The 119,863-nt window shown below is 49.4% G+C and overlaps 1 protein-coding gene across 1 annotated transcript; it reads left to right on the forward strand.

The window, feature by feature from the left end:
* Positions 1–2,970: 2,970 nt before the first annotated feature.
* On the forward strand, positions 2,971–101,200 carry LOC119975806 (S-arrestin-like). The gene is made up of 16 exons (XM_038815677.1): positions 2,971–3,142; positions 18,919–19,058; positions 23,402–23,462; positions 42,611–42,655; positions 60,407–60,606; positions 63,611–63,670; positions 74,509–74,582; positions 75,001–75,136; positions 77,704–77,788; positions 81,541–81,613; positions 83,991–84,128; positions 91,328–91,405; positions 93,729–93,752; positions 94,968–95,020; positions 96,771–96,777; positions 99,711–101,200. The coding sequence occupies exons 2-16, from the start codon at positions 18,942–18,944 to the stop codon at positions 99,826–99,828; spliced, it is 1,269 nt and encodes a 422-aa protein (XP_038671605.1). The 5' UTR covers positions 2,971–3,142; positions 18,919–18,941; the 3' UTR covers positions 99,829–101,200.
* Positions 101,201–119,863: the final 18,663 nt, after the last annotated feature.

Genomic DNA, 119,863 nt, shown 5'->3' on the forward strand with positions numbered 1-119,863 from the left:
AAGCCTCGATTACTCTCTACCCTCGTCTTGTAATTGATAGTGCTTCAATTTATTAAGCAGAGATTTTACAGCAATGGAACTACAATTCAAGCCAGATTCCCTGCAGCTGCACCCTCAAGCAGACAATGCCACGTTGGCATTCGCCCACTGGCTAGCTTGCTTTGAAGCCTACATCGGATCAGCGCCAGAACAACCCTCAGAAGCACAGAAACTCCAAATCCTGTACTCAAGGGTGAGCTCCGATATTTTTCCCCTTATCCGGGATGCACCCAACTACACTGAGGCCATGCGCTTCTGAAAGGGAACTACATCCGGCCGATCAACAAACTCTAGCCAGGCACCTCTTGTCCACGAGGCAGCAACTCCCTGGTGAGTCATTAGACGATTTCTGGTGTGCCCTGCACATCCTAGCAAGGAACTGCGATTGCCAGGCAGTTTCGGCTGTGGAACACACAGAACTCTTAATCAGGGACGCTTTCGTTACGGGCATGCAGTCGGTGTACATCCGTCAGCGTCTATTAGAAGGGGGTACATTTGACCTCGCAGCGATCAGGCAACTTGCGAATTCACTAACGATCGCCTCCCGCAACATACAGTCGTATGCCCCCGACCGCACGGCATACACATCTGATGGCACGGCGCCCTCATGGACATCGTGGACCCCACCAGTGGCCGCCCCCAGCCAACCCCAAGCCTGCGCCGCGCGGCAGCCAGCCAACCCCGGGGGGCCTAAGGGCAATTTCTGCGGGCAGACAAAGCACCCCCGACAACGCGGCGCGGAGCGCAGCCTGCAAGGCCTGCGGAAAGAAGGGACATTTCGCTGCCGTGTGCCAGGCCCGGTTGATTACCGCTGTACCCAGGCCCATTGTTCCTGCACCCCCCACGTGCAACCCGTGGGCGCCGCCATTTCCATCCCCGCAGACAGCGGGCGGCCCGTGGGCGCCGCCATCTTCCTCCCAGCACACCGCGTGCAGCCCGTGGGTGCTTATAGGAGCCTTACCGTATTACCTCTCATATATACATTATACAAACAGTGGTGACTACCAGAAGATGATTTCCCCCAACAAAATTCAGTGCAGGTCTTGGAGAACTGCATTTAGCCACTGTGGAACATAGAACATAGAACAGTACAGCGCAGAACAGGCCCTTCGGCCATCGATGTTGTGCCGAGCAATGATCACCCCACTCAAACCTACGTATCCACCCTATACCCGTAACCCAACAACCCCCCCCTTAACCTTACTTTTTTTTAGGACACTACAGGCAATTTAGCATGGCCAATCCACCTAACCCGCACATCTTTGGACTGTGGGAGGAAACCGGAGCACCCGGAGGAAACCCACGCACACACGGGGAGGACGTGCAGACTCCGCACAGACAGTGACCCAGCCGGGAATCGAACCTGGGACCCTGGAGCTGTGAAGCAATTATGCTAACCACCATGCTACCGTGCTGCCCCAAGCTATTGCCTGACTTGGCGATTTCTGCACATGCTAAAAACAAATTGTGGGACTTTGCTGTATGCACATTAGCGACAGGGATTGCTCCGTTATGTTACAACCACAGCAGGTGTTATTTGCTGAGCCAGCCAAATCGCAGGGGAAAACCTATCTTCCTGATCATAACCATTGTTTTGTATTCTGAAGACGAGGAAAAAAAATATTGATCTCAGGAGCATAGAATTCCAGTAAAGCTTGTTGGATTTTAAAACTTAAAAGATTTATTAACAAGAAGTAAAGAAAATTTTACAGCACAATATTAAAGTTACACAGTTAATAGTCTTACAAAACAGCCCTCTTCCCAAAAACTCACTAGGCCAGAACACACAAGCCAATACTCCCTTATAGATTTTTAACTATATAAAATCTAATAATATTACCCAAGGGAAAAATCTGCTGTCACTTTAGTAAAGGTATATTCCACAACTGATCTATGAAATCTTTTATGATTGCATGTCATATCATCAAACATATTCTACACAGTGCAGCAGAAAACAAGATGTTAGCAGATCAGTAGCCTGGTCCCCTTACTCAGCCCATTCATACTCATGCAGTAGAATTGTCTCAGGTATATATACGACAAGTTAACTCAGGCTTTCTACTATTGGGATGCATCGCCAGCATTTTGTTTTAAATTTAGAGTACCCAAATACTTGTTCCCAATTAAGGGGCAATTTAGCATGGCCAATCTGCCTAACCTGGACATCTTTGGGTTATGGTAGCGAGATTCACGCAGACACGGGGAGAACGTGCAAACTCCACACAGACAGTGATCCGGGGCCCAAATTGAAGCCGGATCCTCAGCGCCGTAGGCAGCAGTGCTAACCACTGCACCACCGTGCCACCCTACTTTTTTTTAATTCAAATTTTACCATCTGCCCCGGTGAGATTCGAACCAGGATCCCCAGTAACATTAATCTGGAATGCTAGTCCAGCGACAATACCACTACACCACTGTCCACCAGTTAGGGGTGTATCTCCAGCATGACAGGGCTTATCCCCATCACAAAAGTGCACTTCTGACCTTAACCAATTTTCCAAACTTGTGGCCTTGTCATAAATTTAGCAAGATTCTCTGGTAGTGCCTGCCTGCAATGGGAATGGAGAATGACTGTATCATACCAGCATGCTTGACATAAACTCAAATTGAATAGATGGACTGGCACTGGGGAAATCTGCCAGTGACATCTGTTCATCATTTGCACATCATAAGTAGACAATAATGGAGGTCACAAGCGAATGGGAAAATGGCTCCTTTCTCTTCCCCACCCCAGCCCACCATATTCTGCTCAGAAAATATTGGAGAGAGGGAGGAGATCCGAGATCATTGTAAATCTTTTGTGTACGACAGGACAATTAAAAGATTATTAATAGAAGCTTTATAATGTGGAGTTGTGACCTTGGGCAGGATTTGATGTACTTGCATTATCTTCTTACTGTAATCTGCTCAGACACTGACCTGACACATGTAGTGACTACAAATTTGTACAATTGCTGACCTGCAACTGTCGGTATTTCAATAGACAAAGGTTCGCCCCTCTCACTGTCTGAGGCATCTGAAGGAAGAAAGGGAGTTGTGAAAAAGTTCTCCTCTCAAAACAGTTGTTGGTCTTTCAGTCCCAGACTGAAGTTGGCTGTTTAAGGTAATGTTAAATGTTAAAATTTATCTGTACTGTGTTAAATCAGACTGACTGATGAACTGGGAGGTGAGTACAGTATGTTCCCTGGGTTTAAATGGACTTTCTACATCTGTGCCAGCCGCTTGTTTTGTGGGAAAATCATGAAATAAAATATTTTAATTTTGAATGATTATCAAATATTGTGTTTGCACTATCCAATTCTAACTGCTTTAATCCGCTAAAGGTTCATAAAGTGCAATTTTGCTATAACTTTTCTTTTAAGGTTAAGGAAGTCAGGAATGAGGATGTGTTTAGTAGCTTTAACCAAAGTTTTCAGAATTATTAAATAAATTACCAAAACTGATTTGGGAAAATTGTTCCCTGAAATTGTTCCTTTTTGTGAAAAGGGGTTGAAATCCCATGGGAAATCAAATCAAATCTAAGAGGAACAGTCAGGAAAATGTCATCACCCCAAAGGATAAATGAGTTGAAGAATAAGTTCCCAGGGAAGGCTACGGAACCATTTAAATTGGAATAGAAGAGAATCATATGTGTTCCTTTAAAGAGAACGAACTGTCAGATTAGGTGAGAAGGTAATAGGTGCGGTTGATGAGTCTGATGAGAAGGTAGGATTTATGAAATCAGTGGGATGTTAGACGGATGAGGTAAAGGGTTACGGTGGCATGGTCGGTAGATCAGGTGACTCAAGGTCAGGTTTGCTGGGCCCATTGAGCTTTTTGTTAAAGTTTCCCATGCTCTAGAATGCTGTGCCACATTTCAGAACACTGTGTTGTGTATTTGAATATTATGCTACATTCTGGAATTTTCTGCTGTGTTCTGCAATCCGCTGTTTGACACGGCACTGGAATCGGCAGGGCCGGCAATTCTCCGGCCTAGATGGGCCGAGCGGCCGCTCTGATACAACAGACACCTGCCGGCACCGTTCATCCCTGGTCGCTGCCGGCGGGAACTCTGCGCGAAGGGTCGGAGGGCGGCCTGTGGGGGTGAGGGGTCTCCGTCCCCAGGGGGGCCTCCAATGGGGTCTGGCCCGCGATTGGGGCCCACCAATTGGCGGGCCGGCCTCTCACCCCAGGCCTACGTTCCTGCGCGGCCGGCACCTGAACACCGACGCCATGTTACGTCAGGTACGGCACGCAGAAGAAGACCCCGCGCATGCGCAGGTTGGCAACGGCGTTCATGACGGCGCGAACACTTGGGCTCCATTTGGGAGAATCGCCGCCCCCTAGTCTCACTTTAATTTGCAGATTCCCAAGGTATGGGGGAGTGGGGGGGAGGGGAGGGAGTATCAGCTTTGCCTCGGAGACCTCGGGCGAGCGCCATTCAGTACTGGTCTCCACAATTGGGGACCAGACGGAATGACTTGTGGGGATCTCCAAGGGGATCAGAGGCCCCCCAGGCGTATGCCCTTTGGGCAGGGTGTTACCCTGGCACTGCTCGTGCTACCTTGGCACCCTGCACAGCCAGCCTGGAACTGGCACCCTGGCAGTGCCTCCTGGATGTCAGCCTGGCACTGCGAAGGTGCCCACGTGGAACTGCCAGCTGGCATGGATGCTGCCAGGTTGGCACTGCCTCGGTACCAAACTGGCATTTTTCACACAGTGGTGATTGGGCTGGGGGTGCCTTATGTGGGGGACCCCCTCACAGTGAATTGGGGCTTGTGGGGGAGGGTTGTATCAAGGGGTTCCAGAGGCCATGGAGTCATTTTTAAATGGCATCCTGGTCTCTCCCTACACTGAGGAGTTCCAGCGAGCGGAGCTCCCCAGTGCTCAAAACGGGGCCATGTGCAGCCTTGGCTACTCATTCCCCGCTGAGGCCCCCTACCTAACATGAGTGCCATTTTATAGCCTTGTGTTTCACAGCGTCCACCATGGGACTTCGTTCCCATTTAGTTGTATCCAGCCCATTGTTTTAAGTTGAATGCTTTCATGAAGCCAACATTCTGTAATAACTCCAGGTTTATAAACAAAAATTAATTTGCAAATGTCTTTGAAATGATATTTTGCCTCCCAGATGACAACGTGAATCTTTCCTGCCATACCTTTAAAGAGTGATATATTATTACATCCGGGTGCTCTGGTTTCCTCCCACAGTCCAAAGATGTGCAGATTAGGTGGATTGGCCATGATAAATTGCCCTTAGTGTCCAAAGTTGCCCTTAGTGTTGGGTGGGGTTACTGGGTTATGGGGATAGGGTGGAGGTGTTGACCTTGGGTAGGGTGCTCTTTCCAAGAGCCGGTGCAGACTCAATGGGCCGAATGGCCTCCTTCTGCACTGTAAATTCTATGAAATTCTATGATGACGTCACCTTTGAGTGTGAGGTTAATCGATGAGCACAGGCTGAAGCAGATCATTTTCCTCAACCTTGGCAGCATGCAGCCCCGAAGATATAAATTGCAACTAGATGCAAGGTAGAACTTCCACTACAGGAACAGGGTTTGTGGTAAAGCCCAAAGTAACTGGATTTCCTGGGGCCAGTCACCGACTACAACAACAACTTTCATTAGGTAGAACCTTCAGTAAAAAAAAAGCCAAGCTTCTTCATTTGAACACTGTCAAGCAAAATTTCACACCAAACCACAAACAGCGATATTTGGTCAGGGAACCAAAACCTTGTTCAAAGGAGTTGGTTTTAAGGAGGATCTTAAAGGGAGGGTGAGGTCATGCCAAGCACTTCCCCAGATTGATGGGTGAACCCTGTAGCACTTGCAACTCTACAGGACAGCCAGCTGGTTCAAGACAGAACGCAAAGAGCAGGGGTAAATATTGGTTATTTCGAGTGGTAGAAGGTGGGAGGTGAATCCTATAACGATCAGTGCTGGGACCTCGGTAGTTCACAATTAACATCAATGATTTAGACTTTGGAATCAAAACTTTCTCAGTGATTCCAAGTTAGTGAGGGGGCAGCCAATACAGAGGAGAACTGCAACAAATTGCGAGAAAAGGTATTGATAAACTTGCAGAATGGACATAATGTTTCAATATAGATAATTGTAAGAAAAATAAGGAGGTCACATATCATTTGGAAAATACAAATCTAAATCGGGTAGAGGAGCAAAGGCATATGGTAGTGTAAATGCACAAATCACTCAAAGAAGCAACACAAGTTAGTAAAGTCTTTAAAGAAGAAAATCAAACACAAGTATCTATTTCTAGAGGGATAGAATTGAGAAGCAGAGAAGTTATGATAAAGCTGTGTTGAACACCACATAGACTGCACTTGCAGTATTGTATGCAGTTCTGGTCATCATATTAGAAAAATAATATAGAGGCACTGGAGAGAGTGTAAAAAAAAGATTTACACGGATGATACCTGAACTGTGAGGTTATACCTGCTAGGAAAAGACAAACAGGCTGGGTCCCCTGTCTCGGGAAGACTGAGGGGTGACATAATGAAATATTTTGAATAGTAGAACCAGCAGAATATTTCCACTTGTGGGGAAAAGCAATCGCAATGAAGAGATCAAATAGGGAATTCAGAAGAAGCTTCTTGGCACAATAGAGTTGAGAATGTGGAGCTGACAATCAACATAACCTTCTCCCTTCACCTTCACATGTTTATCTAGCTTCCCCTTAATGTATTTATACTTTTCATCTCAGCTGCACGTGTACTTTAGATGCTGATCCAGGTTTTGAAAGCATTAGACAAGCTAATGAGTTATTTTTCTTTCATTATGTTTACTAACAAATTTTTATGATAAACAAAATAATACAAAACAATTAAGCAAAGTTACATAATAAAAGAATGAGACTAACAAGTAAAAGCACATATTAACTTAACCCAAAAAAAACGAAAATAAACTCTCGAACAGCTGAAGGTGACTTAGAAAAGGAAATGAATGGCTGTCATCTTACGTAGAACCCTTCTACCAAATCTTTAATGATGTGGAGATGCCAGCGTTGGAGATGGGCACAGTAAGAAGTCTTACAACACCAGGTTAAAGTCCAACAGGTTTGTTTCGAATCACTAGCTTTTGGAGTGCAGCTCCTTCATCAGATGATTCGCCTGATCAAGGAGCTGCACTCTGAAAGCTAGTGATTTGAAACAAACCTGTTGGACTTTAACCTGGTGTTGTAAGACTTCTTATAAATCTTTAATGGTGTATTTCACCTTCTCCAAATGTAAGAAAGACATGAAGTCACCGAACCAAGCCGAGGCACTGGGCGAAGTAGGAGACCGGCACCCAAGCAAAACTTGTATCTGAGCTATTGAAGAGGTGACGTTGAAGATATCCTTCTTCACTCTGTATGAAGCGCCGACCAGTCTGATACCCCAAAAATGGCCACTAGCGGACATGGATCCAAATCAACATTGAGTATTTCCAACATGGTGTTGAAGAAAGAGGCCCAAAAGCTTACCAATTTGGGACAAGACTAGAACATACATGGTTAGCCGGTCCCCAAGGGTAAATCTCACGCTTGTCCTCCACCCTAGAGAAAAATCCACTCATCCTTGCTTTAGTCAGTTGCACACACCTTGAATTGGACTTAGCTGAGCATATAAAAACGTAGAGTTGAGCCTGTAGAGGGCCTCCCTCCCTACCTCAACATCCAGATGGAACCCAACTCAACCTCCCATTTTGCCCTCACCTCACTCAACGGAGCTGACTCTGCTGAAAGGACATGCTGCATATGCATGAAATAGCTCCCCACCAGACCCAGCCAAGACAAAATCCTCTTGTTTTTAATTTTTTTTCACTTTTTTTTTTAAATTTAGAGTACCCAATTATATTTTTTTCCAATTAAGGGGCAATCTAGCATGGCCAATCCACTTACTCTTCACATCTTTGGGCTATGGGGTGAAACTCACGCAGACACGGGGAGCATGTGCAAGCTCCACACGGACAGTGACCCAGAGCTGGGATCAATCCCAGGTCCTCAGACGACAACATCCTCTTCAACGGGCAGCACGGTGGCACAGTGGTTAGCATTGCTGCCTACGGCGCTGAGGACCCGGGTTCGAATCCCGGCCCTGGGTCACTGTCCGTGTGGAGTTTACACATTCTCCCCGTGTCTGGGTGGTTTTCGCCCCCACAACCCAAAAGATGTGCAGGATAGGTGGATTGGCCACGCTAAATACCCCCTTAATTGGAAAATGTAATTGGGTACTCTAAATTTTTTTTTTTAATCCTCTTGTGGTGAATGACACTCACACTATATATAGTTGCCAATATCACTCCATGTATTTATGTTCGTTATCTACCCATTGTAAGTGCAGTTGCACTATCCGACCACTAGGAGGAGTCGCTCTGGGAGTACACGAGAGTTTGTACTGGGCTCCTCCCTTGGCTCCGCCCAGGACTCCTCCCCCGGGACCGATGTATAAAGATCAGTGCCTTAGAGCCAGCCTGCCAGTTCACCTGAAGTTCAACGACGAATAGGCTGGCTCTATTGTAAGTGTATTAAAGCCTCTGTTCAGATCCAACTACACGTGTTCGCTGAATTGATGGTTCCATCACCTCTTCAACAAGCAAGAAGTTGGTGTCAAGGAAAAACCTTGAGCAAAAATTTGAAAATCTGAAAGTATCTGAAAAGAGTCGAGCCAGGCAGTTGGAATTTCTCAGCCAATTCCTTAAAGCTGGCAAACCTCCCCTCCCACCAACATGTCTCCAAACCTCTCCAAACCCTCCCATGATTTAAATGTTGTCCAAAATCGCTGTCGGTAAAAGGTGGTTGTTGCAGGTGAGGGTTAGTGAAGACATGGTAGAGAGCTTGAAATGCTGCCTGAACTGCTTTCAGATTCTCAGGGTGGATACCAACACTGGATTCAGGGAAAATCGTACGGAAGAGAAAGCCAACACTGCGGTTACCATTGAACCAAGGCTAGAAACCGTGCAGAAGCTCACTTATATTTGTCCCCATATGGAACCAGGATCACTGAACCATAACAATATCTTCTGAATATTGGCTGCCCGACAGTAAAACAGTAAATTAAGTAAAGCCAAGCCCCCAGACTGCCTATCTCTTCGGAGAAAAGCTTCAGGGATCCTTGGAGTCTTACCCACCCAAATAAAGGAAGGCATCAATTCATGGACTTTGACAATAAAGGACTTGTGGAGAAAGATGGGGATACATTGAAAAATAAATGAAAATCTAGGAGTACCTTCATTTTAATAGTCTGAACATCCCGCCAAGGACTACGGGGGACGAGGGGGGGGGGGGGGGGGGGGGGGGTTATCCCATCTCTGAAAGTCGGACTTGACCCATCAACCAGACTAGCATAATTTAGTTTATGATCTGAGGCCCAATTGTGGGTCACCTGGACACCCAGATAACGACAATTGCCGACCCTTAACAAAGCCTGTCTGATCCTCCAAGATCACCTCTGGGAGACAGCACTCCAGGTGTCCTTGCCATGACGTAACTTAACATCTGCATTTAAGAGTGAAATAGGTCGACTTCCAGTAGCGGCCATGGAGTGAGTGGTCGCACACAGGGCAACTCCAGCTCGATTGGTTTTGGCACTTTTTACCCATTAGCTGGGTAGTTTCAGTAGAAAGGTGGCGTGGAAGGTGGAGGAGGAAAGGTTCTCCCCATTATTGGCATGTCTACTAGCTATCAGACCCAGCAGAAGATAATAAAGGACCTGTTTAAGGAGTTGGAGAAGTCCTGTGGCGCAGCGCCAATTTCGAGAATAGCAGAGGGGGAAGGGTCGCTGTCAGTGGAAAAGCCTCAGGTGGAGCAATTGATGAGCTTCATCAAGGAGGGATTTCAACAGCGGAGGCACAGTGACTGGACAAGGACGATTGAGGGAGCAGCAGTACCTCAGCAAGACTCATTGAATCAGGTGGCGAAGTGCCGAGAGGCACAAGGGGCGATGATACGTGAGATGGAAAAGGTGATATCCGACCAGAGTAATCATATTGTGCCTTTGGAGGTGGAGCTGGGGATCTTGGGGTTCTATGCAAGGCACTGATGTTGAAGGTTGAAGAGCAGGAGAACAGGTCCAGACAGCATGACTTTCAAATTGTAGGTCTGCCAGAGGGTGTCGGGGAAATGAGCGCCACAAAGTACGTTTCTGCGATGCTGGCCAGGACGGTGGAGGAGAAGGTGCTGGGCAAGAGGTGCTAGAGGCCCACAGGTCCTTGAGGCAGAAGCCAAGAGCAGGTGAGCCGCCATGGGCAGTAATTGTACAGTGGCACAAGTTTGTGGATAAGGAGAAGATCCTGAAGTGGGCCAAGGTGAAGCGAGTCTGTGAATGGGAGAGTAATCGAATCTGGATTTACCAGGACATTGGGGTGGAACTGCCGAATAGGCCTGAGGGATTCAACAAGGCCAACGCTGTGCTGTACAGATGGAACATTCGCTTTGGGCTGTTGTACTCAGCCATACTTTGGGTAACCTTTGACGGCCGGGAGTACTATTTTGAGATGCAGGAGGAGGCAAATTATTTTACAAGAGAAATAATTTGTGGAAAAACTGAGGGGTGGTGTGGGATGGAGGGGTTCAATCCATAAAAGTTGGGAGTCGCTGTTGTTCTGGGTTGCCGATTTTGAAGTTGTAAGTTCATAAGGGTGGGAGATTGTTCCCCCCTTCCACCAATTGTTTTGTTTTTGGGAGGAGGTTATTTGTGATTTTGTATTTTTTTTAGTATTCAGGGGGGGTTAGGGGCTGGTTGTGCAGACTAAAGGGGATTGGTGGCTGGAGGGGTGGGAGAGTGTGCAAAGGAGGCTTCCGGGCAGGAGTTAACACGCGAGCAAACAATGCCAGTGAATGGAGGTGAGGCAGAGGAGGAGGTCACTAGGAGTAGCCAGGAAGGCGGGGGGGGGGGGGGGGGGGGGGGGGGGGGGAGGAGGGGGGGGGGGGGGGGTAGGGGGTTTGTGGGAGGGGGGGGGGGGTAGTATGCAACGTGGCAGGTTTGGAGGTTGAGCATGGTCATAGATGGAGAGGGGGGGGTCATCTGGGATGGGCCCAGTTCAGACTGGGATTAAGTAAAACAGAACTGATGGTGGATGATGGCAGATGATAGAGGGGATTGGAGACATAGACGTAATGTGGAACACCTTGGGGTAGAATGGACCCGTCAAGAGATCCAGGCTTTCTGCAGGCCTGAGGAGTTTGAGAGCCGAGGTGATTTTTCTATAGGAAATGCACCTATGGGTGAAGGATCAGGTTAGTCTGAGGAAGGGATGGGTGGGGCAAGTATTTCACTCAGGGTTTGATTCGAAGTCGAAGTGGTTGGCCATTTTATTGAGCAAGAAAACGGAGTTTGTGGAGGCGAGGGAAGTAGGGGACCCGGGGGTTGGTATGTGATAGTGAGTGGGATGCTGGAAGGGATGCTGGTGGTGCTGGTCAATGTGTTTGTGCCTAACTGGGATGATGTAGGGTTTATAAAGGATTTACTGGGAGTGATTCCAAACCTGGGCAGTACCAGCTGTTATGGGCGGAGATTTTCACTGTGTAACGGGCCAAAGGTGGACGGGTCAAGCCTCAAGGCGATGGGAAGGTTGAGGATGTCGAAGGAGCTGGGAGAGTTCATGCAGCATACGGGAATAGTGGGTCCGTAGAGGTTCAGGAACCCGAGAGGGAGGGAGTACTCCTTCTCGCACATGTATAAGTTGTATTCTAGAATCTATATCTTTGTGGCGAGTCGGGCGGTGCTGATAGGGATGGCGGGGGCGGAGTATGCGGGAATGGTGATTTTGAACCAAGGGCTGGAGATTAGGCCCAGTTTGTGGCAGATGCAGAAGCCAGGGTAGAGGTTGGATTTGGGACTATTGCCAGATGAGGCATTTTGTGAAAAGGTAAGATGCCGATTGGGAACTATGTGGACCTTATTCAGAACGAGAGAGGTGTCTGAGGCCATGTTAAAGGCAGTGATTCGAGGTGAGATTAATTTGTTGAAGGCTCACAGAGAAGGGAGGAGCACAGGTGGCCATGGACGAGATAGTTGAGGTGGATCGGAGATACTCAGGAACCCCCACGAAGGAGTTGTTGGCGGAGAGGAAGAGGCTGCAGATGTAGTTTGACAGGTTGACGATGAGCAAGGTGGTGGGGCAGTTACAGAGGGCGAGGGGGGTGCAGTATGAGTATGGAGAGAAGGTGAGCCATATGCTGGCCCACCAATTTCTGTGGCAGGTGGCATCTGGGGAAATTCTAAGAGCGCAGGTGGAGAATGGGGAGGTGGTGTTGGAACCGGGAAAGATAAATGAGGTGTTATGGGGGTGTGATGAATGGTATTAGTAACTGCTGTAACTGTACCTTGCCTTTAATACATTGGCCCTTTAAGACCGGGCTTGGAACCCTGGGGGACTCCGCCTCTGGCTCCGCCCCCAGGAAACGGTATATAAGATGAGGCTCACTGAGGCAACATGTGGTGAGCACACTTCTCGGCAGCTGTTCAGTTCTCTGATGATTAAAGCCTTTGAATTACCAATCTTCTCTCCTGTATCGTAATTGAGGGTATCTCAGGGGGCATTACGAGAAGTTGTATAAAGCCGAACCAGGTGGAGAGGCGGGGGATACGGGACGATTCCTGGATGGGTTAGAGTTCCCAGAGTTGGAGGAAGGGAATAGGCAGGCATTGGAGGAGTTGCTGGGGCTGAGGGAAGTGATAGACAATGTCAGGGGAAAGACCCCGGGGCCAGATGGCTTTCCGGTGGAGTTTTAAAAGCCACATGTTGGGGATATTGAGTGAGGTGGTGGGGAGAGGTGAGTTACCAGCAATGCTGTCGCAGGCATTGATTACTGTGATACCCTCAATTACAACTCGAGAGAGATGGTTGGTAACAAAGGCTTTAATAAGCAGAGAACCAGTCAGCTACTGAGAAGTGTGCTCACTGCCCACTGGACATTACCTTATATATGGCTCCCTGGGGGGTGGAGCCGGAGGCCGAGTCCCCCAGGGTTCCAAACCCGGTCTTAAAGGGATCATTACATTAAAGGCGCAGTAACCATTCATCATAATTACATTGATCCCGAAGAAGGGAAATAATCTCTGACCTGCCGTAGAGTCTCCTGCAAAAACACCATGTCAGAATTTAAACTCTTAACGTGAGCAAATACTCTCGACCTTTTCACAGGGCCTTTCAACTCCCTGACATTCCTGGTGACCAAAGTAATTGGGTGTCTCCCACCCCTCTCAATCCAGTGTCAGCCATTTCCACTAAGATTATCCAACAGATACACAAAAGCTACAGCAACCAGGACCACCCAAGACAGCCAGCAAACCAAACCAAACTAAAATCTGCAGTCACTGTCAGCAAACTACCCTCACCCCCCCACCCCCTCATCCTCGCTCTCGGATACTATCCCACCCAAGTAAGCATACAGATAGCAGCAAGACAAACATAAACAACTATAACCTACTTCGAACAAACCTAAATCTAAACAAAATAAGAACTTTACACTCATTATCAAAAAAAACTACTATAATGAGCTGTAGTCAACCCTTCACTACTGCTCCCCATTAGCTAACTCTCAGATTAGCAGTGTGACTCACAACCAGTGAAGAAAAATGGCTACAAATAAAAAATATGGAACTCCCTAAACGACTGCATTCATGCCTCACGGCGCTGTGGACCCGGGTTCGACCCTTGCCCAAAGTCACTGTCTGTGTGGAGTTTGCACATTCTCCCCGTGTGTGTGTGCGTGGGTCTCACCCCCACAATCCAAAAGATATTCAGGCTAGGTGGATTGGCCACGCTAAATTGCCCCTTAATTGGAAAAAAAGAATTGTGCGCTTTAAATTTATTTTAAAAACCCCTGCATTCCAACAGGGAGCCATATATTTTCACAACAATCAGAACAGAACCTCACACGAAACAAAACCCCAAACCTAAGCCCAAACAGTAAAAATTCAACCCCAACAAGATCAGAAAAATGAAAATATGCACCTGGAACCCCAACAATTAAACATGCCCTTGCCCAACACCCAGAAAACTCAGTCACAAAGCAGCTAACCCATGTTCCTTTACAAAGAAGTCAGCCTCTCCTGGCGCATCAAATAAATAGTCCTTTCCTCGAAATCATTCTTAACCGCACCGGGTACACCATGCCAAATCGGACTCTGCTTTTGTGCACGGCAGCCTTGGCTTTGTGTACACAGCCCTCTTCTTCGCCAACTCTGTTCCCGCTTCTTGGTAAAATCTGATGGTGCGGCCTTCCCATTTGGAGTCATGATGCTCCCTCGCCAATCTCAGAACCCACTCTTTCTCTTTGAAGCTGTGGAACTTCACTATTAACGCATGCGGTGGATCCTCAGATCAAGCCCTCTGCAAGGATGTTCAGTGGGCTCAGTCCAACTCAGGAGGGGATGTGAATCCAGTCTCCCCCACCATCTTACCAAACATCTCTGTGAAGTACTCCGTGGGCGTTGGGCCTTCCATCTCCTCTGGCAGCCCCACAATTCAAACATGTCAGGCAGGATTCTCCGACACCCCCGCCGGGTCGGAGAATCGCCGGGGGGCGGCGTGAATCCCGCCCCGGCCGGCCGCCGAATTCTCCGGCGCCAGAGAATTAGCGGGGCCGGGAATCTTACCGCACTGGTCGGCGGCCGCTCGCAGCGACCCCCCGGGCAATTCTCCGGCCCGCGATGGGCCGAAGTCCCCCTCGTTTCTATGCAGGTCCCGCCGGCGTAAATTGGACTAAGTCCCTTACCGGCGGGACCTGGCGGCGCGGGCGGGCTCCGGTCCTGGGAGGGATGCGGGGCAATCTGGCCCCAGGGGTGCCCTCACGGTGGCTTGGCCCGCAATCGGGGCCAACCGATTCGCTGGTGGGCCTGTGCCGTGCAGGCACTCTTTTCCTACGCGCCGGCCGTGTAAGCCTCCGCGATGGCCAACGCGTAGGTGAACCCCCCTATGTATGTGCGGGGATGACGTCAGCAGCCGCTGACACTCTTGCGCATGCGCGGACCAGCGCCAGCTGGCGGAGTCCCCTTGGACCCGGCTGGTGCAGCGCCAAGGGCCTTCCATGGCGGCCGGCGGGGCACCAACCACTCCGGGGCGGCCTAGCCCCTGAAGGTGCGGAGGATTCCTCACCTTTGGGGTGGCCCGACGACAGAGTTGTTACGCCACTCCATCCCGATGGGACCCCCCGCCCTGCCGGGTACGGGAGAATCCCGCCCATTGCCTCCTGGACCGATTCACTGAATCGTTCACCTTTGCCTTCAGTTATTTATTCGCTTCGGCTACCAGTGACATCTCTACTTCTAGTGGGACGACACGGTGGCACAGTGGTTAGCACTACTGCCTCACAGCGCCAGGGACCCGGTTCAATTCCGGCCTAGGGTCACTGTCTGTGTGGAGTTTGCACTTTCTCCCCATGTCGGTGTGGGTTTCCTCCGAGTGCTCCGGTTTCCTCCCACAGTTCAAAGATGTGCAGGTTAGTTGAATTGGCTATGTTAAAATTGCTCCTTCGAGCCCAAAGAGTTAGATGTGGTTACTGGGTTACGGGGATAGGATGGGGACGTGGGCCCAGGTAGGTTGCTCTTTCCAAGGGTTGGTGCAGACTTGATGGGCCGAATGGCCTCCTTCTGTACTGTAGGGATTCTATGATTCAATGAGGCAATCTGATCGCTATGTCTTTTATCGTGGTTCCATTGGCTTTCATGGTTTTGATTGTTCTCCAGAGCTGATCGGATGGGGGTCACAGCCTCCTCCATCAATTTGTGGAGGTCCTCCAACATAACCCGCCAGTGCTTATTGAATTCTTTTGCAAAAGGTACGCTAAAGCACCTTGGCGGTCAATGGAGTGGCTGGAGCCCAGAGGCTGCCTCCGCCATCTTTTCTACCAACGAGCTCTGCAAAGCCTCCAAAGCTTTTCTGGGCACTGCACCTATATAGGATCCTTATCCCATTAATTCTGTGGGTTTTCAAAAGAAAATACCCCCTTAAACTAAATAAATAAATAGTGAAGCCTTAGATTACAGGGGGGATATAGACAGGCTGGTCATATGGGATGATCAGTGGCAAATAGAATTCAGGATAAGTGTGAGGTGATGCACTTGGGCAGGACAAACAAAACAAGGAAATACATGATAAATGGCAGAACCCTGGGAAGCACCAAGGATCAGAGGGACCTCGGTGTGTATGTACACTGGTCCCTGAAGGCAGCAGCGCAGGTGGATACAGTGGTTTAGAAGGAATATGATATACTTGCCTTTATTAGCCGAGGCATAGACTTTAAGAGCAGAGTCGTTATGCTGGAACTATATAAAACTTTGGTGGGACCACAACTAGAGTATTGTGTGCAGGTCTGGAATCCACATTATAGAAGAGATGTGAAGGGTGCAGAGGAGATTTACCAGGCTATTGCCTGGGCTGGAGAGTTAGTTATGAAGAGAGATTGGATAGACTTAGATTGTTTTCCTTGGAGCAGAGGAGACTGAGGGGGCACTTGATGGAGATGTATAAAATTATGAGGAGCATCGAGAGGATAGGCAGGAGGAAACCTTTCCTCTTGGTGGAGGGCTACATGACCAGGGGGAAAAAATTTAAGGTGAAGGACAGGAGGATTAGAGGGGATGTGGGAGCTTGGAATTTGCTGCCTGAAAGGGTGGTGGGCGCAGAGACCCTCATAAGATTTAAGAAGTATTTAGATGTGCACTTGCGATCCCAGGGAATACAAGGCTATGGGCCAAGTGCTAGAAAATGGGATCAGAATGGTTAGGTGGTTCTTTTTGACCGGCGCAGATACAATGGGCCGAAGGGCCTTTTCTGTGCTGTTGACCGATATGAATCTATGACTAAGAGAAAAGGTCAAAAAAGTGCAGTACTCTAGTGGGAGTGACCTCATGCACATCTTCCCCCTACACAATGCCACCGGAAGTCAGCTTTAGTGAGATTTGTGACTTTTGGTTTATTTTGGCCAAGAATATTAGGAAATGAACTGTATTGATTTCCTGTTTGTATAATTTTTACTAAATTTGATAAATGTAATAAATTTGATTTAAAATTTATAACCTAAGTCACAAAGTGTGGTGAAATATTTATTCTTGCCTTTTGGGAAAACAAAGGAATGAGTATGTCATATCCATTAAACTATTTATAGTAGAAAGGTTTCTATTTGACCCTGAGCCAAGGATATGGCTGGACTTTAATGTGGGTGTGTGGTGAATTATAAATATTAATAATCCACACTGTATTGTACAACATGTGTTGAGCCTGTACCTCGTATTAGATCACGTGTAGTTGAGCGGCTCTACCCATAGAGGGAGATGAGGAGCTTGTATTGGGCTCCACCCTTGGCTCCGCCCATGGCTCCACCCATCGCTCCTCCCCTTAACCGGAAGTATAATGGTTAATGTTGTGAGCCTGCCTGCCAATTCATCTGGAGTTTATCTCGTCACAGGCAGGCTCTGTTGTAAGATGATTAAAACCACTGTTCACTTCTAACCACGTGTCGTGTGAATTGATGGTCTCATCAGGGTGTAATGGCCCAACCCACTGACTGGAAAGTCTGGGCGAGCAAGTCCTCACTGTCCCTGGAAGTCATGGCTGGATTGTACAGTTACCAGGCATTTGGATGCTTGAGGTCCCAATGACACAGCATATCCCATCTCCAAAGGCTGACAGTCAATCAGAGGGCTGCAGTTCTTCAACCCCAGCAGTACCATTCGGAGTGGCGGCCACTTGCTGGGGTTGAAGCAAGTTCCCAATGGAGGTCAGAGAAATAGGCAAGTAAGGTGGGTTGCAAGGTGTGTTTGGAGGTAGTTGTGGCAATCAATAGGGTAAACAAGTGGGGCCAGCTCTTTCCAATGGAGGGATCCTCAAGGCGCTCCAGAATGCCCAAACAGGAGGGAGCCATCTCCCAAACCCACAGTCAAGCTGCTAGGGAATACCTGGCGGTCTCATATCACTGAGATTGTAGACTCCCTACAGTGCAGAAGGAGGCCATTCAGCCCATTGAGTCCGCACCAGCCCTTGGAATGAGCAGCCTACTTAAGCTTACACCTGCACCCTAACCCTGTAACCCAGTAACCCCACCTAGCCATTTTTGAATACAAAGGGCAATTTAGGATGGCCAATTCATCTTTTCACATCTTTGGGATGTGGGAGGAACCCGTAGCACCTGGAGTAAACCTACACAGACACAGGGAGAAAGTGCAAACTCCGCACAGTCACCCGAGGCCAGAATTGAACCGTGTCCCTTGAGCTGTGAGGCAGTAGTGCTAACCACTTTGCCACCGTGCCTCCATGTGTCATTACGTGTCACCTCTCCCTTTGACTCCATTATTAGTACAATACAAGTGACAGTAAGAGGAGAGCTTAAGTAAACATTATTTGGTTGCTGAATTACCTCAATTGGCCCAAGGGTGGGTGGGTCAGCATCACCGCCCTGCAGGTGGCAACATTCCAGTGGAGACAGGCAGGTGATGGATATGATTATGCCAACTATCCCACCCAATATTATGCCCCCCATCCAACACCCCTGATAGCCTGTTCACAGGAAGGTGTAAAATTTTGGCCTACATTACCAGAATTTACGTGTGTACATGTAAGATCATACTTCAACTGGTAGTGGGTGGGAACCTGTTTACACAAGAGGTGTTTGGAAAAAAGCACAAGAATAATGTCTGAGGATGAACCCTGAAAATAAAACATGGACATTGTATAATGTGAAGAGAGTTACTCAGTTAATGGCTAAAGGTTGGAAATGATGGCTTAGGCCTTCTGTACAATTTTGGCGACAGCTATATTCTGATGTGTGAACAAGTAAAATACCTATCTGACAGCATTACCATTAACTAGTCTTCAATCTGTTGAAAGGTAAGTCTCTCTTAATGGGATTATGCCATATGAGGATATGCCATTGTTTATTTACCATTCTACTTTTGCTTCTCAGTGTTGTTCATCACAACAGGAAAGATGGAAATCCCCGAGATCCAGACGACCCCTGCTCCCAGTGTGATCATTACCCAGATGAACCTTCCACCTACATTTCCCAAAAACATTATCTTCAACAAGTCTACCCGTGACAAATCGGTACGTGACCCCTCGACTCGCTTTCAGTTTTTCTCTCTTTTCCGCCTCAGACCTAATTTCAGGCCTCCATTTTTCGTCTGAGGCTACAGTGCCACATTGATGTATGGGAGATTCAGGCTGTGCGAGCAGCCTGAAATTGGGGAAGATGGACAGGCAGAAACAAATGGCTCTAACACTGACATTTAACCAGCTGCACATTGGAGATTGCATTTTTCCTGCTGCCTTTGGGGCTTTACAATGCAAATGGCACTGATTCCAGAGTAGCAGCATAGCTAAAATAACAAATGAAATAACTTCTACTTGGAAAATTGCAGAGTAATATATAGGCCTTGATGCCTACCAGTACACCGGTTGCCCTAAAACTGCTGCATAAACATACCTCATGACATCTGTACCAGGTCTGCACTGAAACTGCAGCGCAGTGCTGAGGGAGTGCTATACTGTCAGACTTTCAACTAAGGAATTTACAGATTTAGTAAGGTATCAATGATCCCAAAACAGGATTCAGTGATGAGCTGTGCAGTTGTCCCCAAGATTCCGGCTAAAATGTATCTCCCAATAAACACAACCAGCTGGTCATGATCACATTATAATTATTATATCATTATCATGTGTCACCTTCTTGGGCACAAATTGGCTGTGGGTCGGAGAATCGGCGGGGATGGGCGGCTTGAATCTCGCCCCCGCCATCCGCCGAATTCTCCGGCACCGGAGATTCGGCGGGAGTGGGAATCACGCCGCACCAGTCGGCGGCCACTTGCAGAGGCCCCCCAGGAAATTCTCCAACCCATGATGGGCCGAAGTCCCACTGGTTTTTTTGCCAGTCCCTCCAGCGTAGCTTAGACTAGGTCCCTTACCGGCAGGACCGGGCGGCGTGGGCGGGCTCCGAGGTCCTGGGAGGGGGGGCGCGGGGAGATCTGGCCCCGGGGGGCGCCCCCACGGTGGCCTGGCCCGCGATCGGGGCCCACCGATCGGCGGGCGGGCCTGTGCCGTGGGGGCACTCTTTTCCTACACGTCGGCCGTGTCATCCTCCGCGGTGGCCGAGGCGTAGGTGAACCCCCCCGGCGCATGCACGGGGATGATGTCAGCAGCCGCTGACGCTCCCATGCATGCGCGAACCCGCGCCAGCCGGCAGAGTCCCTTCGGCCCCGGCTGGCGTGGCGCCAAAGGCGTTCCACGTCAGCCGGCAGACCGCAAACCACTCCGCCGCCGGCCTAGCCCATGAAGGTGCGGAGGATTCCGTACCTTTGGGGCGGGCCAACGCTGGAGTGGTTCATGCCACTCCGTCCCGCCGCCCCCCCCCCCCCCCCCCCGCCCCGCCGGCTATGGGTGAATCCCGCCCTGTAACTTCAAAAAATAATTCCATTGGCTGCACTTTGGGACGCCCTCTGGTTTTAAAGACCCTACATAAGTATATATGCTTTTGGTCTTTGTTTCATACTTGCAGTCAGTGATGTCCACTGATCTCCAGCTTTGCAAGATGATGTGAAATTTGTGCCCCAAAACGGGATGGTCTTTGTGATCTCAATTCAAAGATCAGTTTTTCAGCTGGTTACAGATAGGGGTAGGGAACCAATCCTGGAAGCCTCTGAGTCCATTATCACAACATAAGGTACACTGGGAAAATTGGTCAATGGAATTGGTGTCTCCCACCTTGCACCTGCTTCTAAATGCAGGAAAGCATTTTCAAACATTAAATTCAGGCAGGACAGGTGATCATGCTCTTGCCGTTTGCTTGCAATGGCTGCCTGAACTGCCATCCTCCTTCCTTTAAACTCCTGAATGTTGTCAAAATCCATGAATTAAACGAGGTCCCTGAGAAAAAAACTGGAAGTGCTCTTGATCTGATTTTTCATACTTCTCAGTCAGATAGGTTAGAAAAATAGATTCCCGCCAAATATGGAACTAGTTGCCAGTTATCTCAGTGCCGCTTAAAAGCAGCTTAAAATATGTTTAAAGCTTTTTTTCTTCACTGCCCTGAGACCACTCGAGGAAACAGTTGTAACCTGTTTATTAGCAGATCTGAGCAATGCTAATAGGATGGTCTAGAGCGTGTTTTTCAAACTTTTATTCCTGGGACCTACTTTTACCAACCGACCTTCATGATCCACGCCAGCCGACCTTTGTAACACACCATTTTCACTTACCATTAATCCGACTGATGAGCCTACATGGTCCTCACGATCTCACTTGCTTTAGTTACATTTCTTCTAAGGACTTCAGCTGATGATTTAAATTCTCGCTGCATCCTTTGAAAAAAATCGAGAGGTTTGTCCTCGAACTCGCTATACTTAATCTCCAAATTCCTTTGAAGTTTTGAGGGTTTTAAACTTCCATTTCCCTGCAAATAACACACATGGGCTTTGCATTGGCACAATTAACAAAGCCATACCTCAAGAAATCATCTTTCTACTGCTTTGTTCCCGATTTCAGTTTTTTCTTTGTTGGCAGTTCACCAGATGCCTTGGAGCTCTGTATACAGCTGTATAAAAATCACCCCAGCACTGCTTTATCCTACCGTGATGTGGAGATGCCGGCGTTAGACTGGGGTGAGCACAGTAAGAAGTCTTACAACACCAGGTTAAAGTCCAACATGTTTGTTTCAAACAATAGCTTGCGGAGCACTGCCCCTTCCTGAGGTGAATCCTGAGGAAGGAGCAATGCTCCGAAAGCTAGTGTTTGAAACAAACATGTTGGACTTTAACCTGGTGTTGTAAGACTTCTTACTGTTATCCTACCGTGGGCTCCCCCGAGTAGCTAGATCCAGCAGATTCAGCTGTAAGATCATGGCCTGTTTGTGTCACTGGCTCCCTCTTCCTTATAATGAATAGATACATATTCAGTTCATCACAGTCCCGTTGCTCACTTGTTGGCAGCTACAAAATGGAGGAATCTCCTCTGTGATTTTGCGCCGAAAGAACAGACGTAAAGGGTGCATGAAGCCAGTCTAAATCCCAGACATGTGATCTGCTCTGCCGCCGCTTCTTGTCGGAAGACTCCATCATAAGTATTTAAAGGCCGGTGGTGGCCAGCATTCTCAGCTTAAAAGCCGGTCACGGCCATTGGGTGCTCTCCCAAGATCGGGAACACCGCGATCGATCTCTCGCCGACCCTCCTGACACTCGCCCATGATGCATCCGCATGTCGCGACCCACAGTTTGAAAAAGTCTGGTCTCAAGTAGTTAGGAAGCTTCCCCTTTCTAGACTGCAACCAGGCAGGGACTCAGGATGGCCCAGTGGTAGCACTCTTGTCTCTCACTCAATGAGTTTTGAGTTCAAGCCTTACTAAAGAATTTGGGCACAGACTCCACACTGACTCTTTAAGTTAGCAGCACTTCAGTCCTGAAGGAGTTATGCAGTGTTGGAGGTGCTGTTTTTCAGGAAAATATAGTACTCTTCACCTTCTGAAACATGGAAAAGATACAGCGCATTAAGGAGCCATTCGGTCCATCTTATCCATGCTGACCTAGAGACACCCAGGAGGAGCCCTTTCTAATCCCACCTTCCTGCACATGGCCCATAGCCCGGCAGTTTATAGCACTTTAGGTGCAAATCCGGCTACTTTTTAAAAGAGTTTAGGGTTTCTGCCTCCACCACCAACTCAGGCAGCAAATTCCAGACATCCACCATAGAATCATAGAATGCCTCCAGTGCAGAAGGAGGCCAATACCCTCTCGGTCAAATTGCCTCATGTCCCCTCTAATCCTTCTGCCACTTAGTTTGAATCTATGACCCATGGTTTATGATCTCTCTGCTAAGGGAAACAGGTTCCTCGTATCTACTCTACTTTGTGCAAGTTGGCTACCAGGATTTCCTGAACATTGACGCACGATCAATTACACAAAGATAAGAGTTAGATGCCATCGAGGCTTTATTACACTAAGATGTGTGGCCTCCTACAGCAGCTGGCGAAGTGGCTGCTGTACTGGGAACACACATATTTATACTCCGCCTACTGGGCGGAGCCATCAGGCAGGGAACTATCCCCATATCTGTAGCACAGGGCCTTACCACAAAACACCTACACCAACATCCTCTATATACAATATATATCAGTGGTGACTACCACACACATGAAAATCATGAGTCCACTTTAAAAAAAAGCTTAATTGATTGTGAAGCATTTTGGCATTGTTTGAGATTGTGTAAGGTGCTATATAATTGTTTTTTCTGTTCAAACCACAAGGATTTATTTGAAAACTAAATTTAGGTCATGGTTAACCACAATTGTAAGATGATGTTGCAAAGAGTCACAGGTTATTGTTGTGACAGCTGGAGGATATAACTGGCAATGACTCTCTGAGTCATGGGTTGTGCTAACAGTATCTTATCTCTGCTTTCAGATTGCTGTCTACTTGGGCAAGAGAGACTTTATAGATCATGTCACCCATACTGATCCCGTGGGTAAGTGCTTTTCGGAGAGAGAGAACCTGCTGTGACATACCCTCACTTATGACACAAAACAGTGTACTCGTAAAACGAAGGCTCTAAGAAACAGAGAACTTCGCCAGCCGGGAAGATGAGTGCTCGCTGAGCGCCGCCCACAGGATGTCACCTTATACCCGGCCCCTGGGAGGTGGAGCCGGAGGCGGAGTCCCCCGGGGTTCCAAACCCGGTCTTAAAGGGACATTACATGCATGATCTTAAAGGCACATTAACCATTCATCACTTTCACCCCGTGTTTAAGAAAAACACCAAGTCCGTCGGGGGAGAAGTGGGATCATAAGTCCATTCTTTTTGGAGGCCTTCTCAGCTTGGGCGATGGTGCGGCGGACACGGACGTCTTCGATGAGGGTACATCTGGGAGCACGGTGGTCGGAGCTTTCGTGTGGTGTGGGATAGGGGGTTTGGGAGTAGGGAGAGTAGCTGGGGGTGGTGGTGACATCGCCGGCGTGAAGGAAGGAGGAGGAGGCGCGAGGGGGAACATTGGCGAGGGGGGGGGAGCGTCAGTAGGGGAACCAGTGGGTGCCAGATCCCGCAGGGAAACCGTATCTTGCCGTCCGTCCGAGTGCGCAACGTAGGGGTACTGGGGGTTTGCATTTAGCAGCTGGACCCTCTCGACCAAAGGGTCCTTCTTATGGCTCCTCACGTGCCTCTGGAGAACGACAGGTCCCGGAGTCGTCAGCCAAGGTGGAAGCGAGACCCCAGAGGTGCCCTTCCTGGGAAGACAAACTAGTGATTGTGAGGGTTCTCGTTCGTGGCTGTGCAGAGGACCGACTTGATGGAGTAGGGTAGGACCTCCTGCCAGCGGGTGGTTGGGAGACTTCTCGCCCGTAGGGCCAAAAGGACAGCCCTCCAAACTGACGCGTTCTCTCTCTCCACTTGCCCGTTTCCCCGTGGGTTGTAGCTGGTCGTTCTGCTCGAGGCGATGCCCTTGCTGAGCAGGGACTGACGCAACTCATCGCTCATGAACGATGTACCCCGGTCACTGTGGATATAAGCAGGGAAACCGAACAGGGTGAAGATAGAACATAGAACGATACAGCGCATTACAGGCCCTTCGGCCCACGATGTTGCACCGACATGGGAAGTCAAAAACTAAAGGCCATCTAACCTACACTATGCCATTATCATCCATATGCTTATCCAATAAACTTTTAAATGCCCTCAATGTTGGCGAGGTCACTACTGTTGCAGGTAGGGCATTCCACGGCCTCACCACTCAAGATGCTGTGCAGTGCCTTTGCAACGGTGTCCGAGGTCATGTCGAGGCAGGGACAGCGAATGGGAAGTGGGAGAACTCGTCAATGACGGTTAAAAAATAGGTATTGCGGTTGGTGGACGGGAGAGGTCCTTTGAAGTCCATGTTTAGTCGCTCAAAGGGCCCAGAGGCCTTTTCTTGGCGAGCCTTGCATGGTCGGTAGAAGTGCGGTTTGCACTCCGCGCAGATTTGGCAAGCCTTGTTCATGACCCTGATCTCCTCAGTGGAGTAGGGTAGGTTGCGGGACTTAAGAAAATGGGCAAGCCGGGTGACCCCCGGGTGACAGAGGTCATTGTGGATAGCCCGCAGGTGATCCTCCTGCGTGTTGGCGCACGTGCCGTGGGACAGGGCACCTGGGGGCTCGTTGAGCTCCCCTGGACGATACTTAATATCCTACATGTAGGTGGAGAGCTCGATTCTCCACCTCAAGATCTTGTCATTTTTGATCTTGCCCCGCTGCCCGTTATCGAACATGAAGGCGACCGACCGTTGGTCATTGACGAGGGTGAACCTCCTACCAGCTAGATAGTGCCTCCAGTGCTGCACGGCCTCCACAATAGCTTGCGCCTCCTTCTCGACTGCAGAGTGCTGGATCTCGGAGGCGTTGAGGGTTCGGGAAAATAACGCTACTGGCCTGCCTGCCTGGTTGAGGGTAGCAGCCAGGGCAACGTCTGACACATCGCTCTCGACCTGAAAAGGGATGGTTTCGTCCACTGTGTGCATAGCGGCCTTGATGATGTCGGCCTTGATACGGCTGAAGGCCACCAGGGCCTCAACCGTGAGGGGACAAATCGTGGTCTTTATGAATGGGCGGGCTTTGTCCGCATATTTGGGGACACACTGGGCATAGTAGGAGAAAAGTCCCAAGCACCGTTTAAGGGCCTTGAGACTATGGGGTAGGGGGAGTTCCTTGAGAGAGCGCATGCGGTCGGGGTCGGGCCCTAGGACCCCGTTTTCCACGACGTAGCTGAGGATGGCTAGTCAGGTTGTGTGAAAACGCATTTTTCTTTGTTGTAGGTCAGGTTGAGGACCCGGGCGGTCTGGAGAAACTTTTCAAGGTTTACGACATGGTCCTGCTGATCATGGCCACAGATGGTGACATTGTCCAAGTACGGGTATGTAGCCCGCAAGCCGTACTGGTCCACCATTTGGTCCATCGCCCTCCGGAAGACGGAGACCCCATTAGTAACACCGAAGGGGACCCTAAGGAAATGGAAAAGCGGCCCAGCTGCTTCAAAAGCAGTATAGAGGCGGTGTTCCGGGCGGATAGGGAGCTGGTGGTAGGCAGATTTCAGGTCCACCGGGAGAATACCCGGTAATGCGCGATCCGGTTGACCATCTCTGTTATGCGGGGGAGGGGGTAAGCATCGAGCTGTGTGAAGCAGTTTATGGTCTGGCTGTAATCCACGACCATCCGTTTCTTTTCCCCGGACCGGACTACCGCCACTTGTGCCCTCCAGGGGCTGTTGCTAGCCTCGATGACCCCCTCTTTCAGTAAACTCTGGACCTCTGACTTGATGAAAGTCATATCTTGGGCACTGAACCGCCAGCTCCTGGTGGCGACGGGCTTACAGTCGGGGGTGAGGTTTGCGAATAGTGAGGGGGGTGCAACTTTCAGTGTTACGAGGCTGCATACCGTGAGGGGGAGGGCAAGGGTCTGCCGAACCAGGGTCAGGCTTCGGTGGCTACATTGGAAATCCAGGCAGAGCAGTAGGGGGGCGCAGAGGTGAGGGAGGATGTACAGCTTAAATCGGGCGTACTCATCGCCCTGGATCGCGAGATTCGCAATACAGTACCCCTTGATTTGGACCGAATGGAACCCAGAGGCGAGGGCGATGGTTTGGGATGCGGGATAGGTGCGCAGCGAGCAGCGCCTTACCGTTTCTGGGTGCACAAAATTCTCCGTGCTCCGGGAGTTGAAAAGGCAGGGAGTGTCGCACCGGTTGATCTGGACGAGCATCATGGAGTTCCGCAGGTGCTTTGGCTGCGACTGGTCGAGGGTGATTCTCCCAGCTGTGGGTAGTCTGAGTCTTCTGCCGAGTCCGAGTCACAAAATGGCCGCTACTGTCGGTCGCATGTGTCAGGTTTAGTTAGAAGATGGCCGCCACCAAGATAGCCATCCCCATGACTCATGACAGGCCGATGACGCAGCATAAAGGCGTGTCTGGCCGGCGCGCAACCGCTTTGCGGGGCCTGTGAGTTCGATTTTCGGGCCTGTTGGGCTTTTTGTTTCTGTGCCTTGGGCCTGGTCAGGCAGACCCTCGCGAAATGCCCCTTCTTTCCGCAGTCACTACAGGTTGCGGAACGGGCCGGGCAGCGCTGCCATGGATGCTGGCCCTGCCCACAGAAAAAGCACAGTATGCCCCTGGTGTGGGCGGATCGCTGCGCGGTGCAGGCCCGTGGTGTGGCCGAGTCTGGGGAAGGACGAGAGGGGCTCGCAGAGTCCGCGAGATACGTGCCGAGGTTCTGGTAAGCCACCTCCGGGGAGGTGGCGAGCGTTACTGTTTCCTGCAGATCTTTTGCCCCGTTTTCTGGGAGTCGCTGCCTAATATAGTTCGATCGGATTCCAGAAACATAGGCGTCGCGGATGTGTAGGTTCATGGGACTTCCGTGGTCACATCTTGATGGTTACAGTTTCGAGCGAGCATGGTGAGCTTTCCAAGTACTCGTCCAGCGAATCCCCTCAGCGCTGCTGGCGAGGAGAGAGCAGATGCCGTGCATGTACCTCATTGATGGGTTTTACGAAACGCTTCCTCAGAATCTCGATCGTCGCGCTGTAGTTGGCCGCCTTCTCAATCAGGCTGGAGATTCTGTGGCTCACCCGGGTGTGGAGTAGGCGCAGCTTGCGGGGCTCGACGACAGGGTCTGGCGAGGAGTCCAGGTAGGCCTCAAAACACCGAAGCCAGTGTTCAAAAATTTCTTTGGTTTCCGGCGTACGTGCATCCAGGTCGAGCTTTTCTGACTTGAGTCCACTATCCATCGTATCGTAGTCTGTCAGCGCATGCGCAGGGGGTTCTTCTCCACACCGGCCATGGCAGAGGAGGGAAAGAGTGCCCCCAAGGCACAGGCCCACCCGCAGATCGGTGGGCCCCAATCGCGGGCCAGGCCACCTTGGGGGCACCCCTCGGGGGCCAGATCCCTCCCCGTCCCCCTGAGGACTCTGCAGGCCACCCGTGGAGCCAGGTCCCACCGGTAAGGACCTGTTGTGATTCACGCCGGCAGGACCCGCCGAAAACGGGCGGCTACTCGGCCCATTGTGACCCGGAGAATATCCAGGGGGGCTGCTGCCAGCCGCTGCCGACCGACGTTCAGCGATTTCCACCCCGGCAGGGGGTCGGAGAATCACGCCCACTGTGTCCAATTCTGGTCACCACACTACCAGAAGGATGTGGAAGCTTTGGAGAGAGTACAGAAAAGGTTTAATAGGATGTTGCCTGGCATGGAGGGCATTAGCTATGAGAAGAGATTGAATAAACTGGGATTGTTCTCCCTAGAGAGACGGAGGCTGAGGGGCGACCTGATAGAAGTTTATAAGATTATTTGGGGTATAGATAGGGTGAATAGTTGGAGGCTTTTTCCCAGGGCGGAAATGACACTTACAAGGGAGCACAAATTCAAGTTGAGAGGGGATAGGTTCAGTGGGGAAGGTTTTTTACATGTAGGGTGGTGGTGGCCTGGAATGCACTGCCAAGTGAGGTGGTTGAGATACGTTAGCGACCTTTGAGACTTATCTGGATAGGCACATGAACAGACGGGGTATAGAAGGATACAGGCGGTTGGTCTAGATCGGACACGTGATCAGTACAGGCTTGGAGGGCCAAAGGGCCTGTTCCTGTGTTGTATTGTTCCTTGTACTTTGTATAACAAGGAAAACTACCATGGTGCCAAAGTAATTTTTGTGAAGGAACAGTTTGTTACTTTGAAGAAACATGGTCATTACAGATTAGGGCACGGTTGCTACCTGCAACACCCAAAACATTTTCCCAACTTAATCTTAATTGTACTGAAGTGGAGAATCACTTGCTGTTAAGCAGCATGTGATGACTGGGTAATGTGCCTTTAAGATCATGCATGTAATGTCCCTTTAAGACCGGGTTTCCTTGTATTCTTCAAGTACTTCATCTGTTTTTAGTTGCCTGTACCACACGTATGCACCTTTTTTCTTTTTGACAAGATTCACAATTTCCCTGGTCATCATGGTTCCTGAATCCTGCCGTTCCTGTCCTTCCTTTTGACTGGCACATGTCTGTCCTGCACTGCCATCAGCTGCTCCTTACAAAACTCCCACATGCTAAATGTGCATTTGCCCTCAAACAGCCTCCCCCAAACAACAGCCTCCAAATCCTACCTAATCTGGGTGTAGTTATGTGGTGAATGTAATTCACACTGTATTGTATTGTATGGTATTGTGTCTTTGTGGGCTCTGTCTGTGAGCCGTTGCGCGGCTCTGCCCACAGGGGGAGATGAGGAGCTTGTACAGGGCTCCACCCTTGGCTCCGCCCATGGCCCCTCCCACTACCGGAAGTATAAAGTGCTGCAGCCGTGTGAGCCTGCCCTCAGTTCTTCTGGCCGCAGGCAGGCTCAGTTGTAAGACTATTAAAACCTCAGTTTAGTTCCAATCGTGTTCCGAGTGAATTGATGGCCTCATCAATTTAATAGTCTGAGAAAACTTGAAGACAACTACAATGGAATCAGCCCTCAAACCTGACCGACTAGAACTCGACCCATAGGCTGCAGAGGCGAAGGAAATCTTCCTACACTGGCTTCGGTGTTTCAAGGCCTACCTGGCTGCATCGACCACCTCCGAGACTACAGAGGAGCAGAAACTCAGCCTACTGCACGCACGGGTGAGCCATCGCATCTCTACGCAACTCAATTGTACCGACTCCTATACTGAGGCCCTTGCTAAGCTCGACCAATTGTACATGCGGCCAGTAAACATGCTCTACGCGCGGCACATTTTCACTACCCGCCGCCAGTGCCCCACAGAGTTGCTAGAGGACTTCCTGCGCGACTTAAAAGCCCTTGCTCGGGACTGTAACTTTCAGGCTGTAACGGCCTCCCAGCATATGGAACTCTCTGTCCGTGATGTTTACGTTGCGGTCTAACTATGTGCGCCAGCGACTATTCGAGAAAAGGGCCCAGAACTTGGAGGACACGATAGAGCTAGCAACTACTATGGAGGTCGCGTTCCGAAGTCTAAACTCATTCCCCGCGGACCAAGCGACCCCATCGTGGACCACCGACCAGCGACTGCCCCAGGCCTGCGCCGTGCGGCCACCCACTCACTATGGAGCGCCAGCGTGCTATTTTTGTGGCCAGCCCCAACACCCATGGCAGCACTGCCCGGCCCGCAACACGAGCTGCAGCAGCTGCGGTTGCAAAGGACACTATGCCAGAGTATGCCTGGCAAAATCGAAACTCTCTAACTCCCCCGCAGTCCAGAGAACTCGCCCCCCCAACTCGCAGGCCCGCAGACCCGTAATGCTGCAGAGTGTCTGCCGACTCCGCCTCCACCGAACATGTTCGACTCATGGGGCCACCATCTTGTCAATCCTCCTCCACGCAGCCGGCCATGTGCGAGTCATGGGGGCCGCCATCTTGGACGCCATCTTCCTCGCTGCTCGCCACGTGCGACCTACGGGGGCGGCCATCTTGGACGCCATCTTCTTCATCACCTGCCACGTGCGATCAACGGGGGCCGTCATCTTGGCCATCAACCGAAGTTCACCTCGACGACTACGACCTCCGCGGACAGTCATCACGAGGCCACTCCAGCACTGTTGATTGTGCCACCGATTACCCGCAACTCAACGCAGTCATGTTGGACCAGTCGCGTCCGAAGCACCTCCAGAGCTCGATGATGTCCGTTCAAAGCAACGGGTACAGGACACCGTGCCTCTTCAACTCCGGAAGCACTGAGAGCTTCGTACATCCTGACCTGGTAAGACGCTGTTCGCTCCCTATCTTCCCTGCACGGCAAACTATCTCCCTCGCCTCGGGCTTGCACTCGGTCCACATACAAGGGCGCACTGTTGCGACCCTAATGATCCAGGACGCCAGCTAAGCTAATTTCCAGCTGTACGTACACCCCGACCTCTGCGCCCCACTCTTACTCGGGCTCGATTTCCAATGTAACCTCAAGAGCCTCACACTCAGCTTCGGCGGATCCCTACCTCCACTCACTATATGCAGCTTAGCGACTCTAAAAATGAACCCCCCTCCACTCTTCGCTAACCTGACGGCTAACTGTAAACAAGTAACCACTCGCAGCAGGCGGTACAGCCTGCAGGACAGAGCATTCATCAGAGCCGAAGTCCAGCGGCTCCTACGTGAGGGAGTCATAGAGGCCAGTAACAGCCCCTGGAGAGCTCAGGTGGTGGTCGTCAAGACCGGGGAAAAGTTCCGGATGGTGGTTGATAATAGCCAAACTATTAACCAGTTCACGCACCTCGATGCGTACCCCCTCCCCAGAATTGCAGACATGGTTAACCAGATCGCCCAATATCGGCTACTTTCCACGGTGGATCTGAAGTCTGCATACCACCAGCTCCCAATCCGCCCGGAGGACCGTCACTACACGGCGTTCGAGGCAGATGGCCGCCTCTTCCATTTCCTCCGGGTCCCCTTTGGCGTCACGAATGGGGTCTCGGTGTTCCAACGAGCAATGGACCGAGTGGTGGACCAGTACGGGCTGCGGGCCACGTTTCCGTACTTGGATAACGTCATCATCTGCGGCCATGACCAGCAGGACCACGACGCCAACCTCCACCGATTTCTCCAATCCGCCCAGAAACTCAATCTCACCTACAATAAGGAGAAATGCATTTTCCGCACTACCAGATTAGCCATCCTTGGCTATGTCGTGGAAAACAGAGTCCTGGGCCCCGACCCGGACCGTCTGCACCCCCTCTTACAACTCCCTCTCCCTCATTGTCCCAGGGCCCTCAAGAGGTGCCTGGGATTCTTCTCTTATTACGGCCAGTGGGTCCCCCAGTATGCGGACAAAGCCCGCCCACTATTTAAGACCACACTCTTCCCACTGTCAGCAGATGCCCGCCGGGCCTTCAACTGCATCAAGGAGGACATCGTCAAAGCTGCCATGTGGGCAGTGGATGAATCCGTCCCCTTTCAGGTGGAGAGCGACGCCTCAGCGGTCGCTCTCGCAGCCACTCTGAACCAGGCAGGGAGACCAGTCGCCTTCTTCTCCCGAACCCTCTCCGCTTCGGAATTTCGACACTCCTCAGTCGAAAAAGAAGCACAAGCCGTTATGGAAGCCGTACGGCACTGGAGGCACTACCTTGTAGGTAGGAGGTTTACCCTCATCACCGACCAAAGATCGGTTGCCTTCATGTTCGATAACTCGCAAAGGGGCAAAATAAAAAACGATAAAATCTTGTGGTGGAGGTTCGAACTCTCCACCTATAATTATGATATCATATATCGACCGGGGAAGCTCAATGAGCCCCCAGATGCCCTGTCCCGCGGCACATGTGCCAGCGCACAAGACGACCGCCTGAAGGCTATCCACAATGACCTCTGCCACCCGGGGGTCACCCGGCTCGCCCACTACGTCAAAGCCCGAAATCTGCCTTTCTCCACCGAGGAGGTAAAAGCCATCACCAGGGATTGCCCGATCTGCGCGGAGTGCAAACCGCACTTCTATAGCCCAGACAAGGCCCACTTGGTAAAGGCTTCCCGACCCTTTGAACGCCTGAGCATCGATTTCAAAGGGCCACTCCCCTCGACCAATCGAAATGTGTACTTCCTCAACGTCATAGACGAATTCTCCCGCTTCCCCTTTGCCAACCCGTGCCCCGATATGACCTCCCACACAGTCATCAGAGCCCTGCACAGTGTCTTCACCCTGTTCGGGTTCCCCAGCTACGTACACAGCGACAGGGGTTCGCCCTTCATGAGCAACGAGCTGCGTCAGTACCTGCTCGACAAGGGCTTCGCCTCGAGCAGGACTACCAGCTACAACTCCAGGGGGAAGGGGCAGGTGGAGAGGGAGAACGCGATGGTCTGGAAGACTGTCCTACTGACCCTCCGGTTCACGAATCTCCCGACCTCCCGACCTCCCATTGGCAGGAGGTCCTCCCTGACGCGCTCCATGCAATTAGGTCCCTCCTATGCACCGCCACCAACCAGACCCCTCACGAACGGCTATTTGTTTTTTTTAGCGGCACTACCACGGGGGCTTCGCTCCCATCTTGGTTGAGGAAACCGGGCCCGGTTCTCCTCCAGAAGCACGTCCGGCAAACGCGGCCTGCCACGTGCGACTCGTGGGGGCTGCCATCTTGGACGCTATCTTCCTCGCCGCCCGACACGTGCGGCCGACGGGGGCCGCCATCCTGGCCACCATCTGCAACACCGCCCGACACGTGCGACCGATGGGGGCAGCCATCTTGGGACCACCCCAGCACCTCCGACCACGCCGGCTACCTGAAACTCAGCGCGGTCACCCTGGACCAGTCACGACCCAAACACCTCCAGAGCTCTATGATGACCGTCTGGGTAAATGGACACGAAACACCTTGCCTGTTCGACTTCGGGAGCACGGAGAGCTTTATTTACCCAGACATGGTAAGACGCTGCTCGCTTCCAATCTTCCCGGCGTACCAAACCATCTCCCTCGCTTCTGGGTCACACTCAGTGCAGATCCGGGGGTGCACTACCGCAACCCTAGCAACACAGGGTGTCGAGTATGCCGATTTTGAGCTATATATACTCCCTGACCTCTGCGCTCCTCTCCTGTTGGGACTGGATTTCCAGTGTAACCTCAAGAGCCTAACTCTGAAGTTCAGCGGGCTCCTACCCCCACTCACTGTATGTAGCTTCGCAACACTAAAAGTCGACCCTCCCCCGCTCTTCGCAAATCTCACCGCCGACTGTAAGCACGTCGCCAATGGAAGCAGGCGGTATAGCATTCAGGACAGGACTTTTATCAGGTCCGAGGTCCAGCGACTCTTGCGGGAGGGGACCATAGAGGCCAGCAATAGCCCCTGGAGAGCCCAGGTTGTGGTCGTCAGGACCGGGAAAAGAACCGGATGGTTGTAGACTACAGCCAAACCATAAACCGGTACACGCGTCTCGATGCGTACCCCTTCCCCCGGATCACAGACATGGTTAATCAGATCGCACACTACCGGATGTTCTTCATGGTGGATCGGACATCTGCGTCTCCAATGAGGCGATCTCGTCGCTCTGATCGGTTGCTGCTTTCTCTCGCTCCCTGATCGTTGCTTCCTGAGCCTCCAGCCATTGCTCCGTCTTTTCCAGCGCCACCTTGAAGGGGGCTAGGGTGTCCGCGACCACCGCCTTCGCCATTACCATCATCCCTAACTTGATGAGGTCTCTGTGCTTTAGGTGCTCCTGCATTAGGAGCTCCATCCACTGGCTTATTGGCAGGTAGTCTGGCACGTGAATCGGCGGTCCGGCCGTTCGGCTCTGACCAACTCCGTCTCAATCCGTGTCTTTGTCGTTGTGCCATCTCGTCTGTTCGTAGAAGTATTTGCGGGCTTGTCTTGGTAGCTGTGGTGATCTTGGAGGAGGTTGGGGGGGGGTGATGGGTGGTGGGGGGGGGGGGGGGGGTGCAAGTTTAATGGCTTATTTTGGGGCTAAAAGTGCCAAATTTCCATTTCCAGGAGGAAAGCTACCGTTCCTGCATCCACTCAACGCATTCAGTCACTGTAAATCTGGCCCTCAGGCTTTTTAGATGGGCGAAAACTCTTTTCACCGAGCTGTTGAGTCCCCTGACATTCCAGGTGACTATTCTGATGGAGGGTTTACTGTACCCCGCCTCCTGTAGGGTCAGCCATACTTACCACGTGGACGTGCTCCTGCATGCCGGGATTTTCCTTTGTTTGAGGACCATCCAAGATGGTCGCCGTTTCCTTCTTTGTTCCTGCCGTCCCCATGTGTGACCTGTAGGAACCAGTGCTCTGCCCTCCCCCCACCATCTAATCACCGACCTCACCCCCTGAACCTGTCTACCCTTGCCATCCCTTCTTCCCTTTCCCCGTAACCTTGTTTCCTCCCCCCCTTAACCGCCCTCCCTTTACCCTTCGTTCCCCCTCCTCCTGGTTCATTATTTTGTGCCCCACCCCCCCCCCCCCTCCCCCCTTGTGCCAGGCAGTCCTTCCTGTTTGACAGCTGCGCTGCGGACCCCCTTCCTCTTACTTCTGTGCACTAGCTTGATGGCTCCCCCCTGGGGGCAACTCCCTCTGGTCTCAGCCCGTTGTGTCTTCCCCTGCCCCCACCACATTCAGGAGCCAAGCCCACCCACAAAGTACGCCCATTCGCCCCCCCCACGGCCAGCCCACCCCTCACACCCATCAGACAGAGCACCGTGGCAGTGAACCGGTGTTTAATGTGAATTAATATTTCCAGGTTTGTGCCCTAACCCCTATAACTAAACTGTGTCCTGCACCAGTGCCAACTTAATGGTGTCTAATTTATGGCTTTACGGGCCAAACACTATGTCTTGGTGGTTTCCCCAGGCAATGTAGCAGGAGTGGAGAAGGCCTGCTGTGATTCCTACTGAGGCACTCTCAATTACGACGCGAAAGCGAGGTCAGTAATCAAAGGCTTTAATAAACAGAGAACAGGGCAGCATCCAAGGGAAGTGTGCTCGCAAAATGGAGTCTCATCTTAAATACTGTTTCCAGGGGGTGTAGCCAGAGGCGGAGTCCCCCAGGGTTCCAAGCCTCTTAAAGGGGCAAGGTATTAAAGGTAAATACCGATCATCACATTCACCCCCTGTTTAAAAAAAACACATAGTCCGTCGGGGGTGAAGTGTTTTAAATTATAAGTTCAGTCTTTGTGGTGGTCTGATAGTCCGTGCTGACTTTCGCTGCTCCGGTGGTGGCGCCGTGGATGCGGTCGGTTCCGATGGTGGTCTATCCGGGAGCACGGTTGACTGAGTCTTTGCCCGCCTTGGAGAGCGGGGGTTATCAGGAGTGATTAGGATGGTCGGTGCCGGTGCCGGCTGGGGGACAGGGGGCGCTATGGGGGGGGCGCTGTCGAAGTCGGCGGTCGGTGCGGGGCCGGGAGCGTCGGTAGAATTGGGGGTCGGTGGGGAAAAAGTCGGGGTCGGTGGGAGGGTCGGTGGGGTCGGTGGGAGAGCCAGCGGGTGCCAGGTCTCGCAGGGATACTGTATCCTGCCTGCCGTCGGGGTGTTCGACGTAGGCATAATGAGGGTTTGCGTGCAGCAGGTGGACCCTCTCGACTATGGGATCCGTTTTATGGCTCCACACATGCCTCCGGAGTAGGACTGGACCCGGAGTCGTCAGCCAGGGTGGAAGCGAGACCCCAGGGGTGGACTTCCTGGGGAAGACAAACAAACAATTGTGAGGGGTCTCGTTCGTGGCCGTACAGAGGAGCGACCTAATGGAGTGCAGGGCATCGGGTAGGACCTCCTGCCAGCGGGCGATAGGGAGACTCCTTGACCGTAGGGCTAGGAGGACAGCCTTCCAAACTGTTGCATTCTCCCTCTCCACTTGCCCGTTTCCCCGCGGGTTATAGCTCGTCGTCCTGCTCGAGGCGATGCCCTTGCTGAGCAGGTACCGACGCAGCTCATCGCTCATGAACGATGTACCCCGGTCGTTGTGAATATAAGCGGGGAAACCAAACAGAGCGAAGATGCTGCGCAGTGCCTTGATCACGGAGGCCGAGGTAGTATCGGGGCAGGGGACAGCAAAAGGGAAGCGGGACAATTTGTCGATGACGGTGAGGAAATAGATGTTGCGGTTGTTGGACGGGAGAGGCCCTTTGAAGTCCACGCTTGGTCGCTCAAAGGGCCCAGAGGCCTTTATCAGGCGGGCCTTGTCTGGTCGATAGAATTGCGGTTTGCATTCTGCACAGATCTGGCATGCCTTAGTCATGGCCTTGACCTCCCCTGTGGAGTAGGGCAGGTTGCGGGACTTGATGAAGTGGGCAAGCCGGGTGACCCCCGGGTGGCAGAGGTCATCGTGGATGGCTCTCAGGCGGTCCAATTGCGCGTTGGCGCACGTGCCGCGAGACAGGGCATCTGGGGACTCGTTGAGCTTCCCCGGGCGATATTTAATATCGTACGTATAGGTGGAGAGCTCTATTCTCCACCTCAGAATCTTGTCGTTCTTTATTTTGCCCCGTTGTGCGTTATCGAACATAAAGGCGACCGACCGTTGGTCGGTGATGAGGGTGAACCTCCTACCGGCTAGGTAGTGCCTCCAGTGCCGCACGGCCTCCACTATGGCTTGTGCCTCCTTCTCGACTGCAGAGTGCCGAATTTCCGAGGCGTTGAGGGTTCGTGAGAAGAACGCTACTGGTCTGCCCGCTTGGTTGAGGGTAACAGCCAGGGCGACGTCTGATGCATCGCTTTCTATTTGGAAGGGAATGGCTTCGTCCACCGCGTGCATGGCGGCCTTGATGATGCCGGCCTTGATACGGCTGAAAGCCGACTGGGCCTCTGCCGTCAGGGGAAAAACCGTGGTCTTAATGAGTGGCCGGGCTTTGTCCGCATATCTGGGGACTCACTGGGCGCAATAGGAGAAAAGCCCCAAGCACCGTTTGAGTGCCTTGAGGCTACGGGGGAGGGGGAGTTCCTTAAGGGGACCCATGCGGTCGGGGTCCGGGCCTAGGACCCCGTTCTCCACGACGTAGCCGAGGATGGCGAGCCGGGTTGTGTGGAACACGCATTTCTCTTTGTTGTAGGTGAGGTTGAGGGCCCGGGCAGTCTGGAGGAACTTCCTCAGGTTTGCGTCGTGGTCCTGCTGGTCATGGCCGCAGATGGTGACGTTGTCCAAGTACGGGAAGGTTGCCCGTAAGCCGTACTGGTCCACCATTTGATCTATCGCCCTCTGGAAAACGGAGACTCCGTTTGTAACACCAAAGGGTACCCTGAGGAAGTGAAACAGCCGACCGGCTGCTTCAAAAGCCGTGTAGGGGCGGTCCTCTGAGCGAATAGGGAGTTGATGGTAGGCCGATTTGAGGTCAACCGTGGAGAATACCCGATACTGGGCGATTTGAGTCACCATTTCAGCTATGCGGGGAAGTGGGTAAGCATCGAGTTGTGTGAAGCGGTTTATTGTCTGGCTATAATCCACTACCATTCGTTGATTTTCCCTGGAGCGGACTACCAATACTTGAGCCCTCCAAGGGCTGTTGCTGGCCTCTATGACCCCCTCTTTTAGTAGCCGCTGAATCTCTGACTTGATAAAAGTCAAGTCTTGGGTACTGTACCGGCGACTCTTGGTGGCGATGGGCTTACAGTCGGGAGTGAGGTTCGCGAAGAGGCGGGGTGGCGCAACTTTGAGTGTCGCCAGGCTGCATACTGTGAGTGGGGGCAGGGGTCCGCCGAACGTCAGTGTCAGGCTCCAGTGGCTGCACTGAAAGTCGAGGCCAAGCAGCAGGGGGCGCAGAGTTGAGGAAGGATGTAAAGTTTAAAACGGGAGTATTTCGCGCCTTGAATTGCGAGGTCCGCGACACAATACCCCGTGATTTGAACCAAATGGGACCCTGAGGCGAGGTCGATAGTTTGGGAGGCGGGGTGGATGCGCAGGGAGCAGCACCTTACCGTGTCTGGGTGGATAAAGCTCTCCGTGCTCCCAGAGTCGAATAGGCACGTAGTGTTGTGGCCGTTGATTCGCACCCGCATCATCGAGTTTCGCAGATGTTTCGGCCGCGATTGATCAATCGTGATCGCTCCTAGGTGCGGGCCGTCAGAGTCGGACTCACAAAATGGCCGCCTGGAGTCACAAGATGGCCGCCGCCGCCGGTCACACGTGTCGGTTTTCGAAGATGGCCGCCGCCAAGATGGCCGCTCCCATGACTCGCACGAGGTCGATGATGCGTCAGAAGTGGGCGTGTCCAGCTGCAGCGCGGCCGCGTTGCGGGGTCTGTGAGGCCGGGAGTTTGATTTCTGGGCCTGATGAGGGTTTCGTTTGTGGCCTTTGGGCCCAGCCAGGCAGGCTTTTGCGAAGTGCCCTTTCTTCCCGCAGTCGTTGCAGATCGCAGATCGGGCCGGGCAACGCTGGCGTGGGTGCTGGCCTTGCCCACAGAAATAGCATGGGGAACCCCCGGAGTGAGTGGATCGTCGCGTGGCACAGGCCTGTAGCGTAGCCGAGTCTGGAGGGGATCGAGAGGGGTTTGCAAGGTCCGCGGAGTATGTACGGAGGTTACGGTGGGCCGTTTCGAGAGAAGAGGCGAGCGTTACCATGCCTTGGAGATCCTTCGCCCCGTCTTCTAGGAGCCGCTGCCGGATGTACGAGGACCTGATGCCAGACACAAGGGCGTCGCGGATATGTAAGTTCCTGTGTTCTTCAGCCGTCACTGCTTTGTGGTCGCAGTTCCTCGCGAGCGTGGTGAGTCTTTCCACGAACTCGTCCAGCGTTTCCCCGGAACGCTGGCTGCAGGTTGAGAGCAAATGTCTGGCGTGTACTTCGTTAGTAGTTTTTATGAAGCGTTTCTTCAATATTTCGATCGCCGCCTCATAGGTCGTAGCGGTTTCGATCATGGCGGAGAGTCGGTGGCTCACCAGGCCATGTAGTAAGTGCAGCTTGCGAGTGCTGTCGACATCAGACGGTGAGGAGTCCAGATAGTCCTCGAAACACCGGAGCCAATGTTTAAAAATTTCCGGGGCTTCCGGCGACCTGGTGTCCAGGTTGAGCTTCTCTGGTTTCAGACCGCTGTCCATCTTGATATGTTCTGTTTATTAAATTGAGGCACTCTCAATTACGACGCGAAAGCGAGGTCAGTAATCAAAGGCTTTAATAAACAGAGAACAGGGCAGCATCCAAGGGAAGTGTGCTCGCAAAATGGAGTCTCATCTTAAATACTGTTTCCAGGGGGCGTAGCCAGAGGCGGAGTCCCCCAGGGTTCCAAGCCTCTTAAAGGGGCAAGGTATTAAAGGTAAATACCGATCATCACACCTACCCTGCAACCTGGGCATTGGCAGACATCTTCTGGGCTGACCAGGCCTGGGTGGACTCAGCTGCTGCTTACGTATCTTGGGTGGCATTGTGCCGTCCCGTTCTGCCTGCTGCCCACCAGATGCACAGGGACAGGAGAAAGGGATATGAGGTGCTGCCATCTTCCAGGACCTCCTCTGCAGGAGTTACCGACACGGGCCCTGTCACCTCCGCGATGGCTCTGAGACTACTCCATGGGGTAGAGGTACGAGCAGAGCTATCCCCTGAGGCTGCGCCACCACTTGGCACTGCCAGTCCTGGGGCCCGCTCTGGCCTCGACCACAGTCCGCAAACTCACAGCCATGGAGCACAAGGAGTGGACCATCTCCATCTGGGACAATGCCACATCACGCTGTGACTGTGCCACCACCTTCTGGGTTTGTGTTATATCAGCCAGTAACTGGGCCACCTCCGTCTGTGTCTGCACCACGTCAGCCAGCGCTTGGGCAATGCCGCCATTGTTCCCAGCCAGTGCCTGCTGTGACTGGGCCACACTCAAGAGTGCCATTACAAATTCCAGGTGGCTATGGCACATGGTGGCCTGTGAGATAGCAACCCTGTCTTGGGCCTCGGTCAGCGCCTGAACAGAATGTCCCAGGCATTGCCATGCTGATCCATAGACGAAACCATCGCCCCCAATGCCTCCACTGCAGACGCCACCTGTGCGGTGTTGGCCTGGGGGGCACGCATTGTCGGCACCCCCTTCTGTGGCTGCATATGGTTGGACTACTCAAACTGCACCTGCAGGTGCTGGATGCGTGCCGGCAACCCCTCATGTTGACCCTGGCTCTGCATCTCCACGATCAATGGGATTGTCCATTCCAGAAGCCCAAAACCTGTTTGGACGGCAGCAAATTCCTGGAGTCGGCCCCCATGGGTGTTCCTAACTCCACCTGTTGTCTAGGATCAGCTGTGAGTGTCACAGGAGCTTCTTCACTAAAGTGCCCAACCGAGGTGAGTGTTTCTGGGATGATGGATTGGATTGGATTGGATTGGATTTGTTTATTGTCACGTGTACCGAGGTACAGTGAAAAGTATTTTTCACTGGGGTTGGAGACAGCTGTGACGGGAAATCTGTGTCATCCTCAAACTCGGGCTCCGGGATGTCCTGTGTCTCAGGTGGAGGGCTGGTTGCGGAGCTGCTCTCGTCATCAGTGCTTGGCTCAGGGGGGTGGGGGCCTCCAGCTGTGGCACTGGCTGGGGGCGGCGAATGCCAGATGTACCCGCCCCATCACCAGCTCTGCTCCGCTTCCCTGCACGAATCTCCTTGCTCGTAAGTCTGGATCTTCCTCTTCCGACTTTTACAATTTTTCCGACTCCGTGGCTGTTTCGAATGCATTTCCTTGGATGGTTGTTAGTTTGATCTGAGGGTGGGGGAGTTTTTGTTACTTTGGTATCTGATTTGCGGGTTAGAAAGGCCTAAATTGAAGTTCTCGAGGGAGAGCCAACTTTCGTTTGACCGCTCAACACATTGCCACCACCGGAAATCTTGAATAATAGATTAACCTGAGCCCTCCACAAAACATTACGTCGCCAGCATTAACTATCCTGAATATAAAACAGCTCCAAATTAATACATCTATATAAGACACACAATGTAATATTTTTCCTGGGCTGGATTCACCGGTCGCCGACGCCAAAATCGCGTTCAGCAAGCAGCCGGAGAATACGAGTTCCCGACCAAATGGGGTGCGGCGCCGCTTTCGTGATGCTGTGCCCCTCCAAAGTGGCTTACTCTACAAGTATGTCGCGCGCCATAGCGACGGACTCAGGTTGTTGCCTGAGGCCCGCCCCCTGATGCTCCGTCCCCGACCAGCCGAGTTCCCGGCAGTGTGGGTCTCTCATGGTCTCACCCGTCGGGAACTTAGCGAGGCAGCTGCGGACTCAGTCCAGCGGCACCACAGTCGGGAGAGGGCCCATCCGCAGGCGGGGGAGGGGCGGGGGGGGGCGGACATTATTCAGGGCTGGGGGCACTTTAGGGGGCGTGGTCTGGGGTGCGCGAGCCAGCCAAAGGTGGGGGGGAACTATTTTGTGGGCAAGGTCTGCGAGCGGCCGGTGCCATGTCGCATGGAGTGGCCGTTTCAGGCTGCCGCTGTGCGCATGCGCGGCCACAGACCCGGCAATTCTCCGGGGCGTATCGGTAGCTAGAGCCGGGTGCTCTACGCTACCCTCCAGTTAGCCCCAAGCAAAACGGGGAACAGGTGGCCGTTTTGCGCCATTCTTTATGGCATAAAATGCCACCGTTCCCACGCCGGCATGGAGACATAGCCCCAGATTTGGAGAATCTAGCCCTCAATCTAATTCATCCCCAGTTCAAACTATCTTCAATGTAATCTTTCTTCAATAAAACCCATTACAACATAATCCAGCCCCAAATAAGAGATCTCCAACATGACATATCCTCAATGTACATCTCTCAAATAATACATCTGTATAATGCAGGGTGAATTCCGGATTCTATCGATGTGACACAGTCACTATGTTGATTACTGGCAGGCAGGTAGTGGCAGTGCCAATGCCTGCTACCAATCCCACCCGCACTGGCTTTCTGACTGATATCATTGAGGAAACTGAACGGCCCATTCAGGTTGCAGTCTGTGGCACTGCCTACCACAGGATTAGCAGTGGGCTGCACCGCAAGGCACGCCACGATTTTTGGATGGGAGGCCTGTCACTGATTCTGGGCTGAGTCACAGTGGTTAATAAGAGGCCAGGCACTCGGGCTGGTGTGGAGCGATCAACAGTGTGTCCCTGAATTTGTTATTAGGAGATGTGGGGCTGTTAATCCATGAATTACACAGTGTTCCTGAGCTTGTTAATGAGGCCAGTTGGAGCAGAATGTACAAGACAACATGGCCAGGGCTGGTTTCAGCAACTGATTTTGTCTGATTTCCCTGCAGATGGCACGCTTGTATTGGATACTGGCTACATAAAGAACAGGAAAGGTGAGAAATCCTTCTCTTTGTTGAACAAAATAATAATCTGAACTGCCTTCACAGATTCTTGCCTTTCTGTAAATTTTGAGTCTAGAACGTAGAACATAGAACATACAGTGCAGAAGGAGGCCATTCGGCCCATCGAGTCTGCACCGACCCACTTAAGCCCTCACGTACACCCTATCCCTGTAACCCGATAACCCCTCCTAAACTTTTAGGTCACGAAGGGCAATTTATCATGGCCAATCCACCTAACCTGCATGTCTTTGGACTGCGGGAGGGAAACCGGAGCACCCGGAGGAAACCCACGCAGACACGAAGTGAACAGGCAGACTCCGCACAGACAGTGACCCAGCGGGTAATCGAACCTGGGAACCTGGCCACAGTGCTATCCACTTCTGCTACTGTGCTGCCCTAATCAGAGAAGAGGTACACTGAACCCTCGCAAATACACTAAACCACCGCAGATACACTGAACCCTCACAGATACACTGAACCATCGCAGATACACTGAACCCTCGCAGATACACTGAACCCTCGCAAATACACTAAACCACCGCAGATACACTGAACCCTCACAGATACACTGAACCACCGCAGATACACTGAACCCTCACAGATACACTGAACCATCGCAGATACACTGAACCCTCGCAGATACACTGAACCCTCGCAAATACACTAAACCACCGCAGATACACTGAACCCTCACAGATACACTGAACCCTCGCAAATACACTGAACCCTCGCAGATACACTGAACCCTCGCAAATACACTAAACCACCGCAGATACACTGAACCCTCACAGATACACTGAACCACCGCAGATACACTGAACCCTCACAGATACACTGAACCCTCGCAAATACACTGAACCCTCGCAGATACACTGAACCCTCGCAGATACACTGAACCTTTGCAAATACACTGAACCACCGCAGATACACTGAACCCTCGCAAATACACTGAACCCTCGCAAATACACTGAACCTTTGCAGATACACTGAACCATCGCAGATACACTGAACCCTCACAGATATACTGAACCCTCACAGATACACTGAACCCTCGCAGATACACTGAACCCTCTCAGATACACTGAACCCTCACAGATACACTGAACCCTCGCAGATACACTGAACCCTCGCAGATACACTGAACCCTCGCAGACACACTGAACCCTCGCAGATACACTGAACCCTCGCAGATACACTGAACCACCGCAGATACACTGAACCCTCACAGATACACTGAACCCTCGCAGTTACACTGAACCCTCGCAGATACACTGAACCCTCGCAGATACACTGAACCCTCATAGATACACTGAACCACCGCAGATACACTGAACCCTCACAGATACACTGAACCACCGCAGATACACTGAACCCTCGCAGATACACTGAACCCTCGCAGATACACTGAACCCTCGCAGATACACTGAACCACCGCAGATACACTGAGCCCTCGCAGATACACTGAACCACCGCAGATACACTGAACCCTCACAGATACACTGAACCACCGCAGATATACTGAACCCTCGCAGATACACTGAACCCTCGCAAATACACTGAACCCTCGCAGACACACTGAACCCTCGCAGATACACTGAACCCTCGCAGATACACTGAACCATTGCAGATACACTGAACCACCACAGATACACTGAACCCTCGCAGATACACTGAACCCTCGCAGATACACTGAACCCTCGCAGATACACTGAACCCTCGCAGATACACTGAACCCTCGCAGATACACTGAACCCTCGCAGATACACTGAACCCTCGCAGATACACTGAACCCTCGCAGATACACTGAACCCTCACAGATACACTGAACACTCACAGATACACTGAACCCTCGCAGATACACTGAACCCTCGCAGATATACTGAACCCTCGCAGATACACTGAACCATCACAGATACACTGAACCCTCTCAGATACACTGAACCCTCTCAGATACACTGAACCCTCACAGATACACTGAACCCTCGCAAATACACTAAACCACTGCAGATACGCTGAACCCTCGCAGATACACTGAACCACCGCAGATACACTGAACCCTCATAGATACACTGAACCCTCGCAGATACACTGAATCCTCTCAGATACACTGAACCCTCTCAGATACACTGAACCCTCTCAGATACACTGAACCCTCACAGATACACTGAACCCTCGCAGATACACTGAACCCTCGCAGATACACTGAACCCTCGCAGATACACTGAACCCTCACAGATATACTGAACCCTCATAGATACACTGAACCCTCATAGATACACTGAACCCTCACAGATACACTGAACCCTCGCAGATACACTGAACCCTCGCAGATACACTGAACCCTCATAGATACACTGAACCCTCATAGATACACTGAACCCTCATAGATACACTGAACCCTCGCAGATACACTGAACCCTCGCAGATACACTGAACCCTCACAGATACACTGAACCCTCGCAGATACACTGAACCCTCGCAGATACACTGAACCCTCACAGATATACTGAATCCTCGCAGATACAATGTACCACTGCAGATACACTGAACCCTCGCAGATACACTGAACCCTCGCAGATACACTGAACCTTCGCAGATACACTGAACCCTCGCAGATACACTGAACCATCGCAGATATACTGAACCCTCACAGATATACTGAATCCTCGCAGATACACTGAACCCTCGCAGATATACTGAACCCTCGCAGATATACTGAACCACCGCAGATACACTGAACCCTCACAGATACACTGAACCCTCGCAGATACACTGAACCCTCGCAGATACACTGAACCCTCACAGATACACTGAACCCTCGCAAATACACTGAACCCTCATAGATAGACTGAACCCTCGCAGATACACTGAACCCTCGCAGATACACTGAACCCTCACAGATACACTGAACCCTCGCAAATACACTGAACCCTCATAGATACACTGAACCCTCGCAGATATACTGAACCACCGCAGATACACTGAACCCTCGCAGATACACTGAACCCTCGCAGATACACTGAACCCTCGCAGATACACTGAACCCTCGCAGATACACTGAACCCTCGCAGATACACTGAACCCTCGCAGATACACTGAACCCTCGCAGATACACTGAACCCTCACAGATACACTGAACCCTCGCAAATACACTAAACCACCGCAGATACACTGAACCCTCGCAGATACACTGAACCCTCGCAGATACACTGAACCCTCACAGATACACTGAACCCTCGCAAATACACTGAACCACCGCAGATGCACTGAACTCTCACAGATACACTGAACCCTCGCAGATACACTGAACCCTCGCAGATACACTGAACCCTCACAGATACACTGAACCCTCGCAAATACACTAAACCACCGCAGATACACTGAACCCTCACAGATACACTGAAACCTCACAGATACACTGAACCCTCGCAAATACACTAAACCACCGCAGATACACTGAACCCTTGCAGATATATTGAACCACCACAGATACACTGAACCCTCGCAGATACACTGAACCCTCACAGATACACTGAACCCTCACAGATACACAGAACCCTCACAAATACACTAAACCACCGCAGATACACTGAACCCTCGCAGATACACTGAACCCTCGCAGATACACTGAACCCTCACAGATACACTGAACCCTCGCAAATACACTAAACCACCGCAGATACACTGAACCCTCACAGATACACTGAACCACCGCAGATGCACTGAACCCTCGCAGATACACTGAACCCTCTCAGATACACTGAACCCTCTCAGATACACTGAACCCTCTCAGATACACTGAACCCTCTCAGATACACTGAACCACCGCAGATACACTGAACCCTCTCAGATACACTGAACCACCGCAGATACACTGAACCCTCGCAGATACACTGAACCCTCGCAGATACACTGAACCCTCGCAGATACACTGAACCCTCACAGATACACTGAACCCTCGTAGATACACTGAACCCTCACAGATACACTGAACCCTCATAGATACACTGAACCCTCATAGATACACTGAACCCTCACAGATACACTGAACCCTCGCAGATACACTGAACCCTCGCAGATACACTGAACCCTCATAGATACACTGAACCCTCACAGATACACTGAACCCTCATAGATACACTGAACCCTCATAGATACACTGAACCCTCATAGATACACTGAACCCTCGCAGATACACTGAACCCTCACAGATACACTGAACCCTCATAGATACACTGAACCCTCATAGATACACTGAACCCTCATAGATACACTGAACCCTCATAGATACACTGAACCCTCATAGATACACTGAACCCTCGCAGATACACTGAACCCTCACAGATACACTGAACCCTCATAGATACACTGAACCCTCATAGATACACTGAACCCTCATAGATACACTGAACCCTCACAGATACACTGAACCCTCGCAGATGCACTGAACCCTCACAGATATACTGAATCCTCGCAGATACAATGTACCACTGCAGATACACTGAACCCTCGCAGATACACTGAACCATCGCAGATATACTGAACCCTCACAGATATACTGAATCCTCGCAGATACACTGAACCCTCGCAGATACACTGAACCACCGCAGATAGACTGAACCCTCGCAGATACACTGAACCCTCGCAGATAGACTGAACCCTCGCAGATACACTGAACCCTCGCAGATACACTGAACCCTCGCAGATATACTGAACCCTCACAGATACACTGAACCACCACAGATACACTGAACCCTCGCAGATACACTGAACCCTCACAGATACACTGAACCCTCACAGATACACTGAACCCTCGCAAATACACTAAACCACCGCAGATACACTGAACCCTCGCAGATACACTGAACCCTCGCAGATACACTGAACCCTCACAGATACACTGAACCCTCGCAAATACACTAAACCACCGCAGATACACTGAACCCTCACAGATACACTGAACCCTCACAGATACACTGAACCCTCGCAAATACACTAAACCACCGCAGATACACTGAACCCTCGCAGATACACTGAACCACCGCAGATGCACTGAACCCTCACAGATACACTGAACCCTCGCAGATACACTGAACCCTCGCAAATACACTAAACCACCGCAGATACACTGAACCCTCACAGATACACTGAAACCTCACAGATACACTGAACCCTCACAGATATACTGAACCCTCACAGATACACTGAACCCTCGCAGATACACTGAACCCTCTCAGATACACTGAACCCTCACAGATACACTGAACCCTCGCAGATACACTGAACCCTCGCAGATACACTGAACCCTCGCAGACACACTGAACCCTCGCAGATACACTGAACCCTCGCAGATACACTGAACCACCGCAGATACACTGAACCCTCACAGATACACTGAACCCTCGCAGTTACACTGAACCCTCGCAGATACACTGAACCCTCGCAGATACACTGAACCCTCATAGATACACTGAACCACCGCAGATACACTGAACCCTCACAGATACACTGAACCACCGCAGATACACTGAACCCTCGCAGATACACTGAACCCTCGCAGATACACTGAACCCTCGCAGATACACTGAACCACCGCAGATACACTGAACCCTCGCAGATACACTGAACCACCGCAGATACACTGAACCCTCACAGATACACTGAACCACCGCAGATACACTGAACCCTCGCAGATACACTGAACCCTCGCAAATACACTGAACCCTCGCAGACACACTGAACCCTCGCAGATACACTGAACCCTCGCAGATACACTGAACCATTGCAGATACACTGAACCACCACAGATACACTGAACCCTCGCAGATACACTGAACCCTCGCAGATACACTGAACCCTCGCAGATACACTGAACCCTCGCAGATACACTGAACCCTCGCAGATACACTGAACCCTCGCAGATACACTGAACCCTCGCAGATACACTGAACCCTCGCAGATACACTGAACCCTCACAGATACACTGAACACTCACAGATACACTGAACCCTCGCAGATACACTGAACCCTCGCAGATATACTGAACCCTCGCAGATACACTGAACCATCACAGATACACTGAACCCTCTCAGATACACTGAACCCTCTCAGATACACTGAACCCTCACAGATACACTGAACCCCCGCAAATACACTAAACCACTGCAGATACGCTGAACCCTCGCAGATACACTGAACCACCGCAGATACACTGAACCCTCATAGATACACTGAACCCTCGCAGATACACTGAATCCTCTCAGATACACTGAACCCTCTCAGATACACTGAACCCTCTCAGATACACTGAACCCTCACAGATACACTGAACCCTCGCAGATACACTGAACCCTCGCAGATACACTGAACCCTCGCAGATACACTGAACCCTCACAGATATACTGAACCCTCATAGATACACTGAACCCTCATAGATACACTGAACCCTCACAGATACACTGAACCCTCGCAGATACACTGAACCCTCGCAGATACACTGAACCCTCATAGATACACTGAACCCTCATAGATACACTGAACCCTCATAGATACACTGAACCCTCGCAGATACACTGAACCCTCGCAGATACACTGAACCCTCACAGATACACTGAACCCTCGCAGATACACTGAACCCTCGCAGATACACTGAACCCTCACAGATATACTGAATCCTCGCAGATACAATGTACCACTGCAGATACACTGAACCCTCGCAGATACACTGAACCCTCGCAGATACACTGAACCTTCGCAGATACACTGAACCCTCGCAGATACACTGAACCATCGCAGATATACTGAACCCTCACAGATATACTGAATCCTCGCAGATACACTGAACCCTCGCAGATATACTGAACCCTCGCAGATATACTGAACCACCGCAGATACACTGAACCCTCACAGATACACTGAACCCTCGCAGATACACTGAACCCTCGCAGATACACTGAACCCTCACAGATACACTGAACCCTCGCAAATACACTGAACCCTCATAGATAGACTGAACCCTCGCAGATACACTGAACCCTCGCAGATACACTGAACCCTCACAGATACACTGAACCCTCGCAAATACACTGAACCCTCATAGATACACTGAACCCTCGCAGATATACTGAACCACCGCAGATACACTGAACCCTCGCAGATACACTGAACCTTCGCAGATACACTGAACCCTCGCAGATACACTGAACCCTCGCAGATACACTGAACCCTCGCAGATACACTGAACCCTCGCAGATACACTGAACCCTCGCAGATACACTGAACCCTCACAGATACACTGAACCCTCGCAAATACACTAAACCACCGCAGATACACTGAACCCTCGCAGATACACTGAACCCTCGCAGATACACTGAACCCTCACAGATACACTGAACCCTCGCAAATACACTGAACCACCGCAGATGCACTGAACTCTCACAGATACACTGAACCCTCGCAGATACACTGAACCCTCGCAGATACACTGAACCCTCACAGATACACTGAACCCTCGCAAATACACTAAACCACCGCAGATACACTGAACCCTCACAGATACACTGAAACCTCACAGATACACTGAACCCTCGCAAATACACTAAACCACCGCAGATACACTGAACCCTTGCAGATATATTGAACCACCACAGATACACTGAACCCTCGCAGATACACTGAACCCTCACAGATACACTGAACCCTCACAGATACACAGAACCCTCACAAATACACTAAACCACCGCAGATACACTGAACCCTCGCAGATACACTGAACCCTCGCAGATACACTGAACCCTCACAGATACACTGAACCCTCGCAAATACACTAAACCACCGCAGATACACTGAACCCTCACAGATACACTGAACCACCGCAGATGCACTGAACCCTCGCAGATACACTGAACCCTCTCAGATACACTGAACCCTCTCAGATACACTGAACCCTCTCAGATACACTGAACCCTCTCAGATACACTGAACCACCGCAGATACACTGAACCCTCATAGATACACTGAACCCTCGCAGATACACTGAACCCTCGCAGATACACTGAACCCTCGCAGATACACTGAACCCTCACAGATATACTGAACCCTCATAGATACACTGAACCCTCATAGATACACTGAACCCTCACAGATACACTGAACCCTCGCAGATACACTGAACCCTCGCAGATACACTGAACCCTCATAGATACACTGAACCCTCACAGATACACTGAACCCTCATAGATACACTGAACCCTCATAGATACACTGAACCCTCATAGATACACTGAACCCTCGCAGATACACTGAACCCTCACAGATACACTGAACCCTCATAGATACACTGAACCCTCATAGATACACTGAACCCTCATAGATACACTGAACCCTCATAGATACACTGAACCCTCATAGATACACTGAACCCTCGCAGATACACTGAACCCTCATAGATACACTGAACCCTCACAGATACACTGAACCCTCGCAGATACACTGAACCCTCGCAGATACACTGAACCCTCATAGATACACTGAACCCTCATAGATACACTGAACCCTCATAGATACACTGAACCCTCACAGATACACTGAACCCTCGCAGATGCACTGAACCCTCACAGATATACTGAATCCTCGCAGATACAATGTACCACTGCAGATACACTGAACCCTCGCAGATACACTGAACCATCGCAGATATACTGAACCCTCACAGATATACTGAATCCTCGCAGATACACTGAACCCTCGCAGATACACTGAACCACCGCAGATAGACTGAACCCTCGCAGATACACTGAACCCTCGCAGATAGACTGAACCCTCGCAGATACACTGAACCCTCGCAGATATACTGAACCCTCACAGATACACTGAACCACCACAGATACACTGAACCCTCGCAGATACACTGAACCCTCACAGATACACTGAACCCTCACAGATACACTGAACCCTCGCAAATACACTAAACCACCGCAGATACACTGAACCCTCGCAGATACACTGAACCCTCGCAGATACACTGAACCCTCACAGATACACTGAACCCTCGCAAATACACTAAACCACCGCAGATACACTGAACCCTCACAGATACACTGAACCACCGCAGATGCACTGAACCCTCACAGATACACTGAACCCTCGCAGATACACTGAACCCTCGCAAATACACTAAACCACCGCAGATACACTGAACCCTCACAGATACACTGAAACCTCACAGATACACTGAACCCTCGTAAATACACTAAACCACCGCAGATACACTGAACCCTCACAGATATATTGAACCACCACAGATACACTGAACCCTCGCAGATCCACTGCACATCACAGATAAACTGAACCCTCGCAGATACACTGAACCCTCGCAGATATACTGAACCCTCGCAGATACACCGAACCCTCACAGATACACTGAACCCTCGCAGATATACTGAACCCTCGCAGATACACTGAACACTTGCAGATACATTGAACCCATGCAGATGCACTGAACCCTCACAGATACATTGAACCCTCGCAGATACACTGAACCCTCGCAGATACACTGAACCCTCACAGATACACTGAACTCTCACAGATACACTGAACCCTCACAGATACACTGAACCCTCACAGATACATTGAACCCTCACAGATACATTGAACTATCGCAGATACACTGAACCCTCACAGATACACTGAACCCTCACAGATAGACTGAACCCTCGCAGATACACTGAACCATCGCAGATATACTGAACCCTCACAGATATACTGAATCCTCGCAGATACACTGAACCCTCGCAAATACACTAAACCACCGCAGATATACTGAACCCTCACAGATACACTGAACCACCACAGATACACTGAACCCTCACAGATACACTGAACCCTCGCAGATACACTGAACCCTCACAGATACACTGAACCCTCGCAAATACACTAAACCACCGCAGATACACTGAACCCTCACAGATACACTGAACCACCGCAGATGCACTGAACCCTCACAGATACACTGAACCCTCGCAGATACACTGAACCCTCGCAAATACACTAAACCCTCTCAGATACACTGAACCCTCGCAAATACACTAAACCCTCTCAGATACACTGAACCCTCACAGATACACTGAACCCTCACAGATACACTGAAACCTCACAGATACACTGAACCCTCGTAAATACACTAAACCACCGCAGATACACTGAACCCTCACAGATATATTGAACCACCACAGATACACTGAACCCTCGCAGATCCACTGCACATCACAGATAAACTGAACCCTCGCAGATACACTGAACCCTCGCAGATATACTGAACCCTCGCAGATACACCGAACCCTCACAGATACACTGAACCCTCGCAGATATACTGAACCCTCGCAGATACACTGAAGACTTGCAGATACATTGAACCCATGCAGATGCACTGAACCCTCACAGATACATTGAACCCTCGCAGATACACTGAACCCTCACAGATACACTGAACCCTCGCAGATACACTGAACCCTCACAGATACATTGAACCCTCGCAGATACACTGAACCATTGCAGATACACTGAACCCTCGCAGATACACTGAACCCTCACAGATACACTGAACTCTCACAGATACACTGAACCCTCACAGATACACTGAACCCTCACAGATACATTGAACCCTCACAGATACATTGAACTATCGCAGATATGCTAAACCACCGCAGATAAACTGAACCCTCATAGATACACTGAACCCTCACAGATATACTGAATCCTCTCAGATACACTGAACCCTCTCAGATACACTGAACCCTTGCAGAGGCACTGGACCATCGCAGATATACTGAACCCTTGCAGATACATTGAACCCTCAGAGATACACTGAACCCTCTCAGATACACTGAACTATCGCAGATATGCTAAACCACCGCAGATAAACTGAACCCTCATAGATACACTGAACCCTCACAGATACACTGAACCCTCACAGATACACTGAACCCTCACAGATACATTGAACTATCGCAGATATGCTAAACCACCGCAGATAAACTGAACCCTCATAGATACACTGAACCCTCTCAGATACACTGAACCCTCATAGATACACTGAACCCTCACAGATACACTGAACCCTCACAGATACACTGAACCATCGCAGATACACTGAACCCTCGCAGATACACTGAACCCTCGCAGATACACTGAACCCTCACAGATACACTGAACCCTCACAGATACACTGAACCCTCACAGATACACTGAACCCTTGCAGATACACTGAACCCTCACAGATACACTGAACCCTCACAGATACACTGAACCCTCGCAGTTACACTGAACCCTCGCAGATACACTGAACCCTCGCAGATACACTGAACCCTCGCAGATACACTGAACTCTCACAGATACACTGAACCCTTGCAGACACACTAAACACTCGCAGATACACTGAACTCTCATGGATATACTGAACCACCGCAGATACACTGAACCCTCTCAGATACACTGAACCCTCTCAGATACACTGAACCCTCTCAGATACACTAAACCCTCTCAGATACACTGAACCCTCACAGATACACTGAACCCTCGCAGATACACTGAACTCTCGCAGATACACTGAACCCTTGCAGAGGCACTGGACCACCGCAGATGCACTGAACCCTCGGAGATACACTGAACCCTCACAGATACACTGAACTCTCGCAGATACACTGAACCCTTGCAGAGGCACTGGACCACCGCAGATGCACTGAACCCTCGCAGATACACTGAACCCTCGCAGATACACTGAACCCTCACAGATACACTGAACCCTCGCAGATACACTGAACTCTCACAGATACACTGAACCCTCGCAGATACACTAAACCACCGCAGATACAGTGAACCTCCGCAGATACACTAAACCACCGCAGATACACTGAACCTCCGCAGATACACTAAACCACCGCAGATACACTGAACCCTCTCAGATACACTGAACCCTCGCAGATACACTAAACCACCGCAGATACACTGAACCCTCGCAGATACACTGAACCCTCGCAGATACACTGAACTCTCACAGATACACTGAACCCTCTCAGATACACTGAACCCTCTCAGATACACTGAACCCTCGCAGATACACTGAACCCTCGCAGATACACTGAACCCTCGCAGATGCACTGAACCCTCGGAGATACACTGAACCCTCGGAGATACACTGAACCCTCACAGATACACTGAACCCTCACAGATACACTGAACCCTCTCAGATACACTGAACCCTCACAGATACACTGAACCCTCACAGATACACTGAACCCTCGCAGATACACTGAACCCTCGCAGATACACTGAACCCTCACAGATACACTGAACCCTCGCAGATACACTGAACCCTCGCAGATACACTGAACCCTCACAGATACACTGAACTCTCACAGATACACTGAACCCTCGCAGATACACTGAACCCTCGCAGATACACTGAACCCTCACAGATACACTGAACCCTCGCAGATACACTGAACCCTCACAGATACACTGAACTCTCACAGATACACTGAACCCTCGCAGATACACTGAACCATCACAGATACACTGAACCTTCGCCGATACAGTGAACCCTCGCAGATACACTGAAGCATCGCAGATACACTGAACCCTCGCAGATACACTGAACCCTCGCAGATACACTGAACCTTTGCAGATACACTAAACCACCGCAGATACACTGAACCCTCGGAGATACACCGAACCCTCACAGATACACTGAACCCTCGCAGATACACTGAACCCTCACAGATACACCGAACCCTCACAGATACACCGAACCCTCGCAGATACACTGAACCCTCGCAGATACACTGAACCCTAAGATACACTGAACCCTAGTAGATATACTGAACATGCATACTCATACTCAACGCTCATTCATCCTCCTTATATATAGGGACATTCATCCTTTCACACGTTCTGAACTCCTTCACAGTCTCTGAACCCAACGACACTCTCTGACCCCTCTCTCACACTCTGAACCCTCTCTCACACTCTCTGAACCCTCTCTCACACTCTCTGAACCCTCTCTCACACTCTCTGAACCCTCTCTCACACTCTCTGAACCCTCTCTCACACTCTCTGAACCCTCTCTCACACTCTCTGAACCCTCTCTCACACTCTCTGAACCCTCTCTCACACTCTCTGAACCCTCTCTCACACTCTCTGAACCCTCTCTCACTCTCTGAACCCTCTCTCACACTCTCTGAACCCTCTCTCACACTCTCTGAACCCTCTCTCACACTCTCTGAACCCTCTCTCACACTCTCTGAACCCTCTCTCACACTCTGAAACCTCTCTCACACTCTCTGAAACCTCTCTCACACTCTCTGAACCCTCTCTCACACTCTCTGAACCCTCTCTCACACTCTCTGACCCCTCTCTCACACTCTGAACCCTCTCTCACACTCTCTGAACCCTCTCTCACACTCTCTGAACCCTCTCTCACACTCTCTGAACCCTCTCTCACACTCTCTGAACCCTCTCCCACACTCTGAACCCTCTCTCACACCCTCTGAACCCTCTCTCACACTCTCTGAACCCTCTCTCACACTCTCTGAACCCTCTCTACACTCTCTGAACCCTCTCTCACACTCTCTGAACCCTCTCTCACACTCTCTGAACCCTCTCTCACTCTCTGAACCCTCTCTCACACTCTCTGAACCCTCTCTCACACTCTCTGAACCCTCTCTCACACTCTCTGAACCCTCTCTCACACTCTCTGAACCCTCTCTCACACTCTGAAACCTCTCTCACACTCTCTGAAACCTCTCTCACACTCTCTGAACCCTCTCTCACACTCTCTGAACCCTCTCTCACACTCTCTGACCCCTCTCTCACACTCTGAACCCTCTCTCACACTCTCTGAACCCTCTCTCACACTCTCTGAACCCTCTCTCACACTCTCTGAACCCTCTCTCACACTCTCTGAACCCTCTCCCACACTCTGAACCCTCTCTCACACCCTCTGAACCCTCTCTCACACTCTCTGAACCCTCTCTCACACTCTCTGAACCCTCTCTACACTCTCTGAACCCTCTCTCACACTCTCTGAACCCTCTCTACACTGAACCCTCTCTCACACTCTCTGAACCCTCTCTACACTCTCTGAACCCTCTCTCACACTCTGAACCCTTTCTACACATTCTGAACCCTTTCTACACTCTCTGAACCCTCTCTCACACCCTCTGAACCCTCTCTCACACTCTCTGAACCCTCTCTCACACTCTGAACCCTCTCTACACTCTCTGAACCCTCTCTACACTCTCTGAACCCTCTCTACACTCTCTGAACCCTCTCTACACTCTCTGAACCCTCTCTCACACTCTGAACCCTTTCTACACATTCTGAACCCTTTCTACACTCTCTGAACCCTCTCTCACACCCGCTGAACCCTCTCTCACACTCTCTGAACCCTCTCTCACACTCTCTGAACCCTCTCATACTGAACCCTCTCTACACACTCTGAACCCTCTCTACACTCTCTGAACCCTCTCTACACTCTCTGAACCCTCTCTACACTCTCTGAACCCTCTCTCACACTCTGAACCCTTTCTACACATTCTGAACCCTTTCTACACTCTCTGAACCCTCTCTCACACCCGCTGAACCCTCTCTCACACTCTCTGAACCCTCTCTCACACTCTCTGAACCCTCTCACACTGAACCCTCTCTACACACTCTGAACCCTCTCTCACACTCTCTGAACCCTCTCTACACACTCTGAACCTTCTCTACACACTCTGAACCCTCTCTACACACTCTGAACCCTCTCTACACTCTCTGAACCCTCTCTCACACTCTCTGAACCCTCTCTCACACTCTCTGAACCCTCTCTACACACTCTGAACCCTCTCTACACACTCTGAACCCTCTCTACACACTCTGAACCCTCTCTCTGAACCCTCTCTCACACTCTCTGAACCCTCTCTACACACTCTGAACCCTCTCTCACACTCTCTGAACCCTCTCTCACACTCTCTGAACCCTCTCTCACACTCTCTGAACCCTCTCTCACACCCTCTGAACCCTCTCTCACACTCTCTGAACCCTCTCTCACACTCTCTGAACCCTCTCTCACACTCTCTGAACCCTCTCTCACACTCTCTGAACCCTCTCTCACACTCTCTGAACCCTCTCTCACACTCTCTGAACCCTCTCTCACACTCTCTGAACCCTCTCTCACACTCTCTGAACCCTCTCTCACACTCTGAACCATCTCCTACACTCTCTGAACCCTCTCCCACACTCTCTGAACCCACTCTCACACTCTCTGACCCCTCTCACATTCTCTGAACCCTTTCTCACACTCTCTGAACCCTCTCTCACACTCTCTGAACCAACTCACACACTCTCTGACCCCTCTCACATTCTCTGAACCCTCTCTCACACTCTCTGAACCCTCTCCCAGACTCTCTGAACCCTCTCTCCCACTCTCTGAACCCTCTCTCCCACTCTCTGAACCCTCTCTCCCACTCTCTGAACCCTCTCTCACACTCTCTGAACCCTCTCTCCCACTCTCTGAACCCTCTCTCCCACTCTCTGAACCCTCTCTCCCACTCTCTGAACCCTCTCTCACACTCTCTGAACCCTCTCTACACACTCTCTGAACCCTCTCTCACTCTCTGAACCCTCTCTCCCACTCTCTGAACCCTCTCTACACACTCTGAACCCTCTCTCACACTCTCTGAACCCTCTCTCCCACTCTCTGAACCCTCTCTCCCACTCTCTGAACCCTCTCTCCCACTCTCTGAACCCTCTCTCACACTCTCTGAACCCTCTCTACACACTCTCTGAACCCTCTCTACACACTGAACCCTCTCTCACACTCTCTGAACCCTCTCTACACACTCTGAACTCTCTCTCACATTCTCTGAACCCTCTCTCACACTCTCTGAACCCTCTCTACACTCTCTAAACCCTCTCGCACATTCTCTGAACCCTCTCTCACACTCTCTGAACCCTCGCTACACTCTCTAGACCCTCTCTACACTCTCTGAACCCTCTCTCTGAACCGTCTCTCACACTCTCTGAACTCTCTCTCACACTCTCTAAACCCTCTCTCACACTCTCTGAACCCTCTCTCACACTCTCTGAACCCTCTCTCACACTCTCTGATCCCTCTCTCACACTCTCTGAACCCTCTCTCGCACACTCTGAACCCTCATGCACTGAACCCTCACACACTACACTCTCACTCACTGAACCATCACACACTCTGAGCACTTATTTTGAAAGAGACAATCAAGTTCAGTGTAAAACGCCTGGTCAATCTGGTATAACACACTTTAGTCAACTTCCCAAGATTCATTTAAACCCTCTTGTGCCTTGCTCATACGTGCACTCAATGAGTCCTGCACATATATGGACAAACAATGTCTTCTGCAAGCATATACGTCCTCACATTTGTAAGTGTGAATGGGCAATATCATGGAGGTGTTAGAGCATACATTGGTACTCGCACTTTGAGCTACAAATCGGGTACCAATTTAACACTGAAGCATTCTGCATCCAACTTTTACCCTGCTATTGATCACATTGCTAAATTCCTGAGGCTTAACTTTAGGCATCACAGGCAGATGTTGTGAACAGGGTATAAGGGTTCTAGAATATACTATATACTAGGTACCTGTTTGAAGATGCTATTGGAGTTCCAAATCAGCTGAACCAACATCAATCCTGTCGGTCTGCAGCCACCTCTCATTTATATTATACTTAATTTATGAAAAGGATGTTATTCAAGTGGAGCCAGGAGGAGCCGAATGCTCCCCCGATTATGCTGTGATTTCAACCTGCTCCAGACGGCCCCTCATGGGTTTGATCTGTGGGGACACTACCTCACATTTTACACTGTCATGTGACCAGCTCAGCCTGGAGTTGCAGATGAAGCCCATGGCCAACCTTTGGGTCTCTTGGTTCGGGTGTAGCCTGGCTGAGCAACACCAAGTCATGGCCCAATCACTGGGCCAGTCAATTACCTCCTCGAGCCTCTTCCATCTTTGAAGTAAGATGTTGGTTCTAATAGACTGAAGATACCAACCTACCACCCCAATTAGTTGCACCTTTGAGCAGTTCACAGCCGATCCAATAGCTGTAAAAGCTTTGATTATTGAAGGTCCATGCGTGATGGAACTCTGTTTCTTTCCACAGATGCTGCCTGATCTGCTGAATATTTGCAACATTTTCTGTTTAAATTTCAAAGACATTCCCTCGTTATTTCGTTAGTACATTCTCCTTCCCTCTCTTCCTCTTTTCACAGTTCACCTAGCTGTGTGATTTATAAATCTTTTCTCTTGCTTTCCAACACATCAATGGAAGGAGGCTTGCCCCAGTATCTATAGCAGTACCGCAAAGTGGGTATCAAACTAGATTTGCCGAAGCTTTAATGGATCGCTTTCACAATCTCAGTGGCTGGTGGGGTAGCCCTGTGCTCATCAATGCCCGCAATTATTGCAAAGTGAACACAATGGGATTTTGTGAGCCGCAGATGGGGCGGAGAGGGTTGGACTGCTAGAATTAAGAATTCAGAGCACTGGAAGCCATGTGTGAGACCTCAGTATGCCATGTTTGTTGTTTGAGACTGGTTATCATAGAATTTACAGTGCAGAAGGAGGCCATTCGGCCCATCGAGTCTGCGCGGGCTCTTGCAGATTATATTGAACGTTGTTCGCTGCTGACGACAGGCCGCTATTATTTCTGACTCGTTGTTTCAGTTTTTTGCAGACTGCTCTGTGCATTCCGCTACGGACGCGAGGATATAGATGTTTGCGGGTTAAAGTTCAGAAGAGATCTGTATATGTCCACGGTGCAAGTCTATCCACCTCCTTTGGGGGAAAAGCAAAAACCCCAAACTAAGCTGCAAGAGCTTTTAGCAAGGAAGTTTGGAGATAAAGCTTATCCATTCCACTTGCAGGTATTTCTCTCTCTCTCTGTTGTCTCTTTCACTGAAGAGGAGTGAACAGGTTCAACTGATTATTTTTGAAGGTTGTAACGGCTGCTTTTCAATACTGCGCACTTTTCAGCGGGTCCTGGGGTGATTCACAGTTATGATTTTGTTCAAATGAATTCAGCTATTGCCAAAGCAATCGCACTTCTTTTTTTAATAAATTTAGATTACCCAATTCATTTTTTCCAATTAAGGGGCAATTTAGCGTGGCCAATCCAACTAACCTGCACATCTTTGGGTAGTGGGGGTGAACCCCACGCAAACACGGGGAGAATGTGCAAACTCCACACGGACAGTGACCCAGAGCTGGGATCGAACCTGGGACCTCAGCGCCGGGAAGCAGCTCTGCTAACCCAGAGCCATGGCACTCCTGTCTATCGATTAACTGTGAGGTAAGCTGGCAGAGTGGTCATGTTACCGGACTCGTTGGCAATCAGGCGACCTTGACCGATGAAGAGTTCAAATCCCACCATGACAGCAGCTAGTGAAACCACCAAAATGCCATAGAAACCCATTTGACTCAGAAATTCCTTCAGGGAAAGAAGTCCTGTTATTTATACACAGTATGGCTTCCACTTGACTCCCAATCTCAGGAATGTGGTTGTCTCTTAACTACCCTCAAGCTACTCAGTTGGAATCAACAAGGCAGCTCACATCCACCTTCTCTATGGCAATTAGGGATGGACAATAAATGCTGGCCTAGCCAGCGATGTCCACTACCTGATAATTTCTACAGCCAAATTGTTACAACCCCTCCTGCCCAGCCGGATGTTGCCAAAGTAAACGCCAATTTAGATGGCCGGCTCCAGCCGTGAGGGCTGGTGGAATACAATGTGGCAGGGCAGGTGGGACAACATGCTGTAGTAGGGCTTCTGGGTGGGGCTGTGTGTGAATAGGCTGTGGTGGGGCTGACAGGGGGCCACACACTGTGGTGGGGCTGGGGGAGGGGGGCAGACACGCTGCGGTGGGGCTGGGGTCAAGGGGCAGACACACTGTGGTGGGGCTGGGGTCAAGAGGCAGACACGCTGTGGTGGGGCTGAGGGGGATAATGCTCGGGTGGGGGGGTGGGGGTGAGGTTAGAGGGGGCGAATATGCTGTGGTGGGGCTGGGGGCGAGGGGCAGACACACTGGTGGGGCTGGGGAGGGGCAGACAGGCTGTGGTGGGGCTCCGGGGAGGTGCGGACACGCTGCGGTGGGGCTGGGGTGGGGTGGCCGACACACTGTGGTGGGGCTGGGGGGCGGACACACTGTGGTGGGGCTGGGGGGCCGGACAGGCTGTGGTGGAGCTGGGGGAGGGTGCGGACACGCTGCGGTAGGGCTGGGGTGGGGGGGCTGACACACTGTGGTGGGGCTGGGGGCGAGGGGCAGACAGACTGTGGTGGGGCTGGGGGGGCAGACAGGCTGTGGTGGGACTGGGGGGGCAGACAGGCTGTGGTGGAGCGGGGGAGTGGGGCGAACACATTGTTGTGGGGCTGGGGGGGACATGTTGTGGTGAGGCTGTGTGGTGGACACGCTGTAGTGGGGCTGGGGGGCAGCGGGCAGGGTGTGGTGGGGCTGAGGGGCGGCGGGCAGGGTGTGGTGGGGCTGGGGGTGCAGACAGGCTGTGGTGGGGCTGGGGGTGCAGACAGGCTGTGGTGGGGCTGGGGGTGCAGACAGGCTGTGGTGGGGCTGGGGGTGCGGACACGCTGAGGTGGGGCTGGGGGGGCAGACACGCAGTGGTGGGGCTGGGCGGTGGACATGCTGGGGAGGCGCTGGGGTGGGGGGGCGGACACGCTGTGGTAGATCTGGGCAGCGGACACGCTGGGGGGGGCTGTACAATTCTAGCTTGTGTAATTTCTGTCATAATATGCACCCATGCACATCATGGGGTAAAAGCAGGCAGTGACAGACACCCAGGTGAGCCAATCAACATACAGAACAGAACACTACCAATCACCAGACAGAACACTAGAGGGTGGCTTCCATCTATAAAACACACGAGGCATCAGCACTCTGCCTCTTTCCACTGGTGACAACTGTAGTGACAGTCAGGGTGTACAAATCATTCAACACCTTCTACACGTGATCAGAGCCAGCCTGGTCTAGATAGTTAGTGTTAGTTTACTTAGAGTAGTAGAGAGTCAACACACAGGCAGCTGTGTGTTTCGTTACTGAAGTTCAATAAATCTTATTGAACCAACGCCTACGTTTGGTGTCTGCTATATGGTTTATCTGCATCGTGCTGCAGTCCGTGTTACCCCAGGGTGAATAACACGACAATTTATTTCCATGTTTAAAGTATCAGCACTCAGCCCTGAAATGGAACTAACCAGAACTGGTCAATCAAACATACCTGAAGCAAGACTGTGCCAACAGCCAGTACACATAAGTAGTAGGCCTGTCTCTTTACAGAGAGGAAATTATATTTGCTTCATTCATTCAGTTGTAAATAACAGTTCATGGGAGGTGCAGGTCTGACTATTAAACTGCCTTAATCAATGAGCATGAATGAAGGGAATTGGAAAGCAGCCTGAATAGTAAAATAAAAAGGTGATGTCACCATTGACTACTTTCCCCTCTGCGGGGGGAGAGCTGATTGGTGGCGATTCAACCCGAGTGTCACCACACCTCAGGCAAGGGGCAGGGTTGAGAAGGCAATGTAGGGTGATCATTGCTCGGCACAACATCGAGGGCCGAAGGGCCTGTTCTGTGCTGTACTGTTCTATGTTCTATGTTCTAACCTCAGCTGTTGTGAGGATTGAACCCATGCTGCTGCTGGCCTTACCTTGCATCACAAACCAGCTGTCCAACCAAGTGAAATAAACCCTCGGCTACTCCAGCTCTAGGCAACATTATATGATGCAGGGGGTATAAACAACTGTGGTAGAGAAATAAGAAATACAGATGGGAAATACTGCAGCTTATTTTTCTTCGACTTGTGCTGCATTGAAAGGCGGGCCCACCTTAACACTATTTCTTTCTCCTTTGACAGATCCCAGACTATTTACCCTGCTCTGTTACCTTGCAACTGGGTCCCAATGAAATTGATAAGGTGAGATATTTAAGATGCTACATAAGGTAGCGGGGTGAAACAGGAAAGAATGTTTGAAGGAATTGGAATGCTGGCTCAGTACAGATCATGGGCGGGAATCTACGCTTGCCGATGCCGATTTCAAAATCGGCAATCTGGCGGAGAATCGCTTTTTGCGACCGAATCGGGGGCGGCGACTGTTTTGGGATGCTCCGCCCCCGCCAAACCACGTTATCGAGGAGTACACCGCACGCCATTGGGACGGTCTCAGGATGCTATCTGAAGGCCCTCCCCCAATGCTCCGCCCCCGATGGGCGAGTTCACAACGCCGAGATTCATTTGTGCTCTCAGTTTTCGTGAACCCGGCATGGCGGCTGCGGACTGTGGGGACGGGCTGTGCCGCTGGCTGGAAAGGGGGGGGGGGCTTCGGCGAGGGCTGGGAGGACAGGTCGGGGTGGTCCGGGGGTGGCGGGGGCGATCCAGGGGTGCACTATCTGGCAGGTCGGGTCCGCCATGTCGTACGGCGTGACCGCTGCAGGTCGGCACCGTGCATGCGCAGCCACGCACCCAATTGTCCACCCGTTTATTTCGTAAAGGCTGTGTGGTTTACATGGTGCAGCTGCTAGACCCTCACCGGTTGGAGGATTGGTGTTGGGGCCTCGGCGATTTCTTCACCCTTGATCTGGACACAAATCAGAGAATCCAGCCCCATATGTTCTCATATGCAAAGCCCAAATATTTCTGATATCTGCCCATGGGCCTAACCTAGAAGATGCTGAAAACATATTTGCGCCTTGCAGGCAGCAATACACGACCAGATTGGTGGGACCTGAACTTATGTCTGCAGTTAAACTCCCTGCTGCAATGTTCGTGGAGTAGCAGGTAAAATTAGAACCATAGATTCCCTACAGTGCAGAAGGAGGCCATTCAGCCCATCGGGTCTGCACCGACTGCCTGAAAGAGCACCCTACCTAGGTCCACTCCCCTACCCTATCCCCATAATCCCACCTAAACTGCACATGCCTTCCTGGAAACTAAGAGGTAATTTTAGCATGATCAATCTACCAAGCCTGCACATCATTGGACTGTGGGAGAAAACCGGAGCACCTGGAGGAAACCCACGCAGACATGGGGAGAACATGCAAACTCCACACAGACACTCAAGGCCAGAAGTTGAACCAAGGTCCACGGCACTGTGAGGCAGTAGTGCTAACCACTATGCCACTGTGCTGCCTGCACCCTTTAAGAAGGACCATGAAAGGGTAAAATCAGATCAGACACCACCTTGAACTGCATATTAGTTGGTGTTATTGGCTGGTGCCAGGTCGGCACTGACAAGGGTTAGAAGGGAGATTCTCCACAGCGCGTTCTTGCTGCATTGGCTCTGAGATGGCTGGCTTGCTATTACGCCATCAGGATGAACTCTTAGCATTCAGAAAATACTGGGTGGTGCTTGCTTTACAATCAACTGTGCGACTGAGACAGCCCCATCCAATAAGACACTGACCATTCAAACCTACCCCAAAGTGATTCACAATATAAACATGTCATGAGGCACCTCAGCACTGAACAATACAGAAATATTGCTGTGTCTATGTGTGGACCCAATAAAATAATGGAGCAAAAGCAAAATATTACCAACCTCAACCTTCTTGCAATGAAGTCACAGGTTTATCAATGGTCTCACGATACAAATGTTCCACTAGGATGAAGGAAACCAGTGGGGAAGATTCTAGATGCATCTCTGATCTAGATTAAAGTAGCAGTTGGGTGCTTACAATTGGTCTCAACTTGGAAAGAAAGGAATAGAATTGTCTATAACACCTGCTTCTGATCACGACCCAAAGATTTGTGCTGGGACATTGCTTATCAGTGTATATTGGATGAGCTCAGTTGTGATACTCCCTTGAGTGTACCAGGGTAGCTTCTCATACCAACAATTTCGGCTCACACAGAAAAATGGCCACTTGAGTGAGGTATTAAAGAGACGCCAGCACCCATGGAGTGTACACTCAGCAGGATACATTGCATTATTGGGGGGGGGGGGGGGGGGGGGAGGAGGGGGGGGTGGGAGGGGGGGTGGGGGGCGGGGGGGGCGTAGGGAGGTGTCAAGAGTTCTGTGGCTCTGGGTGAATAAAATAAACATAGAAACATGGAAAATAGGTTCAGGGGTAGGCCATTCGGTCCTTCAGGTCTGCACCACCATTCAATATGACCATGGCTGATCATGCAAATTCAGTATCCCATTCCCGTTTTCTCTCCATACCCCTTGATCCCTTTAGCCGCAAGGGCCACGCCCAGCTCCCTCTTGAATATATCCAACAAACTAGCCCCAACAGCTTTCTGTGGTAGAGAATTCCAAAATTCACGGGCGGAATTCTCCGCTCCCCATGGGGCATGGGAGAATCGGGGGAGAGCCTCCCGCTCGGAAAAATCACCGCTCTCCGTGCGAACTGTTGCACGTTTTACTGTGGTTGTAAAACGCGTTTATTGGAGTGTATTAACACGCCTCCGTATTCGACGTGTGCTTAACACTACTAGGCTCTGTTGTATGTATTTATTCAGCTTTAGGAGTCGCCAGTTGCCGTATAGACAACGTCACAAGTATTCCAAGGTCAAGTTCAAAGTAATAAAGACGATACACCGATTAGTAAGGTCCAAACGATAATATTTATTATACAGTTATAATAAATACTCATGCACACACTAAGAGACTAAGCTATAACTAAACTTAAGTGAACAGAATACTTATCTAACAGGAACAGGCAAGGTCAGGGAACGAGGCCTTCGTCCTGGTCTTGTACTGCAGCCTTCAGCAAGCGTTCTGGTAACTGGGGGTTTAGCGGGCTTGGATCGTGTAGCGAGCGTCGTATTGGACTTACGGTTTCGGCGGCTGGTGCTCAACGGCTGGAGTCAGGATGCAAGATGTCAGTCAGAGCTGGAGCACGGGTTTAACAGACCGGGCTATGTGGGGAATTTGCCTTTATACCCCTCTCTAATGTCCTTGCCCTCTTCTAGGCGGGCTCTACCTTTCGGTACCGATTGGAGCGTTTCCAAACGGTTACCTTCGAAATCCTCCAATGCGGGGGCCTTCCTCGATGTTGGGGGGTGGTTTCGATATTTGTTACTCTGGTGCCATCCTGTCTGCGCAACCAATTAAGTGTTACATTGAGATGGAAATGTTGCCATTGTTTGTGCCTGGATCTGGGCTGCCTCATCAGAATGCTAAGCGCTTTGCCATTAACACCTTTGGCTTGGAGATCTTGCACCTGGCCAGAAACTGGTTTGCTGCGTGCAAAATGCTAATTAGTTGAGAGCAGACTGTCTGTTCTCACTAAACAGGCTTTTCCTTCTGTCTTCCATTTTACTTTGGCTCAGTGTCCATTTTGCGTGGCCAGCATGGCTACATTCCCTCCTTGTGATCCTCACAATCATACTATTGTGAAGGATCACCTATGTACGTTGCCTTCCTTGTGTTCTGACCTCTTGCCAGTTCCTGTTCTACTCTATCTTAAACTATGGGAAGAAGAAAAAAATTTTTAACTAACATTTCTACTTGGCCCTATGTCAAAGGGACATGCATTACTACAACTGGGAACCTCTACCTATCACTATTAACCTTAACCTTAACTTAACATTTCATCACTCTAAAACCTTAACCATTCACACCACAACATCACACTTCCCAACTCGGCAGTCGAGTATGGAACAATATAATACATGGCTGAACTTTTTATTTACAGAGTGTTGTAATCAGTGAGGGGTTGAGGGGTTTGGTGGAATCCGAAGATGGGGGATTGAACTCTATAGATGGGTGAGGTGCTGGAACGAGAGGCTCTCCTCTTCCATTTCCTCAACCTGAGGGTCTGTACTAGTATGATGAGGATCGCGATCACCAACAGTGATTCGATTATATAGGACATGGAGTACCACGTCATGAATTTAGTGCACCAGGTCTGAACCTCGCTGATCAGAGCTGAGCACTGGGGGTTTGCTGTAATTGAAACATTTACGGTGGGGGTTGTGGGGGAAACGTGTCTTGTTTCCACACATATACACATAACATTTAGAAACAATAGGTGGGTTTCCATCATTTTGCTGTTCTTCTTCTTTCTCTTCCTTCTTCCTCCGGTATTGACAATCCTGGCTTCAACCTCTGTCTCGTCCTTTGAAACCTTTGGGATCAAGCACAGTATCTGTCAATACACAGTTTAAGACCTTTACTTGTTAGTGCATCTGTCTTTCAAAACCCAATTGACCCTTTAAAATGACTGGCTAAGTCACACCCTGTGACTCCCCTCATTCTTTTTCAAAAAGCGAATTTAAAGACCAGCATACACCTAACAATCCTTCCTTCTGCGAGCCGTCTCGCAGGCTTTGCTGATTTACCATCCGAATGTTCCCGGATGTAAATAGCATGTGGGATGGCGGCCGAAGGGCTACCTAACTTAAAATGAAACCAAACTTTGAAACAAACTTCCGAATGAGTTGCGTATGGGCCGCGACGGGTACGAGTTGGATGGAATCCCCGGGTAGGGCGTGCTGTGCCATACCCGAGCTTGGCTGACCAAGGGTTGGTTCTCAGACAGGGCGGGTCCTCAGTGCCATTTGTCCACTGCCTGAGTAACCTGGAAAAAAAAAAACGGGTATGAATGTATTTACCATGACTTGCAGCCTCTATTTCGCCGAATAGAGGGGCACCTAAAAAACCAAGGGAGCCAAGATGCTCCAACTGAGGACATCACTGAAGTTCTCAGAGATATCTGCGGACAAGCTATTTGGCGTGTAGCCTTACAACTTTGGAAAAGATCTCCAATCAAACCGAAGTTCTCAAAAGTTTCGGCAGACAAGCTAACGTGTATGTGAGGTGGTCACAATCTTTTCAGCTGAAAAGAAGGTGTCCATCCTCCAGCTGAACAATTTACAATCCTGAAAACAAACAAACATAAAACGAAGACAAACATACGTGCAGGTTCCATCAGAAAGGACATCGTTTCCCTCAAACGATTCCTATTTTACATCATCTGGACACCTCACTTTGATTCTGCCTCTGTGAACAGGGTCACAAAGGGGTTGCCGTGTCGGGATTCAGACATTGCGTCGTCCTGCTCTCCCGGATCCCACACCCTTGTGTGGATCAGGCATGAAACTTTGGAATTGTGTGACCGGGGGTCACTCTCATCGTTACGGACAAGTCTGTAGGAATTGTCCCTGTGCCATAATGTAGTGTCGAGTGTGTTGTCGGGGTAGTCGGGGTCGGGTGGTGGTTCTGGATATTTGAGGTAGGTGACTTCCATGGGGTCACTGGAGTCGGGGTCGTAGTTGGTGCAGTGTGGGCTGTATGGCTGTGTGCTGTCGCTGTCTTCAGAGTCAGTGTCAGTCCTGCTGTCTCTGCTGTGGCAGCTTGTGGGCGTGTCGGGGCGTGGTCTGTAGTGGTCTGTGGGCGGAGTAGTGGGCGAGTCCGTGGATGAACTGGTCTGTGAGGGGGATGGTGGAAAAGTGTTTCTGGTGGGCGGGGTGAAGTGTTCTGCTGCGTCTAGCAGGACATGGTGAGCATGGTTGGCCTGTGTTCCATATGCCTTTAACTGGTTTATATGGAACCACGCGGTCTTCCCATTAGGATATTTTATCCTGTAAACGGAGGGGCTAATTTTGTCCGAAATTGAGTATGGGCCGGAATATTTTGGAGCCAAAAAACTGCTGGGGTTATAAACAGATAACATTACCTGTTGCCCAACCTGGAATTCTGTGGTGTGTACGGTCTTATTGAAACAGGCAGTGCGTTGCTGTCGGCGTTTCCCTAGCTGGACTGCGGCTGCGATCTGTGCAGACCTCACAGTCTCAACTAGATCTTTAACTGCCTTTTCATGTGTGAGGGCCGTCACTTCGGGGCTTGTCATGTCCAGTCCTAAAAGGAATTCTGTACCTTTCATAGGGCGTCCGGTCATGAGTGTGTGTGGTGTGTATCCTGTAGATGTGGAGACAGTGTTCCTTATGAACATAAGTGCAAAGGGGAGCACTGAATCCCATGTGGAATTATTCTCTTGAACCATTTTCCTGAGGGTCGTTTTTAGGGTCCGATTCATGCGCTCCACAATCCCGCTGGACTGTGGATGATACGCAATATGGAAGTTTTGTTTGATACCGAATATTGTCAGGACGTTCCTCATGACCCGTCCTGTAAAGTGAGATCCCTGGTCCGAATCGATACTTCGGGGTAAACCCCATCTCGTGAAGATGTGGTGGGTCAGGATCTTTGCAGCTGTCTTAGCTGTGTTTGTACGTGATGGAAATGCCTCTACCCATTTTGTAAAGGTATCTATCACCACCAGAACATACTTATAGCCATTCCGACAAGGGGGCAATGGACCTATAAAATCGATCTGGAGGTTTGTCCAAGGGCCGTTAACTGGGTGAGTACCGCACATGTTCCCTGAACATAACGCTGCGCTGTCTCACTTAATTCCTGCCAATCTGGGGCGTTTTCCCCATCTAACTGTGCTCCAAAGGTGCTTTGGAAGCCATTCTGCACCGAAAGCAGAGATTGCAGTTCCGCAATCTGTTTCCTGCATTTCGCGTGGTCAACTGTGCTTTGTCTTTGTTCGGTCGTTGCAGCATGGAGTGCTCTCAAAGCTGCTTTGAGATCAGAACATTGCCTCTGCAATGCCTCCACCTGCTTTTCCGATTCCTGTCTTATCAGAACGGCACGTCGCACGTCCTGATAGGCTTTCTCATACTGGGTCTGGGAACTGCTCAGATGAGCTAGACAAGACTGATGAGCCCTTTTGGCATCATCCACCTCTCTATCCTTCTCTGCCAACTTCCCTTTTAGATCCAGATTCTCCTTCTCGATGTCCCTGACATCGACCTTACTCATCCTATTCCTCTCTTCTAAATCTGTCCGGAGCGTCCTGATGACCTCCTCTGCGCCTCGCAACTGTGCCAAACAGGACACAATCGCCATCGGCTTGCGTGCTTTACCTAGGTTCTTTTTGTGTATTTGAGAGAGGTTCTCCCACCAAGTATGACCTATACTCCCGGGACCTGTCTCCTCATTTGCACAAAACTCTTTCCAAAGGGGCCATCCCTTTCCTTGCAGATACTTGCGGAGTTCCAGCTCCCACGTGGGACACTGACCTACTCTGCTACTGCTGCTGGTCGCTGCGACCACAAACCTTTCTGGGTCCATCAGACGTTCCATTGCCTGCATGGCCATTTCCTCTGACTCTCTTTGTATAATTTGGAACAGGGGGTTGTTGGGGTTGTGTTTCAAGAAACGGGTACGGCTTACGCTATGTTCCGTTAACAAAACTACCGAAAGTTTGTCGCAACAAAAAGCTTTCAGTTTTACCTTACAGCCCTGTTAGTACGCATGCACTAAACACACTTCCGAATTACGCTTATTATTTTGAACACCTTGAATACTTGTGATCTCTTTCTTTCTCTGCAATTTGGAGTTCCAATTCAAATTTCAGGGTCCTGGACGGTGTGGGGTTTCCACTTACAACCGTGTCCCGTCAGGAAGTCGCCACTAAATGTTGCACGTTTTACTGTGGTTGTAAAACGCGTTTATTGGAGTGTATTAACACGCCTCCGTATTCGACGTGTGCTTAACACTACTAGGCTCTGTTGTATGTATTTATTCAGCTTTAGGAGTCGCCAGTTGCCGTATAGACAACGTCACAAGTATTCCAAGGTCAAGTTCAAAGTAATAAAGACGATACACCGATTAGTAAGGTCCAAACGATAATATTTATTATACAGTTATAATAAATACTCATGCACACACTAAGAGACTAAGCTATAACTAAACTTAAGTGAACAGAATACTTATCTAACAGGAACAGGCAAGGTCAGGGAACGAGGCCTTCGTCCTGGTCTTGTACTGCAGCCTTCAGCAAGCGTTCTGGTAACTGGGGGTTTAGCGGGCTTGGATCGCGTAGCGAGCGTCGTATTGGACTTACGGTTTCGGCGGCTGGTGCTCAACGGCTGGAGTCAGGATGCAAGATGTCAGTCAGAGCCGGAGCACGGGTTTAACAGACCGGGCTATGTGGGGAATTTGCCTTTATACCCCTTTCTAATGTCCTTGCCCCCTTCTAGGCGGGCTCTACCTTTCGGTACCGATTGGAGCGTTTCCAAACGGCTACCTTCGAAATCCTCCAATGCGGGGGCCTTCCTCGATGTTGGGGGGTGGTTTCGATATTCGTTACTCTGGTGCCATCCTGTCTGCGCAACCAATTAAGTGTTACATTGAGATGGAAATGTTGCCATTGTTTGTGCCTGGATCTGGGCTGCCTCATCAGAATGCTAAGCGCTTTGCCATTAACACCTTTGGCTTGGAGATCTTGCACCTGGCCAGAAACTGGTTTGCTGCGTGCAAAATGCTAATTAGTTGAGAGCAGACTGTCTGTTCTCACTAAACAGGCTTTTCCTTCTGTCTTCCATTTTACTTTGGCTCAGTGTCCATGGCTACAGAACGCGATTCTCCGAGCCCGATGGGCCGAGCGGCCGGCCCTTCACGCCCGTTTCACCACGGGGGCAACCACACCTGGTCGCTGCATTCGTGAAACGGGCACCAGATGCCCGTTTGGGTCATCTAGGGGCCCGATTTGGACGGGAGCACCGCGGCTGTGCTCGGGAGGGGACAGGCCCACGATCGGTGCCCACTGATCATCGGGCCAGCATCCAAAAGAGACGCACTCTTTCCCCTCCGCCGCCCGGCAAGATCAAGCCGCCACGTCTTGCCGGGTGGCGGAGGAGAAAGGCGGCACCGCGCATTCGCGGGTTCGTGCCGTCTGCGCGCTGATGTCATCTGCGCATGCACAGGTTGGAACCGGCAACTCGCGCATGCGCGGATGACATCAGAAAAGCGCCGTTCCCGCGTCATTTCCGGCGCGACGAGGTCGCGGCCGGGAACGACGGGGGCCCCCTCCTAGCCCCCCGGGTGGGGGTGAATTAGGTGCGGGGAGCGGGCTCCGAGGCTGTCGTGAAGCTCGGCCGATTTCACAATGGCCATCCCGATTTTTATCGGGAGCGGAGAATACCGGCCCACAACTCTCTAAGAGAAGAAGTTCTTCCTCATCTCAATACTGAATGACTACCCCTTATTCTTAGCTTGTGACCCCTAGTTCTGGACGTCCCCAACATTGGGAACATTCAGCCTGCTTCTAGCCTGTCCTGTCCCATCAGGATTCTATGAGATCCCCTCTCATTCTTCTAAACTCCAGTGAGTACAAGCCCAGTCAATGCAGTCTTTCTTCAGATGTCAGTCCTGCCATCCCGGGAATTAGTCTGGTGAACCTTTGCTGGACACCTTCAATCGCAAGAATGTCCTTCCTCAAACTTGGGGACCAAAACTGCACACAATACTCAAAGTGTGGCCTCACCAAGGCCCTGTATAACTGCAACAAGACTTGTTGAGTGATGGATACTCCTAAACTCAAATCCTCTTGCTGTGAAGGCCAGCATGCCATTAGCTTTCCTCACCGCCTGCTGTACCTGCACGCGACTGTTCCGCCATGACACCCAGGTTTCATTGCACATCCCCTTTTCCTAAACTGCCACCATTCAGATAATAATCTGCCTTCCTGCTGTCGCCACCAAAGTGGAAAACCTCACATTACCCACATTATGTTGCCTTTTCCAAGTATTTTCCCACTCAGTCAGGCTGTCCAAGTCACCCTGCAGCCTCTTTGCATCCTCCTCACAGCACACACTGCCACCCAGCATAGTGTCGACTGCACATTTGGAGATATTGCAGCAATTCCTTCATCCAAATCATTAATGTATATTGTGAACAGTTGGAGTCGCAGCACTGAACCCTGCGGTACCTCACTAGTCACTGCCTGCCACTCTGAAAAGGACCTGTTTATTCTCACTCTTTCCTTCCTGTCTGCCAACCAATTCTCTATCCACGTCAATACATTACCTCCAATAACATGAGCTTTAATTTTGCTCACTAATCTCTTGTGTGGGACCTTGTCAAAGGCCTTTTGAAAGTCCAGATACACAACACCCACTGGTTCACCCTTGTCCACTCTACTGGTCACATCCCCCAAAAATTCCAGAATATTTGTCAAGTACGATTTCCCTTCAGTGACTCCACCGATCCTGTCCCCCCTTTCCAAATGTGCAGTTATTTAATCCTTAATAATTGACTCGAGCATGTTTCCCACCACCAATGTCGTGCTAACCAGGCCAAAAGTGCTGGAGGGGTGAAATCTGAACTTAACTGGAGGTTAAGTTAAGGGGCCAAATTTCCTTTTCTTTCTGCTTGGGTTGTTAACTTTCTAGGCAGGTGATAAAGGCAGTGGGGGGACAGGGGTGGGTGACGTACTTTACCAAGAGTTTGCCCCTTTTATTACCCATGTAGATGTCGAGAAAAGGTGGTTACAGTATTTGAGTTGCATGGAAGGTTGAAATTGGCCCTCCCACACCATTTCTCTCTCTCTCTCAATGTTTGGTGGGATCATTTTAAGGGGTGTCCGGAAGTAGGCTGGAGTGTTCAACCTTATGCTCCAATTTCAGGTCTTTTTGAGGAGCAATGGGACTCCAGTCAAGCCAGCTCCAGTCAATCAAGACAGTGCTTCAAAGCAATAGCATGATTGCTTACATTTTCTTCTTGCCTGTCAGGCAAATAAAGTGTCCTGCCCTCAGTTTTCCACCCACCATCCTTATCTTGTTCTCGGAGTCTCATTTGGGTGGGGGGACCAAACGTACACTCACTGGTTGAGCTCAGTGCCTTTCCTTGGCATCAGGTTGAGTCGGTTTTATTCTGTGGAAGATTTAACAGGACAGTGATGGCATTTAAACCCTATTATATGAATGATTTTAAGATAATTTCTCTGATTTCTACACAGTGTTGTGGAGTGGACTTTCAAATCATCGTATTTTGTGCAAAAACTCTCAGCATTGATGAGAAAATCTCCAAAAGGTAAATGTACTTTCATCTAAACCTGGAGAGTGATTGGCATTTGTTTCTTCCTGATCAGGCAGAAAGTAGCTGTTCTCAGAATCTCCTTTGTGCACTAGGATAGCTCATACAAGTACATAATGCGGCAGTGCACACACAATCAATCTGCTAATGCATGCAGACAGTTGATCCATTTGCATGTAATGTATATGCACATACATGAGCACAATAGACCTCTGCAATAAATCCATATGCAAGTACACACAATAGATCCTCTCATAAGGACACACAGATTGACTGATGTGTGCATAGTCTGTTGTGTTAAAGGATCGCAGGCGAGCACGGTCCAGTTAAAAACATGATATTGTTGCTAAAATCAGGGCCTGTTATAATCAGCTGGTGTGGGTGATCCGTTTTTTCCAATTGTTTCCTCTGCCAGGAGTTCCGTAGCCATGGTTATCCGTAAGGTGCAGTATGCTCCTGAAAAGCCGATTTCTCAGCCAGTGGTTAAAACTAGCAGACAATTCCTCATGTCAGACAAACCTATCCACCTAGAAGCATCACTCAACAAAGAGGTGAGCATTTGATCAATCAGATTTTATCCTGGCAGTCGGGATAAATGACATAAATAACAGAACCTGCTTGGCTGATTCAATAACACAGTGTTTGAGACTCCATCTTCCTGTTCAGCTAAATATTAAAAATATTATGATAATATTCAAATAAGAGCAGAGAAGCGCTCAGTGCTCTAACTCCTATCGTCCCCTCAATCAAAACAGATTATCTCGTTCGTCTGCTGTTTGTGGGAGTTTGTTGCGTGAACATTGGGAGCTCCTTTTGCACATGTAACACCAGGAACCAATCTGAAAAATAATTGCTGACAAAGCATTTTGAGATGTATTGTTACGGTACTCGTATTTGGAAACCAGACAAGACCGCAACAATTTTTCAATTTGTAAATTGTGCGCTCCGCTGACAACTGGGAATATTTTATATTAAAACAAACTTTATTATTAACAAGGGATTAAGCCATAAATATCCTGGAAAACCAACTTTTCAATTAACAGTTGAACAATTCTCACAAGAAGGGCAGCACGGTGGCACAGTGGTCGGCACGGCTGCCCCGAGGTCCCGGGTTCGATCCCGGCTCTGGGTCACTGTCCGTGTGGAGTTTGCACATTCTCCCCGTGTTTGCGTGGGTTTCGCCCCCACAACCCAAAGGTGTGCAGGTCAGTTGGATTGGCCACGCTAAATTGCCCCTTAATTGGAAAAAATGAATTGGGTGCTCTAAATATATATTAAAAAACCAGTTTGAACAAAAAAACTAAAGGTTTTTGAGCTTACTTTCCTATCCAGTTCCAAACTTTCAATTAAGCAAAATCCACACAGATAGGTCGAAAGCCTCTTATTATTACAGTTTTTGTTCCTTGGTGTTTCTCAGCTCTACCCATACAGATTCCACACTGTCAGAGCTAATATTTTTCCTCACTATTGTGTTAATTTCCTCTTTAAACAGCACTGCCACGGGCACTCCAACAAGACATAATCTAACCATCATCCCTTGACATTCAATGGCATTATCATCCCTGAATCCCCCATTACCAAAATTCTGGGGGTTGCTATTGACCAGAAACTGAACTGGACTAGCCATATCAATACTGTGGCTACAAAAGCAGGTTACAAGCCAGGAATACTGCAGCGTGGAACTCACCCTCTGACTCTCCAAAGCCTGTCCACCATCTACAAAGCCAAGTCGGGAGTGTGAGGGAATACTCTCCACTCGCCTGAATGAATATAGCGCCAACAACATTCAAGAAGCTTGATAACATCCAGCACAAAACAATCTTCTTGATTGGTACCCCATCCACAAACATTCACTCCCTCCACCACCAACGAACAGTGGCAGCAGTGTGTACCATGTGGTGATATGATTTGCATAGCTGTCTGCCATTGGTGCAGAACACCAGCTTACCATTGGCCCTGGCCGGTCATGTGGCTCTCGACTGATTGGTTGAGACCAGTCATGTGACAGCTCTCCGATTGGTCGAGAGGCTGAGTTAACCACGCCTCCTTACCGAGGTATAAATAGTCGGAGCGCCCGGCGGTCGTCCATTTTATTGTAGACAACCGCAGGGCTAAGTTCTAGCTTATTAAAGCCTAACTTTTGTATAGCAACTCGTCTCTCGTGCAATTGATGGCTCATCATACCATCTACAAGATGAACTGCAGAAACTTGCCAAAGCTCCTTAGGCAGCAACTTCCAAATCCACGGTCACTAGTACCTCGAAGGACAAGAGCAGCAGATACTTGGGAACACCACCACCTGGAGGTTCCCCTCCAAGTCACTAACCATCCTGACTTGGAAATGCAATACCACTCCTTAACTGTCAAAATCTATAATTCATTCCCTGACAGCACTGTGGGTGTACCTGCACCTCAGGGTGTGCAGCGATTCAAGAAGTTAGTTCACCATCATCTTTCAAGAGCAACTAACTAGGGCTGCACAATAAATGCTGTCCTAGCTATTGACATGTAAAATAATTTTTTAAAATCACTCTGGTCTGGCAGGTGCCTGTCAGGGTTCATTCAATGCTGACAGTCCGCTGTGACTGGGAAAACAGTGTCTGGTCACAAAAATGGAACAGGTCTCCTCCAACACCATTGGCAGGAGCAGACCCCTGCGGGCCCCCATCCCTGTGACTGCACATACGATGATTACCAGATGTTAAAATCAGCTTCCCTCCCCTAACTCATAGTATCAGAGGACTGAACAACACAACCACGTTCAACACTACATGTTTGAAAGAGAAGGAAACGAGAGGTTGATAATACAGCAAGTGAACTCATGAAAATAATACTGAGTCAATATTTAAAGTTAAAGTAGATCATTGGAGCTCAGGCATATACATACAAACTGGGGATATGTAAAAGCTCAGGGTTGGTATCAGGCTCTTTACAGGAAGAGTGATCAGTACCTGGAATAGCCTCTGGGTGGAATAATGGAGGAAAGACTTTGGAGTTATTCAACAGGCTGTTACGTTTTATGAATGCAGGGTGGTAGGTTGGGATGGAAGGATGAATTAGTGGGCTGAATGTGATTTTTGTCAAATATTGTCCAGAACTGAAATGCACTGTTTTATAGATCTTTTACCATGGTCAGCCGATTGAAGTCAGCGTTGAGGTGATCAATCATTCCACCAAGACTGTGAAAAAGATTAAAATAACAGGTAGGAAAAAAGGGGCCAGGTGATTTTGTTTAATTCAGTCATGGAATGTAGACATTGCTGGCAAGTCCAATGTTTATGGCCCATCCCTAATGGCCTGGAGAACATGGTGGTGAGCCACTTTCTTGAACTGCTGCAGTCCATGCAGTGAAAGTACACCTACAGTGCGACTCGGAGCAAAGTTCAAGGGTTTTGATCAAGTGAGAATGAAGGAATGGTGATTTATTTCCAAGTCAATGTTTGGCAGCTCTCCAAATTTTCCTTGCCTGCCTGTGACGAAGCCGGCCACTGGCGGAACCAGCAAATCTTGCACACAAAGACAATTAAACAATCAAAGTCCCTCAAATTATTGAATTCTTACAAGCTGACTTGGTGAGATAAAGGCAGCATTTTTTTGAGAAAGCATATAAAAAATACACAACTTGTGAAGTTAACTTATTTTATTTTGAAGTACGACAAACTCCAACATTCGTCAGTGTCAGTAAGTGCCAGTTTCTGCAGCTTTGAAAACACTGACCGACATATTGGCTCTGGGTTATCTGTGAACACGAAGTTCCTCCAAAGTTCTAACTTGGTGTCAAACTGAAACGTAGCTTTGAAGTATGTCTGTTTATTGGTTTCAACTCAATCTGAGGACCTGGGGTCTCTTGCTAAACACTCCATAGTCTTAAAATTGCCGGGCGGGATTCTCTGTTCCTGAGATCAAGTGTTGACGCTGGTACAGGATTCGTGGACTTTCCACGACAGCAAAACCAGCGCCGCACCTGGACCGATTCTGTTACTATGGAGCTAGCTCCAGCGCCACATGGAACACAATCGATTCCAATGAGAAACGGTGCAGGATTCACCGGATTCGCGATTGACACTCAGGAGGCTAACAAGCTGCAGCCTCCTATGCACACTTCGCTCTGCTCACACATCATCCCAGCCAACAAGATAGCAGCAAGGCAGGCGGTCCCACGATTTACGGACACCAAGCTGGAAACCCTGCTGGACACCTTCTTCTCACCCACAGGAATGCTCTTCCCCAGTCACAGAGGACATCGAGAAGGCCCACACCAGAGAAAGAAGAAGAGAAAGAAGCTACATGGAGGCAAATGCAACGCTTGTCCTCCCAGAAAGAAATTATTCCGAATAGCAACCATAGAACCATTCAACTACAGTTCAACATGAAGCAACGGGATGAAAAAGAATGAGATTGTACCTGAAAGCCAGTTCAACCTCCAGGCCAACAGGAGGAACCAATAGAGATTCTGTCTGACAGAATGGCGATAATGATATGGCAGGGTTATAAGGCCTCAGACCACCCAAACCCGTAAATTCAATGACTTGAAGGGGGGAAATTGGGTAGTGATGGATAGCACTGTGGCTTCACAGCACCAGGGTCCCAGGTTCGATTCCCCGCTGGGTCACTGTGAGGAGTCTGCACGTTCTCCCATGCGTGCGTGGGTTTCCTCCGGGTGCTCCGGTTTCCTCCCGCAGTCCAAAGGTGTGCAGGTTAGGTGGATTGGCCATGCTAAATTGCCCGTAGTGTCCTAATAAAAGTAAGGTTAAGGGGGGGTTGTTGGGTTACGGGAATACGGTGGATGTAAGGGCTTAATGTGGGTCGGTGCAGACTAGATGGGCCGAATGGCCTCCTTCTGCACTGTATGTTCTTTGTTTTGTTTGTTCTATCATGGTGTGTGCGTCCGCACTGGTTTGTCTTTCCAGCTTGGAATAACTTTGTCGTGTTTGAATCAATGCTGAGGTTGACGACAAAGTCCCCATTCAGTTCTATTATTATTGTACCTTGTCTTAGGATAAGCGCAACCAAATTACTTGTTAGGTCAGATTAATTTATGTAATGTGGTCAACTATCTTACAATTCCAGCTTTGTTAATTAGCTGAATTTAAGTTCCCCAGTCACCATGGTGGAATCTGAATTTAGAGCCTGGGATTTTATCAGCCATCTGGCAAGAGAATGGGGGGTGGTTGTGGTGATGGGAGGCATCGGGGGGGAACCCAATGGTAAAAGGTGGGAAGGGCTTACTGCCAACCAGAAGTGGGCGGTCAATTCACCCAATTAGTAGGTTTGTTAATGACCATTCAGTGCCTCTGTGTGTGTGGAATTGACTCTAGCACATGTAGGGGTCGATTCTCCGAGCCCCGCGCCGGGCCGGAAAATCGGAACAACCGCGTCACGACGCCCCGACGCCGGCGCACAGTTCACCAAGGTGCGTAAGAATCGGTGCCATTTGCGCCAGCTCGTTAGGCGCGGCCGTGGGTCGCTGGCATTGACGGGGCAGCCAATTCTCCGGCCCGGATGGGCCGAGCAGCCGCTCCGACATGACAGAGTCCCGCCGGCGCCGTTCACCCCTGGTCGCTGCCGGCGGGAACTCTGCGGGAACGCTCGGGAGGGCGGCCTGTGGGGCCTCCGATGGTGTCTGGCCCGCGATCGGGACCCACCAATCGGTGGGCCAACCTCTCTAGGGGTCTGGGGACGGGCGGCGATTCCGGAGTAAAACACTCCGGTTTTTACTCCGGCGTCGGCACGTAGACTCCCGTTGGGACAATCCCGCCCGTAGAAACTGATGAAGATCACGGTGACTTCTCAATAGCTTCCCACGGAGGTTGGGCCTTTTTTCCTGAGGGCCCACGTCTCATTGAGCCACCCCCCTCCCCTCCCCCCCGCCGACAGAATTGGATACCCCTGAGGTTCCAAAGATGCTGCTGGGGTGTTTAACCTCCTCCAATCAAAGGAATCTGCCAGCCTGGCTCTTCCCACCATTGGCATGAAAATACATCAACATGGAGGTGTCCTGTCCTTTCCTCTGCAGCCTTAGCAATTGTCACTTCTATTGGCAGGGCTACTGAGACCTTGAGCTGTTGGCCCTCTGATTGGGCCGGCAGCTTGGAGAGCTGGCTGCCATCCTTAAATGGATGGCAGTCCCAACATCGGCCACGATTGAGAACATCTCCTCCCCGGTCCTACTTTGTGTCAGCCCTGGGCCTGCGCTCGAACCTGGCATGCATGGCGGCATAATTCTGGCCATAATCTCTGGAACGTCAGCCTAGGTTACTTTTGGGAAGGAAATCTGCTCTGGCCGACATGTAGCTCCAAACCCACAGCAATGTGCTTGACTCTAAACTGCCCTCTGAAATCACTTAGTTAGCCACTCAGTTCAAGGACAATTTGGGATGGGAATCAAATGCTGCCCTTGACAGTGACGCTCATATCCCATAGAAGAATAAATTAAGAAAAAAATGTTTGAATGCGAAATGCAATCTGATATACTGCCACTTAGATTCAAAAGGTCCATGCTACAAGGATGCCAATTCAGGCTTATTCCCCAACTACCCAATTGTGCTGAACAGTTTTACTTTGTGAAAATGAAATTTCATCAGTTTCTGGCATTTGGTCCGGTACTCTGGTTTATGTCCTGGTTTATGTCCTGGTTTCAAATATAAAATTACCCCATGCGCTGCCAAGACACTCCCTTCTCAATTAGTGAATTAAAATAGATGTCAAATGGCAGGTCATGTCAGGCCCATATGGGATCTGGCTTTGGGCAAATTGCCTGCTGTGTTTTCTCCATTGCAACAGCATCAGGAGTACTTCATGGGCTTTCAAGCACTTTGGGACTTCCTGTGGTTGTGAAAGGCGCTCAATCAATGCAAACTCGTTCTTTCTTCATACAGTGAATTGTTTTTGTTTCTGATGTTGGTGTATCTTTAAACTGTTCCGACATTCTCGACTGTGTTGTCTTTTTCCCCAGCCGATCAGGTTATGTCAGTGGTGCTGTACTCGCACGACAAATACAGCCAGACGGTGGCTGTGCAGGAAGTGGAGTAAGTGAAACACTCAGTCCCGTTCCAAACCCTGCTTTGGTAAAAGTTCCTAGCAGCAAGCAGCACAAGCAATGCTTGCTCAGTATGTGAATTTATCTTTCTTTGATAAACATAACCAGTGAAGAATTTCCACACCCTCTTTTAATTCTCAGCAGTGCAATTGACAATACACAAAAAAAATAAATGCATGCGTTTTGTAGAGCCTGGGGCTATATTTCTGTATAACCTGTTGGCTGCTGGCTGCAGTAGGTCACTTATGTTGGATAATCATTCTTATCCTTAATAGTAATGGATTCGAAAATCTAGGGACAAAAATATGTCTGACCATTAACTTTATTTATTTGATTCAAAACATTCACCTCAAACCAACATACTGAACAGTGCACGCAATGCGACTTAATTCTAGTTGAATTTTACCTTGGAATGATAAGGGTAGTATATTTAAGGTATATTTAGATTGGTAATGGGGTGTATTTGGATTGATGAAGGGATATACTTGGATTGGTGATGGGGTATATTTGGATTGACGATAGTAGACATTTGGATTGGTGAAGGGTATATTTGGATTGGTGATGGAGTGTATTTAGATTGGTAATGGGGTATATTTGGATTGGCGATGAGGTATATTTGGATGGACAATAGTAGACATTTTGATAGGGGAAGGGTATATTTGGATTGGTGATGGAGTGTTTTTAGATTGGTAATGGGGCATATTTGGATTGGCGATGGGGTATATTTGGATTGATGATGAGGTATATTTGGATTGGTGATGGAGTAGATTTCGATTGGTGCTGGAGTAAATATGGATTGGTGATGGGGTACATTTAGATTGGTGATGATGTATGTTTGGATTGATGGTGGGGTACTTAAGGATTGGTGATGGGCTATATTTGGGTTGATGATGGGGTATATTTGGGTTTGATGATGGGGTGTATTTGGATTGGTGATGTATTCTATTTAGACTGATGACGGGGTATATTTGGATTGATGACGGGGTGCATTTGGATTGGTGATGGGGTATATTTGGATTGGCGATTTGAATTAACGGTGGAGTATATTTGGATTAGTGATGGGGTTTATTTGGATTAGTGATGGGATATATTTGGATTGGTGATGGGGTTTATTTGGATTGGTGATGGGGTTTATTTGGATTGGTGATGGGGTATATTTGGATTGCTGATGAGGTATATTTGGATTGGTGATGGTGTATATTTGGATTGGTGATTTGAATTAATGGTGGGGTCTATTTGGATTCGTGATGGTGTACATTTGGATTGGTGATAGTGTATGTATGGATTGATGATGGGGTGTATATGGATTGCTGATGGTGTATATTTGGATTGGTGATGGGGTATATTTGGATTGGTGATGGAGTATATTTGGATTGGTGATGGGGTTTATTTGGATGGTGATGGGGTTTATTTGGATTGATGATGGAGTATATTTGGATTGGTGATGGGGTTTATTTGGATTGGTGATGGGGTTTATTTGGATTGGTGATGGGGTTTATTTGGATTGATGATGGAGTATATTTGGATTGGTGATGGGGTTTATTTGGATTGGTGATGGGGTTTATTTGGATTAGTGATGGGGTATATTTGGATTGGTGATGGGGTTTATTTGGATTAGTGATGGGGTATATTTGGATTGGTGATGGGGTTTATTTGGATTGGTGATGGGGTTTATTTGGATTGGTGATGGGGTTTATTTGGATTAGTGATGGGGTATATTTGGATTGGTGATGGGGTTTATTTGGATTAGTGATGGGGTTTATTTGGATTGGTGATGGGGTTTATTTGGATTGGTGATGGGGTTTATTTGGATTGGTGATGGGGTATATTTGGATTGGTGATGGAGTATATTTGGATTGGTGATGGGGTTTATTTGGATTGGTGATGGGGTTTATTTGGATTGGTGATGGGGTTTATTTGGATTGGTGATGGGGTTTATTTGGATTGGTGATGGGGTTTATTTGGATTGGTGATGGGGTTTATTTGGATTGGTGATGGGGTTTATTTGGATTGGTAATGGGGTTTATTTGGATTGGTGATGGGGTTTATTTGGATTGGTGATGGGGTATATTTGGATTGGTGATGGAGTATATTTGGATTGGTGATGGGGTTTATTTGGATTGGTGATGGGGTTTATTTGGATTGGTGATGGGGTTTATTTGGATTGGTGATGGGGTTTATTTGGATTGGTGATGGGGTTTATTTGGATTAGTGATGGGGTATATTTGGATTGGTGATGGGGTATATTTGGATTGGTGATGGAGTATATTTGGATTGTTGATTGGGTATATTTGTATATACAATCAAAGTTTGGAGTTTATGTTCATTTGTATTCCATTTATATTGATAAGTGTTTTCTTGATCAGTGAACAGGTGACTCCGGGTTCCACTCTGAAGAAGGTCTACACTCTGCACCCTATAATTGCTAATAACCTTGAGAAGCATGGGTTGGCATTGGATGGAAAAATCAGACATGAGGACAACAACTTGGCTTCTACCACTATGTAAGATGGGGCAAGCTTGTTGCTGCATTGGGTAACTCATGGGACACCGGTTCAACATTTTCCTTTGAAGATCCATCTCTCACATGTAAAATATTCCCTGCTCTTGTTTTGGGATTCAGGCACGTGCACTGCACACTGCAATCATTTGCCTCATTTTGTCATCAGCAGCAGTTTGCAGTCCCTTTAGCGCAATGTTATTGTTCTATCCCACACTTAGTGGTACACAAGGCGACTTGCATCTGTTCCCATAGCAGGGTTTATCTGGAATAGATCTGTTGTCAGAGAGTAATAGCTTGACGGGTGCCACTCTGCATCAAACATGACTGACCAGGAATCTCTCCAGCCCTTAGCACCTGTCATTGGTATGTGTTGAAAGGATTTTGCGGCTTGATGCTCAACCTGTTTGGCCACATTATAAACGTACCTTCCTTGGCCATTAAGTTCAAGGGTGAGACTGAAACCCAGAGCTTCTGACTCAGTGGCAGGGATACTACCTACTGCACCACAAAACATCCCTTTAACACAATGAATCCATCCCAAATCATGTATAGCAATACAGAAAGATTTCTGAGTGTATAATGGAGCTGCACATGATGGAATCCTCACTCATGAGATTCCTTTTTGGGTCTGCCCCAAACTTTTTACAGAACTCTATCGGGAAACCGTCTGACCCAGGGGCCTTCTCTGCCTGCATCGCCCGCATACTCTCCATCACCTCCTTCAATCCAATTGGGGCCCTTAGTCCCTGAAACAGCCCCTCCTCTACTTTGGGAAAGCCCAGCCCATCCAGGAACCACCGCATCCCCTCCTCCTCAGACCAGGACTCCGACTCGTATAGCCTTCTGTAAAATGCCTCAAACATGCCATTCACCCAATCCAGGTCCATCATCACCTTGCCCTTATCATCCCTAACTCTGCCAAACTCCCTTGCCGCCTCTTGCTTTCTCAGCTGATGGGTCAACATATTTCTCCCCAAACTCATAACTGCCCCTCTGTCTTCCCTGTAGAAACTAGCCCAAACTCCATCTGGAGCCTCTGCCTCTCCTTCAACAGCCCTGCCTCCGATGCCTCCAAGTATCCTCTATCCACCCTCAAAATCTTGTCCACTAGCCTTTCCCTCTCCTGTCACTCCGTTTTCTCCTTATGCACCCGAATTAATATAAACTCCCCCCTGACCACCGCCTTGAGTGTCTCCCACAGCATGGTGGCCATGAACCCCCCTTCGATCGTTTAGCTCCACATATCCCCAAATGGCAGCTCGTACCCACTCACACACCTCCTCATCCAGCCTCCACTGCTGGCACTGAACCCCCATAGGCCACACACAGATCCACCTAGTGCAGCACATGATCAGAAATCACAATCGCCGCCTACGGCCATACTAGTCTGAAAACGCCCGATCTCGTCTGATCTCGGAAGCAGACTTAGGCCTGGTTAGTATTTGGATGGGAAAAAAAGTGAACCGCCAAGAACTCAGAGTCGGCCACCCTCGCCAGCAACGTCTTATCTAACACCAAAAAAATCAATCCGGGAGTACACCCGGTGCACATGGGAAAAGTATGATCGTTCTCGCCCTCCTTTGTCCTCGGCTTCCTAAACCTCCAAGGGTCTACCCTTCCCCCACTCCCCAGTGCACTCCGTAAACCCCCTCAGCTCCTTTGCCACTGCCAACATCCTCAATGACTTGGAACGTAACCGGCGAAAGCTCGGATCAATGACCGTATTAAAATCCATCCCTCATAATCAGCCGGTGTGAGTCCAAGTCAGGAATCCTCATCCTCAGCAATACCTGCCTCATAAAATCCGCTTCATCCCAATTGGGGGATAGACCAGAACCACCAATATCGCCTCCAACACTCCACTGGCCATCACATATCTCCCCTCCCCCGCCCCATGATCGGCCCCAATGTTCCCACCTCAAACGCAGCCCACTCATTAACCAACGCCGCCACCTCCCTTGTCTTAATATCCAATCCCAAATGGAACACCAACCCCACCCATCCTTTCCTCGACCTCATCTGATCCCAATCTTTAAGTGAATCTCCTACAAAAAGGCCACATGTGCCTTCGAACTCCTCAGATGCGTGAACACTCACTGACCATTTAACCGGCCCATTCACCCCCTCACGTCTCAAGTGACCAGCCTGGTCGGGAGGCACCCTGCCCCCTTCCCCTGCCGATCAGCCATACTCCTTTTTGAGCAAATCCCCGACCCCCATCACCAGCCCCGCCAGGCTCACCCTCGGATGACCACTGCCATCGATCTCTCGCAAACTGCACCACACCAACCACACCCATGTCAGCACTTCTCCCCCCCACCCTCAAAAGCACAAGTTCCCCCCCCCCCCACCACGCCTTCCTCCTGGCAACCCCCCACTTCAATGCCGTTCAATAGCCTGCCCAGCTAGAATGATGGCCCCTCCCTAAGGCCTCCAATCATCCTTCCTCCCTCCAACTCCCCTCCCCCAACCAGCCTAACCATCTATCACCCAAGAGTAACAAAAGGCACACTCACCATCGTTGCTCCCCCGTCAAAACCTTCCCCCAAAAATCCACCACCAAACACTTTAAAGAGCACACAAAATTATTCCAAAGCTCAATGGCATCACACTCCTCCCAGTTCATTGTCCCTCATAAATTCCATTGCCTCCTCTGGCGTGTCAAAATAAAACTCTCACGGGCCAGGTACTGTACCCCAAACCTCACCCCCTTTTTAAAGAGGACAGCCTTAATCCAGTTAAAGCCGGCCCTTCTCTTTGGCAGCTCCACACCCAAGTCCTGGGACACCCGCAGCTTGTTCCCTTCCCAGCTACATTTCCTGATCTGCCTTTCCCATCGAAGGATCTTCTCCTTGTCCAGAAAGCGGTGCAACCACACCACTATCGCCCTTGGCGACTCGCCAGCCTACAGCCTCCTGGTACCAATCATAGGTACTCCAGGGGACGGTCAAAGGTCCTCTTCCCCCATCCACTACTCCAACACCTTTGCCACATAGACCGAGGTCTCCGCACCTGCAATGCCTTCAGGCATCCCGACAATCCTTAGGTTTTGCATTCTGGAGTGATTCTCCAAATCTTCCACCTCCTCCCTCTGCTTTTTCTGGCTTTCCTGCATCACTCCCATCTCAGCCATAATGAGGCCAACTGCTCCTCGTGCTCCCCTACCGTCTCCTGCACTTTCTGCATCGCCAGGCCCAGCTTTGCTCAACTCGCTCAATCCCGTATTTGAGTGGTTCCACCACCTTGGCTAGGTCTTCCAGGGTCTCTTTCCTCTGCTGCAGAAACTTATCATTCAGGAACTCCACCAATGCTCTGTTGACCACTGGGCAGGCAGCGCACTCCCTTGCCCTCTGCCATCTTTCCCTGTGATGCACCACAAAATCTCTCCTGCTGCAACAGCACTGTCTTTCTTGTGGCGTTTCTCCTCCACTGATCCATGTACCAGCCACACCAGAGGAGTATAATCTCCTGTACATTTTGCCTTCAAATACTTTGCCCTTCCGGCAGGGGAAAAAACCCAAAAGAATCTGCCTTGAGCAGGAGTCTTCAAATGTGCGACCATAAGACAAAGGAGCAGAATTAGGCCACTTGGCCCATCGTGTCTGCTCTGCCATTCAATCAAGGCTGATATTTTTCTCATCCCCATTCTCTTGCCTCTGCCCATAACCCCTGATCCACTTATTAATCAAAAACCTATCTATCTCTGTCTTAAAGATGCTCAGTGATTTGGCTTCCACAGCCCTTCTGGCGCAAAGAGTTCCACAGATTCACCACCCTTTGGCTGAAGAAATTACTCCTCGTCTCAGTTTTAAAGAATCATCCCTTTAGTCTGAGGTTGTGCCATTAGATTCTAGTTTTTCATACTAGTGGAAACATCCTCTCCATGTCCACTGTATATAGGCCTAGCAGTATCCTGTAAGTTCCAATAAGGTGCCCTCTCATCCTTCCAAACTCCAACGAGTATAGACCCAGAGTCCTCAACTGTTCCTCATACGACAAGCTCTTCATTCCTGGGATCATTCTGCACCGGAAGTCCCCACCATTGTGTTATTTATGTACATCTATAATGACATTTGTGTTGATGTTTAGTTACAACTACAATTAGATATAAATTACAATACAAAAACAGGCTGATTGGCCCAAGCAGTCAGTGTTAATGTTCATTCTCTGAGCTAAGAGCCGTCTTAATCCTGTGGCCCAAATTACCACTCTCAAGGCAGTAGCCCAGGTCAGGAAATTTCCTACTCATTGCACCAGTTTGGAGGAATGAAGTGTCCTGAATGGCGGGATCTTTGTTCAAGGGGGGAGTGGGTGCGGATAGAGTCAGGCCCACCGCTCCCGGATGCAGATCGAAGGCATCCACAGCGGCTGTCGAGTACCAAACCGGGCAGTTTAAAAGACCCACTTCGGTTCTCTGTGACTTTGTCCTTGTGGTTTTCTTAAATGTTAGGACCTCTATCTCTCACTCCTCACCCACTCTTACCTCTCACCCACTGCCCATGCACACAGATGCCAACCCATGCCCCCCACCCACTCCCAAGAATATCCTCCATGCCAATCTATGATCCCATATCCCCAATAGTACCCTCCAAGCCAACCTATGACCTCCACCTATCCCATGGCTCCTTTAGCCCCTATATCAAGTTAGTATCAACTCATAACCCACCCACCCCCAGGGCCAACCCATGTCCTCCACCAGCACGCTTTTATCTTACGTCCTCCAAGTCAACCAACTCAGTATCTATAGGCAGAGTTCTGGGCTTATGTTGAAATGAAATAAAATAAAGTTCTAAACATCTAGAACATAGAACATAGAACAGTACAGCACAGAACAGGCCCTTCGGCCCTCGATGTTATGCCGAGCAATGATCACCCTACTCAAACCCACGTATCCACCCTATACCCGTAACCGAACAACCCCCCCTTAACCTTAATCTATTATGGACTTCAGTGTATAAAAATGTTCCATTCTTAAAAGCCCATTCAAAATGTTTAAATCCCCTCAAGTACTTAACACCATTAGTGTGGGGTCTTTTCGATTGCACAGGGGGATGAAGCAGGTGTGTTCTATGCCTCTCCTGTTTGTCTTCGCTATTGAGCCGCTGGCCATTTTCCTCTGGACCTCAAACAAGAGGAGCGGGATAGTTCGGGATGGTACAGAACACGGGTATCTGTGTATGCAGATGATCTTTTGTTATACATGAAAGATCCGCGGCTAGCTATGGATGACATAATGAGTATACTGAAGAGCTTTGGCTCCTTCTCTGGATACAAGTTTAAGTTAGAGAAGAGTGAGTATATTTTGGTTAGCACTCTAGGGAAAGGAGCAGGTCTGGGGGCACTGCCTTTGTGCCTGGCCTTTGGTGTCTGAGAGCCCAGGTGGCCTGGGATTGGGCTCAGTTCCATAAATTGAATTCTACCAGCCTAGTTGGGAAGGGTTAAAGCTGACCTACAAAGGGAAGGATTTAATTAATCATGATGAACATCTTGCCAAGATTCCTGGTCCTATTACAGTATCTTCCGGTATTTCTACCCAAGTTATTTTTTCTGGTGGGCGGGGGGGGGGGGGGGGGGGGGGGGGGAGGGGGGGGGGGGAGGGGGGAGGGTGGGGGGGGTGGGATTGAGCGGCTTATAATGGTTCAGCAGACCCAATGGGCCTAATGGTCTAACTCTGCTCCTATGTCTTATGATCCTGTATCAGGCTTCATCTGGGCAGGAATACTGAGAGGATTTGGAGGATTCAGAGAGGTGTTCTACAGCAGGATAGACGGCCTTGCGCTGTCAAATTTTATATTTGCTATTACTGCCGCGCGGCAAATATACTGTGATGTTGTGGGGCCCCGGGTCCACCTGGGTGTTTACAGAGTCTGGGCCATGTCGGGGGCCCAGTTTGGGGGCACTGGTGACATCGTCTCTTCTATTTGTCTCCGGCAAAGTACTGTCAATCCCAGTTGTTGTCTCCACTTTAAAAATATGGAGGTAACTCCGTCAACATTTCAAGTTGAGGTCAGTGTCAAGACTGGCTCCTATTTGTGTTAATAACCTGTTTGAGTTGGCAAGGTTGGATGCTACGTTTGGGATATGGAAGGGGAAGTCGTCTGGATAGAATTTGTGATCTATTCCTGGAGGAGAGGTTTGCTAGCTTGGAAGAATTGAAAGAGAAATTCTGAATTCGGGCTCTCAGGCTCGGACTCGTTTAGGTAGCTCCAGGTACAAAATCTTGTGAGGCGATGTTTCCGGCATTTCCAGTAAGCTGCCGTCTTCTTTGCTGGAGAGGATCCTTTCCTGTTTGGGGTCAGACGAGGGTAGTATGTCTGGTGCATATGGATGGATTTTGGGGGAGGATTCAGTCTCAGTGGAGGGGGTGAAGGCCAAATGAGAGGAGGAGCTGGGGCATATATTGGAGGAAGGGATGTGGAGGGAGGCCCTTTGTAGGGTGAACGTCATATCATCATGTGCATGACTGAACCTGACCCAGCTGCAGGTGCTGTTTAGGGCACACCTTCCTAAAGCCAGAATGAGTGGTTTCTTTGTGGGGGTTGAATGTAGGTGTGAGCGTTTCTCGAGGGGGCCTGCTAATCACACACACCTGTTCTAGTCCTGTCCCAAGCTTGTGGGTTTCTGGGTCTCCTTTTTTAGCACCATGTCGGCGGTCTTGAACATTGAGCTGGAGCTCTGCCCTTTAACGGCTATATTTGGGGTTTCAGAGGTGCAGAAGCTGTAGACAGGGGTGGGGGGCAGATGTAATTGCCTTTTCCTAGTTGGTTGCTTGGAGGCGAGTCCTGTTGAGTTGGAGGTTGGCGACACCGCCTATTGCCTCAGTATGGCTGGGGACTTTGGAGTTTTTACACCTTGAGAAGGTCAAATACACCGTGGGGGGGCGGGGGTCAATTGAAGAGTTTTACCGGAGATGGCGAATGTTTATATTATATTTCAAGGAACTGGTCACTATTAGCTGCTAGAGGGGGGCATGGGGGGAGGGCGGAGGGGGGAAACGGAGGAAGTACATGGAGGGGTGCTCATTTTGAGTGGGGAGCTGAGTAGATTAGCTTATTGTTCTTTTTATTTTACGGTTACTGTTGTGATTTGTATTTTTGTATAAAATGACAAAAGATTAATAAAAAATACTTTTATTAATTGTTTTTCTTTTCTAATGTCAGTCTTCCTCTGGGGAACTAACACTGCCTTTTCTGTTTCCAGCTTAAAAGAAGGAACAAATCGTAAGGTTTGGGGAATTCTTGTCTCCTATAGAGTAAGGGTGAAGCTGGCTGTAACAGGGTAAGTGTCACACATGCAACTTCTCTACTTCCCCAATGGTCGACTAATATGGCTTCCCTCTTACCAAGAACTCCAGGAAATTCATAAATACAATTGGACTAAAACCCAAATAACTCATTTTATTTGAAAAGGATTGAGATGTATTGCAATAAGTGCTATTGGTTTGTCAGTAAAATGGCATGAGTTCATTATGGGTCACGACTTAATTGCAAGACTGTACAACAATTTGTTATGGACCTATTTAGGATGACAATGAGGGTCAATTTGACTCTCACTGTGAGAGATGGCAACTTCCAGGGTTGTAGGACAATATGGCGCGTGGTCTTCAGCCTTTCCGAAAAGGCAGAGCAAACTCTTACAGTGCTCTCTCCTCCAACAACATAATTTCTTGCAGGCTGAAGCTAAACAGCAGTTTTGGAAAAACGGATTTGAGTACTTGATGCGCGATCAATAACTACTGAAACGAAGGAGTAGTCCGAATTGAAGGCTTTAATCAACAAGATGTTTCCCCAGCAGCTCGAGTACAGAAAGGTTGGCTGCTGGGAAACACGGGTTCTTATACCCCGCCTCATTGGGCGAAGCTACCTTACGTCCCGACCAATGAAATGCAAACACTTGGGCCAATGAGCAGCGATCCTTCTCCACCAATGGTAGCTCACACTCCCAGGTACCGTAGTACCTCTAGTCATACTACCACGTTCACCCCTTGTTGAGAGAGGAACCGGTGGGGGACCCGGGGGGGGGGGGGGGGGGGGGAGCGGAACGGTGCTTGGGCGTCCAGCCATGACTGGTAGTCTGGTGCGGGTGGGACAATTTACTGGTAGTATGACTAGTGATATGGGACTATACCTGGGGAAGACAAGAAGGCGTTTGTGAGGAGTTTGATTAATAGAAGTGCAGAGTAGCGACCGGATGGAGTGGAGGGTGTCTGGGAGGACCTCCTGCCAGCGGGAGACTGGGAGATTTCTGGACCGCAGGGCCAGTAGGAGGTTTTCCAGACCGTACCGTTCTCCCTCTCGACCTGTCTGTTACCCCGGGGGTTGTAACCGGTCGTCCTGCTTGAGGCAATGCCCTTGCTGAGCAGAAATTGACGCAGTTCGTCACTCATAAAGGAGGACCCACTATCACTGTGTATGTAGGCGGGGAATCCGAACAGGGAGAAAATGCTGTGGAGGGCTTCAATGATGGTGGGTGTGGTCATGTATTCACAAGATTTCGAACACCGGAGTAGATTGTTAGTGATAATGGTGCACAGTTGACTGCAAAGGAGTTTGAGGACTACTTGAAGGAAAACAGCATACACCATATCAAGTCAGCTCCATATCACCCTGTAATGAGTGAATCGGTCAAACATGTTGTGTAATCATTGAAGCATTTTATCAAAGCATTGAAGGACCAGGGACATTGGCAAGAAGAGTAAACAAATTCCTAATGTCATACAGGAACACTGTACACACTCCAACGCAGAGTTCACCGGCAATGCTGTCGTTCAAAAGGAAACTACAAACACAGTTTGATTTGTTAGCTCCACCTGATACTTCAGAGATTGTCAAACAACAACAACAACAAATTGCTAGGATGAAGCAAAATTCTAAAAAGCGAGTATTCAACCAGGTAGAGAGAGTGCTAGCTGGGAGCTACACCACTACTGAGAAATGGGTACCAACTGTGAGCCTAGAAAAGGCAAGTCCAATTTCATACACCGTACAGATGGATGATGAAAGAGTTTGGCAAAGTCATACTGATCGACGACTTGCTTCATGAAGTAAATCGCTGAAATGCCTCAAGAGGTTCTCCCTTTGGGAAATCAAGAGCGATACTTTGGGACAGAGACCAGTCACCAGGGACCCGATTCTGTTTCTGAGGACTTTCCAATACCTGTAGTGATGGATACTGCAGTAACTACCCAGGAAATATTGTCTACTAAAAGGAATTAGGATACTTCAAAGGTCTCAAGTAGCCTAGTTTGAGAAAGCCAAATTCAACCAAAAAGGAATAGACGTCCACCACTGAGACTTATTGAATATAAGTGGCTCTGTTGTATAAATGTTAATCATTGTGCACCAATGTAGTAAAGGGAAAGTGGTGCTATGTGTCAGAGAATACATCCCTGCTGGTTATGCCTCACGTGATGTGTAGTTACGTCAGCAGAGTGTTTATACGGGCTTCTAGTTCTCCACCTTAGATTGTAGCAGCAACACCTCTTAATAAACCCTTTCATTGTGTTTGAAATAAACCAGAGTCATCACCTCCATACCTTTTTCTTTACGGCAACAAAAAAAACCATCTTGTTAGTAAAATTATCTCTTTGTTTATCTTTCAGGATGCTGGGAGATCCTTTGTTCAGGTGAGCATTTATACTAAAGTATTCAAATATGAGATAAACCACTTACCTCACTGTTGGCTTTCTGAAGATTAGAGTTTGATTTTCAACGTACCACTGGAGTGTAAATTTGGTACAGTGCTCAAGGGCAGTGATGCACCATCAATTGGACATGAGACGAGGATGAGATCCAAACGATAGGCTTTAATGCACAAGATATGTGCCCGGCAGCAGACGTACAGAAGAAAGGCCGACTGCCGGACGGTATGGGTTCTTATACCCCGCCTCGTAGGCGGAGCTACCTACCTCTCAGCCAATCGGCTGAGAGGCACATGACTTCCCCAGCCAATCTGCAGAGAGGCACATGACTTACCCGGGCCAATGGGCAGCGAGTCTTCTGCACCAATAGCAGCTCGCTTCCGAGGTACCGTAATATCCCTAGTCATATTACCACAGGCAGCATGGTAGTACAGTGGTTAAAAAAGTTGCTCACAGCTCCAGGGTCACATGTTTGATTCCCGGCTTGGATCACTGTCTGTGTGGAGTTTGCACGTTCTTCCCATGTCTGCGGGGGTTTCCTCTGGGTACTCCGGTTTCCTCCCACACTCCAAAGATGTGCAGGTTAGGTGGATTAGCCATGCTAAATTGCCCTTAGTGTCCAGAAAAGGTTAGGTGGGGTTACGGGGATAGGGTGAGTGTGTGGGGATAGGATGGAGGTATAGGCTTAGGTGGGGCACTCTGCAAGAGTGCTGGCAGACGAGCTGCAGTGCAATTGTTAAGATTATACAAAATAGTAAAGTATGACATACCACCACCGCAGGTCTCCTGCTGGAGGGAGGAGGTACAAGCAGCAGCAGCTGGATGGGCAATGATCTCTCCACCCCGTACATTCCTGCCCCCTGCCTCCCAGCCTGCTCCCAAGGGCGGGACAATGAATTCTGCCCCTTGTTGAGATTCTCCTTATCCTTCTCACTTGTCAGTATATTTTAGCCATGTTTCTTTCACATGCAGGATCAATCTTGCTGCTCTTATCTAGAAAATAAAGCTGGCCAATGTATTGAAGGGATCTGTGAGCATTGCACCTCAAACCAGCAGGAAAAGGGAGCCACGGGGGGGATTGTATGTGAAGTTGGAGAAAATGGGAAGAGTTCCATTCAGGCTTTGTACTGTTATGAATTATTCAGATCCACCTGGAACTTTCTGTTTTAGTGATTTTCTTGTGTTGTTTTCCCTTGGCAGAGGTGTTGTTGTGGAATTACCCTTCCTGATGATGCAGCCCACACCCCTAAATGGTGAGTATCAAAAGTATTGTGAAATTAAATGAAGAACATCTCCAAAACCGACTGAGTGGTGAAAGGGTTCTCCATTTAAATGGTCATTGGATAAACAAATGGATGATCATGGAATATTGTAGATGGGCTTTAGATTAGTTTCACAGGTTGGCACAACATCGAGGGCCGAAGGGCCTGTACTGCGCTGTAATGTTCTATGTTCTAGATTCAAATTCGATGTAACATTATAATCCCAGTTGGTGTTTTAACTGGATGGGAAGATCCCAGAATGGAACCGTAAGTTTTTTAATAAAAACATGGAGGAACAGAGTCACAGGACCACTAATTAGTTTCAACAACAAGACAAAACATTGATTAAACATGAAAAATTGGATTGTGATACAATACGTCTTTATTGCAAACCCCCCCCCCCCCCCCCCCTCCCCTCCCCTCCCCTCCCCCAACCTTAACCTTAGCTTAATGATTAAAACAGGATTCAGGTTTATAAAATACATCTTAATCTACAATGGTCTCATTGACACAAAATCCCTTTGAAGCCCCACGATGACTGTGGGCAAATACACTCTCCACTCTGAACCCCAAGTGAATGCTTGTGGATGTCTCCTCAGAAACCCCCAGAAGTCATACGACAATTTGCAAAAGAAAGGATAAAAGCAAATTACTGCGGATGCTGGAATCAGTTTCGAAAGGGAAAATGCTGGAAAATCTCAGCAAGTCTGGCAGCATCTGTAGGGAGAGAAAAGAGCTAACATTTCGAGTCCGATGACTCTTTGTCAAAGCTGGAATTTGCAAATTCCACTCCAAAAGAACGCTTTAAAATCTTCTCTCATAATCATGCTTTTCCTTAGCAATTTACATTCTGAAATCCAGTCCAGGTTTTAGAAATGTCTCTTTTAACCCAAACTTCCTCTCCATTTTTAACAGTGAATTCAGTCCAGGATTTTACACCACCCCCTTTTGGGTTTCCCTTGTCTTAACTGCCTTTACACAAACTCCGAGATTCAGCCACTGATTTCCATAGTTATTTCAACTCACGTTCCACAAGTTGCAGTAAAATCTCACAAACCTGAAAGTCAAGTCAGATATCTTTCTGGCATTTCAACCTTCTTGTCAGCACTATCTGTCTTTACTGAACAGTTCTCTGGTCTTGTACCTTTAACTTCAGATTTCTTGGAAAGATATCTTCATTTCTCTGGTCTCCCGTGCTCTTCAGATCTTGAGACATGTTTTCTTAACCATTAGTCCATGGCATGGCTTTTCTTCCAGCAAAGTTGAGACAGATGTTCCCTCTCCAGCCTTCTAAACCAACTGCTTCTATAAGAACTGTGGGAGCTTCCTTCTCTCTCACTACCAATCTTCAACTGCAATCAAATCATCTAAACTAAAACTTAAAACCACAGTTGCTCAGTAACAACTGCTGGTTTATTTATTCTTCACACCACTGTCCTCTCTAGGCATTAAAATTCTACATGATTGGAATAAGTAAGATGGGGTTTTGTCTATTTAATGGGAGTGACTGGGAAGCAGCTTGGTGTACTTATATACTAAACAATAGTATACAATTGGAACAGCAGGGATTTATATGGAACCACAGAAGCTGAAATGCTGATGGATTCCAATGCCATCTTGATATTTACATGTGTTTCTGAGCCATGGTCCTACATCTGTTTACGTGTTAGTTTTCTATTGTGGAATTAAACACATTTTAAACTTTTCTTTATTTCTTCTCCCTCGCATCCGCAACTCATAGAAAGCCTGTAAGTATCTGGTTTATTTCTTTCCACATTTGCCTGACAGTTAGTTCCAGTACCCTGAGCTTTTGCGGCAATCATTTTATCCCAGCTACAGAGTTTAGATTTAGACTTAGGAGATGCCCCCCTCCTAGAGATAAATGAGGCAGACATCCCTGTTTTCCGTAACTTGCTTTTCCTGCAGCAGATCACTAGACTGAAGCCGGAGGCTATAGCTTGAGCGACGCCTCTCTGTACCAAGCATGGCTGACCAAGAATCTCACCCCCTCTTACCACCTGCCATTGGCATGTTGGAAGGATTTGTAGATTGTTCTGCTGGCCATGTTGTGGATCTACGTTTCTTGGCCATCAAGTCCTGGAGTGGGACTTAAATCAGGAGCTTCTGACTCAGAGGTAGTGGCACTACCCATTGTGTACAAGATGCCCCCCTGTACAGAGTTTAGTAAATACAAATATTACTTAAACAGCAGCCATATAGGATCAGTGCACTAACCTCCCCTCATTATATCCCACTGGATCATAATGCAAGCTCACATCCCTCACCACACCCCATTGGATCATCATAAAAACTCCACTTCCCCAATTGGTTCATATTTTACTGCAGCAGGGGACCTAATGGCGGTTGGTTTTAAAAACAATTATGCGACAAGTGGCTGAAAGTGCAAACTAGTTACATCATTGCAAGGGAAAGTATTTTGGACCAAAATGAACGTATGCAATCATGTATCTCCTTAATCAGTCAGCTTGCCGAGTTCAGAAACGAACAATGGAAGCGCTGAAAAGGAATTGTAAACTTATTGAGCGAATTCAATGTCCAATTGTGAACAGTGGGCAATAAAGAGAGGGAAAGAAAGATTGGAATAGGAGAGAGAGAAAGAAGAGACAGAAATGAAACTTCAGGGGCAGCGGGGTGGTGCAGTGGTTAGCACTGTTGCCTCACGGCACTGAGGACCCAGGTTCGACCCTGGCCCCGGGTCACTGGCTGTGTGGAGTTTGCACATTCTACCCCACACCCAAAGATGTGCAGGTTAGGTGGATTGGCCACACTAAAATTGCCCCTTAATTGGAAAAAAATAATTGGGTACTCTAAATTTATTTTTTTAAAAAGAAATGAAACTTGACAAAATGGTTGATATTTTTTAAATTTCTAACAATTAAAATCTGATGCTCCATACTAGTTGATTGGCAACAATTTTTTTTAAAAATGTTTTATTCTCCATTTTCACATTTTCCTCCAAAATTCACCCCCCACCCCCAAACAGTAAACGGTAACAAATACAAAGTCAATCCCCTTAACAATAACAGCGATCCCCTCCCCCCACCACCCCAAACAACAGCCCACCTGTCAATATGTGCATCCAATGAAACAAACCCTTCCACGGTGGAAACAAAAGACAAAGAGAAAAAGAGAAAGGAGTCCGGGACCGTCCATGGTCACCCTAGATTCCCCCCCCTCCCCCCACCCATGGTCACCCTGGAATCCCCCCCTCCCCGTACTCAACGCCGTTCAACCTCTGAAAGAGTACCGTATGTGATACCCAAGAGTTGTAATCCCTCCCCTCCCCTCCAGCTCCTCCCGCCCACTGCCTCTTGTAAACTCCTCCCCCCAACCTCGGTTCCTTCTCCCCAACTTTCCACCCCGGCTAGACCACTCGGACCCTGTTCTGCCAGGCTCCGATGGCTGCAGCCCCTCCCTCCACCTCACTCCCGTTCACTGACCAGTTTAAACCGGCCAGCGCGGAGGCCCCCTCCCGGGTCCCTTTCCCCCTTGCCCGGCCCTAGGAAAACCCAGAAATCCCCTTTTAGCACACACATCCCATAAATCCACCTACGCCCCAAAGAGCCCTCACTTCTAGTGCAAGTCCCATCACGCCCCTTGTCCAAATATATACAACATTGGCCCCTTTAGCCCATACACCCGCACGCAGTGAAACAAAAAAGAAGAGACAAAAGAGAAGAAAATACAGTCCTGAGGTTACATCGGCACATGGCCATATCTCAATTTATCAGTTCTGCCACAGTCCTTCTGCCTTCATAAACTCCTCCGCTGCTTCCGCCGTTGCAAAATAAAAGTCCTTGAGCTTATAAGTCACCCTCAGCTTCGCTGGATATACAATGCCGCACTGCACCTTGCTGATGTACAGCGCCCTCTTCACCCGGTTGAATGCAGCCATTACCTTAGTTATTTCTTCAGCCTTCAGCAATGAGGCCTCTCCTGGTGCTCCAGCCTTCTTTTTTCCTGGTGGCCCCGTGGTGACGTCTCCTCTCCCCGACGGGCCCTCAGCTGTTTTTTTAACGCCCGCTTTCTTACCGACCCTTGACATCTTCCTCTGCTGTGCCTCCTCTCTGCCTTCTCCGTGACTTTCACTCCTCCGTGGACCTTGGGGCCGGGCATAAAGCCCCGAAAATGCCGTTCCCGATCGGGAGCCCTCCGTTGCGCGGCTGCTTCCTGCCCGCCGCCACCAGAAGTGATTGGCAATAATGACCACATTGTTAAAAGAATACTTAGACCAGAATGACATTATGTGGCCAGTGTAGCTTGTATTGCTGTGCATACTCAGGAACTTACACCGTTCAGTGAATTTCAGGAGGAAATCAGATAGCGAGAAGCTCATGAAGATGAGCACAACGACTTGGACATTAACTTTTAGATATTCACATTAAGCTGTGCATCTGTCCCTGACCTGAATTGTGCCATTTACTCATACACAATGGCAGGGACCATTAGCCTCATTGTTATTTTGACTGCAAACTCTGGCCCATAATATGACTCTCCTATGTATGTAGTACGCACCATTATGTGGGTTATCTCTCATCCAATAGCCACAGTTATCCAGCTGATTATTATGTGTTCCGTGGCTGCCCAATTCGTTGCATGTATTAACCACATGAGGCTAGATATCGTTGATGGTTACTTTCCCCTCTTTGTTTGCTCTCAGTGTTGATGATGATGATATTCAGTTTGAAGATTTTGATCATGGTGGCCCAATGGCGGTGACAGAAGACCTCAAGGAGGGGATGGAATCTTCCTTCAACAAATCGCGTGCCTTTTTCTAAAATCCAGATATTTGTGCGTAGGAAATTCAACAAGAAGTTTGCCGTTTATTTAATGTAGTTGCTTCAGTTCAGTTCTTGAGTTGTGAAGAAGCTTGTAAGATAGTTCAATGCTTCCATGTTTGGTTCAACATAGATTACTTAAGTTTTTGACAGAGAGACCTCTGCCCACATGTGCATCCAAGTCATGCACAGCCATGGTTGAGCAGTTTAGAGTTGCTACCATAAAAAGGCCACAGGATTCTACCTGCTGGATCCCCAACTACAACTTCTGCTCTCAGACAGCAGAAATGCATGCTGAGATACCACTGGAAGTATTAGGGATGAATGGAATATTTTAATGGTGAGTGATTAGGAGCGAGAGAGGTCCAAATGGATTTAGATCCCCATGTTCACAAATCAAGGAAAACTAGGGGGCAGGGGAAAAAGTAATCCAAAAGGCCAGTGCCCTGTTAGCAACTGTCTCAAAGATGTTAGACAATCGATATCTTTCATTTGTACAAAGCCATGCTCAGACATGTACTGGACTGGTGTTTTGGACACCACACCTGAGGAAAGATCTAATGGCCTTTGAATGACTGTTATTTTGACTGCAAACTCTGGGCCATTGTATGACTCTCCCATGTATGCACTGCAGATTGATAACAGGATTGAAAGGGTCAGTTTATGAGGACAGGTTCAATAAACTTTGTTGGTATTCCGCTGTATTTAGAAGGGTAAGGGTGATTTAATTGTGGTATTTAAAATATTGAAGGAATTTGATGGGAATACCTTAAATTTAGAGAGAGATTATTTAGGACTGAAGTGAGGAAGCACGTTTCAAACGCATAGGGCAGTGGAGATCTGGATCCCTCTTCAAAAGGTTGTGAATGTTGAGTGAATTAAAATTTTCAAGGGTGAGATCAATAGATTTTTGATAGGTGAGGAAAATCAAGAGAGATTAAGCAATGACAGGAAAGTGGAATTGAACTGCAAGTCAGCCATAGTCTGAGTAACGGAACAGGCCAAAGGGCCTGAATAATCTAATCCTATGAATAAGAAGAACCGTCCTCATTTCAATCAACCATGTGCTTTTGTAACTTATTCCACAATTCGATTGTCCTTTGGATGTGAAAGATCCTCCCCGCAACTTTGTTTTCCTTTATTGTTCCCGATTTTCCTTATTTACAGTTTATGCCAATAATGGTTTGACATCATCACCATGCGATGTAGGCGCCGCTGGCTGGGCCAGGATTTGTTGGGGTATTTAGGAATGGGCAACAAATCCTGGTCCAGCCAGCGACGACCACATCCCATGAAGAAATAGAAACTACCCAGTGTTCTTGTAGTGGGGCTGATTAAATTTTTAATCAATAAACTTGTCAAGCTTCACGGATTATATTGAATTTTATGATTTGTTGTTGACCCAAGTAAAGAGTATCAGTGCTGCATAGTCAGCGGGAAATTGTGGAGCAAATATGCCAGGATGATAATAGTTGGGGACTTTAACTTTCCCAACATTGACTGGGACAGCCATAGCATTAGGGGCTTGGATGGAGAAAAAAATTGTTGAATGTATTCAGGAGGAATTTCTCATTAAGTATGTGGATGGCCCGACTAGAGGCGGGGCAAAACCTGACCTCCTCTTAGGAAATAAGGAAGGGCAGGCGACAGAAGTGTTAGTGAGGGATCACTTTGGGACCAGTGACCATAACTCCATTAGTTGTAAGATAGCTATGGAGAATGATAGGTCTGTCCCAAAAGTTAAAATTCTAAATTGGGGCAAGGCAGGAACTTTCAAAAGTTGATTAGGGGAGTCTGTTGGCAGGCAAAGGGATGCTTGGTAAGTGGGAGGTTTTCAAAAGTGTGTTAACCAGGGTTCAGGTTAAGCACATTCCTTTCAGAGTGAAGGGCAAGGCTGGCAGAAGTAGGGAACCCCGGATGACTCGGAATATTGAGGGCCTGGTCAAAAAGAAAGGAAGACACATGCCATGCATAAAAAGCTGGGATTAAGTAGCTCCCTTGAAGAGTTTAGCGGTTGTCAGGGTACAGTTAAGAGAGAAATCAGGAGGGCAAAAAGGGGACATGAGATTACTTTGGCAGATAAGGCAAAGGAGAATCCAAATAGCTTCTACAAATACATAAAGGGCAAAAGAGTAACTAGGGAGAGAGTAGGGCCTTTTAAGGATCTACAAGGTCATCTATGTGCGGATCCACAAGAGATGGGGGAGGTCCTAATTGAACACTTCTCATCGGTATTTACTGTTCAGAATGGCATCAATGTTAGGGAACTTGGGGAAATAAATAATGATGTCTTGAGGAGTGTATATATTACAGAGGAGTTGCTGGAAGTCTTAAAGCGCATCAAGGTAAATAAATCCACAATACCTGATTTTAATGTATTCCAGGACGTTGTGGGAGGCTATGGAGGAAATTGCGGGTCCCCTAGCAGAGATATTTGAATCCTTGACTGCCACAGGTGAGGTGCCTGAAGATTGGAGGGTAGCAAATGTTGTGGCTTTGTTTATGAAGATGTGCAGGTTAGGTGGATTGGCCGTGCTAAATTGCCCCTTAGTGTCCAAAAGGTTAGGTGGGATGACTGGATTATGGGGATAGAGTGGAGGCATATGATTAAGTAGGGTGCCCTTTCCAAGGGCCGGTGTAGACTCGATGGACCGAATGGCCTCCTTTTGCACTGTAAATTCTATGATCTATGATAAGGGCGGCAGGGAAAAGCATAGGAACTACAGACCATTGAGCCTAATGCCTGTGGTGGGTAAATTGTTCGAAGGTATTCTGAGAGACAGGATCTACAGACATTTAGAAAGGCAAGGGCTGATTAGGGACAGTCAGCATGGCTTTGTGAGTGAAAAATCATGTCTCACGAATTTGAGTTTTTGTGAAGGGGTAACCAAGAAGGTAAATGAAGGCAGTACAGTTGACGTTTTCTCCATGGACTTTTGCACGGCCTTTGACAAGGTACCACATGGTAGGTTGTTGCATAAGGTTAAATCTCACGGGATCCAGGGTGAGGTAGCCAATTGGATACAAAATTGGCTTGATGACAAAAGACAAAGGGTGGTTGTAGAGGGCTGTTTTTAAACTGGAGGCCTATGATCAGCAGTGTGCCTCAGGGATCAGTGCTGGGTCCACTGCTAATTGTTATTTATATTAATGATTTGGATGAGAATGTAGGAGGCATGGTTAGTAATTTTGCAGATGACTTCAAGTTTGGTGGCATAGTGGACAGTGAAGAAGGTTATCTAGAATTTCAATGGGATCTTGACCAATTGGGCCAGTGGGCCGATCAATGGCACTTGGAGAAGGCATTCGGCATGCTTGGTTTCATTGGTCAGAACATTGAATACAGGAGTTGGGACGTCTTGTTGAAGTTTTACAAGACATTAGTAAGGCCACACTTGGAATGCTGTGTACAGTTATGGTCACCCTATTATAGAAAGGATATTATTAAACTAGAAACAGTGCAGACAAGATTTACTGGGATGCTACCAGGACTTGATGGTTTGAGTTATAAGGACAGGCTGGATAGACTGGGACTTTTTTCCTGAAGCAGAGGAGGCTTAGGGGTGACCTTATAGAGGTCTATAAACTAATGGTAAGGTAGATAGTCGACATCTTTTCCCAAAGGTAGGGGAGTCTAAAACTATAGGGCATAGGTTTAAAGTGAGAGGGGAGAGATACAAAGGGCTGGATTCTTCCGCCCCACCCGCAGCAAGAACACCAGGGTGAGCTGCGTACAATGGAGAACTCCATTGACCTCGGGCAGGATTCTCCGGTCGCTGGGCGGACGTGACCAGAGGATCCCAGAAGGGCAATTCTTTCACACACAGGCTGGTGAGTGACTGGAACAAGCTGCCAGAGGCAGTAGTAGAGGCAGGAAAATGTTGTCTTTTAGAAAGCATTTAGACAGTTATATGGATAGATGGGTATAGAGCACCAAAAGCGGGCAATTGGGATTAGTTTAGTGGTAAAAACTGGGCAGCATGGACAAGTTGGGCCGAAGGGCATGTTTCCATGCTGGAAACCTCTGTGACTCTATATTGCCGGTTTTCGACGTTGACTGTTCCCTTTTAGCCAATTTATGTAGAAACTGTCATCTGTCATTTACTAACTGAATATGTGTGAAATAAAATAACCCCTGTTTCAGATTATTTCAGTAAAATTAAATAAAATAGATCAAATAGTCAGCCTGTTCCATGTAATATTTATTAATTAAGATGGAAACTCAAAAATCTAACTTTAAAGGGAAACCCACTGATGGAAACAGAGGTTGGAAACCTTATAATATGACTGCATGCATATATTTAGGAACAATTTTTAATAAAAGAGTTATGTTGAATAAGTGAATAAATAATTGTGGGTATTTTGTGGCACCCATCTGGGTACACATTATAAAAAGGGTATTCGAGACATGGAAAGGCTACAGCAGCTTTTCATTAGAAAGATACCAGAGCTCAGTGGGCTGGACAGCTGGTTTGTGACGCAGAACAAGTACAGAAGCGGGGGTTCAATTCCCGTACCAGCTTACCTGAACAGGTGCCGAAATGTGGCGACTAGGGGCTTTTCACAGTAACTTCAGACTTGTGAAAATAAAAGGTTATTATTATTATTAGGAAATAGATGGTATAAGTACAAAGAAAGATTTAACAAAGGCTGGCTGGAGAGTTATATGGAACCGAAAATCAAAATTCTGAATGGTTTTGAGAGGCTGATTAGGACAGTGAAGGACGTTTAAAGGGTAATTTGACAGATAAAATGCTAATTTGATAGGAGAGATTATCACTTTCTTTAAATGTCACTGTGTAACTTTCCAAATCAAATGTTTGCAACCGTTGAGTTAGAGTTTAATATTAATGTTATCATGGGTTCTTCAAGATATCCAGTCATGGGTACAGGTGAAAAAAAAGCCAATGTTTAGCGAAGAAGTAGTCAAAATTGTGACTTCCGACTGTTTTGAATTGCTTTATCAGTGTGCAGTGACATAGCTTCAGTTTGGATTAGGGACCAATGGAAGACTGAACAATTGGCACTCTGTTGCTTGGTCACTTTTGCCCAGCTCTACCTCAGTAAAACCTTGGCAACACAAAAGTGTTTGACACTAGCTTCTAAAGGAAACTGGATCTGCTTATTTGAAGTATTTTACTAAAAGCTTTTTTCCAAAATTGTACACAATGACCCCCAGAATGTACCATGCTCCATCCATGGCTCCCTCAGCCAGGTGTTTCTTGGCAGTATACCATTCGCTGGTAGCGGGATTCTAGCTTCCCACCGCTTGTCAGTAGGATTTCCCATTAAAGCCCCCCACGCCACCAGGAAACCCGTGTGCGGGGGTGCACTGCTGGCAGAGAAAGAGAATCCTGTTGGTCGGAAAGATCCGACCATGGTATACAATCGAGAAACCTATGGTACGCAGTGCGGTAAAACGCTGACCACAGGGTTGCCAAATCGGTACTGCTGATTTATATAAATGTAAGGTGTCTTTTACTGAAATCTAAATTTACAAATGAACTTAGACCAATTATTCATCAGTGATTGGGTTTAAATTATTTTTTAAGAAAGGTACAGATATTCACACCCGATCAGCTAAAAATATTCTTAAGGCATCAATTCAGTTCACTGTTGAATAATAAATTATTTTTTCTCGAAACCATGTGCTGACAGGATAAAGGGAACCATAAGATATTTTAAGGTTTTTTTTTAACAGGATCTACTAACTGACTATGGTTGAAGCTGTTTAATGTTTTTTTAAAGTCAAGGTGACGATCATTTATTTAATTATACACATGTAGCAAAGTTATCTGCATATATCAATTGTACACTAAATATTTTGAGATGAATGTCTGCTGCCATTATCCAAATAGTTACTGGTAAGTCTACATGACGTTAAAGCAGACAAAGAGGCTGCACAATTTTATCAAGTTTTGAAAGTGGCACAAGTGTTTGTCAATGGAGCTTTCGTCTCTTTTTTTGAATGTTGCTAGTGATTTTAACATCATTGGCACCCAATGGGTCCATTACAAAATCCTTTACTCCCATGGTTTTCAAAGTGTTTCTGTACCGCCTCAAAGTTTAAAAAAAAATTATTTTATATAAATTTAGCGTACCAAATTCATTTTTTCCAATTAAGGGGGAATTAAGCGTGACCAATCCACCTAGCCTGCACATCTTTGGGTTGTGGGGGAGAAACCCAAGCAAACACGGGGAGAATGTGCAAACTCCACACGGACAGTGATCTAGAGCCGGATCGAACCTGGGACCTCGGCACCCTGAGGCAATAGGCCTAACTCACCGTGCCACCGTGCTGTCCATACTGTCTCAAAGTTATGTTTCATTGTTCTGTAGTGTCCAAAGTCCCAGTATCTATAGTGCAGCCAATACCTATTGTTTCCAATTGTCTGAGTTCAGGATAGACATTTGCATTTTCAGCCCATGTCTGCTCCAGCAAATGATCTTCAAACCATGATTTTGGCTCTGACTTCACCATAAAATAAAGAACTTGCATTGTTTTTGCTGATTATTAATCAGGTATTACATTGGACCTTCCTTTCTATTTGTCACTTTGACACTCCCCAGTGTTACACATTTGAAGTGTAAATGGTTGTAACTTAGGATGGCAGTCATTTCCCACACAGCAAGGTCCAACAAACAAGCACTATGATAATGACGAGATAATCTGTTTGCTCTGATGTTGGTTAAGGGATAGATATTGTCCAAGACACCAGAGAGAACTCACCTGCGCTTTGAAATAATGTCATGGGATCTTCTATGTCCCCTCAAAATATTTCATGCAAAAAACCAGCGCCTGACAGTACAGCACTACCATTGTGCTGTAATCGACTGTCAGCATTAAATTGATACTTAAATTTCAGGCTGAAGTCAAAATCCTGTAACTCCCTTCCTAACAGAACTGTGGGTGTACCTACACCACATAGCCTGCAGTCGTTCAAGAAGGGAGCTCAACCTTCTCAAGGGCAATCAGAGATGGGCAATAAATGCTGGCTTAGCCAGATCGATAAATGAACATATAAAAGCAAGGTGGGATTTGAACCCATAATCCATCAAAGGCAACACTGTCACAATGGAGCCACAAGTAATAATATATCTCCAGAAGTAATAAAGAGCATTCTTCATAAAGCAGGAGTCACACAGATCCAGAAGCATAGATCATGTGGCTCCTGTTGACTATGATTGGCAGGTATGTGGCTGAAATATATAAATAATCCTAATGACGGCTGCGGAGACAAATATAAGACTGACTTGAAACCCAAAGCAGTGTGCATTAGAGGAAGTGGAGAGGAATTAATGTACTGAAAATGAGCAGTCACAGTATAGCACTTTCAACCATAAGACCATAATACATAGGAACAGAATTAGGCTATTCAACCTATCAAATCTGCTCTGCCATTCAAAGAAATCATGACTGATCTGATATGATAATAGAACATAGAACATAGAACGATACAGCGCAGTACAACCCCTTCGGCCCTCGATGTTGCACCGACATGGAAAAAATCTAAAGGCCATCTAACCTACACTATGCCCTTATCATCCATATGCTTATCCAATAAATTTTTTAATGCCCTCAATGTTGGCGTGTTCACTACTGTTGCAGGTAGGGCATTCCACGGCCTCACCACTCTTTGCGTAAAAAACCCACCTCTGACCTCTGTCCTATATCTATTACCCCTCAATTTAAGGCTATGTCCCCTCGTGCTAGCCACCTCCATCTGCGGGAGAAGGCTCTCGCTGTCCACCCTATCTAACCCTCTGATCATTTTGTATGCCTCTATTAAATCACCTCTTAACCTTCTTCTCTCTAACGAAAACAACCTCAAGTCCATCAGCCTTTCCTCATAAGATTTTCCCTCCATACCAGGCAACATCCTGGTAAATCTCCTCTGCACCCGTTCCAAAGCTTCCACGTCCTTCCTATAATGAGGCGACCAGAACTGTACGCAATACTCCAAATGCGGCCGTACTAGAGTTTTGTACTACTGCAACATGACCTCATGGCTCCGGAACTCAATCCCTCTACCAATAAAGGCCAACACACCATAGGCCTTCTTCACAACCCTATCAACCTGGGTGGCAACTTTCAGGGATCTATGTACATGGACACCGAGATCCCTCTGCTCATCCACACTACCAAGAATTTTACCATTAGCCAAATATTCCGCATTTCTGTTATTCTTTCCAAAGTGAATCACCTCACACTTCTCCACATTAAACTCCATTTGCCACCTCTCAGCCCAGCTCTGCAGCTTATCTATGTCCCTCTGTAACCTGCAACATCCTTCCGCACTGTCTACAACTCCACCGACTTTAGTGTCGTCTGTAAATTTACTCACCCATCCTTCTGCGCCCTCCTCTAGGTCATTTATAAAAATGACAAACAGCAACGGCCCCAGAACAGATCCTTGTGGTACGCCACTCGTAACTGAACTCCATTCTGAACATTTCCCATCAACTACCACTCTCTGTCTTCTTTCAACTAGCCAATTTCTGATCCACATCTCTAAATCACCCTCAATCCCCAGCCTCCGTATTTTCTGCAATAGACGACCGTGGGGAACCTTATCAAACGCTTTACTGAAATCCATATACACCACATCAACTGCTCTACCCTCGTCTACCTGTTCAGTCACCTTCTCAAAGAACTCGATAAGGTTTGTGAGGCATGACCTACCCTTCACAAAACCATGCTGACTGTCCCTAATCATATTATTCCTATCTAGATGATTATAAATCGTATCTTTTATAATCCTCTCCAAGACTTTACCCACCAGAGACGTTAGGCTCACCAGCCTATAGTTACCGGGGTTATCTCTACTCCCCTTCTTGAACAAAGGGACCACATTTGCTATCCTCCAGTCCTCTGGCACTATTCCTGTAGCCAATGATGACCTAAAAATCAAAGCCAAAGGCTCAGCAATCTCTTCCCTGGCTTCCCAGAGAATCCTAGGATAAATCCCATCCGGCCCCGGGGACTTATCTATTTTCACCTTGTCCAGAATTGCCAACACTTCTTCCCTACGCACCTCAATGCCATCTATTCTAATAGCCTGGGTCTCAGCATTCTCCTCCACAATATTATCTTTTTCTTGAGTGAATACTGACGAAAAGTATTCATTTAGTATCTCGCTTATCTCCTCAGCCTCCACACACAACTTCCCACCACTGTCCTTGACTGGCCCTACTCTTACCCTAGTCATTCTTTTATTCCTGACATACCTATAGAAAGCTTTTGGGTTTTCCTTGATCCTACCTGCCAAAGACTTCTCATGTCCCCTCCTTGCTCGTCTCAGCTCTCTCTTTAGATCCTTCCTCGCTTCCTTGTAAATATCAAGTGCCCCAACTGAAACTTCACGCCTCATCTTCACATAGGCCTCCTTCTTCCTCTTAACAAGAGATTCCACTTCTTTGGTAAACCACGGTTCCCTCGCTCGACCCCTTCCTCCCTGTCTGACTGGTACGTACTTATCAAGAACATGCAATAGCTGTTCCTTGAACAAGCTCCACATATCCAGTGTGCCCAACCCTTGCAGCCTACTTCTCCAACCAACACATCCTAAGTCATGTCTAATGGCATCATAATTGCCCTTCCCCCAGCTATAACTCTTGCCCTGCGGGGTATACTTATCCCTTTCCATCACTAACGTAAAGGTCACTGAATTGTGGTCACTGTTTCCAAAGTGCTCACCTACCTCCAGATCTAACACCTGGCCTGGTTCATTACCCAAAACCAAATCCAATGTGGCCTCGCCTCTTGTTGGCCTGTCAACATATTGTGTCAGGAAACACTCCTGCACACATTGTACAAAGAATGACCCATCTAATGTACTCGAACTATATCTTTTCCAGTCAATATTTGGAAAGTTAAAGTCTCCCATAACAACTACCCTGTTACTTTCGCTCTTTTCCAGAATCATCTTCGCCATCTTTTCCTCTACATCCCTAGAACTATTAGGTGGCCTATAGAAAACTCCCAACAGGGTGACCTCTCCTTTCCTGTTTCTAACCTCAGCCCATACTACCTCAGAAGAAGAGTCCCCATCTAGCATCCTTTCCGCCACCCTAATACTGTCCTTGACTAGCAGCGCCACACCTTCCCCTCTTTTGCCCCCTTCTCTGAGCTTACTAAAACACCTAAACCCCGGAACCTGCAACAACCATTCCTGTCCCTGCTCTATCCATGTCTCTGAAATGGCCACAACGTTGAAGTCCCAGGTACCAACCCATGCTGCCAGTTCCCCTACCTTATTTCATATACTCCTGGCATTGAAGTAGACACACTTCAAACCACCTACCTGAACACTGGCACCCTCCTGCGAAGTCAAATCTGTGCTCCTGACCTCTATACTCTCAATCTCCCGTACCCCAAAACTACAATCCAGGTTCCCATGCCCCTGCTGAATCAGTTTAAACCCCCCCAAAGAGCACTAACAAATCTCCCCCCCAGGATATTGGTGCCCAATTGGTAATCATCAACTTCACTTTCCCGCCTTATCCCCATAATCCTTGATTCCCTTACTGATTTTCGCCCTTTTAATCCCCAACCCCCCCCCCCCCCCTCCTCCTCCTCTCCCCCCACCCTCCCCCCGTGACAAACAAATCCTCAAACATGGATAGAAATAGCATCTACTATACTAGGAACTCCTCCTCCAGCCCCTGAGGGCAAACTTAATCTTCTCCAACCTGATGACCACATAGAAATCCCACAACCACGCCGCAGTCCCCAATGGTGCAGCCGACATCCAACCTAAGAGAATACATTGCTGGGCGATCAGAGAGACCAAGGCCATGACATTGGCCCCCTTCCCCTCCTGGACTTCCAACACCCCAAAGATCGTCACCATCGGGGGCGGTGTCAACTTCAATCCCACAATCCCCAACAGAGTCTCAAACACCACTTCCCAGAAGCTGTCCAATGTTTTACACCCCAAAACATGTGGGAATGGTTCGCCAACCCCCTCCTACACCTCTCGTACACATCTGCCACTCCTGGGAAGATCTTACTCATCCGAGCCCCGAGTCATATGGACCCGGTGCACCACCTTGAACTGTATAAGGCTTATCCTTGCTCAGGAGGAGGTTGAGTTGACCCAGTGCATTATTTCACTCCAAACTTCCTACCCCATCTCCATCCTCAACTCCTCCTCCCACTTCCGCTTAATTCCTTTCACTAAGACCGCTCCCTTCTTTCCCAACCACCCATATATATCCCCAATCCTTCCTTCCCTCCACATATCCAGGAGCAGCAATTTCTCCAGCAGCGTGTACTCTGCACCTGGGGACACGAGGGCAGTTCCTGCCACGCAATACCCTCACCTGCCAATACCTAAACTCACTCCCCCTCGGTAACTCAAACTTCTCCCAAAACTCCTCCAACGCTACAAACTTACCCTCCACAAACAGGTGTCTAACCCGCACTGACTCTTGCTCCTGCCATCCATCCCTCCAGGCACAAACCCATGGTTCCCACAGAGCATGGTCAACACCGACATTTGCCCTAATTTAAAGTGCCTCCTCAGCTGATTCCAGATTTTAAATGCTGATTCCACCACCGGGCTACTCGTACACGTCCCCAGGGAGAGCAGCAGCAGAGCCGGCACCAGGGCCCTCAAACCCGTTCGCTTACATGAGTCGTCCTGCAGCCAGACCCAAGCCGCCCAATAATAATGCAGCAAATCCGGGAGCACCAGTCCCCCATACCGCCTCAGCTTTGTAACAGGGCCCTACTAATTATCTGTGTCCTGCCTGCCCAAACAAGCCCAGATATCAGCTTGTCCACCCTCCGGAAAAAGGCCTTTGGGAGAAATATTGGGATAGACTGGAATATAAACAAATCTTGGCTGTATATTGATTTTTACCAGCCGCACCCTCACCTGCCAGTGTCAAGTGCAGGGTATCTCACATATTAAAGTCCTTTCCAACCTGCTCTACAAAGCCCATCAGATTCCATCTGTGCCTAGTACGTAGTTGTGTGCCTCTTAAATCCCCAAATACTGGAATCTAACCCCCACCACCTTAAACAGGTTTGGGCCCCCAAATTCGCCCTCCGTGCCGAAACATTTACCGGAAAGTCCTCACTTTTCCTGTGCACCCTATACCTCCCTTTACTATCCCCTGCCACTCAGTGGAGGCATGCAAAGCTATCGGCAGTACAAACAGCAATGGCGAAGGTGGACATCTCTGCCTCGTCCCCCTGTGCAAGCAAAGATATCCCAAATTCATCTCATTTGTCCTCACACTTGCCACGGGGGACACATACAGTAGCCCCACCCACACCACAAATCTCGCCCAAGCCCAAACCTCCCTAGTATCTCAAACAGGTATTACCGCTCTACTCAGTAAAAGGTCTTCTCCGCGTCCATTGACATGATCACCTCCAGCTCCTGCCCCTCTGTCATCACCACATTGTGGTAGTCACCACTCATGTATATACTGTATACATATGTGTTTTACGGTAAGGCCCCTGTACTACAGGTACGGGGGTAGATCTCTGCCTGCTGGTTCCGCCCAGTAGGTGGAGTATAAATATGTGTGCTCCCCGTACAGCAGCCATTTCGTCAGCTGCTGTATGAGGCCACATATCTCTGTTTAATAAAGCCTTGATTACATTCTACTCTCGTCTCGTCATAATTGATAATGCATCAATTTATTGCACAGAAGATTTTCAGAGATGGACCTCCGCATCAAGCCGGATCACCTTTAGCTGCATCCTCAAGCAGACAATGCCAAAAAGGACTTCGAATATTGGCCAGCCTGTTTTGAAGTGTACATCGGGTCTGCGCCAGACGAAATCCCAGAAGCACAGAAGCTCCAGCTGAGCTCCAACATTTTCCCCCTCGTTCAGGACGTGCCGACCTACACAGAGGCCATGGCGCTACTGAAGGGAAACTACGCTTAATGGACCGACAAAATCTATGCCAGGCATCTACTCTCCACGCGGTACCAACTTCCCGGTGAGTCTGTGGAAGATTACTGGCATGCCCTGCTCGCTCTAGTTAGAGACAGTGACTGCCAGGCTGTTTCGAATCTGCTGATGAGAGGCGCATTCGTTACGGGCATAGGGTCTGACTACATCCGCCAGCGCCTCTTAGAAGGGGCCACGCTCGACCTCGCGGCGACCAAAAAACTAGCGCTCTCACTTACGGTCACCTCACGTAACGTTCAGACCTATGCGTGCGGCCCACCCCCCCCTGTGCATCGTGGACCCCGCCGGCGGCCACCCCATCATGGACCCCATCAGCGACAGTCCCCAGCTAACCCTACGCCTGCGCCGCGTGGCAGCCAACCAACCCCGGGGGACCCAAATGCTACTTCTGTGGACAGTAAAAAAAACACCGACGGCGCTGCCCAGCATGGAGCGCCCTCTGCAAGGCCTGTGGCAAGAAGGGACATTTCGCTGCAGTGTGTCAGGCCCACTCAATCGCCACTATTGTCCCTGCACCCCCCGCGTGCGGCCAGTGGGCGCCGCCATCTTCCCCTCCTCGGACCACGTGTGGCCAGTGGGCGCCGCCATCTTCCCCTCCTCGGACCACGTGTGGCCCGTGGGCACCGCCATCTTGCTCTACTCACAACATGTTCGACCCGTGGGCGCCGCCATCTTGCCTCCCTCAGAACCAATCGGCGCCACCATCTCGCCTGCTCCAGGACACGTGCAGCCCAAGGGCGCCACCATCTTGCCTCCTCCAGGACACATGCGGCCCATGGGTGCCGCTATATTACCCGCCTCAGGCCCCTGCCCATCGGGCACCTCATCAGGCCACTCATTGGTGACAACTGCCGACAACCAGCCACGTCTCGCCTCGGTCACGATTGATCAGTCTCGACCACACAACCTCGCGACTGCTTCAACAAAGGTGAAGATCAATGGGCATGAGATCTCCTGCCTGCTGGACTCCGGGAGCACTGAGAGCTTCATTCACCCCCGATACGGTAAGGCGCTGCTCCCTCGCGGTACACCCCGCTAACAAGAGAATCTCCCTGGCCTCTGGATCCCACTCCGTGGCGATCCGGGGGTATTGCATTGCCACCCTCACCATCCAGGGTGTGGAGTTCAGCGGCTGCCGCCTCTATATCCTCCCCAACCTCTGCGCTGCCTTGCTACCCGGCCTGGACTTCCAGTCCAACCTCCAGAACCTAACCCTGAAATTCTGCGGGCCCCTACCACTCCTTACCGTTTGCGGCCTCGGGACCCTTAAGGTCGACCCGCCTTCCCTTTTTGCAAACCTAACCCCGGATTGCAAACCTGTCGCCACCAGGAGCAGACGGTACAGTGCCCAGGACAAGACCTTCATCAGGTCTGAAGCCCAGCGGCTGCTTCGGGAAGGCATCATCGAAGCCAGCAACAGCCCCTGGAGAGCCCAAGCGGTGGTGGTGAAAACTGGGGAGAAAAACAGGATGGTCGTTGACTACAGTCAGACCATCAACCAGTACACGCAGCTCGACACGTACCCCTTCCCACGCATATCTGATATGGTCTTCTCGACAGTGGACGTGAAATCTGCCTACTACCAGCTCCCCATCCGGAAGGCGGACCGCCCATACACTGCATTCGAAGTAGATGGCCGCCTTTACCACTTTCGTAGGGTTCCCTTCGGCGTCACCAACGGGGTCTCGGTCTTCCAATGGGAGATGGACCGAATGGTTGACCGGTACGGACTGCGGGCCACATTCCCGTACCTGGACAATGTCACCATCTGCGGCCACGACCAGCAGGACCATGACGCCAACCTTTCCAAATTTCTCCACACCGCCACTCTCCTCAACCTCACGTATAACAAGGAGAAGTGCGTGTTCAGCACGAACCGACTAGCCAAACTTGGCTATGTGGTCCAGACGGAGTTCTGGGGCCCGACACCGATTGCATGCGTCCCCTCATGGAACTCCCCCTCCCCCATTGCCCCAAGACCCTCAAACGATGCCTGGGGTTCTTTTCGTATTACGCCCAGTGGGTCCCTAACTATGCGGACAAGGCCCGCCCACTCATTCAATCCACTGTTTTTCCCCTGACGGCCGAGGCTCACCAGGCCTTCAACCATATCAAGGCCGACATCGCCAAGGCCGCGATCGACGAGACGCTCCCCTTCCAGGTCGAGAGCGATGCATCTCTGGCCGCCACCCTCAACCAGGCAGGCAGGACCGTGGCAATTTTCCCCGCACCCTCCATGCCTCCGAAATTCGGCACTCCTCCGTCGAAAAAGAGGCCCAAGCCATCGTTGCAGCTGTGCGGCATTGAAGGCATTACCTGGCCGGCAGGAGATTCACTCTCCTCACTGACCAACGGTCGGTTGCCTTCATGTTTAATAATACACAGCGGGGCAAGATCAAAAATGATAAAATCTTAAGGTGGAGGATCGAGCTCTCCACCTACAACTACGAGATTTTGTATCGGCCCTGTAAGCTCAAAGAGCCTTCCCGATGCACTAGCTGGCCAGCGCACAAGTGGACCGACTCCGGACCCTGCACGACGATCTCTGTCACCCAGGGGTCACCCGTTTTTATCATTTCATCAAGGCCCGCAACCTGCCCTACTCCATCGAGGAAGTCAGGGCAATCACCAGAGACTGCCAGGTCTGCACGGAGTGTAAACCGCATGTGGTGATATGCATCACTGTAAATACACAAGGGGTTAATGTAAATACATGTAGACTAGCTAGACACTAGAGGGAGCACCAGAGACATGACACACAGACATTCAACCAACAGGTCAGTAAGATAGGACACGACCAATGGACATTCAAGACACACACAGAGGTGACACTACCACATGAGGGCATTACACCAAACCATATATAATGACTCAGCACGCATGATCTTTCTCTTTCCAGTGGAGACTTAGGGCGCGATTCTCCGCCCCCCACGCCGGGTGGGAGAATAGCGGGAGGGCCTCCCGACATTTTTCACGCCCTCCCGCTATTCTCCTCCCCCACGCCCGACCCACGCCACGAATCGCCGCTCGCCGTAAAAAACGGCGAGCGGCGATTCTCCGAGGCCGATGGGCAGAGCGACCGGCCCTTCACGCCCGTTTCAACACGGCAGTAAACACACCAGCTCGCTGCTGTCGTGAAACGGGCACCAGATGCCCGTTTGGGGCATCTAGACGCCTGATTGGGACGGGAGCACCACGACTGTGCTCGGGAGGGGACAGGCCCGCGATCGGTGCCCACCGATCGTCGGGCCAGCGTCCAAAACATACGCACTCTTTCCCCTCCGCCGCCCGGCAAGATCAAGCCGCCACATCTTGCCGGGCGGCTGAGGAGAAAGACGCCAACTGCGCATGCGCGGGTTGGCGTTGTCCAACCTGCTCATGCGCGGCTGACGTCATCGGCCGCGTCAGCCACCGTGACGCTTGACGTGCGGCCTTGACGACCGTCGTCAAGGCCGCACCACCGTGACGCACGAGGCCGCGCTCCTAGCCCCGCCTGGGGGGGAGAATTGGCCCCGGAAGTGGCCGTGAAGACTGCCGTGGGTCACAGCCTGTCCCACGGCAGCCTTTACGATTCTCCGCATTTGCGGAGAATCTCGCCCATAGTGAGTACACAGGGTTGATTGAACACATCACACCCACCACGTGGATTGTAGCCGACTGGTTAGTCAGCCTGAGTAGTTACAGCAGGATTAACAGGAGAGTCGAATCCAAGTACGAGGATTGTTAACAGTTTAATAAATGTGTTAAAGCTATCTCCAAGTCTGAACCTTCCTTTGTCAGAGTGCTCATCAAGGAAGTAGCTTATGCTACGTCAAGAGCATAACAAAACATGGTACCAGTGAGTGAACTGTTTAAATCCATATAGTTACAACTCAGCAAACAGTGACAACCAGCAACAGCAGCCAGGAAAGATGATGTTCGAGATTCCAGTTCCACAGCAGCTCAGGTACCAAGGCAATCTCAGTGAAAACTGGCGTGCATTCAGGCAGAGATTCGAGATCTACCTGGTAGCATCCGACCTGGATGGCGTGGCGGATGCAGAGAAATTAAAGCTTCTACTTACCATCGCGGGTCCAGAAGCAGCTGAAATCTTCCAGACCTTCAAATACTCAAAGGGGCAAAACAAGAGCGACTTCCAGGCAGTCCTGGACAAATTCCAAGAATTCTGCGAGGAAGATACAAGATGAAAAGATAAAAGAGGCCCAAAACTCACCACGAGGTAGGCTTGCAGCAACAAATGGCAGTTTTGATTTGCGGCCATCTTGGAAAAGGTGCTGCACATGCGCAGTTCCGCAAAGAGCGCACAGAACGGGAAGGTCCATTTGCGCATGCGCAATTGTGAAAAAGGCCCCAAGTAAAGGAACAGCGATATGCGCATGCGCAATCGCTTCCTACGAACTACGTCACACGCTTCATGACGTCAGAGGCCCCAGACCACGCCCACTTAAAGGGGAAATGTCCCAAAACACGAAAAATATGTTTTAAAGCCGTAAAACCCGATTCTTTCACCTGGAACGACAGCACAATTCCTGAAATTCGAGCAGTAGCTGAAAGTAACCTCCGCAGAACTCTGCAACAAGCAGTAAGCACCGCCCTAGAAGATGATATGGTCTTGGAAGACAACGACTCAGATGAAGATTTAATCTTAGGAGGTGGCTACCCCAGTACCAAATCCAAACTGCAACTAGATATTGAAGACCCCGACGATGAGTTCTTTGGATTGGGGAATCCTCAGCCCAGCGTATATGACATCCCGACTCGTGAGTGCAGGATTATGCTGCGGCCTAACGCCAAGAGAGCCCAAAGAGAGCGGCCTGCTGCCACACAGAGTGGTCCACGTCTGTGAAGAGTCCCCGATTCCACAGAGAGAGTGGTCCACGCACTACGAAGGGTCCCAGCCTCCACACAGAAAGCGATGAAAGTCTCCACAGCGAAGCAGCTGCATGTCTCCACACAGGGAATGCTGCAAGACTCCACAGAGGGAGTGACACAAGCCTCCACAGCGAGCTCATGGACAGACTCCACGATGGAAGGAACGCAAGACTCCAAAGCGCAGTCCTTGCCTGAACAAGACCATGAGGGTCCAGCAACCTCCTCTGAGCAACCAGCAGCAGACAATGCAAGTCTGCCACGCTCAAGTGAACAACAGAAAGACTATGACAGTCTGCCATGCTCAAGTGCACAGCAAGAAGGCTATGACAGTCTACCACTCTCCAGTGAACAGCAAGAAGACACTGAGGCTCTACCCACTGTATGTCAGACAAGTGACGACGGCATCCCACTTCCCATACCATCATGACGTCTGCCACCGTCATCAAAGCCCTCAACACCATTTTCGCACTGTTCAGTTTCCCTGCCTATGTCCACAGCGACCGGGGATCCTCATTCATGAGCGATGAGCTGCGCCAGTTCCTGCTCAACAGCGGCATTGCCTTGAGCAGGACGACCAGCTACAACCTCAGGGGAAATGGGCAGGTGGAGCGGGAGAATGGGGCGGTCTGGAGGGCGGTCCAGCTGGCCCTACGGTCCAGAAATCTCCCGGCCTCCCGCTGGCAGGAGGTCCTCCCCGACGCACTTCACTCCATTCGGTCACTCCTGTGCACCGTGACTAATGAAACCCCCCATGAACGTCCCTTTGCCTTTCCCAGGAAGTCCACCTCCAGGATTTCACTCCCAACGTGGCTGGTAGCTCCAGGAACCGTTCTCCTCCGTAGACATGTGCGACTCCACAAGGCGGACCGGTTGGTTGAGAGGGTAGAGCTTACGTAACGTACCCCGACGGCCGCCAAGACACAGTCTCACTGAGGGACCTGGTGCCTGCTGGTTCCCCACACACACCCCCCCCCTGCCCTGTTGTCACCCTCCCTTCCCCCGGCGCACCCCACCGCAGCCCCCGCTCCAGGACAATCCGTCCTCCCCTTGGCCCCACCCAGGGATGAAGAGGATTTCGACACGCTCATGGAGTCACCGCCTTAGTCACCACCAGCACTGCGGCGCTCTCGACGGCAGATCAAGGAACCCAACCGCCTGAATTTGTAATATTCTCTGTGATTTTAAACACAACTTGCCTGTATATAGTCCTCCACCACCCCCGCTGGACTCATTTTTTAACAGGGGGTGAATGTGGTAGTCACCACTGATGTATATACTGTATATATATGTGTTTTATGGTAATGCCCCTGTATTACAGGTACGGGGGTAGATCCTTGCCTGCTGGCTCCGCCCAGTAGGCGGAGTGTGAATGTGTGTGCTCCCCGTATAGCAGCCATTTCGTCAGCTGCTGTAGGAGGCCTCGCATCTCTGTGCAATAAAGCCTCGATTACATTCTACTCCTATCTCATTGTAATTGATAGTGCATCACACATTTAACAAACTCCTGATATTACTGGAGAGTCGCCTCCCCTTCACGAACGCCGTCTGATCCTCGGAGACCACCTCTAGCACACACCCCTCCAAGCATCTCACCTTCAGCTTGGCCAAGACTTTTACGTCCATATTCAGCAACGAGATGGGTCGATAAGATACACACTCCATTGGGACCTTCACCAGCGTAACTGGTAACTCCCCCCTCTCCACTGCTTCATTGAACATGCTCAGAAGATGGGGAGCCAATTATGCCACAAACTGCTTGTAAAACTCCGCCAGTAATCCGTCCAACACCAGTGGCTTTCCGGACTGCGTCATGCCAATGCACTCCATTACCTCCTGCAGCCCCAGTGACTCCTCCTGTTCTGGACGCTTCCTCTCCTCCAACTCTAGGAACTCCACCCCATTCAGGAACTGACCTACACGTGCCTCGCCCCTCCAGGCTTGGCCCTGTACAGCCCTTGATAGAAGGTCTCAAGCAACTCAATTATTCCCTCCGGCTCCCGACACTACCTCTGACACTCTCTCTCCCCCTGCTGCCCTCACCTGCCAATTTCCCTTGACGCTGCCATTCACCGTAACTGGTGGGCAAGCAGATGACTTGTCTCATCCCCATACACATATTACACCCCACGAGCCCCCATAACTACCACACTGCCTTCACTGTCATCAACCGATCAAACTACTCCTACAGCTTCGTTCTTTGCACCAATAACTCCTTAGTTTGGGTCCCAG

Source organism: Scyliorhinus canicula, chromosome 13 (genome assembly GCF_902713615.1).
Source record: "Scyliorhinus canicula chromosome 13, sScyCan1.1, whole genome shotgun sequence".
NCBI classification, from domain to species: domain Eukaryota; kingdom Metazoa; phylum Chordata; class Chondrichthyes; order Carcharhiniformes; family Scyliorhinidae; genus Scyliorhinus; species Scyliorhinus canicula.

What these genes read in the sequence shown, in the direction of transcription:
- LOC119975806 (XM_038815677.1), top strand. Translation starts at nt 18,942, where the DNA reads ATGGAAATCCCCGAGATCCAGACGACCCCTGCTCCCAGTGTGATCATT. An exon ending in GTGGCTGTGCAGGAAGTGGA is followed by an intron (nt 81,614 to 83,990) that starts GTAAGTGAAACA and finishes TTTCTTGATCAG; the next exon opens with TGAACAGGTGACTCCGGGTT. An exon ending in CTGGGAGATCCTTTGTTCAG is followed by an intron (nt 93,753 to 94,967) that starts GTGAGCATTTAT and finishes TTCCCTTGGCAG; the next exon opens with AGGTGTTGTTGTGGAATTAC.